At 54.2% G+C, this 139,781-nt stretch overlaps 4 protein-coding genes and 1 non-coding gene across 8 annotated transcripts; 2 read left to right on the forward strand and 3 right to left on the reverse strand.

Annotated features, from left to right (window-relative positions):
- Positions 1-761: 761 nt before the first annotated feature.
- Nbl1 (NBL1, DAN family BMP antagonist) lies at positions 762-23,407 on the forward strand. 3 transcript variants are annotated; one of them, XM_026400814.2, is made up of 4 exons: positions 762-907; positions 20,335-20,523; positions 20,615-20,726; positions 21,925-23,407. In XM_026400814.2, exons 2-4 carry the CDS (start codon positions 20,357-20,359, stop codon positions 22,186-22,188), a joined length of 543 nt encoding a protein of 180 aa, XP_026256599.1. In that variant the 5' UTR covers positions 762-907; positions 20,335-20,356; the 3' UTR covers positions 22,189-23,407. The 3 variants fall into 3 exon arrangements, with proteins under 3 accessions (XP_026256599.1, XP_026256598.1, XP_026256597.1); XM_026400813.2 differs by lacking the exon at positions 762-907 and adding an exon at positions 12,020-12,144; XM_026400812.2 differs by lacking the exon at positions 762-907 and adding an exon at positions 15,041-15,192.
- Trnaa-ugc (transfer RNA alanine (anticodon UGC)) lies at positions 19,028-19,101 on the reverse strand. Its single transcript has one exon. It is a non-coding gene; the product is annotated as a tRNA-Ala (tRNA).
- Positions 23,408-28,797: 5,390 nt separating the features above from the next.
- Htr6 (5-hydroxytryptamine receptor 6) lies at positions 28,798-38,355 on the forward strand. The gene is made up of 3 exons (XM_026400859.2): positions 28,798-29,511; positions 37,627-37,785; positions 37,912-38,355. Exons 1-3 carry the CDS (start codon positions 28,798-28,800, stop codon positions 38,353-38,355), a joined length of 1,317 nt encoding a protein of 438 aa, XP_026256644.2.
- Positions 38,356-40,368: 2,013 nt separating this feature from the next.
- Tmco4 (transmembrane and coiled-coil domains 4) lies at positions 40,369-117,084 on the reverse strand. 2 transcript variants are annotated; one of them, XM_077791209.1, is made up of 15 exons: positions 116,918-117,084; positions 105,128-105,225; positions 101,442-101,616; positions 96,241-96,415; positions 95,318-95,345; positions 83,099-83,231; positions 75,437-75,534; positions 75,195-75,338; positions 74,586-74,705; positions 70,944-71,108; positions 69,816-69,952; positions 66,936-67,020; positions 49,962-50,079; positions 45,512-45,629; positions 40,369-41,353 (listed from the first exon to the last, which is right to left on the reverse strand). In XM_077791209.1, the coding sequence occupies exons 3-15, from the start codon at positions 101,606-101,608 to the stop codon at positions 40,964-40,966; spliced, it is 1,878 nt and encodes a 625-aa protein (XP_077647335.1). In that variant the 5' UTR covers positions 101,609-101,616; positions 105,128-105,225; positions 116,918-117,084; the 3' UTR covers positions 40,369-40,963. The 2 variants fall into 2 exon arrangements, with proteins under 2 accessions (XP_077647335.1, XP_026256604.2); XM_026400819.2 differs by having other exon boundaries at positions 105,128-105,288.
- A 10,415-nt stretch (positions 117,085-127,499) lies between these two features.
- Rnf186 (ring finger protein 186) lies at positions 127,500-128,189 on the reverse strand. Its single transcript, XM_026400766.2, has one exon. It carries the CDS (start codon positions 128,187-128,189, stop codon positions 127,500-127,502), a length of 690 nt encoding a protein of 229 aa, XP_026256551.2.
- Positions 128,190-139,781: the final 11,592 nt, after the last annotated feature.

The following is a 139,781-nucleotide window of genomic DNA, read 5'->3' on the forward strand; positions in this document are numbered from 1 at the left end:
AGATTATAGAGGTTTAAGGGGCATGGCTCAGTGGTAGAGCACTTGCCTAGCATGTGTGAGGCCCGAGATTCAATCCCCAGCACTGCCATAAATAGATAGATAGATAGATAGATAGATAGATAGATAGATAGATAGATGTTGTTATTTGAATCAAAATCGAGTGCCTAGTATTAATGGTAGGCAGTTGGGGTTCTTTCAGAACACAGGGCATAATGCTTATAGAGAGTTGACTCTTGGGATTGAAATCAGCAAGATCTGTGGAAGAAAATGAGCATCTCAGTGGTCCAGCAAACCTAAGTTGTTGAAAAACACTGCATCTTCCTCGATGAGTTTTAGTGCCATTTATTTTCACTCTGCCCCATTGAGATGCATATGAGCAAGGCCATTATGGCTTCTCCTTCTGAAATGCCATCCTGGCTTTTTAAAAAATCAGACTTATTTGCTGAGCACATGGGCTTGGTGCTTAGACTTAGGAGAGGAAGGAGATGGGGGGTGGTGAGATGGCGAAGAAATTGAACAGGAACCAAGAGCTCCTCAAGGAGGTTTGGCTGGTAGGAAACATGACTTAGTGTGTGCGCACTCAGGATGATTGGCTGGGAGTTTTCGATCCTCTTTGGGGTTCAGAGCCAGAAGGGTAATATTAGGGAGATGAGGTTTCAAGGTGGGGGCAGGTGTAAGTCTTCAATAGGGAAGGGAGTGGGGCTCGAAAAAATAGCTCATTATCAACTGTCAAGTCACTTTTCTCTATTCCAGGACTAGGCCATATGAACGAACCAGCACAACATATTTTGTTCACCTCAAATATATAATAACACTTCTGAGCTAATTACTGTCCTAAGATTTTACGTACATCATAGTGAAGAAAGAGAATTTGGAAGGATAAAGTAACTTGCTCAAGGACAAGCAGGTAAGTGGTAATGCAGGTGGAATTCACGTTCTGATTCCAGAGTCCAGACTTAACCATGCTCTATGCTAGTCAAAAGTTAAACTGTTTAAACCTAGAATGGTCGATATGAAGTGGCTTGATTGAGTTAAAACTTGGTTTGGTACACTTAAGCTAGTTGAAATTGATAAGGGCCAGTTGAAATTGATAAGGATAATTTGAAATCATCTATGTTTCTTAAAAAGTATTAATTTTGCCCAGAGTTGCACATCTTTAATCCCAGTGACTTGGGAAACTGAGGCAGGAGGATCTCAAGACTTGACAACTTAGTGAGACATGTCTTAACATTTAAAAATGGACCAAGGGACTGGTGATGTAAAGCTCAGTGGGTAGAATGCTTGCCTCACATGCACAAGGCCCTGGGTTCAGTCCCCAGCACCACTAAAAAGAAAAAAAATGGTGGGGGTGACTGTGAGTATAGCCCAGTGGTAGAGTACACCTGGGTTCAATTCCTAGTATTGCAAATAGTAATAATAATTCCTGTGTGTGTTAATTAGAAACACATTTTTTTTCTTTTGGTAGTACTGGAGATGGAACCCAGGGACGCTCTAGCTACATCCCCAGCCCTTTTTATTTTTTATTTTGAGACAGAGTCTCACTAAGTTGCCATAGTTGACCTCAAACTTTCAATCCTCCAGCCTCAGCCTCCTGAGTCTTTAAATTAGAAGCATGTACTATCATGTTAGATTCAGAAATACAATTATTGCTCAGCTTCTAGTCAGTGTTACAGGTGAGTATTGCTTAATCCTTGCAAAGGTAATAAAGTATTATGACATTTCATTGATCTATTCATCTTAAAAATATATACTTTAAAATTAGAATCTTTTTGAGACTCTTTACAAACTGTAAAATGCAGCCTTCACTAGATACCCCTGCTGGGTACAGTGATCCTAGCCACTAAGGCAGCTAAGGCAGGAGGATTGAAAATTAGAAGCCAGCTTCAGCAACTTAGTGAGATATTGCCTAAAAATAAAAAGGACTGGGGATGTAGCTCAGTAGTAAAGCACCCCTGAGTTCATTGCCCAGTACCCCCCAAAAAGAACCCCCTTTTATCATGTATACTGCTAATGTTTACTATCTTAATATTTTAAAGAGGTGAATTTTTTGTAGCTTTTGATTTTTTTTTTTAGTTGAGCATATTTTATTTGTTTATTTTTATGTGGTGCTAAGGAACAAATCCAGCGTGTAGCGTTTGATTTTTGACACAATTTTATATGTAAACAGAATTTTCTGTAAAAAAAAAAAAAAAGTGAAAATCCCAGATACTCAGGAGGCTGAAGCAGGAGGTTTGCAGATTCAAGGTCAACCTGGGCAATTTTGTGAGAACCCATCTCAAAATAAAATTTTTTAAAAAGAGGAAGGATGAGGGCTGTAGTTCAGAGATAGAGCATTTATCTAGCCTGAGTGAGGCTCTGGACAATCCTCAGTCCTTCAAAAAAAAAAAAAAAAAAGGCAACGTGAATTAATACAAGAAGCTCCTTTCTTCCTTTTACCCATGGTCTTCCATTGTTCACACTTTATTTTTTTCTTCATCCTGTGGTGTGCGTGTGCACAGTACTTTTGGACACTTAATAGGAAGCCAAAGACAGACATGCTTATTTGTCCCAGAGTTTCCATGTATGTGATCTAAGAACGAGGTGTTCACAGTACAGTGATTGAACTCAGGAAATTCACACAGCTGTGGTGGTGCCATCTAAGCCACTGTATAGCTGCTAATTTTGTGAACTGTTGAAGTAATACATTGTCCAGTTATTTCCCCCTGTCCTGGACCATACGTTGAACCTAGATGTTGAGTCTCTTTCTTTAATCCTGAACAGTTCATCAGCGATTCTTTTTCTGTCCTTGACAATCTTTGCCAGTTATTTTGTAGACTGTTTCTTAGGTTTTCGGTTTGGGTTTGTCTGATGTTTCCTTGTGATTAGATCCAGGCTTTGACACTTTGGCAGAGCTGGTGATGTGTCCTTTCAGTGCATGATATCACGAGGCACCCGACATCCATTTGTCCCAGTATTAGTGATGTTCATCTTGGTCACTTGGTAAAAGTGGTAGTTGCCTGGTGTCTCCACTGTAAATTCACTATTTTTCTTCTTATAATTAATAACTGTGGGGAGAAACTGTAAATATCCCATCCCTTAAACTATCATCCACAAATGATTTTGTAAACTTATTACCCCTTATTACCTGGCATTCTATGAAGAAGAACTTTCCTTCCTCTCCCTTTTATCTTCCATTTATTTATTTCAGCATGGACTCACAGATTCTCCTTGCGTTCAATTACCCAGTGCTATTAGTGTTTTGTTTTTAAATACTTTTTAGTTGTCAATGAGTCTTTTAATTTTATTTATTTATATGCAGTGCTGAGGATTGAACCAAGAGCCTCACATGTGCCAGCAAGTGCTCTACCACTGAGCCACAACCCCAGCCCCACTATTAGTGTTTATTACTCCATTGTCCAGATTGGTCCAACAGGGACTCTTTCAAGTTAGCGCCTGCATCCTTTTGACATATCCACTCCATCTTTTGAAGATATTTCACTTTTTTTTTTTTTTTGGTACCAGGGATTGAACTGAGGGGCGCTTAACCACTGAGCCATGTCTGCAGCCCTTTTTTATAGAGACAGGGTCTCACTGAGTTGCTAAGTGCCTCACTAATCTGCTGAGGGTGGCTTTGAACTTGCGATCCTCCTGCCTCTCCTGAGTTGCTGAGATTAGCGGTGCGTGCCACCGCACCTGGCAATATTCCACTTTCACATGTTGCCTACCCCAATCTTGGAATAGCCAATTCTCCAAGGAGTCCTGGTTCCTTTGAGTGGAGAATGGAAGTTAGAAACCAAGATGTCCAGGTGCATCCTTTACCCTTGGTTCATCATTGCCCGGATGCCAGTAGCTTTGTTAGCCTCTCAGTACACAGAGCTAGGAGACATGTATGCATGTCTGTGACCGTCAGTTCATACTACTATCTTAAGTCCCAAACTGAAGGAGCTGTGAGGTTGGCGTGGTGGTAGAGCCCCTGCTTAGCACAAGGCCCCAGGTACCATCCCAGGACTGCAGAAAGTAGAAAAACCCCTGAAGACTGGTCTGGCCTTCCCCATATTTGAAACTCCCTTATCTAATAATGAGAAACCTGGTCCCAGGGATTAATGTTTTAAAGCGCCACACTTGTAGATTAGGTCTAGTTGGCTTTGTATGTATGTGAGTGTAGGACAGTGTGCAGTCCCTGGTCTCTCTGCCTTTATCTGCACATATCCTCCTGTTTCTGCCATTCCTCGCCCTCCCCTTTCCTGCTGCTCTCTCTCTTGATGTGATTAAAACCCAAAGTACATTTTCATCATGTTTATGGCATGGTTTTACCCTTACTGTTTCAGCTAGGTGGTTGAGTTTAACATTTTCTATATTTTCAAATTTCCTAATTTAACTTGATTTTTCAGCGGGTGGTCCTGACCACTTCTGTGGGTCAGTGACTTTCGGTCAGAAGAAAGGCTTCCCCTGGTCCTTGCTCCACAGCACGCTCCGCTCTCATCCCAGCTTCCCCAGCGCACTGTGTAAAGTCACTCCATCCCCCACCCCCCCCACCCCACCCCCGCCTCCTTGTGAGATGGTAGTAATGATCCCTGTCCCTTCAGCTGTACTCTGACATTGAGGAGAGTAAAATCACCAGCTAACTAGTATTATTTCATATTGTAATCAACTATGTAATACATTATGATCAAAAGAACAGTTCTCCATCTAAACTGGAGGTATATCAACTGTGATTTCACATTTCAGACTCTATACCAGAAAAATAAGTGGTCCACTTGCTCTTCTTGCTAGGGTTGACTTCATGCATAAAACACAGGTTCTACTTGGTTTTCCAAAAGTCTTCTTGCTGAGAATATGGCGGTGATAGTAGATCTCGCCTTAATCCATTTAGAAATCCCTGGGAGGTTGTGCAGGAGGTAAAGCATAGAATATATCAACCAATAGCTAGGTCTCTTAAGGGTTCTTGACTCCACGTAGCCTCCCAGCCTGAAGCTCCCCTTCCTACCAGTCCTGACCCTACCTTAGGCATGCTGTTTTTGATTCAGAAGAACCCCAATAGGCACAGAATCCAGGGTCAGATTTCCTAACCTGGCATTCTAGGCCCTCACATCCTCCTCCTATCTCTACTTCCTACCATGTGGAATAGGGCAGGATGAAAACAGGCTGCACAGCTGGAGTTTATGGGATGTTTTGTTTTATTTCACATAGGGTCTCCTAAGTTGCCCAGGCTGTCCTCAAATTTGTGATCTTCCTGTGTCAGCCTCCTGAATAGCTGGGATTATAGGCATGTGCCATTATGTCTAGAAAGGGCAGAGATTTTTATCAGTTTTGTTAGTTGCTGTATCCTAGCACCAGAACAGAGCCTGGAGAAGAGTAGGCACTCAGATATTTGCTGAGTAACCAAATATTGTCATATTCACTCTATTTATTTTTTAGTTATTAACTCTATTTCAATCAAACTAGTTGTAACACTTTCCTAGGGGTGACAGATACTTTCAAAGAAAGAAGTTTCATCCCATAAGCCAGATATACATACCCCTTGGAGGTGACTGTCCAGGGGAGCGGTGTTAGCAAGGATTCTGAGGCTTTTCTGGGCCAGCCAAGTGTTATGTTCATGGTGACTGCTGTGGTGGTGTTATGGAAGTCTTAGGGCCACCTATTTGTCAAATACAAATCATTTTTTTCAGGTCTTCTTTCTTAGCATGGACTGCTTTCCTGATTTGCCCATGCTCTGCTCAAACCCTACCTCCTCTAGCCAGCCCATTCTAGTCCCCAGGGATTGTTCCTGTGTTAGTCATACTTTGGTCTCTATGACAAAGATACTGGACAAGAACGACTTGGAGGAGTAAAAGTTTATTTTGGGGTCATGGTTTCAGAGGTTCAGTCCATGAGTGACCAACTCCATTGGCCTGACCCAAGATAAGGCAGAACATCATGCAAAAGGATGTGGTAGAGGGAAGCTGCTTACCTACTGACAGCCAGAAGGCAGAGAGAGAGGGAGAAAGAGAGAGAGAGAGAGAGAGAGAGAGAGAGAGAGAGAGAGAGAGAGAGAGAGAGAGAGCCAGGGACATGACATAGTCCAAGAGCACACCCCCAGTGACCTACTTCCTTCAGCCACTCCCACCTGCCTATAGTTACAAGCAGAGAGTCTGTTCACATTATTAACCCATCAAATGGATTAATCAACCGAAAAGGTTATAGCTTTCATAATCTAATCTAATCACCTCCTACATTCCTCGATTGCCCTATGAGCTTTTCCAGGACGTGAAACATCCAAACCATAACAGTTTTTTTCTCTGAACTCCTGAGCCCTCATGGCTGGGCAGCTTCCCGGGCAATGAACTTTCTGGGCAATGACTTTCCCATTATTGTGTGCCTATCCTTTTCCCCTGGATGGCAACTCTTATGTCTTGTCTTATCTCTAGTAACTTGCAATGTGCTGGACACTTAGTAGCCCCCCAAAAAAGTTTGTTTTAGTTAAAACTTGTTAAGAGGCAATTAACTCAAGACAGCTTGAGACTGTAGATACTCGAGAAGCTCCTGGGATCCGTGGAAAAGGTGACCATCGTACGCACAAAGCAAGGCCTTGTCAGCTTCTTCACCAGCTAGAATCCTCAACGCTCTTGCCCTTCATGTGAACCCCATGTTCCCCACATGTCCCTGTGCCTCTCAGATCAAACTCTTCAGAGAGAGAATTTGATTGGCACAACCTGGGTCATGTGTCCATTCTGCTCCAAATCCCATTGTCCAGGAGGACAGGTTCATAGAGAGCAAGCCTGGCACTGGGTGTGTTCTGGTGCAGGTCCTGGAGGCCATTCTCTGGGATATTCAACTCCCATGTTCCTGAAAAGGGAATTATTTTCCCCAGTGAATTTGGAGCACAGAAACCTTAAGATTAAAAAAAAAAAAAAAGCCATTCTGCAGGTTATTAAATATATACAGAAGGTTCAACTAATTCTTGAGGAAGGAGAAAAATTCTTCTCCCACTCGCTGTGTCTGTGTGGGGGCCACTGGAAGCTGAGGAATGGAAGGAAGAAATGGGAGGAAAACAAACCTGGAGAAGAGACACCATAAAAGAGCTGTTTTGTCCAATTTCTGGCCTGAATGGTTCAGAGGAGAACTGAGTACTGCCCACAGGAGGGGTAGGGAGAGCAATTGGTTTTTGTTTTTGTTTTTTGTGGTGTTGAAGATTGAACCCAGGGCCTAGTGCATGTGAGGCAAGTGCTCGACCAACTGAAGTATATCCCCAGCCCTAGGGAGGGCAGTTGGGAGAAAGAAGCAAAGAAGTGCATGGTAGAGTGAGTGGCTGAGCAGGGGGCTTATCCCTTGTGGCCCTTGGCACTGGCCCCTGGAGTTGGGACACATTTCTGGAAATATCAGGATGTTCATTTTTGCAGAGAAGGAAACAGCCATAACTGCCCCCCACCACTGCCTCTTAGAAGTGCAAAATAGATGATTATTGGAGTCGGATAGACTTGGACTTACACCTCCACTCCAGAAACCCTGGAATTGAGCTCTCACTTCTGACCCTCTTCTCTCCCCTTACCTCCAGGGTGCTTAGCATTTGGTCCCTCTTCCCGATCCTTTGTTCCCACCCCATCTACAAAGGGCATTTAAAATTTTCCCAAGGGACCTCATACCTGCTCTCCAATCCAGGCCAAGCCCTCCCTTCCCACACCCCTAGCAGCCCTTGGGAGGGCAGACCCCATTAGTGCATGGCCATCTTCTCCTCCTGAGGCCACCATGGAGCCCCTGAGACCATTGACAGCAGGGTCAATGGTCTGAGAGCCTCCAGCCCAGGGCAATGGGCTCAAAGTCAGAGCATCTGGCTGTGGTCCTGGATCTCTACTATTTGCTGAGTGAACTTGGGCAAATCTTTCTCCTCGGTGGGAAAGGATAAAACAACAATCTTGTAGCCGCCACCCCCTGAGAGGGGAGCTCTTGCACTGTGCTTCATGTGCACAGCTCAGCGAGTTCTCACAGTCATGTGGGGATGGAGACCGCTGAAATCTCTGTTTTGCAGATGAGGAAACCGAGACTTACGAAGTGCATTACTTGAGCAAGAGGAGAACACTTTGTGCTAAAGCCTGGATTTGATTCAGGGGATCCAACTCCTCACTTTTCCTTTGCTATGCACAGAAGCCTCCCTAAAACACCTTTCATTTTATGACCCCCGTGCTGTTTTCCAGGAACTGTGCTGAGCACTTTGCATCTATTTATCTCCTTAAATCCTCATTCCTTCTCTTCACATTCTCACCTTAAATGTCACCTCTTAGAGATGTTTTCTGAGACTTCTGGATAAATCCCTCCCTCCCTCATCGCATCATCTATTCTGGGCTAGTTCTCTTACAACGCTTTGATTTTGTGAAATTCATCCATCAGTTTCCTTGCTACACACTCTGCCCCTCTGTTCTTAGGTTTTGGTTCTATAGAATATATCTTGTGTGTGTGTGTTGCTGAGGATGGAACCCACGGTCTGGTGCTAGTCAAGCAATTTACCACTGAGCTTTATCCCCCAGCCCTTTGTATTATTTTGAGACAGTGTCTTGATAAGTTACTGAGGCAGACCTCCTACTTATGATCCTCCTGCCTCAGCCCTCTGAATAGCTGGGATTATAGGTTTGTACCACCACAATCCATGAACAAATTCCTTGAAGGCTGGGACCTTATTGGCCTAGTCCATTGCTATGTCCCCACCTCTGTGGCTGTCTGGAACACAGTAGGCACAATGAATATTTGTTAGATAAATGAACGATTCCTGACATTGACCCTAGGGAGCACATACCAGTACTGGATCAGGAAACCAAGGGGCAAAATGAAACCCATTCGCACTGAGTCCCATAGTTGGTGGGTGATGTCAGGAAGAGGCAAAGCAAGCAGGGAGGTGCCCACAGGAACCTCCCACCTCAAGTGCGGACTCTGTCTTATCTTGAAGATGGTGGGGGACCTTGGGCCTGGAAGGAAGGTCCTCTGCTTGTTTTCACTCTTTCTCTTGCAAGAGTGCAGAGGCTTGGACCCCTGTTGAGCCCAGACTGACAGGATTAGAGGAAACAGCTGGCCCGAGCCCCTGCCCTGCGGGAGGGAGCTCACATTCCCGGGACTCAGGGAGGGAGCAGCTCCCTGCAGCCCAGTCACATTCCAGGTCGGTCATTTTCCTGAGCCCAGATGTTTGCTAATGAGCTGGGGAGAGGGGCTTTCAGCCCTCAGCCCCAGCTCTGGGCCCCACGTTACCTCGGCCCCAAGAGGCTGGCCCTGGGCCAGCAGGCTCTGGCTGTGGGCCTGTGCTCTGTGCCAGCCAGGCCTGTCAGGGCAGCTGGAGCAGCGCTGCCAACCAGGTGCATCTCCTGGAGCTTGGAGATTCTGACTTGACAGGTTCTGCCTTCCCGCTGGGCCCCATTACCCTGGACCCACTGCATCCGCACTTGCAGCCTGATGGGAGGGGCAGGAGGCAGCCAAGAGGGCGTGGTGGGCACAGGACCCTGGGCTGTGGGTTCAAGTCCAGACTTTGTCAATCACCAGCCATGTGGTCTTGAGCACGTAACAACATTTTTGGTGACTTGATATTTCTGATCTGTACAATGGGAACAGCGATGGGACTGTGGTAAGGATTCCATGAGATATAGCAATATAGTGCCTAGCCTAATGCCTGGCTTAAAGTGGTAGCTGTCTATAGATAATATTAACATGTCCCCTTCTGAGCCCCCTGTCCACATTACCGTCCTCCTCCAGTCTTCACCAGATAGGCGTGACTTAACTCCAAACCCCATGTCCTTGAGTAGGTGGTTGGTCCTCGATTAGGTGGTGGTTGGCATTCTTCTAGAACCTCCCTGTGTTTGAGAGGGGTGGGCTGCACTGTCAAGGGTGCTGACTGGGATTCCAGCCTCCTGCCCATAGACCTGGTGTGATCCAATTAGCCTCCTGCAGTGAAGGAGTGGGTTCTTTCAAATTGTAGACCTTCACATTAAAAATATTCCTGAGCAGTTACTGCATCCAATGCAGTGAGGCTGGTTTCTGTAGTGCATTGTTATCCAAGAGACATTAACTGGTATCCTACTGTATGATTTTATTTATTTACTTATTTTGCAGTGCTGGGACTTGAACCCAGAGCCTCACATATGCTAGACAAGTGCTCTACCATTGATCTACACCCCCAGCCCTTTTTTACTTTTTATTTTATTTTTCGTGGGAGGGGTAGGGTACCCAGGATTGAATTCAGGGGCATTCAACCACTGAGCCACATCCTCAGCCTTACCTTTTTGGATTTTATTTAGAGTCAGGGTCAAACTGAGTTCTCTAGTGCCTCGCTTTTTGCCTAGGCTGGCTTTGAACTCCTGATCCCCCTGTCTCTGCTTCCCAAACCACTGGGATTACAGATATGTGCCACTGCCCGGCTGACTTTTTGTTTTGGTAAGTTGCCCTGACTGAACTTGAACTTATGATCCAACAACCTCAAGCCTCCCACTGTGTGACTTTAGATGAGCTACTTAACCTCTCTCTCTCTCTAGGCCTTTTTTGTTTTGTTTTCATTTATTAAGTGAGGATAACAATATTATCTAATAGATTTATTGTGAAAGTGGAAAGTGCTTAGAAATAGGCTGTGCACATGCAGTTATTATAATTGTTATTATAATCATCCTTTGGAAAAGCCAATCTATGGGGGATGATTACTTGATTCAACCAAATATGTTTTACTTACGTCTCTTCTGGCCCCTCCCACACTGAGGATCCTGAAGCACATGAGCCCTGCCTTTGAGGAGCCCAAAGTCTAATGGAGGAAGAGATGTGCACAGTTACCCTAGAGGGAGATTAACATGGACAGATGGATCCCATGCTCCAGGATCACACCTGGGGGCGGGAGAACTTACGGTTACCCAAAGGTCTTGGGAAGGCTTTCCAATATGGTGTTTGAAGAATGAGTTTACCAGGAGGTGAAGGGTGGGGAAGGAAACCCCAGCAGATGGCACAGCACAGGCAATAGCAACGTGGGCAATAGCAACGTGGAGAGTGCAGACAGGCTGGAGTAGGGCAGGGGCTGCCACAAGGCCACTAGGAGCCACCTAGGATGCTGGGCAACCCTGTAACATTGGATGAGCAGGTGTGGAGTCCATCTGGGAGCTTCCAGCCTAGCTGAGTTCAAAATATGGACATAGGTGACCATAATGTAAAGCAAAAATCCCGAAGTCCAACACTGTGAGCCACCATTTTTAGGGAGCAAAGCTATCTTCTCACTCCGTTGGAAGAGATCGGTCCTACCACAATCCACTGCAGTGCCCACCGATTAGATGAATACCCCAGGTGAGCCTGGACCCAGGACCCTGGACCAGGCATCCCGCTCTTCCCCAGGAGCCAGAGAAACGAGTCATTTGAGTCATTTTCTGGCCTTCTGGTTCGGAATAGTCCTTTCTGGGGCTCTCAGCCCCGTCTTGGATGCTTAAGTCAAGTGCCTGGAGCAGATCAGAGTCATAGAAACAGTATGGACCCGAAACTGGCTGCAAGCCCAGGAGCCGATAGGATGGGCGCACCGCAGGACTGCTGAGTGTGATGGGCTCCCGGTGGCGGGACTCGGTGGGCGGGAGCGCCTCATTCTCAGAGCAAGAAGAATGCCCGGTTCCCATAAAAAAGGACACCTCCATCTTTGTCACCCCGAGGCCTGGCCCAGCCTGAGAGCCCAGTCTCGGGAAAAGTCTGGCGGAGAGAAGTTGAAGGGCAGAGAAACCCGGGGAGGGCGCCTGAGAATCGGCTGGGGCACCCGGTTCGCTGTCGTGAGTCTGCGGCGCCGGCCAGGCGTGCGGGCCGCTGCCCCGCGCCGTCGGGCCGTGCGGAGGTCCGGCCAAGCTCTGGCGGGCGGGGAGAGGGGCCGGGGGCCGGGCGGCCGCGGCGCCCCTCCTGCGCGCCTGGAGGGAGCGGCCGCGCTCCCGCCCGCTCTTTCTCGCGCGTCCCTCCCCTCGCTCCCCCGCCCTCGCTCCCTATTTGGAGCCGAGACACCCTGACGTCGGAGCCGCTCCGCTCGCCGCTCCCCCGCACCGCGCGCCCGCCCGGGCCGCAGACGGCGCGCAGCGCAGCCAGCCCTGCCGGCCGCCTCGCCCAGCCTCCCGGGGCGCCCCGGCCTGCGACCCCGCGGCTCACATCTAGCTCCGAGGACCCGCGGGCGCGCCGAGCTCCCTGCCGCCGCCGCCGCGCGCGGTAAGTCCCGCCCGGGCCGGCACGCGGGCGCCCGGCTACCGGAGGCTTCGGCCGTTGCGGCCGCGCCGCGCCCCCGCCGCCAGCTGCTCGTCGGACGGCCGCGGACACTGGGCGAGGCGCCGCCACCGAGCCCGGGAACTCACGGGCCGGCCGGGCGACTCCGGCCGCCGGCGCCGGGGACGTGGGCGCGGCACGGAGTGGCCGGGGGCACTCCGAGTCCTGAGTTCGTCCCCAGCCGGGCTCGGGGTTCCGTTCCTCGCTAGGAGTTTCCGCGGCCCAGAGAGAAAGTGGGAGGAGGATGCGCGGCCGAAGGAGAGCCCGGCGGGTCGCGCGGGCGCCGGGCAGCACCGGGGCTCGGCAGCGGGGCTCGCGCCCCTGCGGCTCTACCCGGGCCTCTCCGCGCTGCCTCGAGCCTCTCCGCCCGAGGACCCTCTGCGTCCCTTCTGCCCACTCTCGGCTTCTCCCTCCGCATCTGTGTGGCCCTGTTGCTCCGTAGCACGCTGCATTTCCGCCCCTACGCGCCGCTTCTGCCCCTCGGTCTGCTTCCCCTCCGCCTTCGTTTTCAGTTTCCCTGGGCTTCTGTCTCTGCCTTCATGTCCTCTCCTTTTCTCTGTCCGCGCAGCCCTCTGTGGGAGTCTGCTCAGAATACGCGCCTCCCTGACCCCCACCCTCCGGTTCCTGGTCCCCCAGCATCGGAGGCTCGGTGGGTCCCCCCAGGTGGGTTCGTGGAGAGCTTCCTAGACCTGGTAAAAGACGCCAAACCCTCCCACCTTCCTTCCCCAGGGCCTGGCCTGGGTCATCCCCTCGGAATTGAGACTGGGGCAGGGAGAGCCAGCCTTCCCGGGGGCTCAGTTCTCCTAAGAATTCCACCCCTGAGAGGCCGTGTGCGCTACAGGATCCTGCTGCCCGCCACCTGCCCCCTGGCCCGCTCCCAGGCCCGCCCGGCGATTCTGATCTTTTACAAGCCTCGGTAAAGGGGACAAGCTGCTGGCCTTGGTGTGGCCAGAGCCCTTGGCGGGCATCAGGGGAGAAGGACACACATCCAGACTTTCTGAGGTCCTTACCCAGCGGGAGGCCACCAGTCTGTACCGGGGAGCACCCCCGGAAAACAACCCGCTGGCAGAGAATGGGGGTGGGGAAGTAACTTGTCAACAAGGATCCCCTTGCCCTTTGTTACCATCTAAACCGCCAGCCTGCTGAGACTCCCCCAGATGCTGGGGCTGCTTGGGCGTGGTTTGCCTTGAGTTGGGGCCAAAGAAGAGGCCAGGCTGGAGGTTTCCTTGGTGACCCCCACCCCTCTCCACCCACCCCTGCATGCCGGACCTCTCTCCTGGGCCTGTGTGTTGGAGGGATGGACAGGGAAGTAAGTGCTCTTCATTAGCTGGGGATATGGCCTCATCATTTTAAAGTGAAATTTCAGACTGAGTTTAGCTCCTTCCCCCCCCCCAACCCGCAACCCCAAGGGTCGGAGGCTGCTGGAGCGGGCAGGGTTGTTGGTGAGGTCTGCGGGGACTTCTGCTGAGCAGATGTGCAGGCCCGGCAGCAGCTTATTAGCATGAATGTGTTTTCGAGGCTGTTTGGGTCTGCAGGAGGAGGGTCTGTGGGTAGGAGGGCTGGTAGCTGGGGTTGGGGGCCAGCAGAGGTAGCCAGGGCTGGAAGGTGGAGCTGCCTGGCAAAGGCAGGCGGGCAGGCCTGGATGGCATGGGCTTGGCCTGTGTGCCTGCCTGCTGGACAGTTGGTCCATGCTCAACCAGCCCCAGCCTCCCCAGCACTGAAGGACCGAAGAAAGCCACCCTGTGGTGAGACTGGGGTCCTGTAATTGGAATCACAGTGGCCTTAAGCAACTCTCCAGAGCCAGATCCTCCCCTAGGGAATCTGCTAAGATAGTCGTTCCCAGGCCATGCTGCCCGGTTCACTGGTGGCAAATGTGAGGCAAATGGCCAGTGACTTTGCCCATGACCATTGGACTATCCTGCCTTCAGGCACACAATGAGCGGTGGAAACTTTGGCTGAGACAGCCTGGAGGATCCCCAGAGTGCTCAGGAATTCCTGCTGAGCTGACCAGGGCCGACGTCTGACTCGAGTGAGGGGCATCACAGGCCCACCGGACCCTGCCTGTCCCCCCACACACCCTGCCTGTCCCCCCTCCCAAGCAGAATTTTCAGTTGCACCATCCTAGGAAGTCCCTGTATTCCTTCCAAGACCTGGAGGGCTGCCCCACCCTGCTGATCCCCAAGCCTAGGGCTGGCCACCAGCGCCACACCCTCTGGGCCAGCCGCATGCGCAGCCTGGCACTGGGCAGAGTCTGTTTTCTAAAACTGATCTGGAGGGGGCTGCTCTCTCCAGGGCCTTTCTATTATCAGTGGCTCACTGGGAGAGTCTGCAGGAGAGCTTTGCTCAGCTGCTGCCCTGGCAAGGGGGCATGTCGGGTGGCACCTGGCAGCTTATAAAACTCTCCACAGCTGTCCTCTCTTTTTAGTTTCACCTCAAGGAGTCCCCTTCATCCAGATGCACCCCCAGATTGAGATATTCTCAGGACCCATTCAGGATCTGGAAGGAGAGGCAGAGGCCAGGACAGATAAGAGGACCCCTTGGCCACACCAAGGCCAGTAGCTGCCCCCTTTATCAAGGCTTGTATTGTCCTGGCTTCCCTATGGGGTGGGTTTAGCCATGACTCCCACTTTACAGATGAGGAAACCAAGGCACAGAAAGGTTCAAGTGGCTGAGCTTGAGTGTGTGTGTGTGTGTGTGTGTGTGTGTTGGGGAGTGCAGGTAAAGGAGGAGAGGAGGGGTGGGGAGCACTGGGTTTGAATGAGCCACCACCTGACATGCTCATTGTGTGTATTTCCATGTCACCCGACTGCTGAGTCCACAGGTAGAAGCATCGGCAGCAGCTGGGGCAGATGTGAGGGAGTTTCCTTCAGGAGCTGAAGTTGCAGGGAGAAGTTGGCCTTTCCACCAGAGATGTGCCCAGTGTGGGCATGGGCGCGTGTGCGTGTGTGTGTGCCTGCACATGTGTGCACATTGTCAGGGAAGGAAGGGGGACAGGTGAGTAGTCACAGTCTACCTTGGGAATCCTAGTGAGCTGGACCTCAGCTGACCCTGAACAGTCAACTTACCAAAAGAGGAAATGGGGAGGGGGGACTGTTCATCTGTTACACAAAGTCACCTCTTTACTACACAAAGGATTGTGTGGTGGGTAGAAGCTGGAGGAGGTGTTCCTTGAAATCTAGGCCCCTCTGGTGCATTTAGGATGCTACTGCAGGCCCTAGAACCCAGGCAGTGGGCCGAGGGGCCCCTGTCCTGGGGAGCTGGGGGGCTGTGGCTCCTGACCTGGCTGGGCCTCAACATCACGTGGGGAGCACATGTACAGATGCCTGTGCCACAGCCCAGGCTGGGGGTTCAGACTACCCAGGCTGGGCCCAGGCCTCTGCGTCTCTGACCATCATCTGGGGGAAGCCGTCAGTGCTGGGGGGTGTGGCTCTCGGGGCCTGCTCTGTTTGGGACGTTCCTGCTGCCCACCTCCCTGCCTTCCTGAGTGACCTTCTGAACCAGGCCCTCCCCCACCCCTGCACCAGCAGCCCTGGTCTTCTGTTTGCTCAGAGAGGGAGGTATGCTGGCCACTTTCCTGAGCTGGGCCTCATGTCCACAGTGCTGAAATGGGTCAGCCGGTGTCATCCCCTTGGGGGCCTCCTATCTGTGTGGTGGCTGCTCAGAACCAGTGGCAGGAGGCTCCTGAGGAATCAGAAGACTTGGGTTTGAGAGGTGGCTGGGTGAGTGCGTGGGCTTGGTCAGACACGCACCTATGCTAAGGCGCCTCCTTCAGCCCATGCAGCCCTGTGGAGAAGGACGGTCCCTTCCCTTCACCAAGGCCTCAAGGAGCCGGGGTCTGCCATGGCCACTTGCCTATCTGCAGGGAGCCAGGAATGAGATTTGAACTCGGGTATGTGGGGAGCCCCCAGGTCCCAGCCTGGGCAGTGGCTGGACACCAAAGTGCACAGGAGCAAGAGGGCAGCCACAGGGCCCGGGCTTCGTCCAGCGTTCCCTCCATCCTGGGCGCTGCGCCTCGATTCCGATTCTTTTTTTTTTTTTTTTTTTTTTTAAAGAGAGAGTGAGAGAGGAGAGAGAGAGAGAGAGAGAATTTTTAATATTTATTTTTTTTTAGTTCTCGGCGGACACAACATCTTTTGTTGGTATGTGGTGCTGAGGATCGAACCTGGGTCGCACGCATGCCAGGCGAGCGCGCTACCGCTTGAGCCACATCCCCAGCCCTCGATTCCGATTCTTGTTTCTTGCTTCTCTCTTTGGTGACCTTCATCTGCAAGGGCAGCTGGGGGCCCACCTGGTACTGGCTGGGGCGAAGTCTCAGTTCTGCTTACTGATGGTGTGAGCTCCTGCCAGTCTCAGCTTCTCTGTGCCTCCATCTCTGGAGTGGGAAGAGGGGCATCTGCCTGTGGGTACTGTAAGGACCAAGTCCCTTGGCTCAGGTGAAAGCCTTGGACCAGTGCCTCGCCTGCCCTCCCACCTTTGCACAGGCCACGCCCTCCCGGGAGCTCCCTCCTTGCCCACCAGGTCAGCCCTGTGCAGTGCTCTCTCCATCCACAGCTAAGGACCTCTGTTCCCCTCTCACTGCCATCTCTGGCTGTCCTGGCTCAAACTGTTTCCCCTTGACCCTGAGCTCCTGAGTGAGTGGGGGGCTGGGCCCCGCACCCCCTCCTTTTGGCCACCCTGCCTCTCCCTCCATCCTGGAAAGAAAGCTCTTGGTAAGGAAGAGGAGAGCCTGGGAGAGGAACCCTAGGGAACAGAATGACCCAGGGAATGACACGGTTCAGGTGACCTGCCGGGCCCTGGGGCTCTGAAAAGCCTGGGGCGGTGGCCTGTTAGATCACAACTCCTCTTCCCGCCCTGGGCACTGGGGAGTCCCATGACTTGCTGCGTGATCTCCAGGGCGGGGAGGAAGAGCTGAGAATCTGGGTGAGGCCGGAGGCTCAGGAAGCAAGGTCTGACTGCTGCTTAAAAAAAGTTGGCCAAGTCCCTGCTGAAAAAACAAAAATGTATAAACCAACAATAAAACCTGCTAGCAAAAAGCCCACCCACTGATGGGGGCAGCGTGGGCTCTTCCTGGCAGGGCAGGGCAGGGCAGGGCTGGGCATGGGGGCAGGAGAGTGGCTGAGAGGAGGTGGGTGTGTCCAGGCTCCCCAGCCTGGGCTCTGGAGCCGCCCCCCTTTCCCATGAGCCCCCTGGGGAACAGAGCTGGCCTCACTGGTGCCTGCTGCGTGCTGGGTGCTTTCATGGGGTCTTCTCGGTTCTTCTGCAAGGAAAACACTCTGTTCCCCATTTAGGATGGGAAGGTGGGTTCCCAGAAGTGAACTTTATTTCTGGATGCCATAGGTCCTAGGTGGGAGGGCTGGGATTCCAGCATTGGAGACTCGAGGGGCCTCACGTCTGATGGGAGGCAGGCAGTCTGCTGGCGCTCAGGGCTGCTGCCCCAGGGAGGCTGAGGGTGGCCCCAGTACCCTGAGCAGGCCAGGGTACCAGGGTACGGCAGGTTGGGTTGCAGCACCTCTCTGTGGGCATGGCTGGCCCTCGTGATTAACTCTCTCTCCACTGGGCACTGGAGCGGGAGAAGGAGAAGCGGGTGGATGCCTCAGTGTGCCCCACTTCTCCTCGGCTTCTGTCATACTGATCCTAATGGACAGAGCCTGATCTCTGGGCCAGTGACTGTTCCCCAAACTCCCTGTTATTCTGTGCCCTGCAGCCTCAGCTCCGCTCGGCTCTAGCCTGGGCCTGGCCTGTAGTCATTCAGCACATGCCCCCGCACAGGCCATATAGCCATCCTTCCACCCCAGGTCCTGCAGAGACCCTGGATCTTCCCTGCCCCAGTCACCTCTGGCCTTTTGAGAAGACTGTGTTCAGATGCTGGCTCAGGCTGATACCCTAGAGATGGCAGGGGATCTACTGGGGACCAGGAAGCCTCCTGGAGGCTTGTCACACATCGGCTAGGTGGCCAGTTAGGAGCAGGTCCACTCTGTCTTGACTGTGCTGAAAGCCTGTGGATCTTCTGAGCCAGCCAGATACGTGTGGATGAGACCCTGCGTCCAGGCAGGAGCTCCTTTGGGGTGGGGGCAGACTCTCCCACCTTACCTCCAGCTGCTCTTCTCCCTGCCGGACTGGGGTCAGAGGTCATCTCCCGTGAGCCAGGGCCAATGCAAGGAGAAGGGCAGGAGCAGAGGGGGATGCTGGTTGGACAGTAGAGTGCTGTGGAGTGTCATGCCTGCAGGCCGCCTGTGCTCTACCGACACGACCCCACTCAGCCAGCCCACCCAGATTTCCACTGTGGGGGCAGGCCACCCCCACCCGTCCCTGGACACTTTACCAAGTACCTGCCTCTGCCAGCCCCACTTGCTTTCTGAAGAAGGAGGGTCCAGGCTAGGGCCGTTCTGAGTGGGATGCCTGGTCCTGAGCCATCCCCATCCTGGGCCTGGGCTTCTGTGGGACATGCCCCTGTCCTCCCATTCAGTCTCATCCAGGACCCTTGAGGACGATCCAAAGACCCAGAGCCCCAGACTGTTTGATCTGGAAGCTTGCCCCGTCTGGCTCCGCAGCAGAACCACTCCCTGGAAGCTTTCTGAAGGGGCTGAACCCCAGCCCACCCTAGAGCTGTCACCCCACAGGTCTCCAGGGCATTCCGATGGATTGGGCTTGGTAACCCCTGGCCTGGGGAAACTGAGGCCTGAGTGTGCAGGCTCACATAGCACGTGTGTAACCTTCCCTGGTGCCCTGTCTAGAGGGTTGGGGACCCCACTCAGGCACTGCCCTCACTTCCAAATTTCTCTGGAATTTCCCATACCACTCTTTTTTTTTTTGTGTGTGTGTGTGTGTGTGTGTGGTGCTGGGGATTGAACCCAGGGCCTTGTGCATGCAAGGCAAGCACTCTACCAACTGAGCTACATCCCCAGCCTTCCATACCACATTCTCTTTGAGGTGGGGGTAGGGGAGGTTGGGGGGCAGTGGGTGAAGTGTGAAGCCAAGAACGTGGGAGGGTGAAGTTGGGGAATGTCATCCTTTAGACACAGACTGTCCTGCAGCGCCATCTTCTGGCGGGCTCTGGTATTGTCTTGGTGTCCACTCCTTCCTCCTATTTCAGGGGATTAGCAGATGTTCAAACTGGGCTTTGTCTCCTGCTCCACTCAGGGGTTAGGATGGAGCTAGCCGTGACGTTATATGTAGGGCCCGGTGGTCTTAAGGCTCAGGAGGGACATCTTAGAAAGAAATATGTCTGACTGGGGTGGCATAAGAACTCACTGTGACATGAAGTTCGAGTTTATCTTCCCCAGAAGGAATCCTGATGGCTGTGGCAGTGGTGTCCAGGATAATGCATGGTGGGTGGCTGGCCCCTCCCGGGCTGTGTGGACAAGTTTTTCATGTGTGTGGTGCTGGGGATCAAACCCAGGGTCTTGCACATGCTAGACACTTGCTCTGCCAATGAGCTACACTCCAGTACAATGGATTTTTCTCCTGCAGGATTCACAGCATAAAAGGGAGGGAGCTCACTGCTGGACGTGGACTTGAACACTTGGTGTCTTGTTCAGCAACTGCAACAATTATTTTTCTTCTCCTTTATTATTCATTCACCTGTTTATTATTATTTTTTGGTACAGGGGATTGAATCCAGGGGCACTCTGCCACTGAGCCACATCCCCAGCCCTTTTTCATTTTTGAGACAGGGTCTCACTAAGTTGACCAGTCTGTCCTTGAACCTGTGATCCTTCTGCCTTAGCCTCCTGAATAGCTGGGATTACAGGCATGTCCACCAGGTTGGGGGCAATTGCCATATAGCATCTCCACTTTTTAGATGAAGAAACTGAGACACAGAGATAAAAAGTAACTTTCTCAAGTCTACATAGTAAGTTATAAAAATAACGAACACATATGGAGTGTGAATTGCCTGTGAGGCTCATTTCATAGCTCATTTAATCTTCCTGACACATCTGATGCAGTACAATTTCTGGACGGGTTTTCGAGATTCAGAGAAGCAAAATAACTAGTCCAAGGCTGTCCTTGGCTAGTGAGTGGAAGAGTGGAAGAACTCAGGGGTCAAGTTCCCGGGTCCTGCTTGTAACCACCAAACCCTACTGCCTGGCCCCTGGGCCTTGCTGAGCCTCACCTGCCACCTGTGATCCGTTCCAGGACTCTGGAGGTTGCGGGCACGATGCTGCAGGTCCTGGTGGGGGCTGTCTTCCCTGCCATGCTATTGGCCGCCCCCCCGCCCATCAACAAGCTGGCCCTGTTCCCAGACAAGAGTGCCTGGTGCGAAGCCAAGAACATCACCCAGATTGTGGGCCACAGCGGCTGTGAGGCCAAGTCCATCCAGAACAGGTGGGCCCCAGGGGGCGGGTGGGAGGGGAGGACCAGGGCTGCCCCCCTTCTCCCCCATGGTGACACGGCACGGTGACCTCTCCTCCCACAGGGCGTGCCTAGGACAGTGCTTCAGCTACAGCGTCCCCAACACCTTCCCGCAGTCCACAGAGTCCCTGGTGCACTGTGACTCCTGCATGCCAGCCCAGTCCATGTGGGAGATTGTGAGTACGGCCCACCCGCCCTGCTCGGGCTCTCCCATCCAGCTGGTGGCCACAGTTACCCTGTGCAGGGTGCAGGGCTTGTACTGGGGATGTACCCTGGTCCTTGCCACAGGATGGGCTCACAAGCCTTACACCAACCTGCTCACAGGATCTTTCTGAAGCCTCATTCTGATGTGCTGAAAAATCTCCGGGGCCTCCCATTGTTATAGGCTGAGACCAAAATCTGCCATGCCTTGTAAGACCCTCCCCCCACCCTTCCTTAAGAGATGGACACTGGATATCAGCCTACCTCCTTTAGTCTCTTCTTACCTGCTCTGCTCCCTTCTACCACGGGGCCTTTGCACATGTTGTCTGAAAACCTCCTCCTCCTCCCCCTCCATCCTCCTCCTCCTTTCCCTTCCTTCTTGCTCCTCCCCTCCAGTTAATTTCTGTTCATTTTTCTGCTCTTGGCTTAAGCATCATTTTCTTGGGGCCTCTTTCCAGACACTTGGACTTTGTCAAATCCCTGTTCCTTTGGCTCCCAGAGACCTTTGGGCCTCGGCTTTGAGCACCTGCCACATGTGAAGACTCCCCCACCCCCCTGTCTGGCTGACTGTGGCAGTCCGTTTCCCTAGTTAGATTCTGATTCCTTGAGGGCCCGTGTCTGTGCTTGTGCCCTGAGAGCTGGCTTGGGGTAGGTGCTGTACAGAAGGAAGGAGAGAAAAGAGTAGGAAGGAAGGGAGGAAGGGCAATAGGAAGGTGACCACGGGGACAGGCAGGGTACTCATGGGGTTCCTACAGGGTGACCCTCCTTTGAGGAAGGGAGGTGAGGGCTCAGACCCAGAGGTGTCCAGGAGTTAACTGGCAGAGTTTAGGGCAGGTGGTGGGGGATGGGTTGGGCAGGAGCCGTCCAGGCAAGGGCACAGCACGGGCGGGGCCTCTGGAGCAGGTCAGGTAGCAGTGTGGACGGGAGTGGGGTCAGCCAGGGGCAGCCTGAAGACCTTGGGTGGCTGGAGGGGTGAGGGTTTTCTCCCCAGAGTACCCTGGGGAGTGGGTGGGAAGGGGGCAGGACAGGTGTGAGGAGAGGAGTCAGGTGGCTCCTGCAGGGTCTGGTCCCCATCTGCTGGTGCCGAGGGAGGCTGCGGGGTCGCGGTCCTCACAGGTTGTGCTGCCCTCGGGCTGCAGGAACTCTCCCTTCCTTTCCTCCTGCTCTCTGCAGGTGACCTTGGAGTGCCCCGGCCATGAGGTGGTGCCCCGGGTGGACAAGCTGGTGGAGAAGATCCTGCACTGCAGCTGCCAGGCCTGCGGCAAGGAGCCCAGCCACGAGGGGCTGAGCGTCTATGTGCAGGGCGAGGACGCGCCCGGCGCCCAGCCTGGCTCCCACCCCCACCCGCACCCTCACCCCCACCCCGGTGGGCAGACCCCGGAGCCCGAGGAGCCTCCGGGTGCCCCTCATGCTGAGGAGGAGGGGGCTGAGGACTGAGGCCTCCGGCCCCGCTCCCCTCCCAGCCCCCTGTGGAATGCCGGGTCTCAGCCTCCGGGGAAGAGGGAGCGGAGAGGCGGAAGCCCCCAGCTTTGGCACTGGACGGACTTGGATTCAGACTTGGACTTGGAATGCTGCCCGTTGCCATGGAGACCTGAAGGGGCGGGGCTGGAGCCATGCTGCACAATTTAATATATTCAAGTGTCAGGGGCAGAAGCGGAGGTCTGCGGGGCTCTTTTTGGAAAGTGTTGGGGGGGGTCTTCCTTTCTGCCTTCTAGTGATGTGCCCTTGGGAGGGGGAGGAATTTGGCTAAGCTGCTGAGGGGGGGGTGAGGCCCTCCGAGACAGCAGGCCCAGGCCGAGGTCCTCAAAGCCCCTGGTGGGCAGGATCCCCCCGGGGTGGGCACTTGTTGCAGCCAGAGCCCTGGGCTGAGCGTGGGGGAGGGGCGGCTGGGCCAGGGAGATGGCTGGCAGAGGCCGGAAGCTCCAGCCCCAAAGGTTTCCCCAGAGGCCTCCCCTGCACCCCCATCCCCAGGAAAGCAGCTCTCCCAGGGCCGGAAGTGGCTCCCTCAATGGAGTGGTCTGGGAGTCAGGCCAGGGCAGGCCCCTCCTGACTCGGGGCCCCGGAGCCAGCAGCCAGGCTCTATGGGCCTTGCATGGGCTTCCTGGGGTGCCTGGGTGTGGGGAGAATGGGGGGGCAAAGGAAGAATCTTCCCGGGCCAGGGGGAGGGCAAGCCCCAGGCCACCCCTGAAGAAGACCCTCCTCCCTCCTCTCCCCCAAGTCCTAGGCCCTTCTCAAAGCTGATGGGAACCAGCCCTGCCGTCCTGGGGAAGGTCCTTCTAAATATCTGTTTGGATGTCCCTCCCCCAGAGGCTTGGAGGAGGCCCTGAGTGGACACTGTGGTGCCTCTAGGAAGCAGGACAAGGAGGCCTGAGGGCAGCCATGCCTCACCCTCCAGCTCCAGTCCCGCCCCTCCTCCCAGCTGCACTTTAACCCTAGAGGGGTATGGGACCCAGGGGCGCAGTGGGGGGGTGGGGAAGACCCTCCCAGGCCCCCCCAGGCCCCCGAACTGCCTGTGCTGCTCTTGTGTCCGGGCCGCTGCCTGCCCTCGACCCCTGCCTGGGGTGCCTGCTCCATGGCTGTCCCTGTCCTGACTAGAGCTTCTAGAGCTTGTAACCAGTAGTGGTCCCCCTACGGACCCGACTTATGAATAAACGCCTTCCAGCCTGCGCTCTCTGCCCTGTGCTTCCTCCAGGGGCCCAGGAGAGGGGAGCCCTCGCCCAGCTGCCTGGTGTGGGGTGGGCAGGTCTGCAGGCACCGCCCGCGGCTCCTCCCTGCATCCTGGGACCCATTCACCCACCTGCCATGTGCCACCTGGGCAACAGCCCAGCCCAGCTCCGCTGCTCCCAGGGCCCACCTCTTCCCTCAGGAGTCCACTCTGGCCTGGCCTGTGCCTTGGGTGGGCCTCCAGACTGGAGTTTTACCAGGGCCTTGGTCTCACCTTCTGCTGTCCCTTCCTAGTGACCCAGCATCAGCCCGTGCAGGGCCGCAGAGCTAAGTTCCTCGCTTCAGTCAAGCTCCTTGGCGCCCACAGATACTGCCCTCATTTTGTGGGTGAGTCCTCTGAGGTGTTCAGGACTAAGCAGCCTCCCAGGATCAGGCAGTTAAGACATGGCAACAGCTCGGGGCAGGCTGGCCGGCAGCTTGCAGGCTGGGGGACGCCGGCACCGAGAGCCCACGCGTGGACTGCCACAGCTGTTTTCTAGAATGGGAAACGAGGCTCTGGAAACAGGAGGACTCGAGCAGGCTCACAGGCCGCCTGACCTTACGTCTGCACACTCGCCCGCACACTCGGGCACGGAGGTCAAAATACTGGCAGTCAATGTGCCCCTCGAGGTCCTTGGTGCAGATCTCTGAGCCCCAGTGGGCTTGGGTCTGAGCACTCCCGGTGACAGAAGTGGTCTTGGTCCTCCATCCTGTGTTTGGAACAAGGAAGGGTCTCAGCGGATAGATACTTTAATTAATTAGAAGCTGGTGGAGAAAAGGCGGGAAGGTGGGTGGGTGGCTGGTGGCGGGCCTGGAAGGCTGGCCAGAGGGCAGCCAGGCTCCACGCAGAGCTGGGCTTCAGCCAGACCTGATGGTGGGAAGAGGCGTGAGGGCCAGTCCAGGCGGAGATGCTGGAGGCCAGAGTTGGGTTGGGAGGCTGGGCTCCCCGGGAAGGTCGTTGCTGATTCTATGTGGGAACCAGAGAGGGGGGGGGGATAGATAGACAGACAGACAGATAGATAGATGGGGACAGACAGACACATGTGGGATAGTGACTTCTGATATTTCTCTCCACCTAGTTCAAATGGAACAACTCAATGAGCCCAGGAATAAAATCGCAGCCCCCTGCCCCTCCCCACAAGGGCGGAGGGATTTGAAGTCTTCACTAGGGGTTAACGGTGGCATCAGCACCGTCAGTACTGGCCCTCTCTGGACGGCTGGGCATTGGGATAATTGGTTCTGGCTTCCCTCCCTTGTTTGCCTGTGTGGAGCTACTGTCCTTGCCCCAAGCCCCCGGGGAAGGGGAATTCAGGATGCCTGGGCTCAGATCTTCTCTACTTCCTAACTGGAACCTTGAGCAACTCACAGAAGATCTCTGAAACACGTTATCCTGAGTGTAAATGGGGCCTACCCACCACACTAACTTCACTCCCAGGGTCAAGGTGAGCATTCCCCCCTGTCAGGGCACGTGAGAGCTTGCAAAATCCCCTGGCAATTGGTAAAAACTCAACAGATGCCAGGTTATTGTTATTGAGAGCGAATAACTGCAGGTGGTTGGGCTGACGATTGTGTCCATCCATTCATTGGGCAGATATTTATTGAGAACCTACTATGTGCCACAACAGACAGAACCTGCCTGCAGGCAGTCTGTGCACTTGGTCCATACTTTCTCCGAGAGCAGCTTCTAGCAGGACTTGGCAACCTCCCTGGACCCCAGTTTCTCCATCTCTGCAATGAGGACCTTCACTTGTCCTTGATGTCCTGCCAGGTGTGAAGCTCTGGGCAGAGGCTTCCTAAGGCTCAGCTGTCCCATTGAGGCCCCAGCTGTCTCCAGAGAAGAAACTCGCCAGGACTAGAAGTAATCAAGCAAAGTCTGATCCTTTTTGTTGTTGTTTTGGTGCCAGGGATTGAACCAGGGGTACTTAACCACTGAGCTACATCCCCAGCCCTTTTTCTTATTTTTATTCAGAGACAGGGGCTCGCTGAGTTGCTTAGGGCCTCGCTGAGTTGCCGAGGCTGGCTTTGAACTCATGATCCTCTTGCCTCAGCCTCCTGAGCTGCTGGGACCACAGGTGTGTGCCACTGTACCCGGCATCACTGATCATTCTTAAAAGTCCCTCTCTGCAAGGTTAAGGAAGTCTGAGATTGGATTGTTCTGTAACTGAAATGAATGACAAGAGCTGGAGCTTCTGCAAAGGTTTCAAGTTCAACATAATAACAATGTAGCCACAAGGTGGCATCACCACCTCGGCCCAATCCTTACAAAAATGATTTTCTAAAATTATAGCAAAGTATAAACCATAGATAACTAATACCCAGGTATCTATCGCCCAGAATGAACTCATATTAAAATGATCATCATGTTGGGTGTGGTGGTGCTTGCCTGTAGTTCTAGCTACTCCAGAGGCTGAGGCAGGAGGATCACAAGCTGGAGGCTAGCCTCAGTAACATAGCGAGGCCCTAAGCAATTTAGTGAGACTGTGTCTTAAATAAATGAATAAATAAATAAAAGGGTTGGGGATGGAACTCAGTGGTACAGCACCCCTGAGTTCAACCCTCAGTATCCATCAAGCAATAATAAATAAAATGATCATTGTGTTTTCTTTACCAAAAAAAAAGATATAGCACATTATAGAAAAATCTAAAACAAAGGATACATTCTTTCCCACCATATACTGATTTTTACAAAGCTAAAAATTGTTCGGCACCTCTTCTGCTCCAGAGGTTTAAATATTCACCCTATTTGCATCTTTGGTATCCTAATATCAGAAAAGCAGAGAATTTAAGAGGCTTCAGCAACCTCACAGAGTAAGTAGCAGAACCATGACTAGGAACCCATTTCACAGGCTCTGAAATCTATTCTACGGAGTGTCCGATGAGATAGCGGTCCCTGACATCAGGACTCCTTTGGCTAGAGTAGATACCACAGGGATGGACGCTTTCCTACTACATAGCTGGGGACCCCCGAGGCCAACGGCACCATCACGTTGACAGATTACACCAGTGCCATTGAATCTCCTCAATGACCCTGGGTGGCAGATACTGAATTGTTATGCAGTGATCCAAGGAGGCAGAGTGGCCCTAGGACCTCAGAGTTGCTAAGCAGTGGATCTAGGATCTCAAGGCAGCTTCCTGAGCCTGGGTCCAGCTCTTGTGTTAGTACATTCTGTTCCCCGGAGACGTGTAGTGCGGTGTAGAGGCCGAGGACAGGCCTCCTCCACCGCTGCCTAGATTCACCTGTGGGCAGGCCTGGGGCTTAGGGGTGGGTGGTGGCCTCGCTGCAGGGTCTGAAGTTTTTGTTAGAAGGTACCTTCACCACCGTAGCGGGCTCCCTCTGTCCTAAACCTACAGCAGATCTGAGTTTCAGTTTCTACTTGATTGGTTGCTGCTCGGGACCTTGGGAGGAGCCCTTGACTTCTCTGAGCCCCACTTAAATACATTCTTCTCGCCTTTATTTTGGGGGTAGGAATATTAAGAATAGGAATAATATAAGGAACATAAGGAACACAGCAGGGCCTTATATATGGGAAATATTACTTTTTTTTTTTTTTTTTTTGGTACCGGGGATTGAACTCAGGGGCACTCAGCCACTGAACCATATCCGCAGCCCTATTTTGTATTTTGTTTAGAGACGCAGCTCCCTTTTGCAGAGGCTGGCTTTGAACTGGCAATCCTCCTGCCTTAGCCTCCCGAGCGCTGGGATTACACTCGTGCGCCACCACGCCCGGCTTATTTTTCTTTTTCTGAAAAAGATGCTCCAGATCCTCTTTATACTGCTGTGCCTTTTCCTTTTGTCTATAGCAATGATCACCTTATGATCACTCTGTATGTTTATTGTTTATTCCACTGTAAGGTAAGTTCCACGGAGGCGGGATCTTTGTTTTGGTCACTGCAGTGTCCTGAGTAGTCACAGCAGTGTCTGATGCCTACTATGTTCTGAAGAAGTTGTTTGTCAAATGAGAATGGAATCTGCAATATCAATCTGCACAGCAGCCTTAGGTAACGGAGGGTCACAGCCAGGGGGCGCCACACCCCTCTGCCTACCGCCCTGGAGGATTCCCACCTCGGTTCGCTCGCTGTTATACTGGGGACGCCAACAGGTCAGGGACTTCCTCCCTGGTGCGGTGTTGGTTCTTGCTCAAAAGACCAGAGGAGTCAGCTCACTGCTCAAGCTAAAGGGGAAAGATGCGGGGAATTATTAGCCCATTTTGTAGGTTCAGCAATCGAGGCCCAGAGGGGCGACAAAGACACTTGCCCAGTATTCCGCAGCTGGTTCCCCTCGAAAGCGCGGCGACCCTCGCCGGGAGGGACCAGAGCTTACTGTGGAGGGATCCCTGGGTACCGGCAGGTCACAGCCCTCTTCTTTGAGTTCCGCCTGCGCCATCACCACGTGTGGGCTGGGGAGGGGGGGTGCTGGGGTGCGGGGACTGCCATCTCCCTGGAGGCGACTCGGTGCGGCTCGGGCGCTCGGAGCGTGCCTCCACCGCCTGGGGTACGGGGACCCTCTGCGGCGAGGCTGGGGCCCGTCTCCCCGCCCACCGCGGGGCGGGGCGCACGCTCGGCGGCCCCGGGACCGCGCGCTCCCGAAGCAGCCCCGGCTCCTCGCCGCGCCTCCCGTGCTCCCGAGTCCCCGGCCCACGGCCGCGTCTCCTCCAGCCCCGCGGGCCTGCGGCAATCGCCGGCAGCCGAGCGCCCCAGGTACGGAGCGCGGGCGGGCAGGGGCGGAGCGCGGCGCTGCCCTCTGCCGCCCGCGGGGCCTGCCCGGCACGGCCCGGGGCCTCCCGCGTGCCGCAGGGCTGCCTCTGCGTCGGCGGGAGAGAGACCTGTCTTCCCTGCTGGGCTTTGCTACAGTCCCTTGGCCACCAAACCGCGACCCCAAGCGCGACGGCCTCGATCTAGCGTTCCAACACGCCCACCCTCGCAGGGCAGCCTGCGCCGCCGGACAGCGCCCTCGGCCCCGGGTCCCGCCTTCCTGGTGCCCCCGCCCCGACCCTAGGCCCGCCCCCTCAGGGGACTGTCCCACTCGGGGGAGCCCAGCCGACCTCCGCCTAACTTTCCGCGGCTCCCTTCAGGGGGACTCGCTCATCAGGTGCCCCTCCCCAAACTTCCTGCCCGTGGCCTCGAGGGGTCCCTGCCGCATCCCGGGGCGCGGGAGATCTAACCCCAGTGCCTCCACTTCTGGTCGCTGCCCCTTGACTTAGCGCCCCGCCCCTCTCTTGTCGCCTACCCTTCTGGGGACGGTGTTGCTCTTCTCCTTCTCGCGGACAACAACCTCGGCTCCTCCAGGCTGCTCACCGTCTCCCCGCCCATCCTATCACGTCTCTGTACGCATCCCCAGCCTCCATGGTCCCAGATCCAGGCCCTGCCAACAACAGCACCCCGGCCTGGGGCCCCGGACCCCCGGCGGCCCCCGGGGGCAGCGGCTGGGTGGCGGCCGTGCTGTGTGTGGTCATAGCGCTGACCGCGGCGGCCAACTCGCTGCTCATCGCGCTCATCTGCACGCAGCCAGCGCTGCGCAACACGTCCAACTTCTTCTTGGTGTCGCTCTTCACGTCGGACCTGATGGTGGGGCTGGTGGTGATGCCACCGGCCATGCTGAACGCGCTGTACGGACGCTGGGTGCTGGCGCGTGGCCTCTGCCTGCTCTGGGGGGCTTTCGACGTGATGTGCTGCAGCGCCTCCATCCTTAACCTCTGCCTCATCAGCCTGGACCGCTACCTGCTCATCCTGTCGCCGCTGCGCTACAAGCTGCGCATGACGCCCCCGCGCGCCCTGGCGCTGGTCCTGGGCGCCTGGAGCCTGGCTGCGCTCGCCTCCTTCCTGCCTCTGCTGCTGGGCTGGCACGAGCTGGGCCACGTGCGGGCACCTGCTCCCGGCCAGTGCCAACTGCTGGCCAGTCTGCCCTTCGTCCTCGTGGCGTCAGGCCTCACCTTCTTTCTGCCCTCTGGTGCCATCTGCTTCACCTATTGCAGGATCCTCCTGGCTGCCCGCAGGCAGGCCGTGCAGGTGGCCTCGCTCACCACTGGCATGGCCAGCCAGGCCTTGGAGACACTGCAGGTACTGGGGATGCTCCCGGAGATCTGGGCTTGTGGGATGGACAGGAATGAGTGGCCCTTGTGGCCCACCACTTAGTAGAGACTTGCTGATGACCTCCTCTGGGCCTTCCTGGTGCCCACCTTTCCTCTCAGCTCAGGACAGTGCCATTTTGGGATGCAGGGCAGGCAGCTGACTGTGTGCAGGGAATCTAGGGTGGCCACCCTCCCCCCACCTGCTCCTCCCTCCTCTTCCTCATCATGGCACCATGGTGGTCTCATGTCGGAAACTCCGGGAGAATCTCTCTCTCGCACTCATGCCATTCTTGATCCAGGCCCATTGGTTCTGCTTCCTGAATAGGTGCTGTCTCCACTGGCACCTCCCGAATCCAAGCCACATTGCTTCTCACCTGGGAGCCTTGGGAGGCCTCTGCTGGCTGCCTGCTTCCAGGGCAGGTGAGCGGCTACCTCCTCTGCTCAGGAGCCAGAGCAACTTACAAAGGAAGTAACCAGTTGCTCCCCTGCTCAAACCCCCACTGCACTCAAGATATCCCAGGATGTGCCTCAGGAAGTGGACCTGCGGCCTTCCTCCCTGTCTCCCCTCTGCCTCTCTCTTAGGCTGCACCCAGCAACCTTGGCGCCCTCATGCAGCCCTTAGCAGGCACCAGGCTCCCATCTGTGCTCATGTCTTTGCACTTGCTGCCCCCTCCGCCTGGCATGCTCTTCCCTGGGCCTGCTCCTGTCTGACCCTTTCCAGCTCACCTGTTCCCAGAATGGTCTTGACCGTCCTGTCTGCAGAGCCATCACCCTGCCCCATCTGTTCTCCATCAAACCCCAGCTTACTCGTGGTCTGGGTCATCCTGGCTTCAATATTAGCCCTGTGGGGGGTTGCATGGATCTAGCTCAGTTTTGGTCCCCAGTGCGCATAATAGGTGCTCAATAACTGCTTGTGAATGGGGAAGGCACTCAGCTCCACGCTCTGTGAGCCCTACAAGTGGCCTGACTGCTCACATTGTGCCCAAGCCCTGTGGTTCGTCTTGAGAGGTGGGGTGTAGGCTGATGAGGCCTGAGCCTCCAAGACGTGGGTCACTAAGTCTAAGGCCCTGGGGGACGTAGCAGCTGGGCTGCCCAGGGTCATCTTGGCTTGGGGCCTGACTGTGGAGTCAAGGGCTCGCAGCCTCCTGGTGGCCTCCCAGAGCAGCTACTCTGTGGCACTCAGCAGTGAGGCTCAGAGCTGGACCCGGCCCTCCACCTTATGTTAATAAAGATTTGCTTTCTTCTCTGGGGCCCACAGATGGCTCAACTGATCAGGCCTTCCCAACTGGGTGCAGTGTCCCCTCCTAAGTCCTTTGGTTTTTTTGTCACTTGACTTGAGGATGAAAGGTGAGAACGCAGGTTTCTCTCCTGTGGGAACTTTCTCTGTTAAAAGGAAGGTAACTCTGGAAGGAAGTGGACAGTTGGCAGCCCTTGCCCTAGGTAGAGGGGGCTCACAGGCGGCATCCACTGACTACCTAGAAGCAGCTCTACCTTCACAGCCTGTCCAGGCTCTGAGCGGGTCTTTCCTCTCTCCTGCTGCCCACCAGGGCGGGGCCCCTTCACTGACGCCCGGGGTTATTGGCAGTCATCTCCAAACGGACTCCCCAGTTCTGACCTTGCTCCCTTTCAACCTTATATAGTAGCTGAGTGATCCCTGTCCCTTCAAGTCATTTGTCTGCTCTGGTTACCTTGCATCTCATGTCCCCAGACCCTCTGTTCCTCATCTGGCTTTCCTCTCCTTTCACCAGCCAATTTGTTCTTTGAGCCACCCTGCTCTCCTGCTGTTCCTCGAACACACGGAGCCCATTCTGTCTCAGGACCTTTGCACTTGCTGTCCCCTCTGAGTATTCTTCCTTCACACCTACTTAGGTTTTCCCATTTCTTCCTTCTGGCCTCCATTCACTTCCTTCCCTAATCTGTCTCTCAAGGGTACTAACTTGCAGCCAGACGTGGTGGGGCACACCTGTAATCCCAGCAACTCAGGAGGCTAAAGCAGGAGGATTGCAAGTTTAAGGCCAACCTCAGCAACTTAGTGAGACACAGTCTCAAAAAATAAGTAAATAAATAAAAAAGGACTGGGGGTGTAACTTAGAGGTAAAGCACCCCTGGGTTCAATTCTCCCTCCTCCAGCACCTGCCCTGGGGCCTCTCCAGTCCTAATTTCCCAAGCGATTTCTCTTGGCAGCATCAAGGATAACCTGAAATATTTTATACTCACCATTTATTTGTTGATTACTTACTTCCTCCAGGAGGATGAAGTGAGCGTGGGGACTGGTCTTTTTGTTTACTGTGTGTTTCTAGCACCTCACACGGCGCCCAGCACGTCCTGGGTGCTCAGCACGTGTTCACAGGGGGATGGAGTGAGCACAGCACCCCGGGGAGCTGGGCTCCAGGCTGCCCACGTCGCTGCCTAGTCTCTCTCTGGGCAAGATCCTAAGTCGCTTTTTTTTTTTTTTTTTGATACTGTGGATTGATTGAACACAGGGGCGCTTTACCACTGAGCTACACCCCCAGCTCTTTTTATTTTTTAATTTTGAGACAGGGTCTCACTGAGTTGCTGAGGCTGGCCTTAAAATTGTGATCCTCCTGCCTCAGCCTCCTGAGTGCTGGGATTACAGGTGTGTACCACCACCCATAATAATAAGCCTAGTTATAAGCTTTTTATCATGTGAATTCATTTCTTTGATAGCATGTATTGAGTACCTACTGTGTACAGGAGCTGCTGTGGGCTGCAGATGTGGTGTGAGCAGGACTGGCGAGGCCCTGCCCTCTTGGAATCTGGGTTCTGGCTGGAGAGAGAGAGATTTGGAGAGGCAGACGCTGATCATGAAGCGCTCTCAGGAGGGCGGTGGAGCCTAGGGAAGGGGCGCCTCTCAGCCAATGTTCTGCATCTACTCACTGTGTGTGTGTTGGGAAACTACAGAGGTCACAGCGAGCCTTAAAACCAGGGGCCATGCCCTGGGCACTGGGGCCAGCACCCTACCTCCAGGGCAGAATGACCCACAGCCCTTGAGCTGTGCACCCCCCCATCCTCAGCGAGCCCTGTGTAACCATCGTCTTCATCTCTGGAAATGGCCTGCTTTGGGGGAATTTGTGTCTGGGCTGCTGCTCTATCCTGACCCCTGTGTGGTGACTCTTTTCCTCCTCCAGGGCCGCCTGTCGCAGAGGCCAGCAGTGTCCAGCCTGGACACGGGGCCTCTCTCCGTGCCAGGACCTTAAGGCACCTCAGGGACCCTGTCCTCTGGCGCTCCGCCCACTCTGCCTTTGCCCCCCCCCCCAGCCTCTAGTTTCTCCACAGAGGGGACAAGCCGAGCACAGGTCTTCGAAGTCCCCCCCCCCCCGGGGGGTTGAGAACCTTCTAGCTGGTCAGTGTCGGTGTCCCCCCCACATACGCCTGTGTGTGCCATGGGCTTTCAGAAGCCTCTGGTTGGTCCAGTGGCTTCCCAGGCCTTCCTGGCAGCCCAGGGCCGGGGAGAGAGGCCCTGCTGAGAGCTGGGCTGCGGGGGATGGGCTGGGGTGTGGGGCTCAGATGCTGCGGGGCAGGGGTGGTGCCAGCGAGTGTGTGCACGTGAGTGTGCATGTGTGAGAGGTGGGTGCCCGGGTAGGAGTGGTGCTCAGCCTTGGGCCATTCTGGAGGCGGAGGGCATGGCCAGGCAGCCTTGGGCAGCACCCAGGCAGTGTAGGTGCTCAGCCTGGTAGAGAGGAACAGGAGGGAGCCCACTGGGAGTTCCCTGCAGCCTCCCCCTCCTTTCCCACCCAAGCCTCCTTTCTCTGCACCCCCTCACCCAACTGTGCCTGTGCTGTCTCAGTGATCCATCTCCCTCCACCTCTGTCCTTCCTCCTCCTCCTCCTCCTCCCCCCAGGAGGAGGCTGTGATCACAGGAATATCTGCGTGGGGGAGGAGGGGGTCGAGCTGGGAGAGGCTGGCTCAGGGGCTGTGTGCGGCTGCTCCAAGCCAGGCAGCTGGTGTAGGCAGGGCCCTGGCAGGAGCCTGGTGTCTGTCCTGTCTCTGCCATCACAGCTGGATGACCTTGGAGAAGTCACTTCACCACCCCGTACCCCCCTGGGACTAACAAAACTTATCCTATGGCCCAGGGCTGAGCTCAGTAGCCTAGACTGTGTGAGGCTTCAGGTTCAATCCCCAGCACTGAAAAAAATCCCGTCTTCCTATCGATGCCACTAGGTCAATGTCGCCATGAGGACCCGCTAAGCTGGACACTGACAATCAACAGCAGTAATGACAGCTGACACTTACATGACCCTATGTGCCAGGAGCTGTCCTGATCACTTTTGTGTATTATCTCACTTAATCCCTAATCCAGTCCTATGAGGTCGACGGTCTTATAATTGCCATTTTACAGAAGAGGAAACACAGGCACAGAGAGGTGGAGGAACTTGCCGGAGTCACTCAGCTGGGTAGTCACACCAGAACCGGCACAGGAAGGCGGGCTCCAGAGCCTGTCTGTGGCCTTCGAACTGAGACCAGATGAGGGTACAAGGTGGGAAGGCACAAGGGAATACATAAGTCCACTCTGTTTGATTGTTTTGCAGTGTTGGGGACCCAACCCAGAGACTGGCCCTTGCCAAACATGTGCCCTACCACCGAGCTGCACCCCTGCTTCAAGTAAAAACTCAACCATGAAGTAAAAGATCCCCCAGATCCTTCCCTTCCATCCCCAGGGGCACTCCGTCTTTTGGGCATGTCCTCCGGGTCCTCATTCCGTGTTTACATCTCTGTACACTAGCCAAGGAGTCTTGGTGTTTTGGGGAGTGGGCACTGTGGCACAGGCTTGTAATCCCAGCAACTTGGGAGTCTGAGGCAGGAGGATGGCATGTTCAAGTCAGTCTGGGCAACTTAGTGAGACCCTGTCTCCAAAAAGGAAAAGGTCTCAGTGGTAAAGTGCCCCCGGATTTCATCCCCAGGGCCAGCACCCCCAAGGCCCTGCCTGCCTCCGTCCAGCGCTGCCCTCCAAGACAATGTGTCCTTGACATCCGCAAAGCCAAGTTTCCGTCTTTGTACAAACACACAGAGGGACGGAGTTACGGTGTGCTTTCTCTCCCCGCCGCCCCTCGGCTCCCTTCCAGAAGGAGAACCCCTGGTCCTGGGGAAGAGCGGGGCGCGGGCTGTGGCCGGGTTTCAGCACCTCGGACAAGGTTCCGCCTCTGGAAAGGGGCGGGCGCAGGGGGAAGGAGCTCTGCGGAGAGGGGTAGGGGGACGAGGCAGTGACACATCTTGGCTTTGCCGCCTCCGCCCCCTTCCCATCTGCCAGGGTTGCCTGGGAATCTGGCTCCCTCCTGCCTCTTTCTGATCTTCCCATCTCCCCACAACCAGCCCACCACTGGCTGTCGCAGGAACAAGCGGGTTCTCAGTGCAATTTAGGAAACGCTGGCCGCTCCCCGGTTTCAAAGCCCAAGTGTGCTCCGCGGTGGCCCCGGCGACCATTCTGTAAATGGTGCACGCTGGCACATCCTTAAATTGGAAAGATAGGTGGGTCTCACTTCGTGAAAATCTTCTATAGGAAAAGCCAGGTTGGTCACAGCACATGGTCTACAGGGGGCTTCCCTCCCCAGCTTTCTGGACTGTAGAGGCCGCACCATGGAGGCTAGAGCCTTCCAAGTGCCTCTGAACCTTCTGGAAGTGTGGGACTTGTGTGTGTGTGTGTGTGTGTGTGTACAAATTGATGAGCTTTTTTATTTTCTGGGGAGAGGTTTTTGTAGATTAATTAGATTTTTATTTGTTTGGGTGCAGGGCATGGAACCCAGGGCCTTGCCATGCTCAACCGGTGCTCTACCCCTGAGCTACGCCCACAGCCCTTTTAATCTATGTTGTGACAAGGTCTCACTGTATTGCCAAGTCCCCAAACTTGTGATCCTCCTGCCTCTGCCTCCCGAGGAGCTGGGATTACAGGCGTGAGCCACCACACTCAGCTTACTTCCAAGTTCTACTCAATGACATGAGCACTCACCCAAGCTCTAACTTTGGAATTATCTTTGTAAGAAATGAAGGTGGAGGCTGGGGTCGTGGCTCAGAGGTAGAGCGCTTGCCTAGCATGCGTGAGGCCCTGGGTTCGATCCTCAGCACCACATAAAGTAAAATAAAGGCATTGTGTCCACCTAGAACTAAAAAAAATAAATACTAAAAACAGAAATGAAGGTGGGACAAAGTTAATCTATGAGAGAGAAGGAAAAGAAAATAGCTTTTATTGAGCTCCTACTGTGTACCTGGCAACTATCTGGCCCAGGAGGTGGGTACTACCATTTCCATATTATGAATGATGGGGGGATTAGATGTTTCTTAAGTGTACTCATTCCATTCCTGTCTAACAATTCAGAATTTTCTCACTTCGTGTTCCTGGTAGGGCTGGCTCCCTCTGATCCAAACCCATTCTGTATAGAGCACTGCCAGAATAATCACATGAAAGTTTCATTTATAGCGCCTGAGTTCCCTACTGAGAATAGTGAAATGCCTTATGCTTCTGTATTTGCCCACTGACTCGGCCCTAACTAACTAACTAAATATGTGTGGCTTAAAACCTTCCCATGCAGCCAGGCATGGTAGCATCTGCCTCTAATCCCAGGGACTTGGGAGGCTGAGGCAGGAGGATCACAATTTGGAGGCCAGCCTCAGCAACTTATCAAGACCCTCTCTCAAAATAAAAAATATAAAGGGCAGGGGATGCAGCTCGGTGGTTCAATTCCTAGCTTCAATCCTTAGTACTGCAAACAAAACAACCACCCAACCACAAAACAAAAAAAGAAAAACAACCAACCAACCAAGTCCCCCGAGTCCCCCCAGGCCTATTTGTAGTAGAAGCACATTTTTAGGACATCAGTGTTTAATATGCCGAATGCACGTGGAAAAGTCAAGGCAACTTAAATGCCCTTGAGAGAAAATGGAATTTAGACCCTTCCCCATCTCCACACCACCTAGACCAGCCCTCTTTAGAGAAAGGAGATTAGGATGCCTGGGGACAGGAAAACACCCTCAACTAGTCACTTCAGCTTCTTAAAATTTCATGAAGTTAAAAAGGAGAACTTCTGGGCTATGGCACCAGCCCTGCAGAGCCATCTGAGCTTTGGGGTCTGCTGGTTTCCTGAAGTTCTAACGGCCCCCAGCCTGGTCCTCCTTCTGGTGGCTGCTGGGGAACAGCTTCTCCCCCCACTTTCTTAAGTACCAGGGATTGAACTCAGGGGCGCTCAACCCCTGAGCCCCACCCCCAGCCTATTTTGTACTTTATTTAGAGGCAGGGACTCACTGAGTGGCTTAGGGCCTCATCATTGCTGAGGCTGGCTTTGAACTTGTGATCCTCCTGCCTCCGCCTCCTGAGCCGCTGGGATGACAGGTGTGCACCACCGCGCCCGGCTGCTCTCCTGCTCCTGATGTCTGCTGTTGAGACGGGAGATGCCTGCCGGTCCTGGCATAAGTGACTTGTAGGATTCCAAGGTCACTAGCATCCCTAGCAATCTATAAAAGATTCAACGGCGATCGTCTGCTTTGTGCACAGGTTCTCCAAAAACTACAACAAACGCTTCTGTTTTACAGAGCACGAGAGTCATCACACAGGCACACGCATGGTTCCCAAATAGGAAGAGACTCCGTACGCTAAGGCGGTGCCTGGCGGCTGCACACACTCCTTCCCTCTTCCTTCAAGTACTGTTCAAATGTATTCGATTCTTGAGCTGCAAAAGGCTCTGGAAAGTTCTGTGTGCTGAAGGTTGACTTGGGGGGATGACTTTGTCCCACGGCGCTGCCTGGAGCTCCTTTGTGGAACTCAGGGTCAAGGTCAGGGTCAAGGTCAGGGCTCGTCCAGGTCGGTGCCTGGCTCAGTTTGAAACGTGGGTGTCAAGGTCTGGTCTAGGACTGAGGTCAGTACTTAGCATTTTGCCCAGATCAGGCTGGGTCGGGTGCCGTGGTCAGCGTGCAGTTTGGAGTCGGGGTCAGGCCTCAGTCTGGGGCCGCAGCTGGGCCGGTCCAGGGTGAGGACTCGGTTAGCTGCTGCCTCTGGAGTTCAGCCTGCAGTTGGGGTTGAGGTTCAGTCGATGGCCAGGAGCAGGACCAAACTGGGCTCTTGCTCACCTGACTGCTGTGACCTTCCTTGGCACAGGTGCCCAGGACCCCACGGACAGGCGGGGAGTCGGCGGACAGCAGGCGTCTGGCCACCAAGCACAGCAGGAAGGCCTTGAAGGCCAGCCTGACGCTGGGCATCCTGCTGGGCCTGTTCTTCGTAACGTGGCTGCCCTTCTTCGTGGCCAACGTGGCCCAGGTAAGGCCGTGGCAGGGGGTGGGGCAAGGGGGAGGGTGGGCACCTCCCACGGTGTTGGCCGAATCTGGGCTGGTACCAGGATCCGGTTCCTGCTCTGGGCGGAGGGTGACCCACCTGTGTCCCCAGGCTGTGTGCGACTGCATTTCCCCGGGCCTCTTCGATGTCCTCACGTGGCTGGGGTACTGCAACAGCACCATGAACCCCATCATCTACCCACTCTTCATGCGGGACTTCAAGCGGGCCCTGGCCAGGCTCCTGCCCTGCCCCCACTGTCCTCAGCAGCGCCGGGCCAGCCTGGCGTCCCCCTCCATGCGCACCTCTCACAGTGGCGCCCGGCCGGGCCTCAGCCTGCAGCAGGTGCTGCCGCTGCCGCTGCCCCCGGACTCGGGCTCCGACTCGGACTCGGGCTCCAGAGGCTCCTCGGGCCTCCAGCTCACGGCCCAGCTACTGCTGCCCGGCGAGGCCACCCGGGACCCTGCGCTGCCCGCCAGGGCCCAGATGGTCAACTTTGACATCGATCCCGCGGACAGGGAGCCGCGTCTGCACCCGCTGGGTACCCCCACGAGCTGACCGAGTTTGGAGCCGGCCGGCGGGGAGATGGGTCCGACGGGCCGGGTCCCCAAGGTCTCGGGCCAACTCCTGCCCGATGCCCGGAAGCCACAGGTCTACAGGGAGCCCCTGAGCTCCAGGCCACCAGAGCTGGCTGGGATGTCGGTGTCTGCAAGATCGTCCCTTCCTGAGTGTGACCCGGGGCTCGTGGGGGATGGCTGGAGGACGCCGGGAGTCGGGAGCAGGACTTCTCGGTTCAGAGGAGGATGAGAAACATTCCTGGCTCCTCAACGCCTGGTCAGCATTCTCATGGCCTTTGGGAGTCTGCTCAGAAGGCCCATCTCGGCCCACCCCAGACCGCCGAGTCAGAGTGTGTGTTAAGAGGCCCAGGTTGGCCACGGGCCCCTGTGGCTGGAGGGGGCTGGCAGAGGGGATCTTTAACCCCGAGAATGCCGTGCAGGACACCGGTGGGACCTGCCATTCCCCCGGACGTGTGTGGCAGCACAGGAAAGCCCCTGGCCTTCCCAGGCGCAGGCTGCTGGACCTGAGCCTTTGTTTTTCTGCTTCTCCCTCGGGGGCCTGGCACGGGCCGCTTGGCCTTGGAGAGCCCCGGTTTTCCCCTGTGTAAAGTGGGGACCGACCCTCGGGTCATTGTGAGCATGAGCATGATTCGTACTACGTTTCCAGCCTCAGCAGGGGTCCGCAGATGGTCTACCCTGTTGGTACCACCCTGGCCACCCAGCCCAGGGGTCCTGGCTTTGGCCCGAAAGGGTTCTTTGTTCGTATAGTTCTCTTCGGGGGTGGAGGCCGGAGCTGGGCACCTGCTAACCAAGCGCTCCCTCTCTGAGCTGACCCCCGTAACAGTTCGCTCCCTCTTTTCCGTCCCAGCCCAGATCCCCAGGGGCTAACTCGGTTCCCCAGCTCCCCGTTCTGGGTGCTGGGTGGGGCCCCCGTTGCTCAGGGACCCTCCTGGCCTCCGTACTGTCCCTCCTGGCGCCAAGGGCAGACGGCACTTTCCCGTTCAGCCTGGGTCCTGCGTCTCCCTGGGCCTTGGGCTTCCCTGGACCTGGAAGGGAACAGCCGATGGGAGAAGCCCCATCCCCACCCCACCTCCTTCTAGCTTTCTCTGGGGTCAGTGAGGGCCAGGGGCCTCCAGGGTCAGCAGAGCAGAGCTGAGGGGAGCTCTCCCTGGTGGGGGGCCGCAGGCAGGGGCCTTGCTTTCCGGTCAGGGAACGGGTGGGGGACTCCTGGCTCCTTCCCAGCCGCAGGTTTTCCTTAAAGCCCTGAAGACCCGCCCACCAGACTTTCAGGGGTCCCCTGTGCGTGGCCTGGCGCTCTCCTTGGTGCTGATCAGACTCAAGCCGGCCAGGGCCGCTGGCCGCTGGCCACAGAGGGGCCATGGTGCTTGCTGGGACCTCCTCGTGCCTCCAGGCCTGCCCGAGGGGACTCTCAATAAACTCTCGCTGAAGGACGTGACCGTGGTGTGGACTGGATTCTGTCGCGGCGATGCTGAGGGCTTGCAAAACACTGGGACAATGGGAAGTGACCCTGGCCCAAGAGTCCTGGGTTCTGGCCCTGACTCTGCCCCTAAGGTGCTTTGGGACCCCAGGATCATGTGCCCTCTGGACCCTGGCTTCCCACATGTGGTGTGAGCAGTGTGGACTAGAATCAGCAGGAGTTGTGTAAATGTCTGCAGGATGAATCAACGCCCGCACCGAGCGGAGCGCCACCCGGCGCCACTTGGCGCCTACATTCTGTGACTCACTTCTGCCCTCCCCCACCTCCCTCAAAGCTGTCCGCACAGCCTGTCCCGTCCAGCTTGGCACTGACGAGGGCTCCATCACTGATGGGCTGTGTGACCTTCAGCAGGTTACCTAATCCCTCTGAGCCTCATTTTCCTCAAGTATGAAAAGAAGATGGTCATAGTACCTGCTCCACAGGGTGAAGGTGGGTGGAAACAACCCAGCTGAGCGCTTGGTATGGGGTAAATAATACGTGGTGACCGCTCATATTATTTTTTATTAGTTTCCTCCCTGTTCCTGCCGTAGGAAACCCTTCCCCTGAGATCCATTCTTGTCGCTGGGCCCAGTTCCCACCACTCCACGTGCTGATTCGGCATTTACTGCTCCAGTCCATGAAATGGCACGGCCCTGGGGGCTGCTTACAACGTCACAGCTACGTGACCCGTCGCTCCTATCGTTGTGCTGTGCCCAGCCCGCAGGACTACGCGGGACAGAGCTGGTCCGTCTACTGAGTGGAGAGAGGGAGCTGCCCCCTGGGCACCTGCGCCCCTGTGGGTGCCGGTGGGTGGGCCTGGGGAGGCAGGTGGCTGGGGGTCCTAGCCCCACACATCTCTCGGGACCTCCCGGACAGCCAGACCCCAAGGCTGGGACCTGGGGTGCAGGCAGCCCCCCCTGCCTGGGAGTCCTGGGCTCCCGCCGGGCTGGGCTGGCCCTGCAGCCTCTGCTGTCCCCCACTGTCCTTCCTTCTGGTCCCTTTTCAAGTCTGACCCCTGCATCTCAGAAGTGACCTCTGCAGGGGTTTGCCCACCTCAGCCCTCACCTGGGGGCTCAGCGGAACCAAAGCTGCAGGTAGAAACCCGAGAGATGGCCCAGGTCCCCCGCTGGGGTCAGTCCAGCCCCGGGCAGGGGCCCTGGGTCTCGCGGGCACAGTCAGGGCAGCCCAGTGGGTTGGGGTCCACACCATGGCTGCACAGAGGGGGGCTCCCAGCTGGGCCTTCAGCAGCAGGAAGCGAGGCCCCTTCGGATGGATCCGGCCCCACCGGCTCCTGGGCTTGGCTGGGGTCAGTGGACGCTCTGGCGGTGTCTCTGGGTGCGGGCCCCTGGGTCTGCCCATCCTGGCGGCTGGTCTTGTCGGCTGCTGCTTGCCGAGGCTCCTCCTGGGGCGGGCCGCCTGGGGCCAGCAGGAGCCCCTTCTCGCCCCAGCCTGGCTTGGTGCGGACGCCCACGGCCTTCAGGATGACATCCATCTGCTTGGCATAGTCCAGGTGGCCGCTGACCTGCAGGAGGACAGTGATTGAGGGCCACGGTGGTGGGTGGGCAGAGCCCAGCCCTCCCTGGGTCCCCCAGTGAAGCCTCTGGACCTTGTCCTCGTCCCCTGCCAACCAGTCACCAATCCCACGCCTCCATCTCAGAGTCTCTCAGATCCAGAGTGGGGTGGGAGGGCCCCGGGCTCAGCGCAGGTCTAGAACTTAGGAAGTCAAGATGGAGGACGTTTCTCTCCGCGGCCTGCATCCGCTGGGACTGGACGGCTGGGTGGAGGGTCTCCTCTGCCTGCAGCTAGTGGCCCGGCTGCTCCCAGCTGTGGGCTTGGGACAAGTCCCTACCCCACCCTCACTGTCTCAGCTGTACTACGGGGACAGTAAGGCCAGCTCCACCAGGGGGTAAAACAAAGCCCAGATGCAGACCACGAGATCTGTCCGCCGGGCGCCCACCCCTCCTGCCTCAGCCCGACAGCACCCACACGGGTCTCCAGCTGCCCGCAGTGAGGTGCAGCGCTGAGATGTCGTAGTTTGGACGTGACCCCCCGAGTTCATGCATTGGAACCCAGCCCTGGTGCCACAGTGTTGGAGGTGACTAGGTCACCTGAGGTGCCTCGAGAAGGGCTAGCGGGCTCGGGGCCTGTGGCTCAGTGGGAGAGCACTTGTCTAGTGCGGTGGGGCCCCGGGTCCTGTCCCCAGCACTGCGCAGACACAGAGGGGAGCGATGACGCCATTGCAGACCGGTCCTTACAAGTGGGTTTGTTATAAAAGTAACCGTGCCTCTCCCTTTCCCTCCCGCCTTCCTCCAGGGGCTGACGTAGCAAGAAGGCCCCACCAGACCAGGTGCCATGCTGTGCCCTGGGACTTCCCAGATTCCAGAAACGAGAGCCAACCCGACTCCATTTCCATTCATCGTGGATCACCTAGTTTCAGGAACTCTCGCAGAGCCGCATAAACCCACTAGGACAGAGAGGAAGCAATGGTGTTATGTGGTGCTCCCTGAGGAGCCGTGCTCTTCTTTGACTCATTTCCTCTTTCCTGCTGCCTGGAAATCAGATGTGATGGCCAGAGCTTGAGCATCCATTTTGGGCCATGAACTGGACCACTACGGTGGCCCAGCAAGCAGCCAGACAGAGGGGACTCTGGCCCCTGAATCCTGTGGAGCCAACAAGTCAGCTGGAAAGTGCCTAACCTGGCTTCTTCCATGGGACAGAGTCAACCCTGGTGTGTTTAAGACACTCCTTCAGGGATCCATTATAGGGCTTGAATCCCAACTAGGACCAGGGCCGAGAACTCAGACGTGCCCATCCCCCTTCCTCAGGAAAGAAGACCCCGTTTTGGGGCTTGGCTGTGTCTGAGGGAAAAGGAGGCCAAGGAGGGCGCATGCGATGCCGGGCTGTGGCCACCGACGATGCCCGACACAGAGTAGGTCTGCACACCACTCAGCACCGACGTGAGTGGACACAGGCCCTCGGCAGGTGCTGGCTGCTGGTGGTGGCTGAGACTGAGCCAGAGAGAGGGTCGGGGTTGCCCCAGAGCATCCAGCCAGGCGCCTTGGAGCAGGGACCTGGCCCCGGCCTGTTCCTAAGGCCCACGCTCTGCACAGAGGGGGCCGCCCCGGCTTCTCAGGCCTCAGGTCCAGAGGGAGGCCAGGGAGGCCAGCGCCCTTCACAGGAGGGGGCTTACTCCGGCTGCCTTGCTGTCTTCTGCCAGGAGCTGGGCCCCCGGCCATGTCCTGACCGCAGCTTCCCCACCTGGAAAATGGGGGTGAGACCTCAATGGCTGCAGGAGCTGGAGGGCCTGGCGCTTTGTGGGAACGGAGTCCCTGCGACCTTCTACTGTTATGTTCCATGGACAATCCAGAAGAGTTTTTATAGAGACATTGCTCCATTTGAGTTAGTGATACCCAGCCTCGGGGGGCTGGCAGGCGGTCACCAAGCACCGTGTCTGGCAGGCAGCGGATGCTCCATGAATGTGGTTCCCTGACGTATGTTTTCTTAGAAGGGGGAATCCATTGAGGAACCCAAAATGGCTGCTTTAGCTCCAGCCATCATGTCTGAATTTCAGCCAACAGAAACTTCAGACCCACAGGAGACAAACGATAATGGCTTCTCTAAGGACAAACCCAGCTGCCTCCCTCTATCTTTTTAGTGCTTGTGAAAGGCTGGTTGAGGGGTGGGGAAGAAAGGCCAGTCAGGAAGAAAGGGACGTGTCTGTGGTTGCTTGCACATCTGACTCTGGGTGGAAATGCTACTGCACAGCTGTCCCAGGACCCACAGCTGGGGCCCTCCTTGGCTACAGGTGGGCCCAGATACACTCGGGGCGGCGCCACCGTGGCAAAGCCCTCTGTGACGGTCCCTGCTGGGGAGGGCCTTCCTGGGGGCCTCGGTGGGGCCCAGACCCCCCAGGGCCCCTCCTGTTTCCTGCCTCACAAGACACCCCCCACCCCACGGACGCAGACCCACCCTCTTCTGCCTGCCCAGCCACGCCTTCCCGCCTCTTGGGCCCCTCTGGACTCCCTCCCCTCTCGGCCTCGGTCTCCTCAGATGACACTGGTGGGGACACCCTAGGTGGCCCAGGCTTCTTGGCGGGTCCCAGGGCCCTGCCCGAAGCCTGGCCTGTGCAGTGGGACCACCATGTGAACAGGTGACAAACTTCTGTGGCCACCGGGCAGTGCCAGGTGCCTGCCGGCTGTCGGGTTTGGTGTCCACGTGGTGCCAGGCCCTTTGCTGACTTCTGGAGGCCAGCGGCCATCTCCTGTGGGACATGAAGGGTCTTGCCTTGGTGGGGACGCTGGGGAGGGGCAGTCTTCTGCTGGCTGAACCCCGTCCCCAGGCGGGAAGGCCGCCTGGCCCCCTCACCTATGGGCCTGGAGATTCAGCCCCGGCTGGTCCACAGGAGTCAGCGGAGGCCAGGTCTGCAGGGCTGTGCAGCGGGACCCTCCTCCACCCACCTGCCCCGGCAGCCTCCCGGGAAACAGAGGCAGCCTAATGACTTTAATTACCCGGAGGAGGAGAGCCCGGGCGGGCGGGCGGCTCCTAATGTGATAAAGAGCTATTATTAGGCAGAGCTGGGGAGCTGCCAGGGAGGCAGTCTGAGGAGGGAAAGAAGATGGGGAGCCGAAGGTCCCACAGGCAAAGACCAGGAGGTGCTGGCAGGGCCTGAGCCCAGGGAACCAGTATGAGATGAGGGCCTGCACCAAGCGGCTTCCATGTGCTGCCTGGGAAGTTAGGTGGTTTCCACCGTTTCATAGATAAGGAGACTGAGGCTCACAGAGGTCCCCTTCCCACTCACAAGGATAAGCAGGTCTCAGTGGACCAGGGCTCTCCAAGCCTTAAAGATCATTTAGACACTCGAGTTGTTCGCATGACTGCCCAGACAGGCCCTCTTCCACCCGTCCCCGCAAGAATTCTCGCCAGCAGGACCCCCCCCCCCCCAGAGACGGAGTTGGAAGGTCTGGCGGTGGCACCCGGGCTGTCCCCTGATGAGGGCTCAGCTCTGGGTTCTGCCTCTGCTTGTGGTCTGGCCGGAGCCCTCTACCTGGTCCTCTGCTGGACCTGGTGGTTTCCGGGAGGGGCAGGCAGGCCTGACTAGAGAGCTACGGGGGGGGGACGGGACCTGGGAATGGGGGTGGTGCGCAGCCACGTGGGGGCCAGTGTAGGCTCCGGGGGATCAAGTGCAGCCCTGGTCATTGCAACTTGCGAGACAGGAACTTCTCTTTCTTTTCTTTGCTTTGCCCCTTGCTGTGCTGGGGATGAACACACCAGGCAAGTGCCCTACCGCTGAACAAGTCCCAGCCCTCTTTCTTTTACTTTGAGACACGGTCTCACTGAGGTTGGCCTCCAACTTGTGATCCTCTTGTCTTGGCCTCCTGAGTGACAGATTACTGATCTGTGCCACCATGTCCTGCAAGGCAGGAATCTTTCTAAACTCTGATCTCCTAATCCATGAAAAGGGGACAGCAGTGCCTGTCCGGCGAGGATTAGCACTGGAGTGGAAGGGCCGGGGACAGAGCCCTGTGGGAGGAAGGAGTCTGGGCAGTAGCCCTGTCCCCGCTTCTCAGTCTCTCCCTGCTCCAGCGCAGAGCCGGCCGGGGCCCCTGTCTCCAGGGTCTGGGCTGCTGGGCTGGGTGGCCAGACACCTCCTCACACACAGGCCAACGCAGGTGACACTCACCACCGAGGACAGGTCCACGTTCTCCACCCTGCGGTCCTGCAGCTGCACAGGCTGAAGGCCGGCGACGTGGAACTGCACCGAGGACGTGCGGTACACGAAGCTGAGCAGCCAGTCTCCCCTGTGGGCAGAGACGGGGCGACCGTCAGCCTCGGGAGACGCCAGGCTGGGCCTGCCTGTCTCCTGGGAGGTCCGGGGGCCCGAGCTTCTGTGGGGAGCAGGGCCCAGCCCTGCTCAGAGTCGCCCGGGGCCAGGCCTGGTGCCGAGGGCTTGGCACAAGGCCGTGGTGGCTCCAGGAAGGCCGTCTGGTTGGGTCCCTTCTGGGTCCCCAGAGGCAAGAAGAGTGTCTGGCCTGTCATAGATGCATGTCTGTTGACGAGCACCTCATTAGTTCTGGTGGCGCTGGGGCTAGACCCTGGGCCTCACCACGCTCAGTGAACCCTCCACCATGAGCCACCCCAGCCCTGCCGGCTGACCCAGGGCTTCAGGAATAAAGAGGGAACTGACCCGTTCCCCAAGTCAGCAGGCCCCTCGGGACTGTGCCCAGCTGGGCAGGTGGCTGGCCCGGGGCTCCCTGAGGGGTCAAGGACAGGCCTGGAGTCAGAGGACAGGCCTGGCCGACTGCGGGTTCTCCTGGCCCTCAGTCTCCTGGCCGAGGCCTGGTGGTTGTCCAGGGGGTCAATGCCTGGGGAACACTCGCCCCTTCATGGCTGCTGTGAACCCCACTTCCTCCCCCTCCCCAGCCAGACACCCCGACCCCAACCACAGAAGCCTCCTGGGACCCTGCTGCCCAGCTCCTCAGTGCCACAAGCACTGAGGCCCATGGTATGGCCTTCCTGGAGCTCTGTCCCGGGGCGCTGGGCCAGCCGAGCCACGCGGTACCCGGGGGGCAGGCCTGACCGTGCACACCTGGCTTCTTCCACGGGCACCAGCTCCCTGGTCGGCCTGGTCCATGATTTTTGGAAGCTTGCAAGACGGGCCCCCTCAATGCAGCCCGGGAGGGGGCCGAGAGGCAGGAGAAGGCAGGTCCCCCACACCCCACACCGGGTGTGCCCGTCTCCCGGCCTCCCAGCTCCCCCTCGGGGTCTCCACCACAGGGTGCACATGGGGGCGCCAGCGGGGAAGGCCCCAGAAGGACTGGAGTCCAGTGTCCAGGGCCCCCTAAAGACCCCTCCAAATGGGGCTCCTCGGCCCCCCACTCCTTCCCGGCTTCCATCGGCTCAGTCCCTCACGCAGAATCCAATCTCAGGTGCCCCCGCCTGTGGCTGGCCTGCCCCTGCCCTGCTGGACCCTACTCCGCCCCCTCTCCAATGTCCACTCTCCTCCCAGCCGGAGGACAGGCAGGGCCTCCCCTGCCCCTAGGGACCCATGCCAGGTCTCCTCGCCCCTCCCTGCCCCTGGCTCTCCCCTCTGGGGCCCCGTGGCCTTCCTAAAGCACCCTTCTTCTCTCAGGAACTGACCAGGGCTCCCCTCTGCCTATGAGCTTTCGCTTCTAGAAAATTCCATAACTCTCCAGAGAGCAACGCTTCCAAGTCCCAGTGTCTACCTTGCGGCCGAGGGTCCCAGAGGCACCCAGAATGGCTAGGGGAGGAGGAGATGATCCACGTCGCCTCAGTGAGGAATTACGAGACTCAGATGCATCAAACACTGGATTTGGGGATGGCCCACAGATACTGTTGCTATAGTTACCCAGAAGCAAAGAAAAGCGTGGCTTCTACGTGATTTCTGTTGTGATGGTGACAACACTTTACGGAGAACTGTTAACTGCCCTTCCTTATGCACATTTAGGGACAGAACAGGAACATGTTGAAGGTCCTATGTCCTCTTTGGAGTCCTGAGTGAGCCACGGGTCCCTCACTGGCACTCAAGACCCTTCTCCAGGGCCGGCCTTGTCCATGATGAGCTGTGTGACCTTGGGGGAAGGTGCTTGCCCTCTCTGAGCCTCGGTGGATCTAAGCTCCCAGAGTCAGTGGGAATTTAAACGAGGTGGTGCAGGGATCCACGGATGCTCAAGTCGTCTTGGGGCTGATGATTATCACCTCCCCATCTGGGCCTTGTGGGTGTGTGGCTCCTCTTCAGCTGGGCCTGTGCTTCCGGCCTCTAACGGGCTCCTCTGTACCCTTCCCGAGTGCCCTGAGCCCTCACCTGGTACTGTCCACCCCTCAGCCCTCCGGTGCTGGGACTGGCTCCTTTTGGGACGGTCCCCACACGTCCTCCTGTGTGTTCCTGGTCTCCCTGAGGTCAGGACTGTCCCGGGGACAGGGGGTGGCCCAGCTAGGATCAGCCACCGTGGGGACTGGCTGAAGGGGCACCTGGCTCACCCTCCAGGCTCTGCCACTGTGGTGGGGCCTTCCTGTCCTCCTGTCACCCCTCCACACGGCAGCTGGAGCAGAGACGCCGGGTGCCCTCTGACCTCTGGGCTAAGGGAAGTCACCCTCTAGCCCCCGGGCTCTGCCTGGTGGACCCTGGGCAAGTCACCTCTCCCTCCCAAGTTCCCTAACTCGGGGGGGACAGGGAGCAGTACGACCCAGCCCCAGGGGCCAAGAGAAGCCCAAGAGAGTGAAAGGACTGGCCGAGAGTGACTGATGCAAGTCACACGTTGATAAACGCAGGCAGCTGGTGCGGACCTGCGCCCTCCCTCCCCGCCCTCAAGTTTAAGTTCACAGCCACGGAAGACCGAGGGGGCCGAGAGCCGAAACTCCTAGTGGATGCTTAATTGGGCCATGGAGCTCCAGCCCTGGGCCTGGTTGGTGGGCCCCGGCTCCCCTCCCTCTCTCGACAGAGATGCGGCTGAGGGTCTCTAACATAATTGAAAACCAGGCCTTTTAGCCTCGGGTTCTCAACGGAACAGATGTTTAATAAGACCGCGCTGCCTCCACACCGCACACTTGCAATTTTAATGCTTTCCCTTGGCTGTTGTGAAAATAAAATAACAAAAACCAAGCATCAAAAACCTCACCACGTGAAGACGCCCACTAACAGATACCACCCACTACTGCTGCCATTTATGGGGCACCTACTACGTGCAGCCTGTTCCTTCAAAATCTCCCCAGGACCCCTGTGCCGGAGGCCCTATTAGTCCAGCTTTGCAGGTGGGGATACTGAGATTCAGGGACGCCACCCCAAAGTGAGCGGCAGAGCCAAGCCTTTAACCCAGCCGCGTCTGACACCCTAAAAACGTCACTCTTGCGTCACCTCTTAACGATGCCTTATTTGTGCTCATTTAGGTTCTTTAAAACTTTTAATTATAAGTGAAGCTGTGATAGCCCGTTTTATAGCCTGTATTCATTTAATGAACAGTGAGGTTGGGTATCTTTTAAATTCATTGACTATTTGTAGTTGTTCTATGAGTTTGTATGACGGTATCCTTTGGCGATTTTTTTTTTTTTTTTAAGTACAGGCTTGAACCCAGGGATGTTTTACCACTGAGCTCCATCTCCAGTCTTTTTAATTTTTTAAAAATTTGAGACAGGGTCTTGCTAAGTTGCTGAGGCTGGCCTTGAACTTGGAATCCTGCCTCAGCCTCCCGAGCAGCCGGGGTTCCAGGTGTGCACACCAGGCCTGGCTCTCCTCCCTAATCTGTAAAGCTGTTAATTGGAAGGGAGTCAGTCAGCTCCCATGCAAGCTCTGAAGTCGTGTTTTCCTTCCTTTCTCGTCCCCTACAACTAATCACCTGTCCCACTGTTCCTTGAACTCCACACGGCCCTGTGTTTGGAGCTCAGAGTGTCACCTTCCTTGGGTGACCTGGTCAGCATTCTGCACTTCAGCTGAGTGGCCCCCCAGTCCTGAGGGTCCTGTTGTGTTTTAGAATTCCAAATGTTCTGGAGTCTGTCAAGGTCCTCTGGCCTCTTCTCCCACGAGGTCTGGGTGGTGGCTCTTCCCCAGCCTGGGTCCCGGCCTTGACTGAAAGCCGAGCTCCCCTCCCCCAGCCCCAGGCTGGCCCTGCCTCTTGTCAGAGGATCTGTCACTCTCTGGCCATGGGCGACCTGCGGGCCATCAGCTTCCTGTCCTGTCTCCCTGCCCTGAAACAGCATTCTGCTGACTTAATCCAGACCCCTGGCTCGTTCCTGCAACAACGATGAACCCGGAGCCCCTCGGTCTCGTCCATCCATCTGTGGGACCCGCTCTGTTTAAACAGTCAGTGTCACGTCCACTCTCCTGTGGGCCCTCGCAGCTCCAAAGCTGGGCCATTGCTGGGCTCCTGTCAGCATGCAAGTGGCCTCAGGCCCGACCCAGGGACATCCTCTGCTCTTCCGGATCTTCCCCCGTGGTCATCCACCCTGTAAGGGTGGACGCTTAGCGGATCAGAGCACCCAGCCTGGGCCTCGCTGCCAACAGGGCCGGGGCCTGCACTGGGACAGGGGTATCAAATGCACCTCCCCAGCATGAGGCCTGGGACCCTAGGTGCTTGGGAAGCGGTGTCACCTCCCTGATGGAGAGAGGGTGCACAGACCTGCTGTAGCCATTGACGATCCTCCCGGACACCACCTTCCGGAAAGGCTCCCAGTGCTTGGGGTCTCCTTCCACCGGTGCACCCAGCAGGACGACGTCCTCGATGATCCCTTGGCAATCTGGCGAGAGACCCCAGAAAAAGGCCATCAGTGTCCCTGGCCACAGTGGTTCCTGGGAGGGATACCCCAACAGCACTGAAGGAGATACATGTCACACACATGCACACACACATGCACACACACACACACACACGTGCACACACACACGTGCACACACACATGTGCACACACAGGCACATCATGGGGTCTCTCTTTACTGGGTTTCAGGGCCTGGGTGGAGCCCTCATGTCCCTGATCTATTCCTGCAAAGCCCCATGGTCACTACTTTAGAGTTAAGGAAAACACAAGGCATGTGGTCAGCAAGTGTCGTGGCCCGAGTTGGAACCTGGGTCTCTTTCCACCACCCACGAAGCTCACACCTGCTGTGACCTGGATGGCCTGCAAGTTGGAAGGTGGCTGGGGGATAGTGCCCCTTCCTCTGCAGCAGGTCCTGGCAGGAAGAGGGCGGTGGGGTGTCCTGGTCGGCTGACCAGGGATATTTTAGCCAGGGCCACTTGAGGTGGGTCTCTGTGTCCTTTTTCTTCTTGTCACACATCATTTGTTCACCTTCTGTCCCCTCCTCTAACAGTGAGGTCCCATGGGGGCAGAGGCTCCGGCTGCCTTATCACAGCCATGTGTGAGGGCCACGGAACACACCAGGCCCCCGCGTGGCGCGCAGTGAAGACCTGAATGAGTGAGGGAGGACTAACTCTGTCCTCAGGAAAGCCAGTGCAGGGACCGCGACATCCGTTCAACTCCCAGCAGAGCCACTTCTGAGTTCTGCGACGGGAGCCAAGTCACTTAACTTCTCTGAGCCTAAACGAGAACCACGGTATGAGACTGGGCTTGCGGGTCTTTTGAGGATCCAGTCGTGGTGCAGGGAAGCCAGCGCCGTGGGCACACAGGGGCCACCAGTGCCCTGCACCGCGGCTCCCCACCCTTATGAATCTGAGTTTCTGCGCCTCCCGGGGTGACTGTGCCTGGGTGGGGCAGCTTTGGCCAGCTCTGCGGCCCTCTTGCTCAGTGACACAGGACAGGAGGCTTTGTCTCTCCGGGCCCTGGCTCTGACCAGACGGTTCTGTTTTCTGTCTGGGCTTCCATTCCAGGCTATCTGAGTGGACGGTTCCAGGCTAACAAGACTTTGGGAACCTGTTATGGCTTGGCTCTGGACTGACCCTCGGGTGCCACGTGTGGAAGGCCTGGTCCCCAGTGCAGCCAGAGCCACAGGTGGGGCTCTTGGGAGTGACTGGATCCTGTAGGCTGGGACTCATCCGTGGATTAATCTATTCACAGCTGAGTGGACGACTGGGGGGGGGGGCTATGGAACCGCAGCAGGTGGGGTGTGGAAGGACTGGGTCACTGGGAGTGTCCTTGGCCTCTCCCTCCCTCTCTCTGCTTCCCTGAGGTGACAGGTCCCTCTGCTGGCCCTTCCTCTATGACGTTTGGCCTTCACCCGGGGCCCAGGGCCACGGAGCTGGCCGACCTTGGACTGAAACTTCGCAAACAGTGAGCCGAAATAAACCCCTCCTCCTTTAGGTTATTCTCGTCATGTATCTTGGTCACAGTGACGAAAATCTGACTAATGCAGAACCCCTGAGCACCAAGCCCTCTCAGCTCCCCACTGCTCTGATGTGAAAAGATTCTATGACACAGACTCCCTCTCGCTCCTCTGCTTCCAGGAAGGTGATGATGTGGCAGAAGGTTTCAAACTTCGGTCTGCTGGACAGAGTCTAGTCCCTCCTTCATTCATTCAGGTCTGGGCTGACCTGCAGGGTGGTCCTGGCGCCCCTCCCCGCAAGGGATCTTCAGTGCTGAGTTGCTGGCGACACTGTTGCTGAAGGGACCCTTACAGATCAAGGAGATTTCATTCCAACCACTTCCCTTGGCAGATGAGGAAATAGGCTCAGAGAGGGGATGCCACTTGCCCACGGTCACACAGCCAGAGAGAATACAGCTGGGGCTGCAACCCAGAACACACAAGAGAGCTATAAGGTCCCTGGGCCATTCTCTCTGCTGATGCAGAAACCACTCACACAGTGATCACAATCGAGTTACTGTTGCTGCCAGAGGGCTAAACAGTGTGGACCCTCTGGGCCAGCAGGTCTCTTTGGGGACCAGCCACAGGGTGGGGTGCCTGCTGTTCCTGTGGAATCTATCTGGAAGCTGGAGAGGGACCCTCGCCATAGCGCTGCAGAGGGAGGGCTGCGCCCCCTAGTGGCCAGCATCCGCCAAAGCAGGTGCCTGAACAACAACTATGTTCAACTCAAAGCTGCTGGGAAAAGCAAAAAAAGTTACTTTGTCTGAGACCTTAAGCGGAGACAAGTGCTGAACCTCATAAACCAGCCTAGAGTGCAGGCAAACCACGCCTGGGCAGGCGGAGACCTGAAAGCACATTTTCCCACATCTGAAGCCGGACTGACAGCTGCCAACTGGACCCCTTCCCTTCCATCCTCAGACCACTGTTCCCTGCTCAGTGCGCTGGGTTTTAAAGAGGATTATGCTCTCTGCGTGGCTGCACACCTGAGGAGAAGCTGTGCAGCAGGCTCTCAGTAATGCCCAGGTGTTAGCTAAGGGGCGTGGGCAAGAATCACGCCAGGTAGGACTGGTGGCGGGAGGCCAAGAGCCTCCCAGGATGGAAGCGCAGAGGGGAAACCTGGGGTGCAGCTCCCCAGTAGGGCTCTTGTCTAGCACGATGCCCCGGGTTCAATCTCCAGCACCAAAAAAAAAAAACCAAAAAAAACCAAAAAAAACCAGAACACCAAATCCCAAACCAACCAAGCAAAAAACACAGACAGCTTGTAGCTGATGGGAAGGAAAAAAAAAAAAATCCAGATCCCACTGTTTGATTCCAAAACTTACATTACCAGAACCTTCCAGCCTTCTAGGCAGAATACAGAAAACCCTTGCTCAGGTGCCACTTAGAGTGCCCATCAGACCTCTTCCACTGGGGCAGAGATGATCTCTGGATCCTGTCATGGATTGAGTACAGAATGGTCCTCACTTTTCAAGACCAACAGAAGAAACTGGAATTTAACATTTAACAGTAACTAATGAAGCCGGCACGGTGGAACACACCTATAATACAAGCGGCTCCGGAGGCCGAGGCAGGAGGATTGCGAGTTCAAAGCCAGCCTCAGCAATGGCAAGGCGCTAAGCAACTCAGTGAGACCCTGTCTCTAAATAAAATACAAAAAGGATGTGGATGTGGCTCAGTAAGTGCTCCTGGGTTCAATCCGGGTACCAAACAAACAAACACCCTGTGCACTCCCCTGGACAGAAGATCCAACCCCTTTGCTGGCTCAGGATCACAGAGTTTGAAACACATTTGGATTTTTTCTTCCTGCTGTAACCATCTTCTAGCATAGACTCTTTTATACATATTCAGATTTTTATGTAAAAGAGGGCGGGGATCATCAAATTTAGAAGTAATACACAAATGGCTTTTGTGCCCATAATTTCCATTTTTAACCCAGTTCTCTGGATCTTATTAATATCCTGCAGTTACTGCTGCAGCTGGAAGCCCTTCATTCTATTATAACTTCAGCATTAAGGAGGCGTCAAACCTCCAGCAGTTAAGAGAAGCTCCTGCCAGCCGCGCCCACCCCTCCACTCGCAGGAGTTTGTCATTGGCACGTGCAGTGAGACACATTTCTTTTCAAAACTTACTTTTGCTTTTGCCTCTTAGTTTGACTCTTTCACTCAGGAATCAAAGAGATCCATTACATCCCAAGTCGTAGCACGGGGTGTCTTTCCGGGGTGATGGGAAGGTACTAAACTCAGGTTGCGGTGATGGTCACACAACTCAGTATATTTACTAAAAATCTCCGACTCTGGGGTTGGCCTCTTGCACTTGCCACCCCCCAGCAAACTGGAAATGATTTCAGTTTTTCAAAAACCGTCCAGGGCTGAGAAGGGACAGCTTCTTCCTAGTAGCAAACTTCATGGGATAGCTTTGGCCTGGGATACTATGTAAATTGAGTTTTTGTAAATTCTTCAAATGCATCAAGTGGAGCCGGCTCTTTAAAGAGCCCCCATGGAGAACCCTTTGGCGTGGTGGGGAGTGCTCTGCCAGGGACACCCCTCGGTCTGCTGTCTGACCCTTTCCCTGCGGTGGCCTTCCTTAAAGCCAGGCACCCGTTCCACATGCCCGTCACGTTGTCAATAATGAGATTCTCCTGGCTGCAAACACCAAAGCATCTCAAGTTCAAGAGGCAAAAAGGGACGGATTTTCCCCTCCTGGCAGGGGTGCGTGTGTGCAGCCAGCGATAAGGCAGAGACGAAGGAGGAAATTATCTCCCTACTGCGGGTCCAAGAAACAGACCTTGAGGGAAGGGATGCAGACTGCACCTATGGCAAAGGAAATCGGCTGCAGAGACACAGATACAGGACCGACCAGCAAGGAAGGAGCGACAAAGGAGCAGGGGTTCCATTGCCCCCCGGCCCCAGGCCCCCGGGGAGCAGGTTCACACTGGGGAAATGCTTAGCAGAGCCAGTGTGGACATCCTACCAGGATCTGGGGTGAATTAAGGGAAGGACTCAGTCTTCATTTCTCGTCTTTGATTCCCACCTCTTCCATTTCGCCCTGCGAGGGTAAGGCAAGGTTGCTGCCACAGGGGTCCCCCAAACTCAGACTCTGTCATCAAAGCCCAAAGCCCGGGAGGCACCCTGACCTGCAGGCAGGAAGCTTTTCGCCTTCCGCTCTGCAAAACAGGCCAGGCTGGTCCCCCAAAGACAGCAGTTAGACAGTACTGGCGCACCGGCCTGAGGAGCACGGAAATCTTAGACACAGGAGGAAAAAAACTCAATCTCCATTACACAATGCTGTGAACTGAGATGATTAATTAATACGTAAATTAACGGGGCTGTGTGTGTGTGTGTGTGTGTGTGCGCGCGCGCACACACAGGCCGGGGGTGTTTGCTCCTCCCACAGAGGAACGCTCCTTGCTGCAGAGGGTCTGGATGCTCACGTGATGATTATTATTGACTGAGACTCTCGAATTGTTTGCCGGAGTTCTGAGTGAGGGGGAGGCCCCGGAGGCCAGGGAGGAGTGGTCACTGGGAGGGGCCTGTCCATGAGGCTGGAAGGGATGGCCATAGGGGCTCCAGGTGGCCAGGGAGAGATCTGCTCCTGGAGACCATCCCCTCCAGGGGTGCTGGGCACCACAACTCTGATAGAGAATCAGTTTCCCCAGAACTGGGGCAGTGAGCACGGGCAGCCACTCCATCTGCGTGACCGTGACGGTGACAGGTGGACCTGGAGGATGCAGCGTTTGGCTCTCAGCATTGTCTCTTGGGAGTTTGCATAATAGAGACATCATGGTTAAGATCATGTTTAGAAAAGCCCAGAGCCAGACTGGGAACACGCTGGTCAACCTCTCTCCTCTCACGGCACATTTGAGCAACACCAACGGCTGGATTGCACACTCTGGGCAGTGCCTGACGTCCCCTGATCTACAAGTGATGGACTCCTACTGAACTGCAGTGCCTAAATTCCTAATCTACTGCCCCTAGTCAGGTAGGATGTTTCAGGTCACTAGAAGCAATCAAGCAGAAGCTAGTGGACATCTCTGCTGTGCAACGTCAGAGGGATCCTGTATAGCACGGAGGTTTGAATCCAATGATCTCAACTGTCCCCAGGAGCCCTGAGTCCATGCGACAGTCTGAACTGATATTCGTGGGATGAAGGAATGAAGCAAGGCCCATTGTACTGACCCCGAGATAATGGTCAGGGCCTCCTGGAGCACCTCATTAGGATCAGACAGAGCGTTAGGTGCCCTTCACCTCGTTCTAAGGCTCAGGCCTGCTAACCAGCCTGTGAGCATTACTGTGCGCAGGCTCTGTGCTGGGGGCTTCATATGAGCTATTTCATTTCTCCTTTGTCGGCTGCGTGAATAGGAAGGATCAAAGAGCTTACGGACTCTGCAGGGGCTGTGGAGTAGGTTGTGTGGAGCCAGGTTTTGAAGGTAGGGCTTGCTGACCTGAGCCCACGATCCTGAGACCCCGTGGCATGGAGAACTGCAGCCTCCTGGGTCCCTGTTAGCAAACTTTCCACCTACTCCACTTATTCTGCATGCACTTTACAGTTAGGAGTGGGAAGTGGGTCTTCCAATGGCTAGATAGGGTCTTAAGACAGGCTGGGGGGGAAAGTCCTGGAATAACGAGGCCCTGGGGGCGTCTGCATAAAGGGTTCGCTGGCTCTGGGCTGCAGGGACAGTGGAGTTCTCAGCCTTCCTTCCTTCCAGCCCAGCGTCCCCGCCCACCTTCTTCCCAGGCCTCCCACTACTGCCCCTAAGGCAAGAGGGTGTATGGTCTGGTGATCAAGGGTAAGGATGCTCTGGGAGGACATGTGCTGGTGGGCAGGTCACTGTGTAACAGGAAGTCAGATGGCAGGGTCTGCTTCCTCTCCTGAGCTAGTCAAGCCCCTCAGGACAGGCGGGGCCACCTTCTCTAGGCCTGACCCTGTATTTAGGGCTAATGATGCAGCCCACCCTTGCCAAAAAAAAAAAAAGGGCAGGAATCCCCTCTATATTCATCCCAGTGGCGGGTGGTCTGTCTCCGTCTCTCCCCTTTGCCTGCCTTCTTCTGTGTCTGGCCAGCAGGCTACAGGTCCCTGTCCAGGACCTGGTGCTCCTGGGGGCTACGCCTGCCGTGCGATCCAGCACAGATTTCCTGGGGTTTGCAGGTGGCAGGTGCCTCTGTTAAAGTCATGGATGCCCTGGCACGCATGGAGCTGGGACCTGCGTGCTCATTTCTCCCGGGGACCTGGTGGGCGAAGGGCAAGGACTTGGGCATCCCCGGGTCTGGCATCACGGTCGCGTCAAACTCCCTACAGACACCTGTTGCCTCTGCCGTTTGGGCGCATTCTCTCCTGGCTCCTTTTCCTTGCTGTGCCATGAAGGTGTTGGGCAAGGAGGTTCCTGGAGGCCCCTCTGGGCCCTAGAAGTTAAGTGGATTTATTTAGGAGGACACTTGGTGGCCCATCTGAGGGAGGCTGGTGAGGCAGCTCCACTGGCCACTGTGTCCTGGTGGAGCAGGGAGGCCAGGCCCCGGGGGGTGAGGCCAGGGTGAGCCCCGCATTCAGGGTGCAATCAAATGCCTTCTAGCAGGTGGTGACCGCTAAGGTCAAGGGTGTCTGTGTCCCCTCTAGGACCCCAGGGGCTGCTCAGGCCCTAGGTTGAACCCAGGGAACCCCACGTTCTGTCCCGAGAGCAGAGCTGTGATATTCTGGAGCTCGGAGGCACTGGGTCCTGCAGCCTTGAAAAGTCCACCTGGAGAGACTGGTGGTGGGGGGCGAGGGGGAGACCTGACTGATGGCAAGACACGGACCTTCAACCTCCTCACATCCACAGCTGCCTCTTAGTGAGGCAGGAGAGAGAGACTGAAAAGAGGGAGAGAAAAGACTTCAAGGAAAGACAAGGAAATCATATTTGAATTCAGAAGTCACGCATACTTTCCCCTTTATCATTCCCTAGGCCAGTCTCTCTTCCAGGCCTGCTACTCACCAATTTCTAAGAAATCTGTAAATCCACCTGGGCACTCTGAAAATAAACCTCCGATAAACAGATTAAGCAAAGAGACAGGGCGTCTTGGGGAAGCTGTAATTTAGAGGATCTCCCGGCACTACTGACTGGTCAGATGATGAAGACCACGTCAGCCTGGGATCCTGAGATGGACCAGGCCACCAGAAACCGTCTTGAGATCACCAGACTGGTGTCACTCCCACACACCTTCCCACACTGCCCCTCGCCAAGTTCCCGCTAAAGCAGAGCTGGGGACCCCAGAACCGCACCCCTCACTCTTGCGATGCTCACGCTCTCCCTGGAATGTGTCTCCCTTGCTTTACCCCCACGGCGTCTCTCTCTTGAGATGACCCACAGTCTCCCTTGAATGTGCACCCACTTTCCTCCAACAGACAGACTGCTTTCTGCCCCTGGCTGGCGTGCGCTGAAATTCTTTGCCATCGCTGCAAGCCAAGGGCCCTGCTGGTCCTGAACCCGTCCTCCTTGTCTCTGGGAACCCCTAGATCCTTTTTCCTGAGACACCGCTTCTTTTGTGACATGAGGGCGGTTGGTATATTAAATAAGAGAAAATAGGCAAAGCTCTCAGCACTTTGCCTGGCCCAAAGGAAGTGTTCAGTAAGTGGCAGGTATTAACTCCCAGAATGAGACCCAAAGGCACCAGTAACCCTGTTATACTAATCACTAATCATGAGGCTCAGAGAGGTGAAGTGACTTGCCCGAGGACGCTCAGACAGAAACCAGCAGAGTTTGGATTTAAACTCTGGTTTCTAGGCTCTTTATCCAGTGTGCCCTTGTTTGTGACATTTTCAGCAGGTTGCCAGGCTTCCCTGCACCCTGGAGATACTAAGAAAAGTGATGGAATTGCAGAGGAAAAGGGGTGGGGAGCCCGGGCTGGAGAACTGAAGTAGGCCAGGCAGGCTCCTGTTTGCTGGGTGAGCACGGGCTCAGGCAAGCGGCTTAGTCCTGAGGTCTCCCAACCAGCCAACACAGCTGCCCGGCACAACAGTGCGTAATGCTTTTAATTAATTCTCTTCAAACGCTTTTGGAACAAAGAGGAGAATAAATGCATAAATAACGGAAGCAATTCTTGGTTCATGTGGCCATTTGGCCGAGCCTGGAGTAGGAGGCAGATTGAGTTCCCTTTCAACCACTTAATGTTTGAAATTATTTTAAAGCAAATACATGGAGAAGATGCACCAGGCATTGTGATGTGGGGCCCAGTCTTTCAGTGAGGACTCAGATGATGGCTCCTCCTGGCAGCAGACACTGCCCCCTGCCACCTGCGGGGGTCAGAGGGCTGTTCACTCCCAAAACAAGTGCATGCCCTTGGCTGGGAGATAGACCACCCCAGGGGACGGGTTTATCTCTGGGAATTCTGGTTATGCCCATTTCCTGCCCTAGGCACAGCCATCTGGCAGGTGTGCATCCTGTCTTGGTTTTGAGCGGGTGGGAGCAGCGGACTTGGTGTGCACAAGCTGGCAGACTGTGCCAGTCTGGAACAGATCAGCCTGCATGCTGGAGGTCACTGGGAGGCCTGGACAATAGGTCAACCAGCTGGCCCTGGTCTGGTAGGCTGCGGCGTCCTCCTGGCCAGGGCAGCTCCTGGAACCCCTCCCTAGAGGCCTGGGGCAGGGTTCTCTGCAGGCTGCGCTCACCGACAGCTCCCTGGCTGCTTCGTGTCTCATTAATAACTCAGCTACTGAGGTGCACGGGCACCTCCTCTGTGTCAAAGCCTGAGTCAGGAGCTGGTGACACAAAGGTGACAAAATAGCCCTGAAGGTGACCTTCGTCCAGCAGGAAGAGACTTGGGAGCTGATGCTTGGTAACACACAGGGTGAGTGAGTGTGGGCAAAAGTGGGTAAGCACGAGGGAAGGAGAGGGTGGCAGCAAGACCCGGAGGTGACCAGGAAGGGGATGGCACGCTCAACCACCCACTCTGTCTCAGTCTCTGCGTCCTCATGAGGATGCTGTGAAGGACAGAGTTAGGAGAATCACTGCCTCGGACATCAGCACATACACCTGGCCCTTCTGAGGCAAACTGCCCCCAAAACAGGAGCCCTCAGTGAGACAGCAGGGAGGACAGGATCCTCCTGCCACCTAGCCTCTAAATAATCGACCATTCGCCACAGCTGCTGATACTAATGACAACAGCGCTGTCCTTAGCATCTGAAGACTGATATCTCAGGTACTGAATGTCCCGGGCGGCTTCTAATCCTAAGTGTGTGTGTGTGTGTGTATGTGTGTGTGTGCACACGTGCTGTCCCTTTAAGAACAGTCCCTTGGTACCTGAGAGGCTTGGTTCAGGGACCCCTGGGGAACCAGATCTGAGGGGTTCCTTCTGTGACCCAGTGCAGTGTTTGTGTTTAAACCCATGCACACCTCCCAGATACTTCACACCAGCTCTAGAGACTTCTAACACCCAACGCAATGGAAATGCGGTGGTGGTTGTGCCGTGTTGTTTAGGGGACGGTGATAAGGTCAAGTCTGTGCACGTTCAGTGTGAACCCACGTTTTTGTTTTTTTTTCTGTGTGCTGCTAGTTGAATTCCAAGACCCAGAACCCATGGATACGAGGGCCGACTGCCTGGCGTGTGTGTGTCTGTGTGTGGCTGGACCCAGAACCCAGGGCCTCGGGCCTGTCCAGCACCTGCGCTACCCCCGAGTGGCTCACCCAGCCCTGCAGGAATCTGGCCTATTCCTGTCTGCTCGGAGGATCTGAGTACCAAACGGAGAAGCTCCGCAGAGCCTTCTGGATCGCTGGGATCTCTCTGTGAGGGCCCCATGGGTTTCCATGAACCTGGCCCCATCCCCTGGGGCTGTGGGAGGAGCAGAGGGGCTGGCCCTGACTGCGACTTGCGTCCTGCGGGCTGGCTTCTGGGACTGCTGCTGTTTCCTCAGTGGGTAGGGGCAGCGGAGGTAACTGGTAACGGTCCCCAGGACGCACAGGCAATGTCAGCCCCAGCCGGGCGGCCTGGAGAACCTGGTGCCGAAGAACAGGAGAAGCGCCCTTTCCCAAGTGCCACCTTGGGGCCTGTTGCTCTGCTGGGCGATGGCCAGGTTGTCATGGCTAACCCCCACACCCACTCTGCAAGACCCCGACTCTGTTCTCGGGAGGCAGCTTGTTCCCACAGACTGTGAGCCCAGCACAGGGCGCCGCGGGTGCTCACTAAGCACGAGTCCATGTGGTGAGTTGGTGGGAACTTCCCGTCTGTCTGTGAGGTCTGGTGTGGAGGCGGCTTTGAGTGACAACACCCAATGGGGTGGGGCTGAAATACCAACACAAGACAGAAGCGGAGCCCCGGGGGCTGGGAAAACGTCAAAATCATAAGCGACTCACTTTCTCTAAATCTCACTCTTCTTCTCTGAAAAATGAGGGGTGGGCAGTGCTCCCTGCCTGGGGGGCTGGGTCTTTGCAGGCGGAGCCACTCCTGTCTCTGCTGAAGCTATTCCCATACCCCTAACAGTCACCGCCACATGTCACCAGACCACCTCCGTGAGTCTCTGGGAACTGATGCTGTCAGAGGTCCCCTGAGCTTTGGCTGGATCTGCCTGACCCTGTTCCTTGTCAGAGTGGCTTCAGAGCCTGGCTTTGGCCTGGGCTCTGTGTCTTTGTGGGTGGCATGTTGGGTCCCACTCCTGCCTGTCAACATGGAGGCCACTCGGGAGTTCCTGGCTCCCTGGATCATCAGTCCCTAGGGCTCTTACGGACACTCGGCCTTCCCCTGAGTGGCCTGCCACCCTCCAAGGTGGAAGGGCTGCACCTGTCAGTCAAGAAGAGGAGGAAAAGAAAGCCCCCATTTTGCAGATAAAGAAACTGAGGCTCAGTGACAATGTTGACTTCTTAGCTGAGAATTTATGGTGCAGGCCAGAACCCACCAAGGGCTCCTGGCGGCTCTAAGTATGAATTTTTAGCACACTCAGGAAATGGAATCTCTGCTTAGTGTATTTTTGTGGAACCAGTGTATTCTGAGGCCCCACGGACATAGGACCCTTGAAGTTATCACCAGAGGGCTCTACCTCTGACTTCTGAGCACATGGGAGGAACACACTGGCCTCTTACTGATGTTAGGAATGAACATCCATGTTCCTTGCTTTGGTCAATGAAAGTGACATATGTAAAAGTTTTGGTTTTTTGGTTTTTTTTTTTTTTTTTTTTTTTTTTTGACTGGGGATTGAACCCAGGGATGCTCTACCACTAAGCTGTACCCCCAGCACTTTTTAATTTTATTTTGAGACAGGATCTTGCTAAGTTGCCCAGGCTACCCTCAAACTTGCAATCCTCCTTCCTCAGCCTCCTTTGTAGCCAGGATTACAGGCATGTGTGTGGAGTTTTTAAGAGCCAGCACATAACTCACAATCTTTGACCCATGCCTGATAAGGCTCATACGAAGGTGATGCCCCTCCTTGTTCTGGCAGTCTGAGTGACTGTGCTCCATGCTCCCTGCCTACCCACAATAGACAGGCAGCACAAGTGAGAAATGAACCTTTGTTATGTGAAACCTGTAAGAGTTGGGGAATGCTTGTCACTGCAGCATAACCTAGCCTACCCTGACTGATACACTGTGAAAGACCGTCATGGCAGAGTTTAAGTTTGGTTCACTCATAGATCATGCACTGTCTGTTGGCTTTATTTCAGGTACAGGAGGTACAGAGGTCAGACAGCTCCTTGCCCTCAAGTGGCTTGCAGCTGACACATAGTTGAAAAGAAGCTGATCACGCTGAGCCTAAGGGAAGAGAAGGACTGGCTGTGAGGAGCCCTGTTACCGGTGACAGAGTCTGAGGGCAGCACCCTGAAGGCCTGTGGCAACCCCCAAAAGGGAGGCACAGTGTGAAGACAGATAATTCTATAGGCAGGTTTTTTTGTTAAGAGGAAGCGGGGAGAGCCAGGCTGGCTGAAGTGTTGCAGGCTCTGTGCGATTCTGGGATTTATTGTTACATTTCGTTATTGGCTCTCACGGGGCTCCAGAAAACAATTAGTGGATTCAAATGTATTAGAGTAATTCCCTCTTCACACCCCCTAACTCAGATAATGACAGCTTTCTTGCCATTAGGAGAGGGTCTCCTCCGAGTGCAGATTAATTGGGTGTTAAATCATCAGGGCTGCCTGAGACCAGACAGAGAGCTGGAGTGACTCAGATGTGGGACGGCAGCCCTGAGCCAAGGATGCAGCAGCCATTCAAGTTCACGGGCAGCTGGAGCCTTGAAGAGGCCCCCACCAGCAACACAGGCTGGGCTCCGTGAGAGGGTGGCTGAGGAGGGAACAGGCAGGGGTGGCGATAGGAAGGAACAGGAACTGCAGGTCCTGACTTTGTGGGAGGCCGAGTGTTTTTCAACAGGGTCTGCCCAGGTGCCAGCCCCCGTTTATGACGCTTTGGACGGTTCCTAACATAATAGGAATGCACAGTACGTGCTATCATGTGCCCACATTTCCACTCTCACTGCTATGATTGGGATAAGTGTCTCCCAAAGGCCCAAGTGTTGGAGGCTTGGTCTCTAGCCTCTGGAGCTATTGGGAGGTGGTGGAACCTTTAAAAGGCGGGATCTAGTTGGAGGAAGTTAGGTTATTGGGTGGGGGTGTGGCCTTGGAGGAGATCTGGGACCTGGGCCTCTTCCTCTTTCTCTTTGTTCTGGCTACACACTCCCACCATGATGTGCTGTCTCGCCACAGACCCCAAAACAACAGGCCAACCAGCCGTGGGCTGGCACGTCCCACCCTGTGAGCCAAGATAAACCCTTCCTCCTAGACGTTGATTATCTCAGGTGTTTTGTCACAGTGACGAACGCTAACACCATCACAGACAATGTAGCCCTTTCCCAACCTCAGTGTAGACACGGTTAGGTTCGGTGCCTCAAACAAGTCAGCTAGTGTTCAGGAGGTCAAGGACCGACCGGCCTAGTTTGGAATTCAAACCAGATTCCCAACTCCAGGGCCTGCACACTGGCAGCAAGCAATGCCCGTGGCTTCTAGGTGGGGAGGAGCTATGCGTCCCATCATCTGAGGACCACAGACACCTGCATCTTGCTACTGTCCTGCCACTGCCCGGCACAGGGCCAGGCCCGAGTGTGCGAGTGTATGTTTGTGAGTGTGAGTAGGTGTGTGTCCATGTTCCTATTCACTCTGCTTCTGGGTGGGTTCAAGCAGTTCAGTGAGAAAGGTTCTGCTCTAGTCCCCAGCAGCCTCCTTGGTGCCAGTCCCCAGGGGACTGCCGGGGAGGCCGTGCCCACAGGCTTGGCTCTGGGGATCTAGGACCCCTCAGTTCCCCACGGACTCACCCAGGGTCCCGCAGCTCGTCAAAGATAAAACTGGGAGAAAAATCCCAGTCTATCTAATTCAGAAGCCCAAATTCTTCATGGTGGGCAGGGAAGAGCTGGGGGTGGGGGCAGTTCAAAGATGCCAGGGGAAAGCTGCTCTGGGAGGCCACCATCCCAGTGTCATGCTACCCCACCTTGTCACCACGAGGCCACCTGCCTCCCCCTTCCCTCTCGCAAGCTTCCAGACACTCTGGAGGCAGCTGAAGGGCAGCTTCACTTCCACTGACCACGGCCAAGTGGCCAATGTCATTCATTCAACTTGCTCTGCAGAGGAACGGAGCCTGGCTTCCAGTGGCATCTGGAGGCAGCACATGATTGATGCAGCTGGAGGCGGAGCTGCACGGCTTCCTCTCAGTGAGGAACATCTCTGTTCCCAAGATCCCCGTCTCTGTTCCCAAGACCCCTGTCTCTGTTCCCAAGATCCCCGTCTCTGTTCCCAAGACCCCCGTCTTTCTAAGTAATAAACTGGGCAGGTGGTTTGTAGACGGGTTGGAGACAGGTGACCAGGAAGGGAGCAAAATGACAAGAGCTCAGTGGATGGCAGCTTTTCAAGGCCTCCCTGGGAGGAGTGGATTTAGAGGGCAGGGAGGAGCAAGCAGAGATGGCCAGACACACAAGGGGTTCCAGCTCTGACGGCCACCACAGGGGTGAGGCTGATGGAGAAAAGGGAAGTGCTTGACTCCCCAGGAAATCGCAAGGGTCCCAGGCACTGCTGTTTTAAGCCACTGGGTTGGAGAGGTGGCTTTACAGCAATCCAGAAGAGAAAGGATGTTAGTGAATGTGATACAAGCAGAGGTCTTAAGTTTGCACACCCAGTTTGCTTGGCTCTGGCACACTTCTGCCATGAACAGAGCACTCCCTGGGTAGCTGCTGCCCTTTAACCTCCCCAGAACTGAGCCTGGAGCCAAGCCTGCCAGCCTGACAGAGGCCATCTCAGGTCAACCGCACACAGCCCACGGGTAGATCCTAAGTGTGATCTGTACCCTTCTGAGTTAGGTGTTCTTTGTTACACAGCATCACTACAGCATGAACTGACTGAGACACCATACATCTTTATGGCATAGAGGGTTCTATGTTCTCCTGTTGAGAAGTCCTGCCCCCCATTTCCCCTGAGAGATTCTGACATTGCAGTCCTCATCTGCACAGAGTAGTAGAATGTAAAATGGCACTGTGCAGTCGGGGTCAATGGTGAGGTTGTCACTTCAAGAGAGCCATTTACGTTAGTGGTGAAGAGCTGGGAACGGGGAGACACTGTGGGTCTGTGGCGGGTTCCTCCCAGCAGGCCAGTGTCCCCATGGATTCCTTGTAGCAGGTGGAGTGGGGAGGAAGGTAGAAGATGGCTTATTGATGCGCTGTACCCCTGGTGATGCCTGGGACAGGGAGGGATGTCTACGGAAAGGGAAGGCCCAATGTCCTCTACCTTTACCCACGTTCACCCTGCTTCCTTGCCGGTTATTGCTGACCTCTGACCCCAGCCTGGAGCTTCCTGGTGAGCACGGCCCAGGCTGGCTCCCCAGGCCTGCTGCATGCTGGTCCCAGGCTACCCAGAGCTCATGGAAGTGGTGCCGGTTGTTTTCCCAGGCATGAGGAAAACCAGGGAAGGGGGAGGCCGCGGAAAGCTTGGAGGGGGTGGGGGAGGGGAGCAGGGCGGCCGAAGGGACCAGGGCAGAGCACAGACCCAGCAGTGTGGCCCTTCTACTGTCAACGCCGAGCACGGCATGTCCACCCTGCCTTGTAGCCAGGAAAAGAGCACCTGTCCAGTCCCCTTAGCACTGGGGGCACATTTTGTCAAACTTAAACAGCGAGAGTGAGCCATGCCCTGCGCCGTGCCCCCGAGCTCCAGGCCGCTGCCCGCCCTCTGGGAGTGAAAACAAGGAGACGACACCTGGCTGAGGCTTCTTCAGTCCAGCCAACCGCAGGCCTCCCGTCCCCGGCCCCTGCTCGAGGGAAGTCGAGCAGCAATTGTACTGCCACTCAGGGTGACAAGGACGGGGTTGGCTGTGACTTTGGCAGGCTGAAGCTCTGCAATGACGTCATGACACTCTGGTCAACCAAAGGCTGGAGGATTGGGGCACCTCACTTGCTTCTCAGAAAAACCCTTGGGGGGGTCACTGAGTCTACAAGAAGGGAAATGGAGGCCAGAGAGGCGCCCCGTGAAGGCCTGAGTAGGCCTGGGCCCTGTCTCCCCGGCCCCCTCTTGCTCCTCTGTCCCCTCTCAGTTCTTCTGCTCATCTGAAGAGTCCTGCTGCTGCCAGTGCCACCAGGAGGAAGGACAGCCCACACCCCAGGGGCGGTGGACCACAAGTGCTCCGAGCTCTGGGGCTCACTCCCCGGCCACCGGCCTCCCGCAGCCTCTGCTGACAGATGTGACCAAAGCCAGCATTCGGTCCTGGAGCCCTCGGCCACCTGAGGCCAGCTGCAGGGCCCTCAGGGTTCCGGCTGCCTTGACACAGGAAGGAGGACACGGGGCAAGGGAGGACCCCTCCACAGGGGTCTGTGTGGGTGGATGGGGAGGGAGGTTCGTCCACCCAGAACGTGTGAACGAGCCCTTTCCTGGAAGAAGGGTCTTTGCAGGTGTAACTGAGTTAGAACTCTTGAGATGAGGTCGTCCTGGAGTCTAGTTGCCCTCAAGCCAATGACACTGTCCTTACAAGAGAGAGAGGGAAGGAGTCGCCATGGAAAGACAGAGGCAGAGACCTGGGTGAGGAACACCACGGAATACTGGTGGCCAGAGGCCAGAAGAGACCAGGAGGGATCCTCCTCTAGCGCCCACGGAAGGAACGCGTCCTGCCAACGAGCTTCCGAACAGAAGGATCCATGTCACCACAGGGCTGACCACCATCCACCCCGCCCAGTTCATGTGCAGAAAGAAAGAATCATTTGACAAATGGTGTAACTACTTCCCCCTATTGTTAAACTATTAACTAGTATTCCTGAGGACTAGGAACACGTTTTCAAAGCTGGTGACCCTGGGGCTCAGGACCTCTCTGGCCTGGGTGACCAACCTGGGAAGGGTTTCTGTGTGTGGACGATGAGCCAGACTCACCTCTCTCCCGAGCCATCTCTTGCAGACAGAAGTAGATAACTCTGGCTCCCAGGCTGAACCCAATCAAGGTGACAGGTCGCTGGCCCTGGGGAGAAAGGAAGGGCACAGGTGTCTGGTACAGCCAGTTCTAGCAGCGCCAGGGCAGCCTTAGCATCTGCTTCTCCTTGAATGAGTCACTCCTGTGCCATTCAGGGTCCCCGAGCCGTGAGGTCTTCAGGCAGAGTTGCCCCTCGTTTAGGCAAGAGTGTCCCTGCTGGTGGGCAGCCTCTGGTGGGATTCATTCCCTGTCATCTCAAGCCATTATCAGCCACCGTCTCTTCTTCCTCGGGAGGCATGACTGGTCAATGGCCAGGGCTCCTTCCCTCGGACTCATCTGCCTGCGGCAATGGTGCAGCGAGACCCTCTGAGGGGTCCCTCTGGGGCTGGGGAGGTCCGGCAGAAGGCACCCAGGCGTGATGGGTAAAAAGCAAAGAGGGACGCGGGAGAGACGGCTGCTTCATTGCTAGATAGGAAGGTGGGACACAAAGCCCTGGCTTCAAGTGACAGGATTAGGAAGCAAGTCAGATCAAAGAGGATTCCTGGGGCTCACGCACCTGTAGGAAAGGCAAGTTATTTTGGAAAGTCTCTAAAGAAAAAGAAATCTGTCTGGGGAACTTGGGTACGTTCACGGGGAGGGAGGGGGCAGGTGAGCCCCAGAGGCCCGCCCTGGCTTCCCCACTATTCCCTGTCCTCCCAGCACCTGCTCTATGCCCTGGTCCATTCACCACCACAGAAAAACCTCCATGAAATAGTATTTGAAACCCGCAGGAGCTTTGTAGCAAAAACTGCCTCGTCTCTCCATGTCCCTTCTCCCCTCTGTTCTTCGGTCCTGGAGCGGAGTTTTCCCGGGCCACAGCCACCCAGCCAGAGACCAGGTTTCCCTGCCTCCCGTGTGGCTGGGGTGGCCTGGGAACTGGAGATGAGGGGCAGCTCTGACTTCTGCTTTGCTTTTTTTTTCTGTGAGGTCTGGAAGGGGGTGCGAGGCTGGGAGACCCTTTCCTGACCACAGAGAGGAGCCGGGTGCCCCGGGAGAGCGGCCAGGAGACCCAAGGAGCCCGGGGTCCCGACACTATGAAGTCACCACGCGGGAGACACATCCCCATCCCTGCCACCTGGGGACACCCCCTTCAGTGGAAGAGGGACTCTGCCGTTGTGATCAGCTTAAGGATCCTGACCGAGACGGGGAGACGATCCTCGATGGTCTGGGTGGCTGAGGTCATCGCGGGAGTCCTCATAGAGGGAGGCAGAATGTGTCACTTGGACAGAGGCAATGAGACCACAGAAGCAGGAGAAGAGAGAAGAGCTCTAAGGTGCCACACGCACTGCTGGGTTTGAGGGTGGGGGAGGTGCCACTAGCCAACAGAGGCCCAGGTGGGTGCCACCTGGGCATCCCTGGGATGCAGCTCTGTGGATACACTGGCCTTTGCTCTCCAGAGCTGTGAGATAATAAATTTGCAGAAGAGATCTGTCATATTAATAGGAAATGAACACATCCTGCCTTGGCCACCGAGACGAGACTGTCACGTGGCAGAGAATAAACTTCCCTCTCGTGTAGCCGATGCTGCTTTGGCCTTTGCATGGCAGTCAAAGCTGCCAAAGGACTTTTGGTGTTTTGTTTGTTTGTTTGTTTTTGCACGAAGCCTCAGGGATTGGATGGAGCTCTCAGTTTCTCAGGCAACGTAAGCACAGCGACAGGAACCGCTAGGCATCCCTCCAACTCCCCCTCCCCTGCGTCCACAGTAACTGAGTTTCAGCTGGCTTCATGGTCACTCAGAATAAAGACCATTTCCCAGCCTCGGTGGCAGCTTGGTGTGGTCCTGTGGCTGGGCTCTGGCCAGCGAGGCCGCAGCTGCATGCTGGAAGGCCCGTGCTCCTCCACTAGCTCCTCCTTTCTCCGGCTGGCTGGAGCTCTGATGTGGCCATCGTGGACCAGGAGGTCCAGAGCAGCTACAGCAGAGACGAGCCAACCCAGAGCGGGTGGAAGGAACCCGGGCTCTGCTCCCTGGCACACCACCTGAGAATCTCAGGGTCACTCCTGGTTTTTCCAGGAAAAATAAACTACTACCTCCTTTAAGCCATTGGTATTGGTTTTCACCTACTTGCGGCCAAAACAAATCCTGACAATATGGCCACCCCATGCTGTTTCTCAAATGCTTGTGTCTGTTTACTCCATCTTATTTCAAAGGGGACAGTTTAACTTCCCTGGTAAACACATCTTTACTGGATTCAAATTCGGCGGGAGTGGAGGGTGTCCTGGGGATCCAACTCAGGGGCACTCGGCCCCTGAGCCACATCCCCAGCCCTATTTTATATTTCATTTAGAGACAGGGTCTCACTGAGTGGCTTAGGGCCTCACTTTTGCTGAGTCTGGCTTTGAACTCACGATCCTCCTGCCTCAGCCTCCCGAGTAGATTCAAATTTTAAATGTACTGTGATGATTTCTCTTCCTAACCATTTCCCAGGGTATTTAGACCAGCAGAGATTTCCTCTGACCATCACTTGATAATTCTAGGAAGAAGCCCATGGCCACTGGACATGTGAGTTTCACTGGCGGCCAGCAGAAGTGTATACATGGGCTTGTGGACTTGATCAACGTCACTGCAAATCGAGTCAGAGGTTTTCAATGAAGTATCACCCAAGGAGCCCAACCATATTGCTGAACTCCCTAATTACAGCTGATACAGAGGGGCCTCTTTTGCTTCTGTGTGTGTGTATATGTGTGTGTGTGTGTGTATGTGTGTGTGTCCCTGCTCCTGGCTGCAGATGCCCCTGTATTCAGTCCTCAAGCCACCCCCACCCCCACCTCCCATTTTGCCCCCACCCGAAGCCCCTGCCAGGTACCTGCTGCCGGGAGAGCAAGATGTGGGCCAGGTGCTTGCCAACCTCTGCCGATCGGTGGAGACACACCCCCCAGGGGTTGTCGATGACGTTGGCGACACTGAGGAGTGAGGCCGGCCAGGTCAAGGCGGCCACGATGCCTGGGGGTGGGGAGGATAGCAGTGATGAAGCTGGGGAGTCTTTCTAGAGAAGCGATTGGCCCTGGGTGCTGGAGGGACCGCCTGCGGGGCCCAACTGGAACCTACAGGTTTCCCCAGTGCTGCCAGATGCTAAGGAGCAAAGGAGAAATTCCAACCTTAAGCATTTCTGACACATGGACTCTGCTGCCCGAGCACATCTCATGTGTGAGACTCCAAAGGTGGCCTCAATCTGTCACTGCACCCTGAATCCTCCTGTTGGCCTCTCTATAGCGCCCCACCCCTCTGCAAGACCCCTCCCTCCCCACCAGGGGCAGCCATTGCTCTGGCCAAAGAGATGTTAGTGGGTGTGCGGCTCGAACTGGACTCCAGCGTGGGGCAGTCTTTTATTTATTTATTTATTTGGTACTGGGGACTGAACCCAGGGGCACTGAACCACTGAGCTGCATCCCCAACCCTTTTTTTTTTTTTTTTTGTATTTTATTTAGAGACAGGGTCTCCCTGAGTTGCTTAGGGCCTCGCTAAGTTGCTGAGGCTGGCTTTGAACTCCCAATCCTCCTGTCTCAGTCTCCTGAGCTGCTGGGATGACAGGCATGAGCCACCGCACCCGGTGGGGGTGGCCTTTCTTGCACATCCCCTGATGGCACGGGTATGGGCTAGGACGAGGAAAGACACCTGGGGCACAGCCAAGATGCCCACAGGCAAGGCCGGTGTCGGCCAGTGGACAGTGTCTACAGACACAGGAGCAGGCCCAGCTGAGATGAGCCTATCCAGCCTCACTGCTCCGGAGCTATAGTAAGTGATTGCCACTTGGGGCCATGGAGTTCTGGGGGCCTCGTCATGCGGTGGTCAACATGTCTTTACTGGACAGGCACATTCTGTGGTGGCTGCTCTCCTGTCTCTTCCCATAAAGACCATGAACTCCTCATGAAGGAATGCAGCCTTTACCTCCAGCACCTGGGGGCGGCCGTGGCTGGGGGGGCGGGGAACTTACCAGACAGCACAGTGTACTTGAGGGCCTCCTGGGCCACCATGTTGGCAAGACCACTGAGGATGGTCTCCAGGGCGTTGCCCAGCTCCATCAGGTACTTGGCCTCCCAGGCCAAGCAGTACTGCTCCTGGCTTCGAGCCAGGGCCGACCAGGGGGCACTGAAGGTACCTGGGGACAACACAGGTCGGTGGCGACTCTCCTGTCGCGGTAGTGGATGCCCCACAGGATCCACTAAACCAGATGGGCAGCGACCAGGGACTGCTCACCCCCGGGGGGCAGACAGGAGGCCCATCGTGGCCACCGTTAGCTGAGCAGAGAGGCACTGAGCCGCCCTGCGAGGCAGCCCCAGGAGCGCGTTCAACTCCTGCACACACTAGTGGGTGGGTGACCTTGGGAATATCACTCTCTGACCTTGAGCCTCACTTTGCGCACTGTGAAGTGAGGAGATAGATATTAGTTATGTCCCTTCACAGGGTGGTTGTAAGGAGGAAGTGTCTGCTGTCTATGTCAAGCGTCACTTGATCCCACCCTGGGGAATTAGTTCCAGCACTGAGCCACCAACAGTGGGACCAGCAGGTGTCTGTGTGTCTGCGGCATCTTGTCCAACAAACAAGTAGCTGGAGACTGGGGAAGAGGGGCTTGGGCCCAGCTTGGCTGGGGAGTCCCATTTTTCTGGGCCTTGGTTTCCTTACCTGAGAAATAGAAATGGAAGACAATCGTGGGTGGGCGAGGAGGCCGCGGGGCCCTAGTGGCCTGTGTCAAGCAGGGGCACGACCAGGGCTGCTGGCCTCCCTTCCTCCTGCCCCGCCACAGAGAGGCACCTGATCTGCTCCCCCTGTGGCCCACGGGACTCCCCCCAACCCCACCTCAAACCCGCCTTCAGCTCCCGGGTCTGACGTGGGCCCCCCTAGCTCGCTCTCCCTGGCCCTGCAGAGCCCAGTCGCCACCGGGCAGCCTTCCTGGCCCCTTCCCTGCTCCCGCCACCTTCCCTGGACGGTGCTCATGACCGGCTCAAGTCACAGCTCATTTTCGAGTCCTACGGTTGGAGCGGCCTCTCCTGCCGTCTGGCTCACGCTGCGCTCTCTAAGCCAAGTCATCGCTGACAGGAAACAGGAAGGATGAAGGCAGACGGAGCCTGGTCACAGACCTTCAGGCTGGACGTGAACCTCTGCTTGCCCGGCCCGGAGGCCCCGCTGTCCCTCGCAGCCTGCTGCATTGGGACATCTCCCATCTGCAGGGCCCTGCCTCAGCTCTGCACCACCTCAGGGATCGATGGCCTCTAGTTAAGGATACAGTGACAGGCAGTGACAGGTGGCAGGTGCAGCCAGGAGAGCCGGGCCTTGCTGCTGGCCCGGGCTCTGCCTCAGCACGGCGGCTGTCTGCCCTTGTGACTCACAGTGAGGTGCGATGCCCTTTGGAACCTGGTTTCTTTTTTTTTTTTCCTAAATATGTTTTCTAGTTGTAGTTCGACACAATACCTTTACTCTATTTATTTTAATGTGCTGCCGAGGATCGAACCCAGGGCCTCGCACGTGCTAGGCGAGTGCTCTACCACCGAACCCCAGCCCCATTTCTACATCTCTAAGGATGGGATCGTCGTCGGACTCACGCCGATGTCCACAGGATCACAGGAGTGGCTGCGTGGGCTGTGTTATATAAACTGTGAAGTGCAGTCCTGCATTGTGATGCCCTGTGGCCAAGAATAGGGGCTGAGGAGTGACATGAAGTGGGGAATCTTGTCCCTTCCTGACTAGCTGGGTGGCCCTGGTGGCTTTTATGAGTTTCCTCAACTATAAAATGGGGTTGTGGTGATGCTCGCCTCGGGGGCTTGGATAAGGTGGTCAGTGCCTGGTTTGTGGCTGGTGGTCAGCTACAAAGCTATTATTGTTATGATACGCAATTATGATTACTAAGGACGTGAGCAGAGGGAAGCCCAATTATTCTCATCCCGAATCCAAGCAGGTCTGAGATAGCACTAAGGCTTCCGGAAGACAGAGAAGCTGTTGATTTTCTCCTCCCTGCACTTTGTCTAACTTGGTCATATTTTGTACAATCGCCTCTCTGTGTCCCACACTGCACTCGAACAACTTAGAAGAGAACAACGAAGATGCTTTTCTTCCCCAAAAGTGAACTTGACCTTTGGCCTGGGGTCAGGTCGGTAAAATAAAACCCAGATTTGCTTTCCATCCTGGTCAGAGTTGTAAACTCCTTTACTTAGACACTTGTTCGTGTTCCCTCCTTCCTGCCGGAGAGTGAAAAACAGGTGAACGGAGACCCTGAACAGCGGTCGGGAGAACTGGGTTCCAGGCTGCCCCTGCCACCTACCCCCTCTAGGCTTCCTCTTCCCACAGGTCAAGACAGGAACAGCCTCTTCCTCCCTGAGCAGAGCGGGGACCACATGACGTCACACACATCCGGGTCCCACTCTGCAGGTGCAATGCCTGACTCCCGGCAGACAGGAGCCCGGTGCCCAGGCAATGTGGAGACCCTCTGGGGAGGGGGTGGGTCTAGAGGTCACAGGTCATAAGCCGGGGCCTCCAACACCTCTAAATGATACCTCACTTGCTTTCTTCCGTGTTGTCTAGGAGAGCTGTGGCTGTCCCCACTGGGATCTCAGAGGCCTGGGAACCCGGGGCTCTCAGCACGCATGCCTGGGTGTGCGTGTAGGTGTGGCTGGGAGTCCCGGGCTCCCCTGTCCTCTCTCTAACAGAAGACTCGCTGCTGAGCCTCCAGCTGGACAACTGCAAAGGGGAGCAGGGCAGCCAATGGACGGAGGCTGGCAAGTCCTCCAAGCCACCCTGGTCGATTGCCCAAGGCATGCACACCCAGATGCAGATGTCTGTGGGATGCCCCCGAGAAACCAGCCTCGCGTTATCTAGCTCAGCCTCATCTTCATAGCAACCCTAAAAGATAGGAATTTGCTTCCTTTGACAAGTGAAGTCAGGGGAAGTCAAATAACTTGCTTGAAGTCAATGGCCAAGTCATACTGACCTCTCCCCAGGTGACTGAAACCCTTGACCACCTTCTACTTGCTCAAGGACAAATTCAAGTTCCTTCGTGGTGTGGCCCCAGCACACTCCTGCCTGCTGGGCCCAGCTAACTCCAGCCAGCTCTTAGCTTAAATGTCACTTCTTCCAAGGACCTATCCCCAAAGCACCTCCTACTTCCCCTATTATACCACCCATAAAGTTTCCCTATAATCACTTGGTCTTATGTGTTCTGCAGGAACAGAGGCTGTGACTGGCCACCTACCACTGAATTCCTAGGGCCTGGCTTTGCTCCTGGTACGTGGTCATTACAATACTTTATAAATACTGCTGGTGGGTGAATAGACGGATGGTGGATGGTTAGAGGTGGGTAAGTGATCGCTCAGTGGGTGGGTGGATACTCTGGAATGTTGCTGGATGGATGATGGTTGGGTGATGGGTGGATGATGGGTGATGGATGGGTGGGTGGAAGGATGTGGGACAAAGTTATGTCACCTCTCTGGGCCTCAGTTTCCTCCTCTGCAAAAATGGAGCTCTCCTTACCCACCCCTAGAGACACATGCAGGTAAGAACCTAGCCCAGGTCTGGCCGGCAGCTGCAGGCCCAGCTCCACTACCACCCGCCCCCCTCCGAGTCCTCCTCCAGTCCTGGTCCTTACGGTATTTGCCGGACGCGAGCCACCCAGTGATGGCGATGGTGATGTGCAGCTGCCTGCCCTCCGTCAGGGGCAGGAAGGTGAACTCCTCAATGGCTCCCACCCGCTTCTTCATCTTGTATCCTGAAGAGCAAATGGAGGTGAGTGGGACCTGGGGTTGTTGGTCAGAGGGGCTGTCTGTGCTCATACGGCGGGCACCGAGGGTTTACCCTGCTCCTGCCCGGTCCTGGTTTTGTCGTCCACCTGTTCAGGTACTCTTGGTGCGAGTGACTGTCAGCAGGGAGTGATGCTCACTTGGGGACCTGGGTGGGGATCTGTGTGACTGAGGGCCACCGACACAGGTGAGGCAGGTACAGGAAGGGCGGCTGTGTCCTCTCTGAACAGGAGGGAGCCCGTGTGTCTCAGTGAGGGGGGACACCAGCTTGTCAAACCTGGCCTCACCCTGGCCCTTGCCGAGTTCCCTCTCACCCTGGGCCAGTTCCCTCTGAAGCCTGCTGCAGGTGTGGGCAGGGCCAGAATGACAAACCCAGGCTGCCCCTGCCTCCCCAGGAGCCATCCCTGGGGCCACACTGGGAAGAAATCCTTCCCAACTGCCATCCCAGCGAACCTCACCCGTCAGGCCAGCTCCTGCTGCACCGAACAGAGAGGTCATGACGGCGATGCCAGCTGCTGAGCCCAGCGCTGCCGCCCCAGCGCTGCCGATGATGGTCGCAGCTCCAGCAGCAACGAGGGGGGCAGCCAGACCGCCGGTCACACCTGCAAGGAACGCAGCCGGGAGGCCAAGGTGGGCATGACCGCTGGGGCCGCCCCCTCGGAGCCCAGCACATCCCTGGCGCCTCTCCAGCGAGCCTTACCGATCAGGGTCCCTCCTCCGACGGTGGCCAGGCCTATCAGGAGGTAACGCTTCCATTTCCTCCGGGTTTCTCTCTTCTTCCGGGAGGCCTCAGCCGTCCTGGGAGAGAAGAGGTTGGGCTTCTGGGTCCCCGATGCCCAGGATCCCTTGGGACCTCCCATCGTGCCAACCCCCCAGCCGCGGTCAGTGCCATACAGAGTAAGAATCAGAGTCGCCCTGGGCCCATTGGTGGTTTTAAAAAGCTGAAAACTTTGTAAAACCTAACTGGGGAATCTCAGCGTATATATGGGGTGCACACTTACCCAACAGATCCATCCTAATAGGTTTGCAATTTGAATAATGAAAAGACAAAGAAATAATAATAATAATAGCAAGAGAAGCACAAAAAAATACCATTCAACAGATGGACCCTCGATGAGTACAAAACAGCACCCCAGACTCCACCGTCTCCGGCCTCCCTTCCTCTCTCCCCACGCTGACACCGGATTCCACCTCCCTCTGGGACGGGTGGAAACCAGTTTTGTTCAGAAGAACCACTTCACAAGGGAGTGCTTGACTTGGAAGCAGTAACTAGACTCGCTGAGACTCAAAATGTAAACCCTACGCCATCTGGCAAAAGGAAAGTCTCCGGGGTGAATGAGTGTCCCCCAAACGGCCCTGGTTAGTGCCTGGGTGCCAGATGTCCCATCTCTTGGTTGGACATTCAGCCCTCGGGTGCTCTGAGGCCGCCGGGAGCCAGAGGGGAGGCGGAGGGCGGGACAGAGCCGTCATGATGTGGGAACTCTGCACTGAAGCTGGAGTTTGGACAAGGACTCAATGCGGAGTGAGAGCAAATGACAGTGATGATAAATGATAAAAAAAAAAAAGGTTAATATTTAGTGAGGGCTTCTCCCTCCAGCTACTGTGCTAAGCACGTCCCACACTTTATCTGATTCCCAGCAGTTTTATTATCACACACACATTAGAGATGTGTTTGGATTTAACAGCGGCTGCCTCCCAGGGGCTGCGGGGTCTAGTAAGAGGTCCCCTGGGAAGCTTGTGGCCCGAGGGCTGGTGCCCTCAGAGTGCCGGGGGAAACAGCGGCTGCCTGGGTCTAACGCCCCATGGCCCTGCGCCTCTGTCTCCTGTTGTGTACCATGGTGACAATCAGGTGGCCCTCACCGTTGCTTAGTGGAACCTGAGCTCATTCCTGCTGTGCCTATTGGGTCAACTGCGCTTAGTGTGACTAGGCACAGAGCGGAAACCCACGCGCCCAAACCCGCAGTTGTTTCCTTCCTGGGCTTCCTTGTGCAAGTGGAGTCAGCTGCGCACCCTGAGCTGCCACCTCTGTGCTTTCTGCCAGCTCCCAGGGGTAAAGCCCGGCACTGCCTGCAGAGCCTGGGTGGCCCTGGTGACCAAGTGCAGGGTAAAGGGAACCAGCGGCCCACATCTGGGCACACCGGGGGCTGCTTTCCCGTGGTGGAGACTTTTGGGGCAGCGTTGGAAGGGAACTCAATTCACTCCAGAGACTTTCCTTTTGCAGGCCAGGCAAGCGCTCTGCCTCTGAGCTGTGTCCCCAGTCTCCTTAGTTCTGGGATGACGACGCAGAACCGCAGTCATCTGGCAGAGGGGGTGACGACTGAGGGGAACCTGAGGTCAGGATTGACCGGCAAACACAGGGGTGACTTCTACCTCCACTGCGGTGGTGGGCGGGGCCACCAGGGTCCCTCCCTGTGGGAAGATTGTCCAATCACGACTCAGTGTCCTGGGGGATGGGTTTTAGGACCCCCGGATGCCCCAATCCACAGGCGCTCAAGTCCCTTATATGAAATGGTGCGATATTTTCTTAGAACATCCTACTGTATACTTAAACTATCTCTAGATTTCTTATAATATCATGCAAAGGCTATGGGAATAGGTGTTAGACTTACTGTTTGGGGGATAAGGACAAGGGGAAAATGTCCCTGCATTTTCACGAGACCCAATCCCCCCCCCCATTTTTTTGGTACTCGGGATTGAATCCAGCAGGGCTTTACCACTGAGCTACATTTTCAGTCCTTTTTTACTTTATTTTAGAGACAGGGCCTCTCTCTATTGTGGAAGCTGGCCTCCAACTTTCGATCCTCCTGCCTCAGCCTCCCAAGTTGTTGCGATTACAGGCATGTACCATTGCGCCTGGTGAATTTTTTGTTTTTAAGGTTATAGATGGACACTATACCTTTATTTATTTTTTAGGTGGTGCTGAAGATTGAACCCAGTGCCTCATATGTGTTAGGCAAGCGCTCTGTCACTGAGCTACAACCCTAGCCTCAGCGCCTGGTGAATTTAAAAATGATAATAATAATTTTCATCCATGGTTGGTTCAATCTGAGGATATGGAACCTGCTGGCCGACTGCACGTCCCTGCCCTGGGTGGTCATGTGACCTACTCTGACAGCTGAATTGCAGGCAGAAGTCATGGTTGCTACTGGTGGAGCCTTTAAGACTGCAGGAGCCGGCTGGGCCTATAATCCCAGTGACTTGGGAGGCTGAGGCAGGAGGATTGGGAGTTCAAAGCCAGCCTCAACAACTTGGTGAGGCCTTCAGCAACTTCATGAGACCCTGTCTCTAAATAAAATATAAAAAAAAAAATCTCTGGGGATATGACTCAGTGATTAAGTGCCCCTGGGGTTCAATCCCCGGTGGCTCTGAACTGGGACCAGCATCATTCCAGGCAAACTGGAACTCAGAACCAAGCCAATGTGGATGACAGTCACAGCCAACCTGCAGTGGACACATGGCATGGGCCAGACCCAAGTCTTCAACGCTGGCTGCTGGGATCTGGGCCTTGTTCGTTACAGCAACCAAGTCTACCACTCCTGATGGCCAGAACTCCACTTTCTCTGTGCCTTTGCGCAAATTGCTTGTTCCTCCTGAGTTTCTTCATTGAACGGATGAGCATAACAACAGTGTGTAATTCCCAGGGGTGGGGGAGGCCAAAATGAGGTGAGCCGTATGGTCACTGGCATATGTAACCATCCAGTACATACACCTTGTTGCTATTATCATCCTTTTTATTATCACAATCATTTCCTCCTAAACTGGGGCTGGTGATATACTTTGCCCTTTGATTGCTTTGCCCCTTAATTGGATAATCCTTCATTCAGTTCAAAGAGGAAGGTTGGAAATTATTGATTTTTTTTTGGCCGAGCTCAAGACCTGATGGAAAAAAAAAAAAGGCCAGCTGCCAGCTGGTGACAACGTTCAACAGGGGCACGTACCAGGACCTGCACGTGGCTCTGAGTCAGCAGCGCCTGCGTTCAACAACCACTGGCTGGGCAGTGGGCAGAAACTGGGGATGGGTGTCTCGAGCCCAGGTCTGCTGGGGCACTCAATTTTTTTTCCTTTCCAGTATTGGGGGTTGAACCCTGAGGTGCCCCAGCCCCAGACCTTTTTTTTTTTTTTTTTTTTTGAGACAGGGTCTCACTAAGTTTCTGAGGCTGGCCTCAAACTTTCAATCCTCCTTCCTCAGCCTCCTGAGTCGCTGGGATTACAAGTGATCACCACTGCGACTGGCTACTGAGTTGGCCAATTCTTTTGAGTGTTTTCCTCACTTAGGAAAAGAACATGGGAAATGACCCCGAGGGGGTGAGGAGAGCGCAGCACTGCGGTTGCCAATGTCAGGTAGCAAAGTATGACCAGGTGCTGGCTCCCTGCTTCCCTCTAGGCTGTTAAGACTTCAAGATAGTGTCACCTCCTCAGTGTGCCACTCGGGACCTCTGCGTCCCGCCCCTGCCTCCCACCCCTTCACCTTCATCACTTCCTAATTCACGCTCTCCTCTGCAGAACTGGAACCACTTGCAGGTTCGTGGCCTGTACCCGAGCTCCATCAGGCCCTGGGAGCGCAAGGACCTTCTCTCCTTCCCGCGTCCAGCTTGACATCACTCATCCTCCAAAAGTCAGCTGGTGAGGGACGCCTCCTCCAGGAAGCCTCCCTTGAGCCCCAAGGTTGCTAAAATCTGTGACTCTGAGTCCCCTGAACCGTCTGTAGCATATTTATCGGGAACTCTAGGCCAGTGTTTGCAAAGGTCCCTGCTAAAAGAATCTCTGGGCATGAGGATGAGGAAGCTCATCGGTAACACCCCTCCGGGGATTCTGCTCTATCCCAACTTTGAAGGTGGCTGGGCTCAGTCTTCAGGGCACAGGCCAAGCCATCTCCGGCTCTCTATCCTCTGCAGCTTGCCCTGGGCTTGGGGCAGGGGATGCTCAGAAAATGTTTCTTGAATAGAATGCAATTATTCCAACAAAGATTGGGGGTGACCACCTTGCTGTGGCGACACAGTCTGCTATTTGTCATGAAAACCAGAGGGGCACTGGGTGCTGCGGTGCACACCTGTAATCCTAGTGACCTGGGAGGCTGAGGCAGGAGGATCAAAAGTTTGAGGCCAGTCTGGGCAATCTAGTGAGACCCTGTCTCAAAATAAAAAAATAAAAAGGGCTGGGGATGTGGCTCAGTGGTAAAGTGCCCCTGGATTCAAACCCCAGTACAAAAGAAAAAAAAAAGGAAAACAGAGGGGCACAGATCAGGTGTTTTGGCTAAATAAAAATGTGCAGTCAGAGCGTAGATCAATCACAGTCTGAAAACTTTTGTGATTACTTCCCGTTTGTTATTTTTATTTTATCTTTTGGGTGACCGAGATTGAACTCAGGGACACTCGACCACTGAGCCACATCCTCAGCCCTATTTTGTATTTTATTTAGACACAGGGTCTCACTGAGTTGCTTAGGGCCTTGCCATTGCTGAGGCTGGCTTTGAACTCGTGATCCTCTTGCCTCAGCCTCCCAAGAGTCTGGGATTACCGGCGTGCACCACCGCACCTGGCCCATTTGTTGTTAAGAAGCTCATTCAGACTAGACATGGTGGCTCTGAACCCTAGCTGCAAAGCTCCTGAGTTATTCCTGGCACTGTCTGCTTCTAGATTCCTCCTAGGGTGACATCTACACGTCCCTGGTGCCTGACAGTCATCACTTTAATCTGAGTTGGTGGAGGAGAGCACATGGCCTGATTGGAATCAAATACTGAGCAGTGTCCGTGGGCCCCGGCGGCTGTGTGATTCCAACTCCTGGCTCAGCACAGCGAGTCCCCTTCACAAAGACGACGGGGTGGGAGACAGGCCTCCTCCTGCTTTGTGTGATTATTTAAATGTTTATCAGAGTTTGCTGATTGGAAAAGAAGGTATTTTTCCCAGAGTTACTTCGCTGAATTATTCTGGCCTGACAATCAGCCAACTGGCCACTCTCCCTTTTGGTATGTGCACGTTCTTAGCAATCCTTTGCTACATAAAATGAACAGACTTCCTGGTCATTGTTAATTATCCCAGATTTCACCCCCCACTCCCCCCAGGTACTTCTGCTGGGGGGACTTTCAGCGGCTAACGCTCAGGAGGTGACGTGTGCGCTAAGTCACATCTAGAACGTATCCTCCCTTTTCCTTGGAAGCACAGATTCAGATGACTCCAAATCCAGGTGACAGCTCTGTCCCTCTTATAGACTTTGCCCTGTGCTTAGACACAAGGGCAGCCCGTACCAGCATATGATCGCTGGCCACCCTCACGTCTGTCTGGATCACTAGAAAGGATCTCGGGTTGGCTTTCCCTGTCACCAGAGCAGAGCCCAGGCCACGTGGAGGCTTGTGGGTCAGATCCCCAGCTGATGTCAGAGACACCCACGCTGCCCGTCTCATAGGGCCACGAATAGACCTTACTGCCATCAGCTCTCCCAGGAGGGCTGCTCCCCACCCTGAGGTCCTCCCCTCCTCTGGGCCTCTGAGCCCCCCAGCCCACCACCTGCTTTGTTGTCCTCACCTTCTCGGGTTCACAGACAGGGGGCGCTCTCTCTCCCAGGGGCTCAGGGGTCCTTTCCTAGTCAAAGCTCAGACAGCCCCACAAAGAATTCTCTTCACTCCCTTCTTCAGCATTCAGGAGGGAACCTGGGATTGCCAACCAGGTCTCGAGGGATACAGTCAATGACCTTCAGACTGGACACGGTGGCCCTGAACACTAGCTGCAAAGAAGCACCTCCCAGAAACACGCAGCTTTGGAATTGATAGGAATCTACCTGCCATTTGATCCCCTAATCGCAAAAAAAGAGTGTTGGTACCCAGAGAGGACAAGCAGCCTGCCCAATGTCACACAGAGAGTTAGCAGCGGAACTGAACTGAAGTCCAGGCCCCTTGGTAGACAGATACTGTGTCTCCATGGGGCCCCAGATCTTCCTGGAGACCACAGGCAGAATCTGAGAGGTCTTCACAGTCCCTAAAACTACATTTCCCCCCCCCGGGGAAAGGGTGCATATGCAATAATAACACAATCATAATCGTTTCCTTGAAAACAGCAAATCACGAGCTTTATGGACCAGTTACTCCTTCCCAGGCTCATGTGAAGCGCTTTACACGTATGAACTCATTTCAGACCCACAAGAATCTGATGAGGAAAGTCCCACTGTTATCCCCATTTTGCACAAGAGGACACGGAGGCCCAGGGAATTTAAAACTTGCTCAAGGTCCCGTGGCTGGTAGAGTTAGGGCCGTGTGAGAACGTCTGGTTTCCGTCTTCCCTGATCTGGCATGACTCATATCATCAGAACAAATCCCCCTGGGTAAAACACTCCTTCCTGACAATAAGGTTTCCAAGTAGGAGCAGAGAAGTTCCTTAATTCCAAGGCTCCAAGACCCTGCTAATTTCTCCTACAGCCCAAGAGCCGGGCAGCCCTGGTGGTTGTCTGGCCCAGGCCTCTCCTTCCAGACGCAGCGCTGGGAGGCAAGCAGGGACGGTTCTAGGTTAATTCCACGAATCACCTTTGCTCCTTTCTCAAGGTCCTTGGCCCCATAAACCCTGGTGGAGGCGGCTCTGGCTCTGAACTTGACTTCAGGGCTAAACTTCCAACTGGGCTGAGCTGGTGTGACCGGGCTGCTCAGAGAAAGACACAGTGGATGAAGGGGACCAGGGCTGGGCGGACGTGCCTGGTGCCAGCCGCCCTCAATTAGGCTGCGACAAGGGGATTGATTTATGGCCCTGGGGTTCGATTCCCTTTTACAAAGAGCTGGCCAAGTCACCAGGGTCATTTCCCTCGCTTCTGCTCTAGAGCTGATGGGCTCAGGGACAGGGGACGGGGGGAGGGAAGGATGGGATCCCGTGAGCACCTGCCGTGTGCCAGCTCGGGGCCAGGCACTTCATGTGGTCACGGTCTTCTTTCCCAGTGACTCTGGGAGGCTGTTGGTCCTTCCTGATTTCTAGGTAGGACCGTTTCAGTCTAGAGAAAGGAGGCCGCCTGCTCGAGAGCCCAAGGCACTGGGTGTCAGAAGTGGGATTTGAAGCCGGGTCACCCGGGCCCAGGGACAAGCCGTCACAAGAGTGTGAGTGGAGCAGGGTGTTAGGGACGTGGGGTGTTGAAGTCATCGATTCCAGGCCTTAACATTCATTCGTCTGATTCTCTCTTCTTACAAATGAAGACTGAGGCCCAGAGAGGGCATGCGGCTTGCTTAGGTCACACAGGGAGTTGGGCTACCACTGGGACTCTGTCCAGTGCTCCTTCCACCCACAGCACCATTTCTCAATTAGCAGAGGGGGCTCTGATATCTGCAAAGTGCAGACTCCCTCAGGTGGAATCTGTGCTCCCTGCCGGGGTGGGGGGAGGGCTTTCTTACTCAGATTCCTCCTCCTTGATTTCCTTCAGACTCTCAAGGAAGGTCTCTTCAAGGACGTCCAACTCCTCCAAGGACACCTGGAGCAGGGAGGTCACGTGGCAAACGAGGACTCTGGCCCGGGCATCATAGCGCCCTCGAAAGAGAGAACACGGGGAAAAATCAACAGTCTAGGTTTTAAACACTGAGATGCCAACCATGGTGTGATTAACAAAGGCCGAACCTAGAAACATCCTACCCACGAGGTGAGTTATGAAACAGCACCGCTTCTAGAATGGAGTACTACGCAACCATCAAAATGTTAATCAAAAGCTGGGTGGTTCTCCTCACCAGTCCAATGGACGGAGATCTGTTACTTAAATCCCAAGGTTGGGGGGGGGCTGGAGATGTGGCTCAGTGGTAGAGTGCTTGCCTAGCGTTCATGAGGCTTTGGGTTCAATCCCCAGTAACACACACACACACACACACACACACACACACACACAATCCCCAGGTTGGTAAGAAAATGATAAAAACTCGTGCTCAAAGTCACTGCTACCGGGAGTGTACCATGGTACCAACTTTGTGACAGGAAATTTGGCAACTAGGTATCCACTTTTTAAAAAAGGGTAGATCCTCTTTGTCCCACAAGTTCCATTTCTGAAATTCTAAACTTAAAAGAAAACAATTCTGAGTACAGAACATATTTAGCAAACAAAAGCACTAATGAAAGTAAAGTCCGGGCTTAGGACATGAAATTGGAAATAATCTGGAGATTTCTAACGTCAGGGAGTTAAATAAGCAATGTACATCCCGCCAGGGGACGCGGTGGGGTCCTGACGAAAGGAAACTCTGTAATAATAACGTTTGAAATGAAATTGTTCAGATAATAAGACAAATTTTAAAGGTGGATGGAAGACCGATTCCCGGATGTGTCCTAGGGTCCCAATTAGGAAACGGGACACAACAGAAAATGGACCCGTCGTGAACCTGGGTGGACTTCATAACTGGAAAAAAATAATCTCTCAAAATTCAGCCACGAGTGTCCATCTGCACTCCAACTACACAGTCCAGGAAGCTGAAAGGCGATCCGAATACCCGGTCAGTAAGGGACGAGGGGTCAGAGAGGGGTAAAATGAGCCGATTCTCCTGAGAACACCAGGACAGCGCTGTCCACACCAGGTGGCCCTCGTCCACCCAGCTCTGATTCCACACTGGCCTCAGCTGCCACCCCCTCCACTGGCCAGGTGATGGGTGGCCCCCGTGTGACCTCCTCTTGGGGGGCTCAGAACACACCACCTAACCGCCAAGCCAGGCGTGGGGGTCTCTGCATCCTCCTGTCCCTCACCCTCACGCGCAATGTCCCTAGCAACTTGTGTCCCGCATCCAGCTCTTTCCACCCTGCAGCACCCACCCGGCTCAGGCCAACGGCACCTCCTCAGTGGCCCCTGCCAAGCAAATTCACAGTGGGTCCTCCGCCTCTGTCCCATCTTGGCCCACAGAGCCCAGCCTCTGCTGGCAGCCTGCATTCGGCGACCAGCCTCCCCCAGCTCCCTCCCTTCCTCGACTCCCAGCCCCGGGCACACGTGTCACCCAGGTGCCTGTCAATTGGACAGTCTCAGTTTTAACCTTTTCTATCTAAGGGGCCTTGGATCTCTTCATCCCTCTGATCCCGAGATAAGAAGCATAAATCGCAGAAGTTGGCGGTGCCCAGAGACAGTGGAATTTCAATAAATTTTTCTTTACAGTAAAAAAAAGTATAAATCGCCACTTTGTGCGAAGCGAGCTGTATTAGTTTCCCGTGGCTGCTGTAACAAAAACCAGGCTGAGGACAATACAGATGGGTCACCGCACAGTCCTACGGCCAAATATCTTAAAATCAAGGCTGTGTTCCTTTGGAGGTGCCAGGACAGAATGCCTCCCTGGTCCTGCCCTGTTTTCCCTCTTAGAAGGACCCGGGGATTCCGTGAGCCCCGGATGGCCTGGGATCATCTCCCCACCCCCAGATGCCTCCAGCTTCAAAGTCCTTTGGCCACAAAAGGTCTGTTAAGGGTTCCGGGGATTTGGAGGTGGACACCTTTGGGGACATTATTCTGCCTGTCACTTTAAGCCTTGAACTTCTATTTCCCCCAAGACGCGGCTCAGCCCCCAGCTCCTCTTGGAACCCCCTGTGGCTCTCTCCTTGCACCGAGGGTCTGTGGTCCCCTCCCAGGGCTCTCTTGAAGCGTCGTCCCGCAGGGGCTGAACTGGTCAGCGTTCTCCTAGGCCCAGGCCGGCTGTCGGGATGCCCATCCCAGCACCCACCTCGGGCGAGGGACACGGGTTTCCCGAGTCCTGACTTAGAGGACCCCCTTTCCCTGGCCTGGGGTCTCCGAGGGAGGGACTAGTCAGTGTCACAGCCCCCGAGGTTGTGAGGTTGCAGGTTTTGGCTTTTGCAGAAACCAGGTTCTTCCTGGCCTGGGGTCCTTGGAGCCAGGCATGGTGCCCGGGGTCCCGTGGCTGCCTCCTGGGCGAGGAGCTGTCCACGTGTCAGGGGACAGACGAGAGCCCGGCTCGGGGTTCCTGGGCTAATGACGGCTCCGCAGACACAGCAGCTCCCTGAGGGAGGGAAACTGCTGCCCCCAGGAGATGTGGACAGCAAGGCTGGGCCTGATGATTAATGGGCGGCCTGATAATCAGAGCTCACTCAGGCTGCACGGGTCAGGGCTGCAGTGATTCAGCCTTCGGCAGACGGCCGCCAGGTGCAGGGTGATTAATGTTCCCTAGAAATGTCAGACCGGGGCTCGGTTCCGGGGAAGGGTCACTCCCAGCGTCTGGGCGAGTGCTGCTGGTCTGAGGCAGGTGGGTGGGGTCCCGAGCCCCAGGCTACCAGGAACGCTGGGGTTCTCCAGTCTTGGTACCACTGCCCGCTGCCAGGTGCCAACTCCCCGATGCAGGGCCTGTCCACCCCTCCACTCTGGGGCTGGGGCCAAAGGCCCAGGCACCCTTCTCAATTCCTCTGGTGTCCTGATCCTGACGTCCAACCTCCCAGGTATATTCTGGGCCCATGCATTCAGCCGCATCTCCACTGCCACCACCTGCCACCTCACAGTAAAATCCACACTTCTTCCCATGGTCTGCAAGACCCCTTCCTGCTGCCCTCTCCCATCCCATCTTCCATCCAGTATCTGTATCTGTTCTTCTGAGAAGCCCAAGCTCCTGCCTGCCTCAGGACCTTTGCACGAGTGGTTCTGGGTACCTGGGAAGTTCCTTCCCCAGAGCTCTGCCGGGCTGGTGCTTTTCCACTGGTGAAGCCTCAAATATCAACTTCTTGGAGAAGCCAGTGGCTCCTGAATGGGAGTAGCCCCTCTCTTGGTCACCCTGTCCCCATTACCCCGTTTCCTACCATTGTTCTATCTGGGAAGGGATGGTTATGTCCATGGTTATTGTCTGGCTCAACCCATCAGAGTGTCAGTCACACAAGGACAGAACCTTTGCCTGGTTCCTTGCTCTCCCTGTGCCTGGGACGATGTCTGAGTTAGTAGGTGCGCAGTTAAGAGGCGTTGGCTCATTAACTGAAGTTCTCCCTGGCCGGCCGGGTCCTCTGCTGTGCCCACTCACCCCAAGCAGCAAACACAAAAAACCTTTCCGCTTCCCACGTCCTCTGGAGACTTACTGTTTCCAGAACTGTCCAAGTCCTGCTCCCCCAGGGCACACGGGGGAGAGAGGGGACTCAGTGGCTGAGGCCTCTCCTCCTCCGAGTGGGATCTTCTCTCACAAGTGCCTGAGCCTGAGTGTCCAGAGCCCTTTCTGAGACCTGCTTGTGGCTCAGTTTCCTTCCTCAAAGGCCACCTCCTCCAGGAAGCCCTCCCTGGCCCAGTGCCCTGCTTTCTGCTTCCTTACCGTGAATGACTTCTTCGCATCACCACCTGACACCTCCGGCTTTGCTTGCCTGTCTTTCTCTTCAGAATCTAAGTTCCAGACTCACTGGGCGCCCCTAGCACGTGGGCCCCTGTCCCTGACACTCGGGCCCCTGCCTAAAACAAAACAGCTTTGATCATCTTCCCACGAGCGGGTCTCTGTTGGGAGAGGTCTAAAACATGGCGGGTGGTGACGCTGGGGGGGTCTCTGTGTCCCCTTCGGACAGAAGTGTCCCATGGCTCGTGAGCGACTCATCTGGAAGCTTCATTCAGCCGCTGGTTGCTCTGAGTCTGGGCCTCATGCTCGGCGGGCACAGGGTTACCAGGTCCTCCGACCACCCAGGAGGCAGGTGGTGACTCCATCTTATCAAAGTGGAGACAGGCGCAGCGCGCTCTGGCCACCGCCCAGGTTCACCTGCCAGCAAGCTGCGAAGTGGGCAGTCTAGGCCACAGAAGCCGTGCCCTTGAGCCCCCTGGTGACCTGGGAACCAAGGTCAGGGCCAGCAGGACAAGGTCTTCCACCCTCGCCGGTCCCTCCCAAAGCAGCCTGTGACGTAGATGTGTGGCAGTGGGTGCTCCGTCCCTGGGGGGGCGGCCCTCACCAGCAGCAGCACCCTGGGCTCCTGAGGTCCCCTCTAGATTGGAGATCTAAGGGCAGGGTGCCTGCGTGTCCTTGCAGCCAGGGACCTTCGGAAGTCCTTAGCCCAACAGTGACGTGGTGATGTGGCGTCTTAACCCCACGTTGGGGGACGGGGGCGTCTTGAACTTCAGTGAGCGTGAAGGTTGCCGGGGAGCCCGTGAACACTCAGTCTCTTGCTGGACATGCGGAGGTCTGGGGAGGGGCTCTGGAAGTTGTCCCTGTGACCAGCCCCCCAGGTGTTTCCTACTCCAAGAGACAGAGCAGGGGGCTCTCCTGCCGCAGAGACCAGCTCTTCCAGGTCAGAGGTGGCCTGGATCACTCCTGCCCAGAGCCAGGAGTGTGACCAAGAGACCTCCTGCACCTCGGCAGGGAGGGAAACCAGCACCTGGGCCTGACGAAGTGCCGGAGCTTGCTGAGCCCCCTCCTTCCTAGGAAGCATGACGATGCCCCGTTTTGCCAACTGAGGGAAGAACACACGCAGAGAGGTTAAGGAACTCTCCCAAAGTCACACAGCTGAGAGCGATGGATGGTGATCCAGGATCCTCTGACGACGACGTTTCTGCTCATCCCACTGTGGCTGTCTTCTACGGGCAAATCCCCGGCTCTTGAACAAGGGGCTCTAGGACAAGCCTACCCGGCCGGCTGCGCATCCAATCCCCTGTGCAGATGGGTCACAGTCATACTCAGGGATGACCCTAGGCCATGGGCCACAGACACACTGAAAGTTGACAGATGACCCAGGAGTTCTTTGGAAGGGAGAGTTGGGTGGTTGGAGGCTGAAGGGCAAACCAGGCATCGGCCCTGCCACCAGGGGGCAGGAGTGTGCCATCCATGCCCAGCTGCCCGCTGGACACGCCAGCACACACTGGGGGGAGTCCGGGCAGCCCAGCGGGTCCCCTGGGTGGGGAAGCTGGGAACACTGCCAGAGCCAGCCTGGGCATTCCTGCCAGAGCCGGGGCTGGAATGCCCATTCCTAGGCCCTGGCCCAGAGGCACCTCTCAGCACAGCCACTGCACGATGCCCCTCCTTGTCTGGTGTGGTTTTACGCATCGAGGATGAGCGGCGCCTCTGGAGCTTGGCACCAAGGCACCTACTGGGAGAGGTGCAGGGGCCACTTGTGGCTTCCTTTGGGAAGAGACTGCTGTCAATCCCAGCCCTGGGGGGCTGCCCTCCAGACCAAACTAAAGGAACCTAGAGGCAGAAACCTCACCCCTTGTTCCAGAGACCGGGGTTGGAGAGTTCATCTGACTACCTGCTGGCCGAATGGCTTCAGGCGAGTCTCTTGACCTCTCCGAGCCTCAGTTTCTTCATCTGTGAAACCGGAACAAGAATGCTTCCTCTTCTCTTCTTCTGGTGCTCAGGATGGAAGCCAGGGCCTCCTGTGTGCTGGGCAGGTGCCCTGCCACCGTTCCACACGCCGGCTCCAAAAGTACTTTAGAAACTGACTTGGCTGTGGTTTGCAGTGCGTCTGGCCAGCACCTGGCACACAGTAAGTGCACGGTAAATAGTAGCGAATACACGCCGTGGTGTGGTGAACCCTCACGTCTCCATCCTGTCGGGTAAGCCTGTGGCCCTGCTGCTGTATCAGGGTGGGGCTCTTGGTCTCTTGGCCACACATATCGCTGCCAGCCCTGCCCGCTCTGCGGCCATCCCTCGATTCACCAGCTTCTCTCGGCACATTGCTTCTGGAGAGTTGGTTATTGATCCCCTTCTTCCCTGATGTGGCTTTTTTCCCATGAGGGAGAGACCACACTGCGTTCCAACCCCACGTCGCCCTGCCCGAGCAGGGGTCTGAGCTTCTGCGTGGGCCCAGGGTCTCCACTTTGGGAGAGAGGGCCTGGCTGGGGGGACCCTCTCAGGGCAGCGGTTTCTTCTTGGACACTGATTCCTGCCCTGGACAGTCAAAGACGCTAAGGAGGTTGACAAGCGGACTTCGAGACTGGCCAGGGTGGGGGCCGAGGGCAGAGAGGAGGGGCCCTTCCTGAGGCTCCTCCAGCTCCGCCGTCTCCGATACAAATCAGCAAGATAAACGGTGCTCCGGGGGCGCCAGGCCTGGCACCCGCCCCTCATTCTCTGGCCTCTTAAACCAGCCGTAGGGAGGAGGTCTCCACGCCTTGCCAGGTCAATGAGAGCGAATTAAAAGCTGGACCCCCCACCACCTGGGTCAGACGGTTTTCCCTTTTGTAAAATGGGTACAGTCCACAGCAACTACCTCTGAGGCTCTTTGTGAAGTTTAAACAATTAGTACCTGTGAGGAAAGCACCTGGCTCCGAGCCAGGCATACCGTAGGTGCTCAATCAGTATCTGCTGTCAGAATGACTCCCAGGGCCTTGCACAAGGTGGGTACACACAGCAGGTGTGCAGCCCTTATTTGCTAAGTGGATGAACCACGCTGCTTTGATATTGATGGTAAATCAAGGACCCCGACGGACTAAAAAGGGACTGAGGATGTGGCTCAGTGGTTAAGAGCCCTGGCTTCGATCCCTGATATCCATCAATCAGTAGATTGAAAAAAAAAATCCTGTAGCACACAGGCTCCCCACCCTGCCCAAGCTCTGTCCAGCGGTCGAGTGGCCCGTACTTCCATCTCGGGGCTGCTGACCTTCATCACAGAAGACCTGCTCTTACCGTCACCTGGGCCGAGAGCGGGCAGGACACACTCCATGAGAGGAAAACGATTTCCACTTGCAAATCATCCCACCAGCCGCCAGCACGCAGCCTCCGTGGCCAGGATCCCTGAGCCGTCAGCTAAGCTTCCAGGAGTTCTGAGCCACGCAGCTTTCACGTGGACTTCCTGGGCCGATTCCATGATCGCTCACCCGCTCACACCCGCGCCCAGGGAGGGAGCCCCCTCTGCCCTCGCCTGCTGCGGGTGTAAGACACTTCTGTGTCCCTCTGTCTGTCCTGACTTCTTCCTTCCCTTCTTCTCCCCATTCTTGTATCCATCCCTCCATCCACCCACCCACCCATTCTTCCTTTGTCTCTCCCTTACTCCAGCAATTACCAAACACCCACCATGTACCCCTCAATGTCACAGAGGCCGAGACACCATGGCCAACCAGCCAGACAGGGGCTCTGCCCTCAGGGAGCCCGTGGGGAAGGACGTGGGCAGCTGGCTCAACCAGGACAGTGACTTTCTCCTTGAAAGATCCTTGACTGTTCTTAGCACAAAAGATCTTAGAAGCAAAAAAACAAAGTCCTTTTGGATGGAACGTCTCGCTCTGGCTCTCGACCCTTATTTGTATCTGAGATTGCAATCCAGAGAGATTAAGTGGCTCGATCAAGGTCACGCAGAACAGGAGTCTTAGAGGCAGCATGCGAATCTGCAGTTATTCCCCCAGGTCACCCAAGGAAACTGGGCAGAGACGTTCAGTCATTTGCCAAAGGGAGCTTGGATTTCCACCGGGGGGCAGGTTGACTTCCCAGGTTCAAATTCAAGTGCTCCTTGTGCCCTGTCCTTCACAGGTGGCTGTTCTCAGTCGAAATGGACAAAGCTGAGCTGGTGTAGGAGCTGCCCAGGAGAACACCGCTGGGCAGGTGGGAAGGGGGCAAGATGGGCTCTCTAGACTCACTCAAGCCACTGTGTGTCTACTCTGCCACTGTGTGTCTCTGGGAAAGCCAGTTTCCCTCTCCCCCCGTCAATAAGAGCAGATCGTCCAGGTTGGCTGGAGGGGCGAGTCCCAGGTCTGCCAAGTGGGAGCAGCAGCCTCGACCCCCTCCTGGGGTCGAGGGTTATATGTCCGCACGAGTCCCTAGGACCCTGCCTGGTGTCCATGAGAGGTGGCTTTGTCGTGACAATGACTACCCTGTTAGGCTCTGCGTGGTGAGGTGCTGCCCTGCTCCCCGGCAACCTGAGCCTCGGCCACCTGCAAACTCAGCCTCTCTCCAAGGCAGCCCACGGGGCCGGCTGGGGCCGTTCTTCCCTCACTCCTGACTTAAAAAAAAGAAAGACGCGATCCTCGTTATGAAGTCTCTGAGGGACAGCTCTGGTGACCGCGGGGGTGAGAGCAGGAGACGCTCCAAACCTGGGGTCCAAGGACTCAGCAGGGTTCCAAGGCCACCTCCTCTGCCCGCTCAGGGGCGGCCGCCTCCTTCTCTGCGGGGCAGAGGTGTGACTGAGCACTTTGCCTGCCTGAGGGTGGCGGCAGGCCCTGTCGCCCTGTGAGGTCCCACCTGGCTGTAAGACATGGAGTGAAGATGCTTCTTTTGGATAGAGATTTGAATGTTCCTCCAAAATCCACGTCAAAAACTGAATCCCCAAGGCGCCAGCGTTAGGAAGCAGGACCCCAAAAGCTAACTGAGACATCGGGGATGGATGCCATCACCATGGGGGGGGGGGTGTCACCACTAGAATGGGCTCACTGTCACTGAGGGGTTCACGACCACGGGGCGCGTTCCTGAGAAGAGGACGAGTTTGGAACCCTCGGGCCCTCCCACCTTCTGCTATGGGGTGTCCCATGCCCTTGACCTTGGACTCAGCTTCTAGAACTGTAAGAAATTAAACTCTGCTCTTTACAAATAGCCCGACCTCAGGCATTCTGTTACAGCAGCACCGTCACAAAGACAAGGACCGAAAACGAGCGGTGGGGGTGAAGTCCTAGAGCAGCACAGGAAGATCCGGGCCCAGCGGGTCTGAGTGGGCCTGAGACCGCGTATTTCCGCCTCAGCTCTGGGTGCTGAAGCTGCTGGTCCGTGGACCACGCTGGAAGGAGCAAGGGCTTAGGGGTGTTTTTCTTTTTCTTTCTTTTTATCTCTAGGATAGATAAAGAACTAAAACTAGGATAGATAGAGAACAGTAAAAAACCAAATAACCCAATCAACAAATGGGCCAAGGGACTGAAGACACTTCTCAGAAGGTGATATACAATCAATCAACAAATATAGGAAGAAATGTTCAACCTCTCTAGCAATTAGAAAAATGCAAATCAAAACTACTCTCAGATTTCACCTCACTCCAGTGAGAACGGCAGCTATCAAGAATACAGACGACAACAAGTGTTGGCGAGGATGAGGGGGAAAGCACACTCAGACACTGCGGACAGGACTGCAAATTGGTGCAGCCAATCTGGAAAGCGGTATGGAGACGCCTTGGAAAACTGGGAACGGAACCACCCTTTGACCCAGCTAAAAACGGCATACTACAGGGACACAGCCACGTCGATGTTTATCGCAACTCAATCCATAATAGCTAAACTGTGGAACCCACTTAGATGCCCTTCAGTAGATGAATGGATAAAGAAAATGTGGCATGTACACACAATGGAATATTACTCAGCCATAAAAGAGAATAAAATCGTGGCACTTGCAGTTAAATGGATGGAGTTGGAGAAGATAATGCTACGTGAAGTTAGCCAATCTCAAAAAATCAAATGCTGCACGATTTCTCTGATATAAGGAGGCTGATTCATAGTGGGGTTGGGAGGAGGAGCATGGGAGGAATAGACAACTCTAGATAGGGCAAAAGGTGGGGAGAGGGAGGCCGGGGGCAAGGGGGTAAAAAAAGAAAGACGGTGGAACGAGATGGACATCACTACCCTAAGTTCATGTGTGAGGAAGACATGGTGGTGTGAATGTACTCTGTACACGAGCAGAGCTCTATGTGTAGTGTGTAATGTGAATCGTCATGCGTTCGCTGTCACAGATAACAAATCAGAATAAAAAGTTACAAAAGGAATAAAGAAAACTTATGATCTTCATCACTGAAGCCTTCAAGCCGGTGACCTACATGCCACCTGGCAGTGACCGCACTACACAGAGGTTAGTGGGAAAGGAAATAGTCCGTAGGACCTGCGGGTGGCCTGAGGAAGTCCCCGCTCCCTCTATTTTTAGGACCTCTGACCCTCACTGTACAAACAAAAGGGTCATCAGAGGAGCACAGGACCCCGAGGCAGGACCCTAACACCCTTGCGGCTGGCGCCAGGCAGCGGGGACGTCGGAGCGGAGCTGCTGCTCCTGGGTCCCCCGCTCCTCGGCCCCCACACCTGGTGTCTCTGCCCCAGAAGGACCTTTGGGGGCAGCCCCTCACCGGCTCTCTGCTGCTGGCCTCCAGGAAGCCCTGCTCCTCACCTGGCCAGCTAAAACCCACCTGGCTGCCCCGCGTGCTCCCCCAGGCCCTCAGAGCCGGCCACCTGCTGCTCACCGCCCTCCCTGCAGTCCCTCCACCTGCCACCTGCCCCCCCCCCACCGCAGCCTGGATGGGGAGCCGTGGGGAGCCGGCAAGGTGTCCCCGTCACCTGGCGAGGCGGCGGCTGGGGACTTCCTTTCCATCCCCTGTGCGCTCTCCCTGCTGGCCACCTGAAAACCCAGAGGACTTGGAGGCCAACCTCGCTTTAGGGGACAGAAGGGGCCACACTTGACTCACAGCGGAGCCCGGGTGGGGGAGGGGAGCAAAGAGGACGGGTGCCAGGGGGAGGGGAGGCGCTCTGCAGGCAGCCTGGGTGGCCAGGGTTGAGTGGTGGCCCCCTCAAAAGATAAGTCCGTGTCCCAGAGCCTGTGAAAGTGACCTTGCTCGGACACAGGGTCTTTGCAGGTGTAATCAAATTCAAGGTCTCGAGGGGATGTGTGTGTGGTACCGGGATCGAACTTGGGGCACTCTGCCACAGGGCCACATCCCAGCCCTTTTTAGATTTTTATTTGGAGACAAGGTCTCACTAAGTTGTTGAGGCTGGCCTCCAACTTGTGATCCTCCTGCCTCCGTCTCCTAGCAGCTGGGAGTACAGGTGTGTGCCCTCTTGCCCAACACAAGTGTCCTTTCAGGAGATGCAGAGAGGAGAGGAGAGGAGAAGCCACAGGAAGACAGGGCAGAGATGGGGTGGAGCAGCCTCAGGGTGAGGTAAGTCGCCTGGAGCCAGCGGAAGCTGAAAGAGACAAAGGACCCTCCCCTGTCTTCAGAGAGATGGGGCGGACACCTTCATTGTGGACTTCAACAGATGGTGAAAGGCCACATTTCTATTACTTCAAGCCACACAATCTGCCCTAACTTGCTATGGGAGCCCTAAGAAATAGCGCAGGTGGAGTCCCACGATGTCACTTGCTGAGCAACTCTGGAAAAATTGCCTAACCTCTCTGAGCTCATTTATGGATGACTTTCTCACCCATAAAATGGGGCAGTAGGATCCATTTTATTAATTCCTTCAATGGACGTTTACCAAGTAGGAGCCACATGCCAGGTGCTGAGAGCTCAAGGTACAGAGAGCGCGATACGCTCTGGGAGCTGCCAGGAGGCGGAGGCTGAAGCCACACTGGGGGCGGTTGAGCTGCAAGGGCAGGTGGGGACAGGGACCAGGGACGAGAGCCACCGTGGAGGGGCAGGTCTTCCTCCCAAGTAGCGGGGAGGCCCCGGGCAGGTGGAAGCAGGGAGGCCAGCCTGGTCAGATGGGCTGGAAGGTGATTTGAGACGCAGGGTGGACAGCAGGCTACCAGCCAGAGTGACCAGAGAGGAGACTCCAGTGGTCACCTGGGAGGAGGTGAGGTGGCTAGCACGGGGACGGCGGGTGTCGAGAACGGGGCTGGATCTGAGTCACTCGGAGGGAATGGTCCAGGAAGGAGCTTAACAAGCCCCAAGGAGCAGGGCAGGGTGTGCCGCTCACCCCGGTGGCCTCCCTGCGCCAGGTGGCCTCGGGGACCGGGACACCCACGCTGAGGCTGCCAGGGCTCCCCTGGCCGGTGGCCACCCACACTCACCAACTTAGCACACCCACTTACCGTCCTTGAGTGAGAAGCTCAGAAGGTCCTGGGGGAAAGAAAGCAGGAGTCACTGATGAGCTGATGGGCAGCTGAGGTCAGGTGTTGGTTTCATCCTGTCTAGGGGAGGACAGTGGGCAGCGCCCTCGGCCCACCCCGTCCCCAGGGAGCAGAGGAGGAGGGGAGGGCTGTTGATCCCTAGGCCTGTGGCCCCACGGCGCAGAGCATGTTACCAGCTTCTGCCTGTCCTAACTGCACACAGAGGAGGTGAGTGACGTGCCCAAGGGCACACAGCAGAGCGGCTCCTTCAGGAGAGAGGCAGCTCCAGCACTCCAAGGTTCGAATCCTGCCTCAGCTACTTATGGCTGTGTGATCTTGGGCAAGTTACTTAACCTCTCTCTGTCTTGGTTTTCTTAACGATAACCTGGGGATGGCCATACAGGTTGAGCATCCTTCATCCAAAAAAAAAAATCCAAAATCTGAAACTTTTTGAGCAACGACAAGATACCACCGTGGAAAATTCCAGGTCAGGAAACTTTGTTTCGTGTACTAAATTTTAAAAAATGTTGTATAAAATGACCTTAGGTTAGACCCGAGTCCCGTCACCACGAGATCTCATCCTATGTGTGCAAATATCCTAAAACCCATAAAAACCTGAAATCTGAGACAGTTCTGGTCCCAAGCCTGGATGGCGGCTCCCGTATCACCATCTTGGGAAGCTGTCTAGGAATTCAGTGCCTTCGTTTCCGCGGGGGATCAGCACCTATTAAGTGCCACGTGATTACAGCACCTGGGGTGGATCTCCACAGTGCTGATCCAACGCTGGCTATGACCGTGGGCTACTTTACCTTGAGCCACCCGCCCCACTAAGAGCGATGTTCAGACTGACGTGGAGGGGGACTATGGTTGCACTGTCCCCCGGGAGTGGCCAGGTGCCAGCCTACCTGCGTGATGGCCCCCTGGCTGCCCTGCAGGGCGGGGTCCTTGGATATACTCTGAGCGAACAGCTCTGCCCCTTCGCTCCCCAGGCCGCTGGTGAAGGCAGTCATGGTCGGCAGGACGGCTTCGGACAGCGCCAGCCACCTCACCAGGCCCGTCACAAACTCGGTGCAGAAGGAGCTGCAAGACAGGCACCGCTTAGACCCCGGGCTTGCGGGGACCGCCTGGCCAGCTGGAGGCCGCGTCCCGGGAGAGCCAGATGTGGTCTCTGGTGAGGTTCGGGGCCGGGGAGACGCTGGAGTAAAGAGGCCACCCCAGGGCCACCGGACTGTGAGGACAGAGCTGGGTCCCGGGCAGTCCAACGAGGGAGCCCCCAGGCCCCTGCGGAGAAGGAGCCCTCCACCAGGTGTGCTCAGGTGAGCCCCCAGCGCCGGCTCTGCCTGGGGGGGGGGAACTGTGGGCATCGGGGAGACTCGGCCCCCCAGAGACCAGTAGGTCGCCCCCCTGGCACCCGCCCAGCCCACTCCTCGGTGCTGCTGCTGGCCAGGAGAGACGCCTCAGGCCAGCGCTGCGCTGGAGCGGCCAAGAGCCTGAGTTCAAATCCTGGCCTCCCCCTGCCCTGGAGGGAACTAGAAGAAGCCGGTCTGAAAGGAAGACCATCAGGGCTGCCCCCGGATCAAGGCCTGGCGAGGGAGGCGGGGAGCCGGGTGGGCAGAGCTGCCATGTGTCTCCAGGGGAGACCCAGCTGACCCCCGGGAGTTCTCAAGGTGGGACGGCCCCCAGGGGAGCGCGAGGGTGGGCCTTCATACCCCGCGTCTGCCAGTCATGGACATGGGAACCCCAGGGAGGGGCAGGATCCTGGGCAAGGTGGCTCCCTGAGCAGGCAGACCCAAAGGGGACAGACAGCTGAGGGCTCTGCTGGCCACCTTCCCTCGAGCCTGGAAGGGGAGCAGAACAGCGTAGCCCCTGGGAAAGTCACTCGACCTCTCTGTGCCTCAGTGATCTTGAAGGCACAACGGAGCAGGTGGAACAGGAGAGAGTCAGACCCGGACGTCCAGCCCGGGGAATCCTGGCTCCCTTGGTGACAGCCTCGTGTCCCTACTTTACCTCTCGGATTCTCCCCTCTGCTGTAAAATGCAGATGATAACAGCGCCTGCCTCGGGGAGAGGAAGGACACGAGCAGGGCCTGGCTCCTGCAGAGCCGCAGCCAGCGGCAGCCCCGGCTACTGCCGACTGCGGCGATAGCACGGGCCCAGCCCCTGCCCGCTCCTGGGATCACCCGGGTGGCTGTGGCCTGTGCAGGCCCGACTCAGGGAATGACCGAGCCAGGTGAGCATTGCTTAGGGTCAATGTATATCAGGGATGGCCCAGGGCCAAGGGCAGGGGCCAGGCCTGGCCTTGTTCACAGAGAAAGTCTGGGATGAAGAGAAGCCTCTGAGAACAGGAGCAAAGGATAAAGAGCACGGATCTGGGTCCAGCCCCATCTGCCCCCGGCCGTGGATCCTGGGCCAGTGACTCCACTGATCTGTGCCTTGGGCGCTTTTTTTTTTTTTTAATTTATTTTTAATCTGTAAAACTCTGGCGATGACGAGGAAGCCTATTTCATGGGGGTGGTTGGAATGACTAAGTGAGCGTTTGTCACGTGCTTAGGACAACACGTGGCACACAAAAGCCACCATAAACATACTGTATTCACTGCGTAACCATCGCAGATTTTAAGCCACATTTTTTGCAAAGAAAAGTGGGGCGTGACCGTTATGTGAAGGTTTTTTGGTTTGTACTGGTGTGACTTAAAGATCATCTATTACTAAACGGTCTTTGGGGCAAAATGAGGACGCTGGGATACTTGTGAACATTCCTTAAGGTGGTGGTGACGATTATGCGATGAAATTCATTATTTCTTTATCACCCACGTGAATTAATACATATCTATGTGAAGTGTCAGGACAGCAATTTATCAAATGACAGACAGCAGGCTGGCGGGGGCCCCGGTCACTGCTGCTGGCAGGGTCGGCGTCCGGTTGGAGTACATGAAGATCAAGCAGCAACGGCAGATGGCAGAGTGACAGCTGCAGTCCCCGAGCCAAGTGCTTCACACGTGATGCCCTGTTCCATTCTCACCCAAACCCCTCGGGGCGGGAGGCACCCTGGCGCCCCATTTAGAGACAAGGAAACCCAGACCTGGACACTAAGTGACAGCTCCAGGTTCAGACCTCCATCTCTTGGAGCTGGTGGCCACCTCACCTATCGCAGAGGCTGACCCTGTCTAGTGACAACTGAGCTCCACCAGGCACTGGTCACCCCCTGGGCAGGGGCGTGGACCTGCCACTTTGCCCTCCCTGACGTTATAGGTGAGCGCCTGGGCTGCAGAGGCTCTCACGTCCCCTCCTGGGAAGGGGCAGAGCCCCACTGGAATCTGGGCTTCCCCACTCCTGGTCCAGAGCTCCTTCCCCTCAGCAGAGGTCAGCAAACCCTACGCAGGACAACTCTGGCCCATAACTTGATCTTATAAATAAAGTTTTATTGGCACACAGCCACACACACTCCATTACAGACTACGCACGGTGGCTCTGGGGCCCCAGCAGCAAAGCCGAGTACTGCAACCCAGGCCCCTGGACACAGGAGCCTAAAGCCTCCGACCCTTGGCCAAGGAGTTGCTGACCCCCACTCTGGCCCACCCATTTCTACATTTTTAAAAAATAAATAGAATTATTGTAAGGAAGGGCATCCATGACACCTGCAGCACAGATCAGAAATCAATATCATAGAGGTTTGTTATGTTCCACATGGACCAAAACCACCACGGGGTGTTTCCTGAAGATAACACCCATCTTTAAAAAGATGGAGGTTTTAAAACACTCGCTGTGTGCCTCAGAAGACAGATCAACCCCTGGCAGCCACGGCTTCCTGAATGCCCTAAGGCAGGGCCACAGCCCCTCAGCCTCCTGGGCCCAGAACGGTCCCTGAATGAGGGTGGCGGGGGACCGGGGACGGCAGCTCACTGCCCGGTGCCCTCCTGGGTGGTGCCTGGGACAGGGCTGGCACACAGTCCAGGTTCATAAGTGTCTGTTTCTGGCAGGAAGGTTTGCAGAGCTCTCTCTGGCCACGAGCTGGTCTATTAGGAGGGGGTTATCAGGAAGGGTTCTCAGGCTAGGGAAGCTTCCAGAAAGAGGGAGTCTTCCAGCCTGGCACAGGTATGGGCCACGGCTGGGAACACATTGGCCTTTTGCAGGGGATGGAGGCAGGCTGGCTTGGGAACAGGACGTCTGAGATGCTTTCTAACCTGTAGACAGAGGAGGGGGCTGCCTGATTAATTATTGCTGTTTTTGCAAAGCTGGGGGCCAACCCAGGGCCTGGGCATGTCCTTCATTATCAACGAGAACACCGGAGACTCACTGGGCAGCGGCTCTGAGATGGGTGGCAGGGGCCATCGACTCATCCCTCTCGGATGGTGGCACAGGTGGTGCTGGTAGTTTCTCTGCAGCCATAATTCCCCGTCCCCTTCTTTCTGGCCAGCAGAACCCACCTCCCATGACGGCAGACACCTTTATTTGTTCCCAGGTCCCTTGGTAGCTGAGGCATGTGACTGAATCTAGCCAATGACACACAAGGAAACCTTCTTGAGGGATTCTAGGAAAGAGTTCTTCCTGCCTTGAGCCTTGTCCTTTGCAGGTGTGATATATGGAGCTGCAGCAGCTATTTTATGATCAGGGGAGGAAGGCCAAGAGAACTAGAGAGAAGTCAACCCCAAAGACCTTTTGAGGTACCATGTCAATCCTGGAACTACCTATTTTTTGACTTCTTGCTAAGTGAGAAGAATAAAACTCCTACTCTTTATTTAAATTTATTTTAGTACTGCACCCTATTACTTGCAGCCAAAATACCCTGACTGGTAGGAATAAGTTCCAGGAAACTGGGGCAACAAAAATAAGATCAGAGGTAGCAAGCCACCATTGCCGTTTATTGAGCACTTACTATGTGCTAGGCATTGTGTTGTCTGTTCTACCTGTAGTATCTCATTTAATCCTTGCCATCACCCTGCAGGATGGGTATGGCCATTTCACTTTGACTGCGGTTCAGGAAGGTTAGAAAACCTGCTCCAGGTCACGTGCAACTGGCAGTGGCAGAGTCAAGATTTGAACCAGATCTGAGTCAAACACCCGCAGAATGCCTCCTCCTCGCTTACGACGCTATCAGTCACCTGCTTTCCTCCTCACCAGCCTTTACTAGATGCCTTGGCCACACCAAGCAGAGTGCAGGGTCCGGGGACTCAGAGATGGGCAAGGTGGCACCTGACCTCTGGGAGCTCTGACCGGAGGGTAGAGGGTCTAGAAGAGTTCCAGGGCTCTGTGTGGTGGCCGCCAAGGGTCACAGCCTGAGCAGGTGGGGGCAGGTCGGGAGGGCTTCCTGGAGGTGGCCCCCAGGGAGACGAATGTGGTCAAGTGCTCAGTCCAGTGGAGAGACAAAGAAGACAAAGAAGAGAGACCCAAGTCCTCAGACGGCTCAGGCCCCGAGCAGCCTACTCCTGAGGGCCACCAAGTGTGGGGGGTGTCAGATGCAAGAACTTGTCCCTGTGTCCCCAAAAGTCTGCTCCCTGTCCTGTAACGACGTTTCTGGCCTCCTACGCTCTCCCCTGGCCTGGGCCTTTGAGGCACAGTTAACCTCCTGTTTCTGCCTCCCCCTGACCTCTACCAGCTCCCACCTCCACTCCTGCCTCCCCGTGTCCCTCTGCCCTCCCGCTGACATTAAACACAGCACCTTCTCCAAGCTGAGGTTCTGCTCCTGCGACACCCTGACTGAGCCTGTCACGGCACTTCTCATGTCTGTCTGCCACTGCCACACCGGCCAGGTGGTCGCCCCACTGTGTGTAAGCACCTTGGGGGCAGCAGCCAGGCCCTGTGCTCCCGTTTCCCACACGGAGATGGCGCTCACCACATGCACAGGTCGTGAGGGAACAGATCCGTCCCCCAAGGACTGTGACCTCCTCGGGAGACGGTGCCGGTGCCATTCATTCTATTTGCATATGTCTTCCCGTAGCTGGCGCACAGTAGGTGCTTAAAAATGGCTGGGGAAGTTGCGGGCGAGTGGATAACTGAGGGGTGTGACCGCGGGTCCCTTCGAGGCGAGGACACTGGCTCCCCGTAGGGCCCCCAGGACCTGCCAGGCTGCTCGCAGCGAGGCCTTCCCTTGGTGACACTGAACTCACCTCTGCTCAGGTTCCGGGAAGAGCTGGGACAGGGAGATGGCACAGAGGGCGGCATAGGCGAAGCGGTTGGCCTCCGTCAGCTCCCGGCCCAGGGGCAGATGCGGCTCCTCGGCAGAGGGCTCGGCCTCCGGGGGCTGCCTCCAGCCTGGCCTGGTCCCTGCGGCCATTCCCAGTCCTGCAGGAGAAGAGCCCGTGAGGAGTGCTTCCAGGGGGACAAGGGCCACCGGGAGGGGACACAAAAATCCTAAGCCATAAAGGAAAAGATGGATCATTAGACTTTGTCAGAGCAGAGAGTTCTGTTTGTCACCTTCAAGAGGGTGACACTGCCCCCCCTCACCATGGGGGATCTCCAACAGGCGCACAGATAGGGGTTTGTGTCCGCGGGGTGCAAACAAGGCCTGGAAGCGATTAGGAAAAAGAAGGCATGCGAACTCCAAAGTGGGCCTCCCGGGAGCACTGACGGGCAGGCAGAGGCTTCTGGGTGAGGGACGGCTCTCTATCTCGACCGGGCGGTGGTGACATGAGGGTGATTCTATTTATCAATCACTGAGCTGCGAGGGAAGGCACAGGCTGGGCCAGACAGCCCTGGGTGTGAATGCGGCACCTTCCCCTGGTAGACAGGGACCCCGGCAGCCCATCTGTCTCACTTAGATTTATTTGCCTTCAAATGGAACCAGGCACAGCTCCCTGCAGGAGCTACGAGCAACAGACGACAACCCATGTGCGCTGGCGCTCGCAGAATGCTTGCAACACAGCCGGGCACGGGGCTCCTGTTTCATGAGTGAAGCCATGTGGGCTGGGCGCGGTGGTGCACGCCTAGAGTCCCAGCGGCTCGGGAGGCTGAGGCAGGAGGGTCATGAGTTCAAAGCCAGCCTCAGCAGCTTAGCAAGGCCCTAAGCAAAAGGGCTGGAGACGTGGCTCAGTGGTCAAGTGCCCCTGAGCTCAATCCCTGGTACCAAAAACAAAAGAACCAAACAAATAAATGAACTGTTCAGTTGGTGCCTAACACAAGGAATAATAACCGCAGCTGGCCGGCTGTGGTTTTGTTTCTTTCTGCAGCCATTGCACACCATTGCACACCATTGCACACCGAGCTCACCCCAGCCCGGGGCTGTGATGTCACACACACTGTCTCAGTGTGCTGAGGCCAGCTGCCAAGGGAGGAAACAGGGGCAGAGGAGAAATAACTGGACCCAGGTCACGCAGCCAGCAAACGGTGGCCTGACAGAGCCACGCCAGAGCTCCTGGCCCGCCACCTCCTGTTTTGAATGGTTGTCCCATTGACAAGAGCTTTCTTGTCTAACAACCACACCCCTGGCCGTTCTTGGTCCCTAACACTTTGTTGCCGCCCAGCTGAGCAATGGCATTTTTTTGTTTTTTGTTCTCAAAATATTACTTGTATAGAGGACTTATTTAGACAAATAACTAATATTTCATTGGTTTTCAAAATAATTCAGAGGTCACTAAAAGCAACAGATCAACATTCCTTTTTACAGCAAGTCTGTTTGCCAAGCACTTTCCAATCCATTTAATTCTCACTAGTGCCAGGCAAGGGTAAGCAGGGCACAGACGAACATGATTTCCTCCTTCGAGTGAGGAACAGGCCCAGAGAGGCCAAGCCATTTTCCCAAAGTTACACAGTGAATAATTGATGAGATCCAAATCAGCCTTCTGACTTTAGACCTCAGTTCCTCTAGGTGAACACAGGGATCTTTCCTTTCTAGTTTCCGGTGGAGACACTGGAAGTCAACCTGCCAAACTGATCTCCAATGGCGTGGTCCAGGAAACTCAAGCCTGGGATAAAGTGTGGATTTCCCTGATTGGAGGATCAGCCCACAGCAGGGTGGTGGAGAAAGGGGACACTATGAGCCACGTGCTGAGGCCACACGGAGTGTGACAGCAGCATAATGTCAGCACACTCAGCGATTCGCACTCCCCTGAGCAACACCCCTGCACCATCTGAGGGCTGTGGTAATTGCACCAATTACCCAGAGGAGCCCGGGCTGGTGTCTGGGGAGCCCCATGTCAGTTCTTGATTCAAGAAAAAAAACAGCCTTCCATTGGAGAAGCATGACCTGGCTTGCTCAGGGGACACCGGGACATGCTTAGCACCCAAAAAGCTCAGCTCAGCCTGAATCCATTCCACATACAGGACACTCTAGGCCTCCCGCAATGCATTCCCCCACAGCAGCCCAAGCGACCTTTCTGTCATACCTATTAGTCTAGCCACGCCCCTGCTTAGAGGCTACCAAAGTCTCCCCAGCAGGGCAGGCCAGGGAAACCTGCTCCGTCTGGCCCCAGCTGCCCAGGCCTCCACCTCGCCCTGCCGGCCTGTCTGGCTCACTCTGCGGCGGCCACACTGGTGGTCTTTCTGCTGTCAGTGTGCAGGCTGGTCTCCTCCCCTGAGCCTCTGGCCTGCTGTTCCCTGACCTCCACATCTGGGCTCAGCCTGAAAGCTGCCTCCCCAGACAGGCCCTTCCTGACCCCCCAGCTCAAGCATCTGTGCCCCTCTGTGCCATGGCCCTGTTCTCTGTGTTCCCCCAGCTTCCCGGGCAGCCCGGGGCACCGCAGACGTCTGCCAGAGGCCTGTTGGAGGAACGGAGGGGAGAGCAGGCCACGTGCAAGGCCTGGCCTGGCCTCGGGCAGGTCAGGGGACCACTAACGCTGTCCAGTCCCTCCTCTCTGGGGGCTTCTCTGGTGGGAAACAGGCAACAGCACACCAACACCTAGTGGAACAGGACATCAGTCACTCGGTCACGGGTCACCGACACAGAGGTGGTAAGTGGTGCAGGTGTGGCTGCAGGATCGGGGTCTCCACAGCCCCTGTGGACAAGGGAACATCGGGCAGGAAGAATCAGGGTGGGCGGGGCGGGCGGAGCTGAAGTGCAGCCACAGGAGGCGGTGGACGCTCTCTGCAGGGGCAGGTGGCATTCCTTTCTGCCCAGGCCTGCAGGGGGCTGGGGAGGCCGCCCTGGGTGGACAGAGGGAGGAGGGGGCTCCAGGGGAGATGACAGAACAGTGGGATAAACGCTGTGGCCCAGGAAGTGGAGGGGCCCAGAGGGGCGCTCAGGCCCCACATTGACTCCTGGGGAAGGGGACAGACAGGAGCGAGCCCGACAGGGCGGGAGGAGCAGAAGCAGGACCCAGAGGTGGAAGGAGCCATGCTCTTGAAGAACCAAAAAGATGTCCAGCACAGCCAGGGCGTGGACAGTGGGTAGGCATGAGGGGACAGGGAAGAAGGGCGTGCCCAGGGTCACGCCCTGGGAGCCCAGACACCCAGGCACAGTGTTCAGACTTATCTGTGAAGGTGACAAGTTATGCTGGGGACACAGGCAGGGTAGGTGGGCCCTCCGGGTCTTATTTCTACAACTTCCTGAGTCGATACTAATTTAAAAATAAAAGTTAAAAAAAAAATAGTAGGATGTCTGTGCAGAATTTTACACATATTTTCTGAAGGTCTAAGTAAATCACCAATAAATACTTACCGCCACGGCGAATTAACACATTATTAATTTAATAAACATGGCCTGGCGCCAGGCACCTTGCTACATGCTGGGGACAAAGACCAGAAGGACAGCCCCCGAGCCAGCGAGGGACAGCACAGAGCAAACCCCCAAGCTCTGAAATAAGACTCGTAAACAATGGCCAGGGGTCTGAAGGAGAAAGAAACCTTAAGAGTTACTCACTGAGGTTTCCAGAAACAACCGTGGGCCTCCCCTCTCTCCGAGTCCAAAGGCAGGCTGTTCAGCTTCTGGATGGTTCTTCAGAGAAAGGTGCAAATCGCCTTGGGGGAGCAAACCAGAAAAACCAGCCTGTGGGTCCATAGGGCGCCAGGCCTGGAGGAAACCTGCAGGGAGGGAGCCAGTTAGCCTGGAGCCTGCCCTGCCTCTGTCCCCCTCTGGGCCTCTGTCCCTGCGGGTCCCTCCATGGGGCCTTTCTGGGCAGGAAGCAGGCAGCCCCCACCCACTGACCGTTCACCAAGTGCCAGAGCGGGGCCTCAACAGCGCACCTGGCTTAGCCCGGGCGCACAGATGTCACCCACACCTGTGTTCTGGTGCCCAGCTACGTGCCTACGGAGAGGGTGCTCAGAAAACGCTGGTCATAGAAGCGAAGGCCCAGGGTGGCTCTCAGGTTTAAGAGAGGGTTAGATTTCCATGGCTCTCTCCCTGCAGGAACCCATTCCCACGCCAGACTTCTGATGGGAAGGTTAGGGGACCAACAGATGAGGATGTGGGAACACGCAGTTAGGAGATTAATTCCATACGATGGCCCCGCTGTGCTGACCCCATGTGCGCTCCTTTTCCAAGAAGCAAATGACCTGCAGCCCCGACTGGCCTAAGTGGACAGGAGGTATGGCCCGTTTCTCAGCAAACTATGCGCTCACTGCAGGAGGAATGCAGCCCCAAGGTCATGCTGATAGGAGGAAAACCCCGAGTTATCCTGAAGGAGACGGCTGTGACCAGTTCCTGAAACTCTGCGAGACACGGGTGGTTCCTCCTAATCTTAAAATCTGTAGGAATGTATGGTTCCGAATCCAATTAGAGATAGGAAGGGCGGCAGAATAGAATAGGCATTATGATTGCTGTATGTATATAGGTGACTCTATGACCAGTGTGATTCTGCAATCCGTACAATCAGAAAAATGAGGACTTATACCCCAATGGTTTCAAATGTATGAATTGCCAAGATCATTGTAATGTCATGTGTAGCTAATAAAAAATAAATACAATTAAAAAAAGAGAGCTGCAAAAAAAAAAAAAGAAAGAAAGAAAGAAAGAAAGAAAAAAAAGAATCCAATTAGAGGTGGGCACGGTGACACAGGCCTGTGATCCCAGCGGCTCAGGAGGCGGAGGCAGGAGGACCGTGAATTCAAACCCAGCCTCAGCAATTTAGAGAGGCTGGCTATCAACTCAGTGACACCCTGTCTCTAATTAAAAAAACGGGCTGGGGATGTGGCTTGGTGGTCCAGTGCCCCTGAGTTCAATCCCCTGGTCCCCAAAAAAAAGAAAAAGAAAGAATCCAGATAGAAACAGTCAGCATGGGCCAAGGTGACCTACAGTTGCCATGACAGTGGGGACTTGAAAGCCTGATGTCACCCTGCTGTCCGTCAAGTCAGAAGGTGGACCTGGACGGGACTCTCTGGAAACTTCTCTGGGATTCCCAATAAAAGTGGAGTGAGTGCAGGAGACGCATGTTGTCCCTCTCCTTTACGAGAGGAGCCACTCTGTCTTGTCCCCACTCAGGCACTGTGAGTGTCCCCTTTCCCTTGTCCCTTTATAAACTCATTCCCGCTAATCTGAGGGACATGTCTGCGACCATTCTGACTTGATTGCAAGAATCAGGGTTTGAAGAAGGGGTCTTCACGGTACCTCAGTGTCTTGGAAGGTTCCATCTCTGTGACAGGAAGGGACATGCAACAAGGGCCAAGAGTCTGGAATTACCCAAGGGTGGCTCCAGGGCCCCTCAAAACGACTACAACATCCTCCCAAATCATCCCTGAAAGGTGATATCAGAGATATTTCTGTGTTTCTCACATTTTCTGCCATAAATACATATTGCTTCTGAACTCTCTAGAAAGTTTTCTGGAATATCTTTATCTGCAGGAACAGACATGTTCCAGGAAGAAGCTGGCAGAGGAGGGAGGGAGGCTGGATTCTGGATTATTATATTTTTTTTTCCTGTATGTGTTTTTTATGTTTTGTGAATTTTCAAAAATTGAGTAATTATCAATTTTAAGATCAGAAAAAAAAATTTAAGTGACAATACTGTGTGCTGGACTGTCCCACAGTGGCCGGCAAGAGTCAGCCCAGTGCCTCTCTTCCCAGCTGTGCTCGGTGACAGTGGCAGTCTGAAATCGGCACAGCGGGCGCACACCACAGGACTGGCGAACGCTGCACGTCAGGGCTTGCTTTTATCCTAGACAGGTGGCTTACCAGCATGCCAGTATAATGCCTGTTTTACAGAGCCAAGAGGCCAGAGGGTGGTACCTCCAAATGTTCACGATCATGGTCTCATGGTGGCAGGGGCCGAGGGACTAGAGGTGATTAGTTTTTGTTTAATTTTTTCTGTATTTTTTGCATTTTCTGTCAAGCATTTAGTGGTGGCTTTTATTATGGAAAAAGATAATGAATTAAAAATAACCCTGCTTTTCCAAACCCTGAGGGGAGTGTTTTAGAAGGTCCCGGCCCAGGTGGCCAGCCAAGCCAGGCCACTGAGGTCATGACACATGACCTGTTGTTAGTAACAAGAGTGGCCAGGTGGGAGGGAAAGACGGAGGCAGTTCTCAGCAGTCCATCATGGTGGATGGGGACAAGGGCACCAGCTCTCTGGACTGTCTGGGTGGATGGGCTGAGCTGTGGGGGAGGGATGTGTCACCTGTACCATGTGTACTGATCCGATCCAGGGGCCAGCCCAAAGTTAAGACGGCGTTCTCAAATGGGTCTGACAGGCCACACTGATTTGAGACTCTACTGGGTTCCTGTGGCTAGAAAAAGATCCCGCCGGTCTGGCCAGCAGGACCTCTGCAAGTCCAATGTGCACAGGCTGGTCCAGCAGCACCGGGGAGGAGGTCACTGATGGAAGGAGTGGACCCTCCCAGGAGTCTTGTCCCCACCCAGGCTCTGTGAGGCCACCCAGGAACTCCACGAGGCCCACACTGGACCCGGGAGAGCACTGGCTCCAGGGAAACCATAGATCCAGAATGAGAGCAGCCGTGCCCACGGCTGGACGGCACAGCCCAGACTGGGGTGGATGGGGAATGTTCTGGAACAGGACAGCCTCATTCTGTAGCTGTACAGTTACGACCTTTGTTTAGTGAGTCACATCCACCACCAAAGAAAACGCTGACTGAATCTTTTGTCAGTCCCGGGGGTGACATTCCACAACCCCTGTCCTCACTCCAAAGCTCCCGTGGAGGGGCTCGGGGACAGATGCCGCGCTGTGGGCAACCAGCGGGATCTCTTTGCAGCAGATGAAAAACACTCAACTCAGCGTGGAGGAGGAAACCAAATAAAGTCAATATTGTCCTTGAAAAGTCGCTGAAATTATGCTTAAGTCTGCCTGCCCTAGGTCTTCAGAGGATCGCACTCAAGAATGAACTCGTTTTTCCAGCTGTGGCCTCCTCCACACCCCCCAGCAGTTGGTGCAGATCAAGGTGAAATGTGAATGGTCTGTGTGGGGCGGGGCAATGTTCCTCCTTCTCCTATTTCTGGTCACAGTTGAATTTTAACACGATTCTGCAGTGCAGTCAAATAACTAATAGAGAGATGGCTCCCGTATCTTGGGCAGGTAGAAGATCAGTTGTTTAGAGGTAAGGATAAGGAAAAGCATTTAGCTAAAGAAATCTCGGCTGAAAATTGTAAAGAAAAATAACAAAACAAAAAGTTGGTTGTTTGAAAAAAAAATTAAAATTGATAAACCCTTAGCCATTGATAAACCCTTAACCTTCCTCTACTAACAAAGAGGAGCAAGGAAACTCAAATTACTAACATCCATGATGAAAAAGGAAATATCACAACAGACACTACAGAAATACAGAACATAATTAGAAATTATTTTGAAAATTTGTACTCCAATAAAATAAAAAATATCGAAAGCATCGACAAATTTCTAGTCATATGATTTGCCCAAATGGAATCAGGATGATATACACAAGTTAAACAGACCAATATCAAGCAATGAAATAGAAGACGCCAACAGAAGCCTACCAACCAAGAAAAGCCCAGGACCAGATGGATACACAGCTGAGTTCTGCAAGACCTTCAAAGAAGAACTAACACCAATACTCCTCAAATTATTCCATGAAATAGAAAAAGAGGGAGCACTTCCAAACTCATTCTACGAAGCCAATGTTACCGTGATTCCAAAATCAGACAAAGACACATCAAAGAAAGAAAACTTCGGACCAATATCTCTAATGAACATAGATGCAAAAATTCTCAATAAAATTCTGGCAAATCAAATACAAAAACATTAAAAACCTAGTGTGTCACGGTCAAGTGAGTTTTAACCCAGGGATGCAAGATTGGTTCAACAATCAATAAATGTAATTCATCACATCAATAGACTTAAAGATAAGAATCATATGATCACCTCAATAGATGCAGAAAAAAATTTGACAAAATACAGCACCTCTTTATGTTCAAAACACTAGAAAAACTAGGGATATCTCAATATTGTAACAGCTATCTATGCTAAGCCCTAGGCCAACATCATTCTAAATGGAGAAAAACTGGAAGCATTCCTTCTAAAAACTGGAACAAGATAGGGATGCCCTTTTTCACCACTCCTATTTAACATAGTTCTTGAAACTCTAGCCAGAGCCATTGGACAGATGAAAGAAGTTAAAGGGATATGGATAGGAAAAGAAGAGCTCAAACCATCACTATTTGCTGACAACATGATCCTATACATAGAGGATGCAAAAAAACTCCACCAGAAAACTTGTAGAACTAGTAAATGAATTCAGCAAAGTAGCAGGATATACAATCAACATCCTATTTACAATAGCCTCAAAAAAAAAAAAAAAAAAGAAAGAAACACTTGGGAATCAACTTTAATGAAAGAGGTGAAAGACCTCTACAATGAAAACCTCAGAATGCTAGAGAAAGAAATGAAAGAAAACCTTAGAAGATGGAAAGATCTCCCTTGTTCTTGCATAGGCAGAATTAATATTGTCAAAATGATCATACTAACAAAAGCACTATACAGATTTAATGCAATTCCAGTCAAAATCCCAATGGCATTCCCCATAGAAATAGAAAAAACAGTCATGAAATTCATCTGGAAAAATAAGAGACCCAGAATAGTCAAAGCAATCCTTAGCAAGAAGAGTAAATCAGGTGGCATCACTGTACCAGACCTTAAACTATATACTACAGAGCAATAGTAACAAAAACAGCATGGTATTGGCACCAAAATAGACTTGTAGACCAATGGTACAGAATAGAGGACACAGAGACTAACCCACATAAATAGTTATCTCATACTATTTTGGACAAAGGCACCAAAAACATACATTGGAGAAAAGATAGCCTCTTCAACAAATGGTGCTGGGAAAACTGGAAATACTCATGCATCAAAATGAAATTAAGCCCCTGACTCTAACCATGCACAGAACTCAACTCAAAGTGGATCAAGGACCTAGAAATTAGACCAGAGACCCTGAGCTTAATAGAAGACAAAGTAGGCCCAAATCTTCATCATGTTGAATTAGGCCCTGACTTCCTTAACAAGACCCCTATAGCAAAAGAAATAAAATCAACAATCAATAAATGAGATGGATTCAGACTTGAAAAGCTTCTTCTCAGTAAAAGAAACCATCAGTGAGATGAAGAGAGAGACTACAGAATGGGAGCAAATCTTTACCACACGCACATCAGATAGAGCACTGTTCTCTAGGGTATATAAAGAACTCAAAAAAAAAAAAAAACACACCAAATAATCCAATCAATAAATGGGCCAAGAAGCTGAACAAACACTTCTCAGAAGAAGATATACAATCAATCAACAAATATATGACAAAAGGTTCAACATCTCTAGCAATTAGAGAAATGCAAATCAAAACTACTCTAAGATCTCATCTCACTCCAGTGAGAATGGCAGTTATCAAGGATACAGACGACAATAAGCGTTGGCGAGGTTGTGGGGAAAAAGGCACACTCACACGTTGCTGTTAGGACTGCAAATTTGTGCAACCAATCTGGAAAGCAGTATGAGGATTCCTTGGAAAACTGGGAATGGAACCACCATTTGACCCAGCTATCCCACTCCTTGGTCTATACCCAGGGACTTAAGAACAGCATACTGCAGTGACGCAGCCACATCAATGTTTATAGCAGCACAGTTCACGAGAGCTAAATTGTGGATCCAACCTAGCCGGCCTTCAATAGATGAATGGATTAAAAAAAAAAAAAACTGTGGCATATATACACAATGGAAAATTACTCAGCATTAACAGAGAATAAAATCATGGCATTTTCAGGTAAATGGATGGAGCTGGAGAATATAATGCTAAGTAAAGTAAACCAATCCCAAAAAAACAAAGGCCCAATGTTTTCTCTGATATGTGGATGCTGATCCATAATGGGGATGGGGGCAGGGAGCATGGGACGGATGGAGGAACTCTGGATAGGGCGAAGGGGAAGGAGGGGAAGGGAGGGGGCATGGGGGTAGAAAGGTTGGTAGAATGGCATGGACGTCATTACCCTAGGTACATGTATGAGGACACGAATGGTGTGACTCTGCTTTGTGTACAACCAGAGAAATGAAAAATGGTGCTCTCTGTGTGTACCATGAACTGAAATGCATTCTGCCGTCATGCATAACAAATTAGAATAAATTAATAAATTATAAAAAGAAATCCCAGCTGAGGTGTTGAGCTACAGTGCCGTCCTCAGGCCAGAAACCCTAGATGGGAGTTGGAAGGTAAAATACACACAGACCCATAGGAGAGAATCCCGTTCGTCCCGCACTTCTATCTGCAAGTCAGCAGGGAAGCCAGATGTCAGTCAGCCAGGCGTCTCTGGAGGTCTCCATGGCAACGGTTCCGGCACAGAAGAACCCAGAGTTTTGGACAATCACATGGTACAAGCAGGAAAAGAGACGCTGACCCAGAAGGAGGGTTGTCACCCCACCCTCACTTCAGCAGCCTGTGGGGTGGGCAGGAGGGTAGCACGGGATAGCGACCTGGCTGCTGCCATCAGGGTGGACGCCCAGGCTGCCTGCTTCCCTAGGGTGCACCCTGGCACAGGCCACTGCATCACTCCTGTGGGTCACACGGGGCCCCTCTCCAGTCCCCTGCCGTCAGCCCTCGTCATTCATCATGTCACATCAGGGGGGTGCCATGTCAGACCACATCGGGCCACGCCCCTCTTCTGCTGCAAACCCTCAGCCACCCTCTCACCCAGCGGAAGCCCTCGCCAAGGCAGCGAGGCCACGGCTGACCCCGTATGCCCTGGCCCTCTCATGCCTGTTCCAGCCACGGCACCCTGACCCCACGAGGCACGGGTATCATGGCCTGTGCACTGGCTGCTCCCAGGTCACATGGAGAGTCCCTGCAGGACTTCACTAAGCCACTGTGACCCCAGCTTCCTGTCCCACCCCTTGCCCATGGCTTATGCTGTGTCCCCAGTACCTGTCACAGTCTGACCCAAGAAACCATTTACTGGTCTTTGCTCATGGCTTATTACCTCTGCCCACTTACGTGTTCAAGGACAGCGGGCACTTAGGAACATTTGCTGAATGAAGGGTGGTTTCCACTTGAGATAACCGAAAAATTATCTAAGAGGCACATTTGCCTGGGGAAGAAGAGAGGGAATGATAAACTGTGATGATTGCTGGACCTATTGGTTTTCAAACTGCTCTGTAGAGCCCCGGGGTCTTCTCTGATCCTGGGGGACGAGAGGGGGTGCAGAGCCCCCGGCACCCACCCCCCTACCAATTACGACAGTCAGTGATCCAGCGACACCACTTCTGAATTCACTTTCGAAAGGACTGAAGGCAGGTGATCAAAAGGTATTCACCTACCACAATCAGGCGGCAGGCACCAGGGCCGAGAGGCAGAGGCGGCCAGGTGCCCGTGGCTGTGAATGGATACATAAAACGTGGCACAGACACAATGGAACATCATTCAACCCTGAAAAAGGCAGGGAATTCCAACCTGGTATGAGTGAGGACCTGATGAAATATGCCAATGGAAAAAGACAGAACTGGCATGGTCGCACGAGAAAGGCGGCTATGGGGGGCAGGGATGGGGAGCCGGGGGGCTGTCACTTAATGGGTTTGGAGTTTCAGGTCTGAAAGTCCAAGAGTTCTGGAGACCTGGAGCACAACGGGGTGAATATCCTTAACACTGGGGAACTGCACACAGAAAACCCTTGTCCAGGTAAATTACATGGGACGTATTGTTATCACAATTAAAAAATCTTGGTGGCCGTTAGTCACCTGCTGTGTCTTTGAAGCTTTACCTCCTTTCCTTTCAGCAATCATTTGAGGGCAGGTGCTACTATCCCCATTTTACAGGTGGGGACAGAGAGGTCTTGAGGTCAAGGTCACGGGACAGGTAATGTGGTATTTAAACCTGAGCCTGGGTCTTAGCCTGAGGCAGCCACCTTGAGTCCCCTGGCACCTGCTTTGTTTTGGTCAAGTTTCCACCCTGGGGTGGCCCCCAAAGACTTCAAACACCATTTGAAAACCAGTAAATTTGATGAATCTCCCTGGTCCCAGCTGTCCCCTGGCTCACACGCCTCTCCTTGGCCAGCCCAGCATGGTAGTGATGGCCTTGTGGGTGGCCTTCCAGCTACCCTCAGCCCAAGAGTACTCCTTGGCTCCAGCCCTGGGGTGGGGGGTTCCCACCTAGGCCTCAGCTCTTTTCTTCTCTCGCTCTGGGTCCCCATGTCCAAGTGGCACCTATTCTCATGATCCTATTTGGAAGAGACAGCTGTCCCCGTTGTGTATGGGACAAAACTGAAGCTCACCCAAGTGGAGGTCCCACTGCTGACAAGTGGCAGTCCCCCCATGCGTGTGCTAGGCCTGTGTGACTCAGACCTCAAGTTCTTCCTCACTTCACTGAGGGGGCTGCGGTGCCCTGGATGGTCCAGCTGGCCCTGGGACAGCACTGGCAGAGAAGGCGCTCAATCCCTGGGTGCGGAGAGAATCAATGCCGCACCATCACGGCTGAGAAATGGCTCCCGTAGTTTTTTGAAGGGCAGTAATTTTACATAAAGACAGGTCCCCGCTCCCCGCACGTGGGTTTCATCACTGAGCATCTACTTAGCAAACTCAAACCCATTCCTGGAAGTCACACAGGCTGGTGTCCAGGGGACAGCCAGACATCAATCCCAGCAATGAGTGTAAAATTCCACCCTGGGTTCAACCTCTTCAGATCTTCCTGCACTAGGGGCCTGGGTCATTTGCACTGTAAATTTGGGTTGAGCTAAAATCTAAGGAACTAGGAGGTGTTTATTGGGAAAAGAGATAAGGAGAAGCCCCTGTGAAGGCCCAGAGGAGGCAGGACAGAGAGTGCTGTTGGTAAGAGCTCGGAGGTAGGCTGGAGGCGGAGGCCAGGCGCGGAGGCCAGGCGCGAGTGCAGGCCTTATGGTCCCTGTTACAGGATTTTGCTCTTTTCTTCTAAGTAATCAGGAAGCCACGGCAGGGGTGGGGTGGGGGGCTAGGCACTAGGTGGCACAGCCACACAGGTCTGGCTGCCAGGTACAGAGCAGCTAAGGGGTGGGGGGTTGGATTCCCATTGCAGCCCCTGCTGTCTGTGGTGACACATTCAAGACAGGAAGACCCACCCCCATCTGCAGTTTACAACACAGCAGTGTTTACAAAACACTCAGGAGGAAGGAAAGGCCTTGCTAATCCACCACCAAATGACATTCCTCAGGTCCCTTATGTGCCGTATCTGTAGCCCTGTGGTACCCGTGCCCTTGACCACAGAGATGGTTTCAGGCTTAAAAGAAATTCTCAGGGTTCCAACCTTCATGGGAAGCACCGAATGAGCTGCGGCAACCCAAGTGGTCAACTGCGCCCACCCCACCACTCGGGGACCTTGGGTCTAAAGTCAAGAGGTTCCCAGAGCACCAGACACTGCCCTGTGCCTTTGGTGCGTTTAGGTCCTTTGATCCTCAGGACAACCTTGCAGACGGGTATTTTACAAATGAGGTTCCTGAGGCGCTCCAGAGAAGTGTCTTGCTTAAGACCATTCAGGAAGAGTCAGGTCAGGAGCTGAGCCTGCCTGTCTGCGGCTGAACCAGGCTGCAGGGTGGTCGTGCTGAAATGCAGCGGAGTGTGTGTGTGTGGGGGGGGATGGGTGTCTGTTTCTGGAGCCAGGAGGGAGCTCGGCCTCCTCACCTGGAACTCAGCCACCCCCACCTCTGCCTCTAACGTTTCTTTCCTGGGAGCAGCAACAGGTAATGGAGTCACCCGAGCCTCTAAAGAAATACACCCTTGCTTAGGCCAGAGGTGTGGCTCAGAGGCAGGGCACCTGCTTAGGGTGCACAGGGCCCTCGGCTCCATCCCCATCACAAGAAAGAAAGAAGGGAAGAAAGGAATATGCCACCCACCTTGCTTACATCTGACAGAGGCCACACTTTGCCCTGAGTGCCGTCATTTACAAAGCATCTTGATGTTAGGAAGTATTATGATCCCCATTATATAAGAAAACAGAGATCCAGAGAGGTATAGGAAGATACCCAAGGTCACACAGCTAGGAGGTGGCAGCACCAGATTTGCAGCTCAAGTCTCCAGGCCCTGTAGTGCTCCCTTGGGACCACTCTCCACTCACTCCCCCACCCTCCAAATCTCTGGGGAGGGGGACAGCTCAGGCTGGTAGAAGCAGCTGGAAAGAGACCATTGAAGGCCTAAGGCTCAGAGGGCTTAATGCTGTTCTACCACCCCTGAGGGAGGCTCCATCTCCTGCCCTCTTTGTATAACCCTCTTTAGTTGGGAAGGTTCCCATGGTCTCTCCTCTCTGCCCAGCTGTCCCTCCCCAGAATGAAGGGAGGTGTTTTATCTCACCCTCTGGAGTGTGCTCCTGAGCACAGGACTGGTTTTGATCACTCCCATATCCTAAGTGCCTAAGCAGTGCCTAAGTAGGTACTCAATAAATGTCTGGTGAATGAATGAAGGAATGGATGTCCTGGAAGTTTACAGCGTTTTCCTGTTTTCTGCAGTGTAATGAACACTTCAGGCAAAGAGAAGCAAAACATTCCCTAGAGACAGCAGTCTCTAGACGGAGACCGGGCTAGCCAGGCTCTACCAACTAGTGTGCCTTCAGGGAAGGGCACTGACTGGACCCTGGACAGACCAGTTCTGTGCCCAACCTGCCCTGGAGCAGGTAAGCCGGGTTCTTATCCTGGTCTCCATCTTAGTCGTATGGTCCTGGAGAAATCGTTTTCTTTCCCTGACTCAGTTTACCCAGCTATAAAATGCAAAGTCAGTAACAGTCATTTCCCTCCTTCCTATAACTGCAGGCCACGGGGCGAGAAGCCACGCCCCCTGATGCTGGGGACCTGGGCATTTCTCCAGACTCCCGGGACCCTCTTGGAATTCTCGGTTTGGGGTCCGCTGTGGGCCCAGGGGCTGCACCAGCGGCCTCGCTCCCCAGGGCGCTGAGGGGCCGGCGAGGTCAGAGAAGCCCAGCAATGGCGTGACCTTGGGTGGCCCCTTCCTCCCGCGCCCAGCCCAGCCACGTGCATTCATCCAGGGGGCGGTTGGGTGACCCCTGAAGGATCGGCAGGGCGCTGGGTCGCCAGGGGACGCCTGGGTGTTCGGCCGGGCTCAGTTTCCCCACCTGCCACCCGCCAGATTTCTAAGGGCACTTCCGGCTCCGAAAGCCCAGCGGCCCCGGCAGCAGCGTCCCCGCGGGGCGGTCAGGGCGCTGGAGCGCGGCCGCGGGCTGCGGGTCCGGTGCCGGGAAGGGCGCGGGGCAAAGGCCGGGCCGGGAGGGCGGGCGGCGGCTCGGGTGCGCTTACCTGGGGGCGGCGGCGGCGGCGGCGGCGATGGCAAAGGCCGCCGGTTCCTCCTGGCTCCTCCCCGGCCCGCCCTCGCCCGTCCCAGCCGCCCCGCGCCGGCCGGTTCCGTCCGATCCCGTCCTGTCGCCTGCGCAGCCACCCGGGTCGGCCGCGGGGACGTGCGTCGGGAGCGCGGCCTCCGGGGTCGGTTTGCCCAAGACGGTCCCCACCCGCCACCCGCCGCGACAGGGGTGCAGCCCCAGGAAGTGACGGGCCAACCCGCCGCGCGCGGTCTGTGCGCTGGGCGTTCGCCCTGCAGGAAGCGGGACGGCGGGCTCCGGAGAAGGGCTTCAGGGGTGCGCCCCGCGGAAACTGCTGCACAGGGGCTCGGGGCGAAGGAGACGGGAGGGCCCCGGAGCGACTCGGATGGGAAACTTGAGCAGTGCATTGGGTGAAATGCCAGACTCAGCCGTCCCACCCGTGTCGACCGCACTGTGAGTTTGCAAAGTAGAGAGACACCCGCGATCGCCCTGACTCTACTTTCGGTTTCTCCAACGCTAGTTTGGTCCAGTCTCAAGGCCTTTGCCCCAGGAGCTCCTGTGCCTGGGACTCTGCCCCCAGACCTCTTCTCCCGGTTTGTTTCTGACTTTCCAGTCCTTCAAGCGTTTCCTTGACTACTGCAGCACAGTCACTGAACAAATGTTTACTAAGCACCTACTATGTGCCAGGCACTGTTGTAAAGACAGTGAAATCACACACCAGGTAGTCCTGATATCTTTTAATCATACCATTTATCCTCTATGAAATTATTTTGTTCATTTTCCTGTTGGCTAGTTTATGGTCTGCCATAAATTCTAGAATTTAAAGGCCCCAGGCTGGAGGTCTCCACTGCCCCCTCCCTTGTTCTGTGCCCAGCCCCAGGGATTATGCTGGGCACTTGGTAGAGGGACTGGTGGCCCTAGCAGTCTTGTGAATTTTCATCAACCAGTTCTACAAGAGGGGAAACTGAAGCTCAGGTCCAGACAGAGCAGACGACACAGAGCTAATGAGGACCAGAGAAGGAACATGAGTCATGGTGACCTCAAGTCTATTGATCTCTCTCCTGGTGAAGACAGACTGGGATTGTGAGTGGGAAGGATTCGAGTGGATGGGGTCAGAGACCAGCAGGCTTCCATCTCCTTATCCACACTGGCCATTCAGAACCAAGAGGGACAGCGAGACAGTTATTGTGAGGGCCAAATGACCAGTGATCTGTAGGCTTCAAGGGCATGATGCTTTGGGCCTTGTTAAAATTGAATAATCAGCTGGTGTCATGGTGCACGCCTGTAATCCCAGCTACATGGGAGGCTGAGGCAGTAGGATCACAAGTTTCAACCTGCTGAGCAACATAGTGAGGCCCTGTCTCCAAACAAACAAACAGATAAAATAACACTAGAGCTGGGGATGTAACTCAGTGGTGGAGTACCCTGGGTTCCACCCCAGTGCCACACACACAAAAGATGAAATAATAACCATATTGATGTGGGTTACAGCAGAGCGAATTCTAGCCAGCGAATTCTTGGCTCAGTCTGGTGGCCCCTCACAGCAAATTGGCTTTGTGGGACCAGGTACTTTGCCCTGCTCCTAATTGGTTAGAGACCTCGTGTCAAACAAACTTGCCTTTGGACACTGGATCTAGTTAGATCCATTTCCTGCACCTACCCCTCATCCCCATCACCCCCATTGGACATAATTCCATAATCAAGGCTACAGGTAGGAAGGGTTAAAAAAGGCATGATTAGCCCTTTTGGTTATGCCTTTGAGGGATTTTTTTTATTATTATTATTATTGCACATTGCAGGATTTAGTTTCCTCCTCAACCTGTAAATGTGGTCGTGAGGACTCATGAGTGTGCTTGAACAGTGTGTGGTGTGTTGGAAGCACAATAAACATTAGCTGCAATTTCTCTCTGTAAAGGATACTTCTAATAAGATGTTTTCTTATCAACTCCACCCAAAGGAATAGGAAGGGGGTTGTGTTGGAATGGGAAGCCTTTTCATTTTTTTAAAGAACTATTTATTTATTTATGGTACTGGGAATTGATTCCAGGGGTGCTTTACCAGTGGGCTACAGCCCAGTCCTTTCTGTGTTACTCTTGAAAGAGGGTCTTGCTAAATTGCCAAGGCTGGCCTTGAACTTGCAATCCTCCTGCCTCCATTTCTGGGTCTCTGGGATTACGGGCATGTGCCACCAAGCACAGCAAGGGAAACCTTTGAATTAACCATTGACTAATTCTACCAGGATTTATTGAGTTGCTGGCAGGGTTCTAGGCACGGAGCATACAGTACAGGAAGGAATCAAAGCTCTTGTTTTTTTTTTTTTTTTTTTTTTGCGGGGGGGGGGCGGCACTGGGGATTGAACTCGGGGGCATTCAACCACTGAGCCACATTTCCAACCCTATATGTATTTTATTTAGAGATGAGGTCTTACAGAGTTGTTTAGCACTTCAACATTGCTGAGGCTGGCTTTGAACTTGAGCTCCTCCTGTCAGCTTCCCAAGCTGCTGGGATTCCTGGCACGCACCACTGTGCCTGGCTTCAAAGCTTTTTTTTTTTTTTCCCCCAGTAAAATCATGGAGCTTACATTCTGGTTTAGGAGATGGGGAGAGGGGAGATGGGTGATGGGACAGAAATTAATTTAGCAGGTAGTGATCAGGGTTATAAAGCAAAGCAGTGAGGAGTGGCCAGGGAAGGGTGACCCAGAGTTGAGGGGTAACACATGGGTTATGGGGGCAGAACTTCCCAGGTGGACCCGGCAACTGCAGAGGCGTTGAGCTGGGAGTATGGTGGAGTGTAGGATGAGAGCAGACTGGAGAGGCAGCCGGGGCCAAATCCCTGTATGTTATTCAGCTCTCCGTCACTGTGACAACATTCCTGAGAAATTCAGGTTATAAGAAGGAAAGGTTTATTTTGGCTCACAGGTGTTGAGGTTTTAGTCCATGGCAACTTGGCCCTGCTGCTTTGGGCCTGAGGAGGCGGGAAGAGAGGAAGAGAAAGAGGGAGGGGGGAAGAAGAGAAGGAGAAACAGCAATATCCTCTTTGGAGTACCCAGCCACATGAGTGACCTCACTTGTTTCCATTAGGCCCCATCTGCCAATAGTTCCAAAGACTGGGGACCAAGCCTTCATCAACTCATGGGCCTCTTGGGGACATTCAAGATGCAAGCTGGTAGCGTGAGCTTTTTAAAAATACTGATGTTTGTGTTTAGGGATGCCAGATATAGCAAATAAAAATATGTTATTCTTGAATTTCAGTTATACGTGAATGCTTTTTAATATGCGTATATTTCAAAATTGTATCTGATACACTAAAAAAATTTACTCATTGTGTTTCTGAAATTCAAATATATTTCGTCTGGTGGCCCTACATGGGCCCCATCCCAAGAAATTCTGATTCCATTGGTCTGGGATCAGGCCAGGCATAGGTCCTGGTTATATGGCCCACTGGGATATTTCTAAATTTTGACCTTGGGTTAGGAACTATGGGTATAGCATCTTATCTAATCTGAGAGGCTATGGTTGCAGAATTGTAGAGGGCTTAGGCAGTGAAATGACATGATCTCAACTTTTTTTTTTTTTTGTACTGGGAATTGAACCCAGGGGTGCTTTACCACTGAGCCACATCCCCAGTCCTTTTTATTTTTATTATTATTATTTTTTATTTTGAGATAGGGTCTCACTAAGTTGCTTAGGGCCTCACTAAATCGCTGAGGCTAGCTTTGAATTTGAGATCCTCCTGTTTTAGCCTCCTGAGCTGCTGGGATTATTTGGCTGCCCATAGGGAAGTCAGAGGGACAAAAGTGGACAGTGGCAGCTGGTTAGAAAGGTGTTGCGATAGTCCAGGCTAGGGAAGGGCCTGTATTTGTTGGGGACCTACTCTGTATGGGCTAGGCCCAATAAAAGTCTATAACGGAGTCATAAGCTACTGGACCCTCTCCCCACCAGACCCACCAATTTAGAATTTCTTAAAGTGTGGAGGCCTAGGAATTTTTACTTTTTAACAAAGACTACTAGTGAGTCTGATGATCCATCGGGTTTGGAACGACTAAGTGATTGGATTTAATTCTCCTAGAATTAAATTATAGAAATAACCATGAATACTGTTTAGGAGCACTGCCCTTGGGACTGGCTATATGTGCTTTGCGGACATACTTTGTTTACATCACTTAATTCGATGCAGTACCTGCTGTCATTAGCCCCAGTTCTTAGGAAGGAACTGAGGCATGGAGGAGTTAAATAATGTGGTTGGGATCACTGAGCTTCAGGGTGGCAGAGCTGAGATTTAAACCCAGGCCTGGCTCATTCTGCAATCCTGCCTTCCTGCAGACCTAAATACCAACACAAGTTTAAAGACAGTTTAGTGGCAGATAATGGATCCCCGGTGGAAGACGCTTCCTTCGCTGCGTCCTGTTGATGTCTGTCCTGGGGCTTGGGCTGACCTGAATATTTGTTGAATGGAACTGAATTTGTGGTGACGTCACCGAAGGTAGCCCTATATCCCTTCCCAAAGAGTGTCCCCAGGACGCTGTTGTGCTAAACTTCAGGTTGAATGGTCCAGAAGTATGTTTATAGTCACTTCTTTTCCCATCACATTCAGAAAAAAAACAGGGCTCCCCTGGGGGGGGACTGGACATTCCTGTGGAGGAAGGCCAGGTAGAGGGTGTCGCAGGCTCGTAGGGTTACCATGGATGTTGCGTTGCTGAGCAACCTCTAGTTTGTGTCTCTAAGGCATCTTTGAGCCAAAGAACTGAGCAGCTCTTTGTTAATTGAACCATCAACTGGAGTGGGCAGAGGTAGTGGCAGAGGTCGGGAGTCAAAGTCATTTGGTTCATATTCCCCCCATAATTCTCATACGTGAGGCAGGCCTTTGTAGTTTGCTGCCTTATCTCTTTAGATAGAGGTATGGAAGATGACCTCTACCTGCTCCTTACTTAAGAGCGCTTTGCGCTTGTCCCCGATCTGATATTTTGTAATGTGTAGGACCCATATCACTGGGACATAGAGATACTTTTGGCTGGTGTGTGCACGTGCGTCAAATCACCTTGAAGAAAGTTAAGAGAAAGTTATATCCTTGAATGCTTACGCTGTTGAGAATAACCAAATCTTTAATGCTTTTTCAACATTTGTTAATCTTTTTACTGAAATGGAAACTGGTCTTAACCCTGAGCCTTCAGCCATCTAGAATAGGGACTTGTTAATGGTATTTGTTGACTTAGCAAATTTTGTCGTGGGGAAGGATTTTAGGTTGACAGGAAAGTTGCAAAGACAATCCAGACATTTCTTGTCTGAGAATTGTTTGTCCTTCACCCTATTTCACACAATTTAGCATCTTATATAACCTTAACTATGATACAGGTGGCACCTGGTACAGGACTGTTGGTTAAAGCACATACTAACTTACCAGTTTCCCCACTCCTGTGTTCATGGCCCCAGAATCCAATGTAGGATCCGCCTTGCATTCAGTGTTATTTATTACCAGCATTGGTTTCATTTTATATGTTTTGATTACTTTCTATAGTAGCAAATGATCCCGGTTTTTTATTTATGGCAATGATGTCAACGATGCATCTCCTTTGAAAACATTAAGCCAAATAAAATGACATGCTTTTAAAAAAAAGAAAAGAAAAACAAATCAAAATAAGGAGAAGAAAATCAAAAGTAAAAGTGGTATGCAAATGTGGTCAAACATTCCCAATTTCCTCCGGGTTGGCTTTGCTTGTAGGAAAAATCCTCCCACGAGGGAGAAGATGGTCACCAGTCAGAATTCTCTCCCCAGCCATTAGAATGGACATTTCCAGTGGAATGGTCAGTGGCTGCCTATGAAATGCTGACTACATTTGCATGACTGATGTTTTACCAAACATCAAACCCAGAGGTGACGGGTTCTGGAATCAGTCAACACCTCGAGGACGTCAGGGGGACCTGAGCTCCTGTCACCTTTCGGCATCCTCAGCACGTCAGCTATTGTCCTTCACTGGATCATGCTGGGGCTCCAAGATGGCGCCCTCAGCTCTAAGCTTGTGTGCAAAAACAGGAAGGAAGAAAGAAAAGGAGGCTTTCCCTTGAGCATTTGCCCATGGGTTTCTCTCCCATGGTCAGGGAAAATATATTTCCCAGAAACCCCCTTGCTGGGATCCCATGACTGGGTCCCATGGCCACCCTTGGCTGCAAAGGAGTCTGGGAAAGCAAAGACCTGGGCACGGGGATTGGTGAGACCCTGGTGGGTGGGTACGGGCCAGTTCTAAGCTCTGTGAAACTCCAGGAGAGTACAAATTGACCAATTAGATACATCCTAACCCCCCTCCCTGAAAAATAGACCTCAGAACCACTTGGGAGACCAGGCTTAAATTAAGACTCCTTCGATGATTGGCAGTACGGTGGCAGGGTGTGGTTCCCTTCTTTCTCTCCCCATCCTCAGCTCCACGTGGAGTCTCACACTGACAGGCGGATGCTCCAGCCTCCAAACGCTTGCCTCTTGGCCACTCCAGGACCCCTGGAGGAGAGTGAGTTAGGCCGCAGGTGGGCTTGGGGATGACTGCACAGGAATTTGGGGGTACCAGGTACCCAGAGCTCTGCTTTGCCATAACGAATGAATTGTTTTAAGCAAAGGCTGAAACACTTCCTCCGGCCATTTGAGAAGAGGTTCCAGCAATGAATCAGGGCCACAAGGTGAGTTGAGAAAAGTGGCTATGGGGGATGGGACAAGTAGGCTCCCATAGCCTTCTGTCCCAGACACCCGGTCAGCCAGGAAGCGACAGCCCAACTGGACAGCCCCTTTTCCTAACTCTTCATTCTTCTAGGGCCCTAGGTTTCCATAGCGACTCTGTTCTCATCTCTGTGAAGAACGTGAGGCCCCGATGGGCTAACTGGTGAGTGGTGAGGCTGAACTTCAAGCCAAGCTGGGAGGAGGGAGACGCAGGTGATGGAGCTGGAGTTTGTCTCCCGTGCCCTGGACTCCTCCCCATCCTTAGGACCTTGCCCGAGGAGCTGAGCAGAGCCGTCTCCATCTGTGGACCTGCCCTGAAAGTCAGCTCTCCCCCACCATCAAGGCTGGGATCCTGCTGGTTGTCACGATGAACAGCCCCAAGAAACCATGCCCCCCAGGGTCAAGGATCGATGATGAAGGCAGTTCATTCGTCAGGACTTGGATTCTCATCGGCAGTATCTTGAATCCTCACGGAGGCCCCAGGAGGCGACTGCTACCCTCTCCACTTTAAAGACCGGGGACAAAGGCTCTGAGGAAGTTCCTCAACTTCCTCCTCTCCCTGGGCCACTTCTTTGGTTTCTTCCTCTCATATCCTCTTGGAGCATTGCCCACCTAGGGGTGGATACTGGCCTCCAGTGCCCTCTGTCCTCCAGGGGCCAGAAGATGGTTGGGACCAGCTGGGCTTTGAAGGGGGTACCCTGGTTGGGGACTTACCATGTGCAGGAAGTCTGGCAGGAGATTGGCTATTCTAGGGCCCTTCTGATCCTTGCAAAGTGAGGTCCAGGGCAGTAAAGTAGCTTGCTTAGGGCAAAGATGGGGCAGGTGGGGTGTCAGGCCTGGGACTTCAATGCTCCTGCCAGCTGGCTCCCTGCCAGGGAGGTGGGGGCCTGCTGTAAATGTGTACAGGAGGGCTGTCCTCCTTTTATCAGTCTCCTTCCTTTTCGTTAGCACAGACAACAGATTCTGGAATTCTCTAGCCTCTCTGAGCATCTGACACCAGGAACTTGGAGGTTCCTGAGTTCTCCATGGAATCAGTCTCTCCCAAGCTCTCAAATGGGGTCCAGGATCTCAGTTGTTCTGGAGCTTCCTGCAAAGGAGACCAGGCAACGAGGCAGAAAGAGCCCTGGGTTAATTTCTGAAAGAGCTCTGGTACTGACTGTGTAACCTTAGGGAGGGGAATTGCCCTCTCCGGTCCTCAGAGTGGGATAATAATGACCCCTATTTCATAAGCTTTGGTAGAGGTTTTGTTGCTGCGCCCCTCCCCTGACTCAGGCAATGGCAAGGCCCCACTGAGGTGGATGGCTCAAGGCGTCCATCCTCTGGAGGACTGCAGTATGTTTCTGAGAATGGGCTGGGTTTTTTTTTTTTTTTTTTTTTGTATTCCTTTAATAAGTAGAGTTGCGGCTTCTCATATGATCATTAAGTATGCGGGAAAAATCATGACTTTCCCAATTAATGCAATTACTTCTAAAGAATAAATCTGTTTGCTCTAAATGCAATGATTCAGCTGTGGAATGTAAACTGTTAATGTTTAATGAAAAACTCTCTGCATTCCTGTCAAGGAAGTCTTTGAGAAATTAAATTAAAATCTAGAGAAGAAGAATTAATGTTAAGAAGACAAATTAGTGCTTAGTACTGGGCAACTTGTTCTTGTTCCTGTGCACAATGGTTTGTGCTCTTACTCTTGTTTGATTAAAATTAATAGCCTCTTTTTTCAAGTTAACCACTTGCTGTAACCATGGCACCAGTTCTAGTCAGTAAGTCAAGAAAGAATAGTCAAGGTACAGGCCAATAGTCTGGGACATTTCTAACTATTATTAAAAGTTAACTAAACAGAAACAGCTCAAAGCAAAACGTGAACTGAAAGGAAAAATGCTTGCTTATGCATAAGCCAAAATACATTCTTCTATTCTAATTGTAACTACGTCATACTTTGTTTCTTTGAATAATGATTCCTCTTTTGTAACCACAAAGTACCTATGAGCCTGCCAAAATGAAAAGTGTATATGATTAACTTCACAATTAAAGATTGGGATTCAGCACCTTCACTTTGGTGTCTGTGTTGTTTCTCCACCCCCCTTTCGCCGAATCTCACCATCCGTTCGTCTCTTGAGACCCCCTGTTGGAGCTGGACTCCGACATTTTGTCTTGGTGAAGGACTCAAGAACTGGAGAGAACAAGAGTGGAGGAGGAGTGGGGAGAGATGTTCTTTCCCTGTCCAACTGGCTGCCATCCCAAACTGCACATGCCCGAGGCCAGCTCGGGAGGTGGTCTGGTCATCTACTTATCCTTTGGAGACAGGGTGTTCTCAGCCCACGTGGTCCAGCTTACGAGCGTGGGTCCACCTGGGCCCACACTCTCTTCCTTAGTACCTGAAGTTGCTTAGCAAGTACCTTATAAGAAAACATTTAACATTTTGAAGAACTAAAGAATAATGGATTGCATACATACGTGTAGACTTCTCTTTGCATGTGTCCTCGGGGAATATGACCCATGTCTGTTGTTCTGGGGCCCAGTGGGGTTCTCTGCTCTTGAGATTTCCAGGACTTTTAGTAATAATTCAGACCAACTAGCTCAGTTGGGGGAAAAGGAAGCTCCGAGAATAAAAGCCCTTGCTCAGCAGCACAAGAGCACGGAGCCAGGCCCCCCTCCCCACTCCTGACACCATGAACTGTGCTCAGCTGGGGACTCTCATCCTTCCAGGAGGAAAGAGACAGGGAAAGATAGTGCACGGTGCCTGGAGAGCCTGAGTTTCCAAGTCTGTTCCCAATTATGTGGCCTTTGGAAGAAAATAATGTGTCGCTTCCGATGTCTGTTCCCCAGCACTCCCACGTCCAGCCCCAGCTGAGCCCCGGTGGACCCCCACGGGAGGTCCTTCCCTCCAGCAGATGCCTTCTCTCTGTGGAGCAGCAAAAGTGGTCACAAAGAAGACACTGTGACTCTCAGGGCGAGGCTGGGTTATTGGTGGGGACCGTTGTGTTTATGAGGCCTCTTATCTTTATGACAGAGCTCAAACAGGGACACGAGATGCATTAACAAATACAACACCATCCATAAAGACTGGGTTCTGCTGTGAGGGACTGCGCACCTGCTGTGCAGATGTGCAGGGACAATCCTGTAGCCCCAAGGTTCTCCCTTAAGTCAGGGGCTGATGAGTCAGAGCAGAGAGTCCCTGTGGCAATGCTGAGAGCAGTGCCCAGTCCCCTGCCTCTCCCACCTCCCCAGATCTTGCTGGCTAAACATGGACCCCTGCAGCCTCAGAAGGATAATCCTTCCCTGCAGCGTCCCTCCCTGGGGCCGACTCAGTGGGAGATCCCAACAACAGAGCCTTCGGTGAGTGGGGATGGGCACAATGACATTGGAGGAAGACAGAGGGTCTTGCGGGGGTTCCTGCTTCCCAGAAGGGGAATGTGGAAGAGTCAGGAATGTGTGCAGACTGCCCCCCAAACAAAGCACCAAACAAACCAAGAAAATAAAACCGGCCACATTAACTGCAAAAAAAAAAAAGAGTCGTGGTTCTGTTTGTTCTGCACTGAGGTCAATACTGCAGTACTTGCATCAAGTGACACAGGAAACCAGGCGCCATGGAGTAAGAGCAACGGGAAGCTCCGCTTTGTGGCATCCAAGCAGTTGGTGCCTCCTCCCCACCCTCCAACAGTTTAGCCACACTACACCAAGGGCAGATGTGAGCCCGCTGTCCCAGCACAGAGTTCTTGACCTGAGTGGGCCATCCTAGCTTTGACATGCAAGTCCGGCTGGTAGTCATCTCCCAGGGTTCATAGCCTCTTACCCTGCTGGCAGTGAACGTCAGGGGGCCCAAGAGGCAGAGGGGCTGCCAGGGCTGCCAGGGCCCTGGCCTCTCAGGCGATGGAGGCAATCTGGCTATGTTTCTGCTCTCTGCAGAGGAGAGTCCTGGGGCAGGGCCAGTGGCTGCCCTGGCTGTGGGGGTAACAGCAGAACAGGGTGGACATCAGCAAGGCCAGGGCCATAATGATGGCCAGCACCCACCGGATGACGCCTGGGTAGATGAAGGGCAGGATGAGGATGATGAGCAGGACCAGCAGGAGCAGGTGCACTGCCAGGCGTCGGGCTGCCACGCGGTTGGCACTTGCCGCGTCTTGCTCGTCTTCCCCTGCCAAGCTGGGGTGATGCCCTGCCTCTGGAGTTGTGGCACCTGCCAGCCCCTGGGGACAGAGCCGCACTTCCAGGAATGGCTGGGCCAACCGCCCCACCACCGTCTCCTGGTCACGCAGGCTGCAGATGAGACCTCCAGGGACAGTGGTGGGCTTTCGACACAGTGGGCAGGTGACCACCCAGCTGTCGTCCTGCACGCACAGCAGGAGCTTCAGGCAGACGGCACAGAAGGTGTGCTGGCAGCTCAGCACCTTGGGGCACCGGGCGCAGCTGTAGGGCTCCCGACACACCAGGCACTCCAGGTCGCCTTCTGTGGAGCCACGGTGACATCCGGTGGACCCCGAAGTCACGGTGGCGGTGGCAGTAGCTTCTGCGGAGATGGGTGGAGGCTGTTGCTGGGCCTCCGTGAAGGACATTGTGGGCACAGAGCCGGTGGCAAATGCCTGCTGGGCACCTGGGCATGGACGGTCAGCCAGCGCCTCCCCGACTTGGGTGGATCCTGACCCCGTGCCGGATGCCTCTAGCCTCCCCGGCCTGTGACAGCAGCTGTGTCCCTTTTCTCCCAGGACTGCCCGGCTTGTTTCCGGCTGTTCAGTGTCTCCTCTGTTATTATTATTTCTTTACTCGAAAGAGGGTTAATCAGTAACTAGTGGGCCTGCAGACTTTGAATTGCCTGATAGGAAGGCCAAAAGGGGCAGGGCCTAATGAATCAGGACTTTCCTGTTGGGGCCAGGTGGCTGGTGAGTGCTTACATGACCGTGTGGCTGGTAAGCTTTGGGGTGCATCAGCAACCCCCTTCAAACCCTCTCTCAACCCTTTAAAATACAGATGCCTAAGCCTCCGATGCAGAGATGAAGATTTGGCAGGTCGGGATGGGCACCTAAAAGTCCACACCGTGAGCCAATGTCTGATGTGGGTAGCTGGGGAACCCCACTTTGAGAAACGCTGCCGAGAATCGCTGGGGACAGAGCCGCACTTCCAGGCATGGCTGGGCCAACCCGCCCCACCACCGTCTCCTGGTCATGCAGGCTGCAGATGAGACCTCCAGGGACTGGGCTGCCACGGACCTTTTGGGTGTCAGGGTCAGTGGGAAGAAGTTTGTGCTCTGAGCACATTGGCGATCCGTTGGCCTTGTTAAAAGAAAGAAAGAAGTGGTAGGAAAAGAAAAACAAACCAGGCCCCGCCCCCAGGTGCTCACACTCAGTTCCCTTTGGGCCCTTAGAGTCACAACAACTGTTATCAACGGTTATTGATTCCTGAGCATCTCATTGGTGCTTTCCAGGCACAAGCACCTAATAATAGGTGTCATTAGTCTTGTGCGTGGCCTTCAGGCCTACACCCAACTGTCACAAGCGCACCTGCCCTTTATTTGAGCCTGCTCCGGGCCAACCCTGTGCCCTGGGTCCTCTGTGCGCTCGGATCCTGACCCCATAAGGAAGGCTTGGAAGCAGGGGCAGGGTGTGGTCAGGGTAGGCCTGCTGGACGTCTGCCAAGGGGCCTTCCACAGGGGCAGGACCTACCAGCGTCCAAGGTATGGTCCCCAGTCTCATGGAACCAACCCCATCGATTCGTGCAGGTGCAATTGGCCTCCGGGCAGCTGACTCAAGCTGGCAGGCCTCACGTGGGCTGGCAGATAGAAGCAGCATGCGATTAGGAAAATGTGACTCCTTTTCCTTGCCCTGGACGCCAGCAGGGTGGGGTGGCACACCCTCTCCCTCAGCATGCAGGCCGCACTGAATCCAGAAAGATGTGCTGAGTGGTCCCTTGCTGCTCATGTCACCTAGCACTGGTCACATGGTGTCCACCGCTTCTGATTCAGCCCTTCCCTTCACCCCAAGGGGCCCGCACTGCAGCGCTGTGTGCCAGAGCCCAGGCGGGCGAGGGCTCCTCTTGCTCCTCCTCCCCGTCTGGGCCTTCTGTCTCTGAAATCCCACCCTCCATCATCCCATCCCGCTTCTCCTCAGCCTTCAGCTCCACAATCAGTTACTCCTCTCTAACATTTTCCCCCACCGGAAGGGGGTCTTGGATGTAGCCCTGGGCATCTGTGCCCAGCATTCATTTTCCACTTTGGTGGCAACAGTGGACCTTTTCACCTCAGGCAATCACCGCTCCCCACCACCCTCCAGTTGTGGCTCCACTAGGGCCAGTGCCCTCCTCCACCTCTGCAGGGGCTGATGTGATGGGATGCAGGCCAGCCAATCAGCGGAGTCCCTCCTGCTGGCTGCAGCCATTGGTTCAGGCACAGACAAGTGAGCTAAGCCCAGCCAATGAGATTCAATTCTGGGACTTCTGTTGGAACTTTGGGGGAAGTTTGCTTTTCTGCGGGGTTTCCAAGCTTGAGGGTGGAACCCGAGAGCTGCCGGGAGCGCTGTGTGCACAGACTCAGTCCAAGATTAAGGTCAGGGCCAAAGAAAGATGAGAGAAAGAGTCAGACAAAGGCCAATGACATTATTTGAACAGCTGGAACCAGCCATGTCCAGAGCCAGCTAGCTACCTTTGGATTTTTCAATTGTGTTAACTCAAAATCGACTCCAATGTTAATTCATGTGTGTGTGTGTGTGTGTGTGTGTGTGTGTGTGTGTGTGTGTGTGATGTGTGCTGGGGACTGAACCCAGGGCCTTGCACCTAACAGACAAGTGTCCTGCCCTTAGAGCTAGACTCTTAGCCCCAATTTTTATGTTTAAGTCAGTTCAAATTGGATTTCTGTTCTTTAGGAATGAAAGACTTTGAGCAACACAACGGTACCTGAAGAAAAGAAAACTTTACTTGCCCTCAGACAGGGTCAAGTATTGACAGGACAATCAGACTTTGTGCACAGCCAAGAGTGACCTGAGACCTACTGTGCCACAAGAGACCATATTATTCCCCTGCCTTAACTTGCATTATATAATGTTCTTTTAGTTTTCTAGACCCTCAGAAGGGTTGGGGATGGGGGCCACATTGATTGATAATGAAAAATTGGAAAGCAGGTAAACAATAGCTAGATGTCAGCTTGGCTAGTATCCCCCCCCCCTTCTAGCTCAACAGGAAGCCACATCACCAAAAGGTAGATGGAGGAGGTGGAGATCAAACCAAGGGAAGTCATCTGGGGTTAGCATCTGAAGAGCACCTTCCGAGGTTAACCTCCATCAAGTAAACATATTGGTTGCTACGCCCCAAATATCACAGAAATATACAAGGTAGAACTTGAAAGTCCTTTTTACCACTACTGCTGTGAAATGATCTGTTAACAGCATGTTCCTTCATGTTCTCCTCCTACCATCCTGGCTTGGGAACAACTTTGTTTTTAAAGGCGCCTTGCCTAATTATCATCCATACCAACTTTATTGTTGGAAATCTGGCTCCCCGTCACTTTACTAACCACATGATCTTGGGCCAGAATTTCAACTGCAAGGAAGCTCAATTTTTTTAATTCAATAAAAGGCAGATAATAACACTTCAAGGAAATCATGGAAGATTATCTAACCTCCCTTAACCCCACTAATACCTGCTCAGTAACTGACCTGAGTGTAATCGATCTTTCCCAGGAATGTGATAAGAAGCTTTGGTGATGGCTTAGCCAGAGCTTCTTAAAGATAAGTGATGTGGGCGGGCTCTGGGCATACCTAAAGCAGATCCATCCCAGGGAAAGGACAAAATGACTCTTGGAGACTGAAACGGTCACATGCACCCAGATTTCACATTCTACTCTGTTACATTTGTGCTTGCTGTGATACTTGAGACCTGAAACATGTGCATCCTTCCACATCTCCAAACAGAACATATTTGTTTATTTTAATTGCTGTACAAATATGAACTCATTTTGTTTTCAGTGAAACTATTTTTTTCCCCCTTTGAAATGCAGTTTCTTCCATCCTGAGTCTTCTCACAGCCTGAAGTGGGGTGGAATTTCACACCTAGCTGCAAGTGTAGAAGTTAAGAGGGGTGGATCTCCTCAGAAGTCACAGGCGCAGGTAACCGCAGACCCTCTCCCTGCCCGAGACATTTCTGATCTGGGCTTCAGTCTTGCGTTGAATTCATTGGCGAAGAGTCAGACAGCAGCAGTGTCATGAGATTAAAGTGGCTGACCCATTCCCTGCCTCTGGGTCTGCCCTTGCCCTATGCTCCGTTGGCTGCAGAGAGTTGGTGCTCTGCCAAACTCCCATTGCCTGCCAGCTCCTCGCTCCTCTGTACCGGGAGCTCATGTTGCTAACTGAAAAGCCTCTGTGCTCCTCCAAAGTCAACCACAGTTGAAAATCCTCCTTAACTTTGTCGAATCCCAATTTTGTCTTTAATTTATTTGCCTGTGGAGCCCCTCCCTGCTTTTAATGGTGGTGCTGGAGGTTGAACCCAGGGCCTTGCACAGGCTAAGCATGTGCTCTGTGACTGAGCTACACCCCCCAGCCCTTGAACCTTTTCCTTTACAACACTCAGGGACACTGTGTGTATCGCTGGGGTTCTGAGAGACATGGTTGGGGAAATGCTATTGAGAGAGCTAAGCCATTAAGAAGTTGCATTTGATTCTTCTTTCTAATGGCTCTCATTGAGTGGTATTCTGTAGTTGTTCTGGTATTCTTCAAAGGATACTAAAAAAAAATAGGGTTTTAAAACCTGTTATTACGTTTCAATTCAGAGATGTGGCCAGGAACACTATACATGACAGTACTCAGCATCACCTGTGTAGCGATAGTTTTCTGTAGGGTCTGAGAGTAGGAAAAAGCTTTTTGCTTCCTTGGATGGCAGATTATGTCTGTCCGCACGCCTCAGATATTCTGGATTATATAATTGACTATTTTCCATCTTCGCTTTGGCCAACAGGAAGCTCAACCATAGCAACTGTGAAACACCACATTTGGTATGTGCCACTGCATTCCACCCCCCCTCCCCTTAGTCCATGCCTCCAATTCTAGTTTGTGGTTTACCTGGAACTGACATCCAACATTTGACTTTTTATTTATATTTCAGTTGTATAAACTCGTTTTAAATAATTCCAATTGTGGAAAGAGGAAAGGAAGAAGAAAGAAAAGTAGCGGTGGAGTTGGCCCACACAGGGCAGAAGGCAGAGGTGATGGGGAGAGTGTGGGCGTGTCCTGTGGCTTTTTCAAGATTAAATCCTGGGCTTCCGCCTCCTTCCACTCAAGCTGTCCTGGATACGGAAACTTGCAGATGACATGTGCCCATCTGGGGACATTTCTCCCCCTTCTCTCTGTCACCACCTTCCAGGGAGCATGGGTCTGGACCATGTGAATATGACCCTCCCCATCATCGCCTATGACCCATGCAGCTCTTCTCCAGGGTGATCAGCTTGAGGTCAGGAGGCTGCCAAACCGGCTTCTCTTTGCTCCCCAGATGTCCAGCCCTGGCCTTTACGGAGCCCCTTGGAAGGAAAACATTGGACTAGAAATAATTGAAGTTCTTGAGCACCTGGGCTTTGATTGGAGGGTAGGAGGCTGTCTTTGAGTTGACCACTAGGTTGATTGAATGGATAACATGGAAACTACCCAATAGGACTTGGAACTCCTCAGTCGTGATGCATTTTCTATATAATTTGGGGTCAATTAGGGGTTCTTTGGACCAGGGCCTCACCTGCCTGTCCATGTCCAGGTCTTCTACCCCTACCACCTGGGTTGAAGTGGGGGGCCATGGTTGGTTTCCCAGAACCAGACCAGGGTTCAAGTCTTAGCTGTGCATCTTTGGGCAATCATTTTAACCCCTCTGGTTTTCAATTTCCTTATTTATCCAATGGAGGTCAAAATAGCATTTGTGTCAGGAATTTGGGGGTCCTAAAAGTTGAAAAATTCAACTCAAGCTGGCCTAACCCACAAAGAAAGGGCAGTTCTTGGCTCATGTGACTGAGAAGTCCAGAGATGTTCTGCTTTTAGTGTGTTTTGACTGTGTGGTTCTGCCAAGGGCTTATGTTAAGTGTGTGTTTTCAGGGATTGGTCATTTGCTCCTTCCAACACACCTAAGAAGTAAATATCATTGTGGGTGAGAAAACTGGGTCACCGAGGAATTATGTTGAATTATATGGCTAGCAAACGTCGTCTGGGAGCCAATCCAGGGAGCCTGGCTGCTGGGTGGCTCTCTAACCACCACGCACAGTGCCTCGTCTGTGTTCCCTCCTGACCCCAGTTTCTTCATCTATCAGAAGGGGCAACATTTTCTTCTTTAGGTATTGTTCACAGTTCTTATGGTAGAACTGCATGCATGTGGCTGGAGGTCATGTGTGGAAAGCCAGGGGTCATTTTCAAGGAAGCCTTGAATGGGGGCTGGGCCTCATTGGGAAGGCAGGTCTTCCGCCCTGGCTCCCTAGGGTGAAGAGGGGGCCATTGGTCGGTGTGACCCTGCCTCCCAGAAGCAGTTCCCCACCAGGGGTCAGCCTGAACACACCTCTCAGATAGAGATCCTCCTTTGGCCACTAGGTATAAGAGTGACCCTGGGTCCTCCCAGCCCCCCAGCCCTGGTCCTTTACCAGATGTTCCCAACACTCCCATCTCAGTGTCACCCTCTGCCCTAGTGCTCAGGACTCACCTCCTTGGACCTATTTTCCTGGTCATTGGCAATAACCTCAAAGATCCCAGACTTCCAGGTCCCTCCTCACGTTTGGCTGGCAGATCTCCAAGTGGCTCTATTATGTCCCAGTCTGTCCCTCTCCCTCTTCCCTCCCTGACTACCTTCAGCTTACACTGTGCCCTCTGGCCGTCACAGTGGATCATCACCAAAATTCTCCAATTTCACCTCATTCCATCACCCCCACCATCACTGTCTTCTGGCTCATTCTCAGTCTTGGTGGTCTGGGCCCCCAGCTCACGGCAGGCTCCCTCCCTGTCTCCAGCCTTAATTCGTCATGATGTCACGCACGGGTGATCTTTCCAAGCTCCACCTCTCCGCTCCTTGGCTACCCCTCCTCCAATGACCCTGACCTTCACTCAACCCCAGTCCTTAGCTCCCATCATCCTATTTTGTTTGTAACATAGGCCATAATATCAGTTGCATGCATCCAGCTCTCTACCTACTGATCTGATCTTTGTAGTTCATTCTCTTCTGGATCATTTCCAGTATCTTGAAACATCTATTAGTTTTTTTTTTTTTTCATTTCTCTTTTGCACCAAATAATATTCCCCTGTGTGGATTTATCAGCTCATTTATCCATTGACTTACTGAGGCACATTTTGGTTGCTTCTAAGTTTAGATCACTATGAATAAAGCTGCAAAAACACCTGTGTGCAGGGTTTTCTGTGGACATAGTTTTCAGCTCCTTTGGGTAAATACCAAGGAGCATGACTGCTGAATCGTGCTTCATTTTGTAAGAAGCCACCAAGATGTCTTCCACAGCGGCTGTGCCATCTTGCATTCCTGCCGGCTACGGGTGGGAGTTCCCGTTGCTCCACATCCTCACCAACACTTGCTATTGTCAATGCTCCAGATAGGAAAGGTTTGCAGCAGTACCTCATTGTTGCTTTAATTTGCATTCACTTGATGACGTGGGATGTGAGTATCTTTTTATATGCTTATTTTCCACATATATATCTTCTTTGGTGAGTTCGCATGTCTTTGGCCCAGTTTTAGGTCAGGTGGTTTTATTTTGTTCAGTTGTAAGGGTTCTTTGTGCAGTTGGAAGAACAGTCCTTTACCAGATGTGTCCTTTGTAAGTTTTTTTTTCTCCCAGCCTATGACTCACTTCTCATTCTCTTGACAGGTGTCTTTCACAGAGCAGAGATTTAATATTTTAATGAAGTCCAGTTTATCAGTTATTTCTTTTATGGATTGTGCCTTGGGTGTTTTGTCTGAAAAGCCCTGGCCACCCCGAGGTCACGGAGGTGTTCTACTGGGTTACCTTCTAGGGGTTTGATAGTTTGTGTGCCCATTTGGGTCTGTGATCCACTCTGAGTTTGTTTTGGGGAAGGGTGTAAGGTGAGTGTCTCCATTCCTAACAGCTTCTTCTTTTCACTCGATGGCCTCTCCATCCTTCAGGTTTCTCAGGTGACCCACCTTGGCGTTGTCCTTGACTCTGGGTTTCACACTCCTTCACTCCTGTGGTCAGAATCTTCCTGGCTCCATCTTCCAAGTCTATCTTGACTCTAACCACTTCTGTTAGAGTGTTAACCACTCCTGTTGCCGCCCTTGGCACCCGAATGATGGGCCATAGCACCCTGGAGGTCCTCGGCCCCCACCCTTGTCCCCCACACAGTAATCAAAGGCAGCCATCCTTTACAGATGGAAGTCATCGCATGTCACATCTGGACTCAAAACCCTGCGGTGACTCCGAGCCCAGGTCCTCGGGGTGTCCTGTGAGACCCTGCTGAGCCTGGCCTGTTTTCTCTGCACTCATGTCCTGCTGTCCTCTCCCTCCTTCCCGAACCTTCCCAGGCTGGCTCCCAGGTTCCAACGCAAGGTCTTTCTTCTAGCTCCTCCTCTGCCTGGAACACACCTTCCCCACTCACCCAACTTCCTCACATCTATCTTTGTTTCAGTGTCACCTACTCAGTGATGCCTACCCTGGCACCCTGTTCAATACAACTACCTTTCTCCGCCACCTGTCCTCCCTACCCCATTTCACCCCCTCCCCGTCCCCCCTCCCACACAGTTCTGGCCTTCAGCATACTGTATGCTTTGTGTATTTAAGATGCTTATTGCTGTTTCTCTAGTCTTCCCACCACTTGGGAACTCAGCACATTCCAAACCAGACTCTCGTTCTTCTTCCGTCCTCATGAAAACTCCACCTACCTGCAGCCCACCCAGAGCAGAGGCATCTTGGATTCACTCATAGATCTTCAATGCCTAGCCAGAGCTGGGAGCCTCCTAGGCACTTAGTAAACATTGGATGATGGACAAAGTGTCTGTAGGAGGCTGTGTGTGTCTCCATGGTAGCCCATGTTTTCCTTGGGTTATTGAATGACCATCAGCCTCCTTGTTCTTTTAGACAAGGAAAAATGCTAAAGTACAAGGAAGTAGAGAAGATAGAAGCTGTTAGTCTGCTGGCGGCTGCAGCAAGGTACCACAAACTGGGTTTCTTAAGCTGTGGTCATTGGTTTTCTCACGGGAAACTTAAGTTCAGGTGCTTCTCAGGTTGGTTGCTGGTGAGGCCTGTCTTCCTAGCTTGCAGACGGCCAATGGGACTCCACATAATTGATGGGTGCCCAGAGCCACCTTCTCTCTGGGACCTCCTTGGCCTTTCCTCTGTGTGCCTGGAGACAGAGGGCTCTGGTTTCTTTTTCTCTTCTTAAGAGGACACCCGTCTTACAGGATTATGGGTCCACCCATCTGATTTTATTTAACCTTAATTACTTCCTTGAAGGCTGTGTGTCCAGATAGTCTTATCAGGGCTCTGGGGATTAAATACCTATGGATTTGCAGGTGGGCCACAATTCCCTCATAGGAGATGTTTATCTTTCACTTTCTTGGCTGGGTTGGGTGTGGTGGCTCAGCTTCTACTCCCAGCAACTCAGGAGGCTGGGGCAGGAGGATTACACGTTCAAGGCCAGCTTGGGAAATTTAGAGAAGCCCTGCCTCAAAATAAAAATAAAAGAGCTGGGGATGTCGCTCAGTGGCAGAGCACCCCTGAGTACAATCCTTAGTACCTCATGACCCTGTCACACACAAAAGATGCAGCTGGTGATTGGGGCTGTATGGCACTCCACTGTGTCAGGGATCTAGGCCTCTAGCTTGTTTACCATGAGTGGCCACTGTTCCCAAGTTCTCTTCACACTCCAAGATGGCTGTTGAGGCCCATGTTCCAGCCTGCAGAAAGGAAGGGAAAATGGACAAACACCAACCCCACTTTCAAGGACACTCTCAGAACTGCACTCATCAGTCATATACAAGCCCTGGCCCAAGCTTAATCACAGGACTGCGCTTAGCTGCAAAGGAGGGAGGGAAACGTAGTCTTCATCTAGGATGCCCAGGGCCCCGTTGAAATCTGGGGGTACCATGACTATCACTTACACATAGCCGTTGCTGGCAGTAAACTGAGAAATTACTTAAACTGAGACTGTTATGATAACTAGTCTGTCCCTGGCACGTGGCTCATTCACTTACCCAAGGAGTAGATTTTGAGGACAGTCTGTGAAACAGCCATTCAGATGGGTATTGAGGACTCAGTGGTGAACAGGACAGACACAGCCCCCACTCTGAGAGATAAACAAGCCATCAGCAACAGCACCAGCAGCAACAAAAGAAGTGTCTGTGAGGGATGAGGACAGTAAAGATAATGACAACGGGGTCAAGAGAGAATGGGTGACTGTTTAGATTGGGTGTCTGGGAATTAACAGGGAGGTTGAGATCTGGATGATGGGAAAGTGTTCAGTGAATGACAGCTGATGTTTTTAGCTATTAGAAAGGGAAAGAAACCAAATAGCTGGGAGTCAGATGGCTTGGGAGTGAGTGTTCTTGACTTTGCTCTCCTAGGTTGAGCGTCCTTAAACAGCCCATGTAACAGCTCCGATTCTTAGTTTTCTTATCTAAAAAAGAAAGCTGTTCTTGGTTTCCTTATTTTCCTTGAATAATTTAGTCCTAAAACAATTAGGTGGGGAAAAGATGTCTTCACGGGCAGGGAGTGGGGTGCCAAGACACTGTCACCTGGAGTCCGGCCTGGAGGGCATTCACACCCAGGCAGCCTGGCACACAGGGCCCAGAAGGGCAGAGGAGTCTGTCTGACTGACATGTGAGGTCAGAGCCCAAGCAGGGTGGGGAGGATGTCCATGTGGGGGTGACCCAGAGCATGGTGTCACAGTGCAGGCAGGGTGAGGGGGACACTCCTACATGGGTATCCAAGCCTGAGTGGGGTGGGTGGGAGATGTGTCCAGGGCTGAGGGGGTGGCATATATGGAAGATTTGATGGGACTCGATCAAATGAATTAATTATTAAAAATTACCAGGTCAAGAAGTCAGTACAAATGTCAGTGTAAGGACCTGTGAAAATTTTATCCTCTAGGAAAGCAGGAAGAATTTTAGAGGGGGGGAAAAATCCAGAACCAACTTTTCAAACTCTGGAAATTAACCAAAGGCTTGCATCAATATGGGGAGCACTTATTCAAGAAAAATGGCTGAATCTGAGCGAGAAGAGTGACTTCTGTCACCCTCTCTCCAGCTCTGTGGCATCCAGGATAACGGACAGCCCACAGTCACAGTGAAAACCAGCCACCAGACAGCCACTGGGGGGACACAATGGGGTTGGCGCTCCTTCCAAGTGTCATTCTCCAGCTTGTCCTTACTTGCCTTGCCTGGTGGTTCCCTGGGAGAGCCTGCTTTCGGCTGTTTTTGTTCATCCCGACTTGGAGCTGATCCAGCGTGAAAAGCCTTTTGCTGAAAGTGTTTGTGAGAAGCACAGGGCATCATCTACCTCTGAGGTTGCCCGTGATCGTGGGTAACAGTTGATGCACCCTCTGGGCTCACCAAAAAGCTTCCAAGGAAAACCTGGAGAATGTGACAGTCACAGCTTCTGAAGAACTCTTGAGATAAGCCTGGGAATCTAGGAAACCACATGGATGTGGAGGACCATGGGAATGCCCAGGGCTGTGTGTGTGTGCGGGGGTGGGGGTGGGAAGTGTGACCTCTGTCTGGCTTTAAGTCTCTGCACAAACAGGAAGAGAAGACGAAGGTGAGCTGTCAGCTGTTTGGTTGAAAGTCAAAAGCACACGTCAGAGCTCTTGGGCAAAGACTGGGAAACTTGTAAGTTCCTGTCATTTAAGCGAATCCTTGTGCAATTGCTGGTTGACCACTAAGAAACCCAGGAAAGACTTGAGAGACTCCACTGAGGTTCAAGAATCTAAACTTTACACAGTTGGTTCATGACAGTCCTGAAGTAAATAATAACAGCAACAAGAGTAAACAGCAAACCCTGTGGAGGGAGAAGAGCTCTGAGATCCAGAGGATACATATGATGTTACTAAAAATGTCCAGTTGTCAACAAAATTTATGGGCCATACAAAAAAAAACAAATCAAACCAAACCAAAATCAGGAAACAAAAAACCCCAAGACCTGTACTCAGGAAAAAAGTCATCAATATATTTCTTTCCTGGGGAAAAAC

This window comes from Urocitellus parryii, chromosome 11 (genome assembly GCF_045843805.1).
Source record: "Urocitellus parryii isolate mUroPar1 chromosome 11, mUroPar1.hap1, whole genome shotgun sequence".
Lineage (NCBI taxonomy): Eukaryota > Metazoa > Chordata > Mammalia > Rodentia > Sciuridae > Urocitellus > Urocitellus parryii.

What these genes read in the sequence shown, in the direction of transcription:
- Nbl1 (XM_026400812.2), top strand. Translation starts at nt 15,158, where the DNA reads ATGTGTGCACATTGTCAGGGAAGGAAGGGGGACAG. An exon ending in GCCAAGTCCATCCAGAACAG is followed by an intron (nt 20,524 to 20,614) that starts GTGGGCCCCAGG and finishes CTCCTCCCACAG; the next exon opens with GGCGTGCCTAGGACAGTGCT. An exon ending in CCCAGTCCATGTGGGAGATT is followed by an intron (nt 20,727 to 21,924) that starts GTGAGTACGGCC and finishes TGCTCTCTGCAG; the next exon opens with GTGACCTTGGAGTGCCCCGG.
- Htr6 (XM_026400859.2), top strand. Translation starts at nt 28,798, where the DNA reads ATGGTCCCAGATCCAGGCCCTGCCAACAACAGCACCCCGGCCTGGGGC. An exon ending in AGGCCTTGGAGACACTGCAG is followed by an intron (nt 29,512 to 37,626) that starts GTACTGGGGATG and finishes TCCTTGGCACAG; the next exon opens with GTGCCCAGGACCCCACGGAC. An exon ending in TCGTGGCCAACGTGGCCCAG is followed by an intron (nt 37,786 to 37,911) that starts GTAAGGCCGTGG and finishes CTGTGTCCCCAG; the next exon opens with GCTGTGTGCGACTGCATTTC.
- Tmco4 (XM_077791209.1), bottom strand. Translation starts at nt 101,608, where the DNA reads ATGGCCGCAGGGACCAGGCCAGGCTGGAGGCAGCCCCCGGAGGCCGAG. An exon ending in CAAGTACACTGTGCTGTCTG is followed by an intron (nt 69,953 to 70,943) that starts GTAAGTTCCCCG and finishes CCCCACCCCCAG; the next exon opens with GCATCGTGGCCGCCTTGACC. An exon ending in ATCGTCAATGGCTACAGCAG is followed by an intron (nt 45,630 to 49,961) that starts GTCTGTGCACCC and finishes CTCTGCCCACAG; the next exon opens with GGGAGACTGGCTGCTCAGCT.
- Rnf186 (XM_026400766.2), bottom strand. Translation starts at nt 128,189, where the DNA reads ATGTCCTTCACGGAGGCCCAGCAACAGCCTCCACCCATCTCCGCAGAA.